The sequence below is a fragment of the Chenopodium album genome, chromosome 4, assembly GCF_948465745.1.
Source record: "Chenopodium album chromosome 4, dcCheAlbu1.1, whole genome shotgun sequence".
NCBI classification, from domain to species: Eukaryota; Viridiplantae; Streptophyta; class Magnoliopsida; order Caryophyllales; family Amaranthaceae; genus Chenopodium; species Chenopodium album.
In genome coordinates this window covers 77,629,711-77,772,360 of record NC_137837.1, presented here as the reverse complement: position 1 = coordinate 77,772,360, position 142,650 = coordinate 77,629,711, and the positions used below count along the sequence as shown (strand labels likewise).

General features: G+C 33.9%; 15 protein-coding genes, 2 long non-coding RNA genes and 1 pseudogene across 20 annotated transcripts; 8 read left to right on the top strand and 10 right to left on the bottom strand.

Annotated features, from left to right (window-relative positions):
* Positions 1-11,642: 11,642 nt before the first annotated feature.
* LOC145628261 (glucan endo-1,3-beta-D-glucosidase-like) lies at positions 11,643-13,978 on the bottom strand. Its single transcript, XM_081680559.1, has 4 exons — positions 12,932-13,978; positions 11,952-12,855; positions 11,803-11,899; positions 11,643-11,700 (listed from the first exon to the last, which is right to left on the bottom strand). The coding sequence occupies exons 1-4, from the start codon at positions 13,976-13,978 to the stop codon at positions 11,643-11,645; spliced, it is 2,106 nt and encodes a 701-aa protein (XP_081536685.1).
* Positions 13,979-35,611: 21,633 nt separating this feature from the next.
* LOC145628259 (uncharacterized) lies at positions 35,612-37,988 on the top strand. The gene is made up of 3 exons (XM_081680557.1): positions 35,612-36,596; positions 37,353-37,517; positions 37,746-37,988. Exons 1-3 carry the CDS (start codon positions 36,390-36,392, stop codon positions 37,986-37,988), a joined length of 615 nt encoding a protein of 204 aa, XP_081536683.1. The 5' UTR covers positions 35,612-36,389.
* Positions 35,630-36,365, top strand: LOC145628260 (F-box/FBD/LRR-repeat protein At2g04230-like). The gene is made up of 2 exons (XM_081680558.1): positions 35,630-36,247; positions 36,345-36,365. Exons 1-2 carry the CDS (start codon positions 35,630-35,632, stop codon positions 36,363-36,365), a joined length of 639 nt encoding a protein of 212 aa, XP_081536684.1.
* Positions 37,989-41,573: 3,585 nt separating the features above from the next.
* LOC145628258 (F-box/FBD/LRR-repeat protein At2g26030-like) lies at positions 41,574-43,883 on the top strand. Its single transcript, XM_081680556.1, has 6 exons — positions 41,574-42,334; positions 42,740-42,855; positions 42,935-42,945; positions 43,089-43,277; positions 43,338-43,559; positions 43,749-43,883. Exons 1-6 carry the CDS (start codon positions 41,574-41,576, stop codon positions 43,881-43,883), a joined length of 1,434 nt encoding a protein of 477 aa, XP_081536682.1.
* A 774-nt stretch (positions 43,884-44,657) lies between these two features.
* Positions 44,658-49,402, bottom strand: LOC145629414 (uncharacterized). Of its 2 annotated transcripts, none has more exons than XR_014111671.1 (5): positions 49,215-49,402; positions 48,661-48,775; positions 47,682-47,754; positions 47,402-47,440; positions 44,658-45,012 (listed from the first exon to the last, which is right to left on the bottom strand). It is a non-coding gene; the product is annotated as an uncharacterized LOC145629414 (long non-coding RNA). The 2 variants fall into 2 exon arrangements; XR_014111670.1 differs by having other exon boundaries at positions 48,661-48,765; positions 49,215-49,398.
* Positions 49,403-50,497: 1,095 nt separating this feature from the next.
* On the bottom strand, positions 50,498-53,611 carry LOC145629413 (glucan endo-1,3-beta-glucosidase 14-like). Its single transcript, XM_081682011.1, has 4 exons — positions 53,010-53,611; positions 52,055-52,783; positions 50,909-51,589; positions 50,498-50,784 (listed from the first exon to the last, which is right to left on the bottom strand). Exons 1-4 carry the CDS (start codon positions 53,077-53,079, stop codon positions 50,750-50,752), a joined length of 1,515 nt encoding a protein of 504 aa, XP_081538137.1. The 5' UTR covers positions 53,080-53,611; the 3' UTR covers positions 50,498-50,749.
* Positions 53,612-57,151: 3,540 nt separating this feature from the next.
* LOC145629412 (peptidyl-prolyl cis-trans isomerase PASTICCINO1-like) lies at positions 57,152-68,428 on the bottom strand. Of its 2 annotated transcripts, none has more exons than XM_081682009.1 (20): positions 68,099-68,428; positions 67,925-68,012; positions 67,730-67,799; positions 66,396-66,496; positions 65,642-65,764; positions 65,312-65,344; positions 64,320-64,378; positions 63,564-63,648; positions 63,284-63,442; positions 62,443-62,500; positions 61,521-61,669; positions 60,579-60,676; positions 60,401-60,470; positions 59,626-59,685; positions 58,937-58,993; positions 58,458-58,526; positions 58,237-58,314; positions 58,033-58,134; positions 57,862-57,933; positions 57,152-57,781 (listed from the first exon to the last, which is right to left on the bottom strand). In XM_081682009.1, exons 1-20 carry the CDS (start codon positions 68,173-68,175, stop codon positions 57,458-57,460), a joined length of 1,932 nt encoding a protein of 643 aa, XP_081538135.1. In that variant the 5' UTR covers positions 68,176-68,428; the 3' UTR covers positions 57,152-57,457. The 2 variants fall into 2 exon arrangements, with proteins under 2 accessions (XP_081538135.1, XP_081538136.1); XM_081682010.1 differs by having other exon boundaries at positions 66,396-66,493; positions 68,099-68,427.
* A 1,486-nt stretch (positions 68,429-69,914) lies between these two features.
* Positions 69,915-75,199, bottom strand: LOC145629411 (APO protein 4, mitochondrial-like). 2 transcript variants are annotated; one of them, XM_081682007.1, is made up of 4 exons: positions 75,079-75,199; positions 73,358-73,770; positions 71,883-72,746; positions 69,915-70,184 (listed from the first exon to the last, which is right to left on the bottom strand). In XM_081682007.1, exons 2-3 carry the CDS (start codon positions 73,633-73,635, stop codon positions 72,002-72,004), a joined length of 1,023 nt encoding a protein of 340 aa, XP_081538133.1. In that variant the 5' UTR covers positions 73,636-73,770; positions 75,079-75,199; the 3' UTR covers positions 69,915-70,184; positions 71,883-72,001. The 2 variants fall into 2 exon arrangements, with proteins under 2 accessions (XP_081538133.1, XP_081538134.1); XM_081682008.1 differs by having other exon boundaries at positions 73,358-75,156.
* A 1,793-nt stretch (positions 75,200-76,992) lies between these two features.
* LOC145627396 (mitogen-activated protein kinase kinase 3-like) lies at positions 76,993-82,400 on the top strand. The gene is made up of 10 exons (XM_081679788.1): positions 76,993-77,127; positions 77,993-78,194; positions 78,312-78,566; positions 79,044-79,262; positions 79,378-79,515; positions 79,599-79,766; positions 79,956-80,069; positions 80,867-80,974; positions 81,531-81,625; positions 81,743-82,400. Exons 2-10 carry the CDS (start codon positions 78,093-78,095, stop codon positions 82,110-82,112), a joined length of 1,569 nt encoding a protein of 522 aa, XP_081535914.1. The 5' UTR covers positions 76,993-77,127; positions 77,993-78,092; the 3' UTR covers positions 82,113-82,400.
* A 182-nt stretch (positions 82,401-82,582) lies between these two features.
* LOC145627395 (uncharacterized) lies at positions 82,583-86,408 on the bottom strand. Its single transcript, XM_081679787.1, has 16 exons — positions 86,314-86,408; positions 86,094-86,224; positions 85,599-85,707; positions 85,413-85,477; positions 85,238-85,276; positions 84,739-84,835; positions 84,549-84,633; positions 84,401-84,464; positions 84,222-84,298; positions 84,049-84,130; positions 83,825-83,904; positions 83,660-83,744; positions 83,496-83,564; positions 83,341-83,408; positions 83,203-83,251; positions 82,583-83,119 (listed from the first exon to the last, which is right to left on the bottom strand). Exons 1-16 carry the CDS (start codon positions 86,378-86,380, stop codon positions 82,769-82,771), a joined length of 1,518 nt encoding a protein of 505 aa, XP_081535913.1. The 5' UTR covers positions 86,381-86,408; the 3' UTR covers positions 82,583-82,768.
* Positions 86,409-87,951: 1,543 nt separating this feature from the next.
* LOC145629410 (small ubiquitin-related modifier 1-like) lies at positions 87,952-90,813 on the top strand. The gene is made up of 3 exons (XM_081682006.1): positions 87,952-88,149; positions 90,225-90,374; positions 90,487-90,813. Exons 1-3 carry the CDS (start codon positions 88,063-88,065, stop codon positions 90,553-90,555), a joined length of 306 nt encoding a protein of 101 aa, XP_081538132.1. The 5' UTR covers positions 87,952-88,062; the 3' UTR covers positions 90,556-90,813.
* Positions 90,814-92,483: 1,670 nt separating this feature from the next.
* Positions 92,484-96,204, top strand: LOC145629409 (small ubiquitin-related modifier 1). Its single transcript, XM_081682005.1, has 3 exons — positions 92,484-92,659; positions 95,549-95,698; positions 95,891-96,204. Exons 1-3 carry the CDS (start codon positions 92,585-92,587, stop codon positions 95,954-95,956), a joined length of 291 nt encoding a protein of 96 aa, XP_081538131.1. The 5' UTR covers positions 92,484-92,584; the 3' UTR covers positions 95,957-96,204.
* Positions 96,205-96,960: 756 nt separating this feature from the next.
* LOC145629408 (putative pterin-4-alpha-carbinolamine dehydratase, chloroplastic pseudogene) lies at positions 96,961-97,922 on the top strand (annotated as a pseudogene).
* Positions 97,923-100,962: 3,040 nt separating this feature from the next.
* On the top strand, positions 100,963-104,796 carry LOC145627394 (endoglucanase 11-like). Its single transcript, XM_081679786.1, has 5 exons — positions 100,963-101,431; positions 102,394-102,606; positions 102,775-102,975; positions 103,343-103,597; positions 104,066-104,796. Exons 1-5 carry the CDS (start codon positions 101,216-101,218, stop codon positions 104,705-104,707), a joined length of 1,527 nt encoding a protein of 508 aa, XP_081535912.1. The 5' UTR covers positions 100,963-101,215; the 3' UTR covers positions 104,708-104,796.
* A 271-nt stretch (positions 104,797-105,067) lies between these two features.
* Positions 105,068-106,292, bottom strand: LOC145627392 (uncharacterized). Its single transcript, XM_081679785.1, has 2 exons — positions 106,083-106,292; positions 105,068-105,412 (listed from the first exon to the last, which is right to left on the bottom strand). The coding sequence occupies exons 1-2, from the start codon at positions 106,170-106,172 to the stop codon at positions 105,170-105,172; spliced, it is 333 nt and encodes a 110-aa protein (XP_081535911.1). The 5' UTR covers positions 106,173-106,292; the 3' UTR covers positions 105,068-105,169.
* A 1,219-nt stretch (positions 106,293-107,511) lies between these two features.
* Positions 107,512-108,830, bottom strand: LOC145627391 (uncharacterized). The gene is made up of 2 exons (XR_014111386.1): positions 108,232-108,830; positions 107,512-107,963 (listed from the first exon to the last, which is right to left on the bottom strand). It is a non-coding gene; the product is annotated as an uncharacterized LOC145627391 (long non-coding RNA).
* A 7,474-nt stretch (positions 108,831-116,304) lies between these two features.
* On the bottom strand, positions 116,305-117,253 carry LOC145627390 (uncharacterized). The gene is made up of 2 exons (XM_081679784.1): positions 117,166-117,253; positions 116,305-116,661 (listed from the first exon to the last, which is right to left on the bottom strand). The coding sequence occupies exons 1-2, from the start codon at positions 117,218-117,220 to the stop codon at positions 116,333-116,335; spliced, it is 384 nt and encodes a 127-aa protein (XP_081535910.1). The 5' UTR covers positions 117,221-117,253; the 3' UTR covers positions 116,305-116,332.
* Positions 117,254-131,283: 14,030 nt separating this feature from the next.
* Positions 131,284-132,579, bottom strand: LOC145627389 (uncharacterized). Its single transcript, XM_081679783.1, has 2 exons — positions 132,502-132,579; positions 131,284-132,077 (listed from the first exon to the last, which is right to left on the bottom strand). Exons 1-2 carry the CDS (start codon positions 132,554-132,556, stop codon positions 131,749-131,751), a joined length of 384 nt encoding a protein of 127 aa, XP_081535909.1. The 5' UTR covers positions 132,557-132,579; the 3' UTR covers positions 131,284-131,748.
* Between the last annotated feature and the right edge of the window lie 10,071 nt (positions 132,580-142,650).

Genomic DNA, 142,650 nt, shown 5'->3' with positions numbered 1-142,650 from the left:
TCCCTTAAATATGTACATTAATGTGGACATCAAAGTATAGTTTACTAATTAATTTGAATCATCATACTTTTTAACTAATGGGAGTGACCAATTGGAAGAAAGTGGAGTTGGTTTAGGTACTGGATATTCGTATTAATCTTCTAAAGCTGTATGTATCCACATTCCACTCTCATATTAATCCACAAATTTTGACTCAAATCTTATTGCTAAATGTAACTTTCATTTGTGGCTTACGAAATCTCTTGAACTTATTCTGCATACTAAGTCACCGCAAAATATAATGCAAACTAAGCTTATGACCAAACATCTACAGTATTATACACGTTGTGTGTCAATGTGTATGGAAGATGATGTTTGATAACTCTATGGGGTCGAGCACAAGCCCTTGCCACATTGGAGGAGAAATTGACCACACCTAATTAAGCTTAGCTGGTAAGAAAAAATTAAATCCAGTGGCAAAATTTCATGATCTTTTAGCCAAAATTACTAGTTCTGTTTGGGGAGAAATTGACCATATCTAAGCTTAGTTTGGTAAGAAAAAATTAAACCCACTAGCAGAATTTCACGATCTTTTAGCCAAAATTACTAGTTCTGTTTGGAGCAAGCTAGCTGCGCTAAGTAGAGGACATTTGACCTCATCATGTTGGATTACTAGTTCTGTTTGGGGAGAATTGACCGTATCTAAGCTTAGCTTAGTAAGAAAAAATTAAACTCACTGGCAGAATTTCACGATCTTTTAGCCAAAATTACTAGTTCTGTTTGGAGCAAGCTAGTTGCGCTAAGTAGAGGACATTTGACCTCATCATGTTGGGAGTCTGTAGAGGATCAATTGGGGATGGAAATGTGTATCCTATCCAAATTGCAAGATTAAAAGGCATCGCACATTAGGGGAGGAGAGTTGAAAATTTAAATAACATACATGTGAGCTAAGTTATCCCACATTAGAGAAATATTCCGCATAATAATAGAGATAAAATAGGTAACATATATGATCTCTACATCAGAGGTAGCATTCAGGTGGGTGTCAAATTGAGTCAATTTTGTTTGGTTCATATTCAAGTTGCTCGAATATATGGATTTTGGTTCGAGTCAGGTCGGATCGAGCCATTTTCATTTTTATAGTCAATATTGTATTATTAACATAATCGATCACTATTATATATTAGAAACAATGATTATATATAGGGTTGGATAACTTGGATTAGATCGAACCAGTTATGAGTCAAGAATAAATTAGTGATTTCTAGTAAGAGCCGGGCCTCAATTTAGCTATTTCGAGTACGTAAGAGAATCGAACATAGGTTGGTTTTGCCAAATCTTGTCTAGCTCCCGCCTCCGCCTATTACCACTAATTTTTAGGATGGAACCCTAATTATCTTAGACAACCCAATGGAGCTTGTGACATTTCTCGATCATTTCTTAACCTTATACGAAAGTATTTAATATATAAACAATTGGATATTTCATAACCTACCTAAGACATTCAAAATACTAAGGAACAACTTTGAGAATCATGCATCCACTTAGGTGTGATTTCTTGTTAAATTTAATTATTAAAGGCCCTGTTAGCATTAACAATGGTCCTCGGTGATCAGTATCACCCATTGTATTTGTTAACTATTCTTTCAAAATGGTTGGTAGGTTTGGTCAATTGTATTTGTCGGGCTTGTGCCCAAAATCCAATAAATTGAGAACTTAATTTGTTAGAAAGTATTGACTCTAGTTAGTAAAATGACAAATAGCTATAATATCAAATTATGTTTTTTAAAAAATGAAATAAAAAATAAAATTTGACAAGTCATTGGTTAAAGTTTTAGACGTGTCACATTATAGAGATTGTAAAATTTGTTAACAAAAATTAGGATTAGGACTTTGATGATCCAAATTTAATTAATATACATGTATGTATTGTTAACCATGGGATGGAATATTAATTAGTAAACCTCATCCACCAATCATTTGTAATGGACACTTAACACAATTGGCTATCAATCCATATCATATAACCATCCGGAGTTTTAGTGATAGAAGATAAAGATATCATACCATACATTGATCTTAAGTTCGTTCTTAACCGGGCTTTGACTTACTAAGGTTATTATTCCGAATAGTGTGACGATAATGATTTACAAAAATATAGCTTTTAAGAAACTTGTTTACGAGGTTTTGCATTAGAATGAAACTTATTTACGAAAATATAGTCCACGTAGGCTTGGGGATACATTTGGGGGTAATTTTTTTTGTCTAAAACCGCTACTTGAGGTAGCGTAGCGGTTTGTCATTAGTACTCTAAGTAAAGATACATTTAATCAATTTATGAAGGGTAAAACCGCTACCTCAAGTAGCAGTTATAGTACATAAACCGCTACTTGAGGTAGCGATTTTACTTTAAAAAATAAAAAAAATAAAATAAAAACTTATCCGAGCCTATGTGGACAGTAATTTCGTAATTAAGTTTCATTCCGACGCAAAAGAGTAAATAAGTTTTAAAATAACCATACTTTTGTAAATCATCCTTAAATTACCATAATATATGATGATTCGAGTTGTAATGAAGCAAACAAAAGAACTTTGACGATGTGTATATTCAATTCACAACCGACATATTATCAGTAATACAATATTATTAATCAAAGATGTACAATAAGGAAAAGTTAGTAAGTTTTAGGTTTTCTCTTTTCATTGGGTATTCAATAAACAAAAGATGTTTAGGGTAAAAACATCTCTTTCACGTGAACCAAAAAGAAAAGGTAGCAAGTTTTATGAAATGCTAACACGTGGCAGCTAGGTGCCAACTCAACTTAAGTGGTCAATTAGAGTTTGACATAGTGAAATTTGACACTTAAAAGGTGTATCAATGATTAAAAAAATTCGATACAAAAGAGTTGTTCAAGTTATTCAATATTCAATTTAAATGGTTAAAGTGTTGAACCCTAAATTACATTTTCGTTGTGAATTCAAACACATATCTACTCGCACTATGAGTACATTAAAGGTTTATCGGTTCTCTCAAACCAGACTAGTTAGAATTAAAAAAAAAAAAAAAAAAAAAGGAATCCAAAACCAAAGGTAGGCACGAGTATGTCATGCTCAAGCAAGCCGACACACGAGTCTACCTATTGTACTCGGCAACTCGCGTCAAACTTGTGCTAAATTTAAAAAATTATTATAATACAACTGTACAATTTTCATGATCAACTACAATGCCTCTTATCTTGTGTTGAACTTGTGATGGGCTCGTGCTAGGTTAACCACGCCGAAGCTCTACTTAAAACACAATAAACAGCCCAAGCTCTATTCAAAACACTTTAAATAAGGTTGAGGAGAGTGTAACCCCTCCCAAAAAAAAAAAAAAAAAAAAAAGAAAGGTGAGGAGAGTGCAAACTTGGTTTGGATGGAGGGTATAATTGTACTGGTATGAGTTATTGGTTCTGTCAACGTAAGAGAAAGTCAGCTTGTGGTATGGGGCCGGGTGGTTCGAAACACAGATTTACAGAATTTAAAAAAAGAAAGAACCCAACAAAGAAAATGGGCCCCATAAAGTGTGTACTCAACTCGTAATACGCGCCAACATATCACGCTTAGCCTGCCCATAATCTTCCACGAGCTCTAATAAGCCAACCATAGCCTGACACGTTTTTGGAAGACTTTATTTAATTTTTTTTAAATGAAAGTTTGTAAGTGATGAATTAATTATTGATGCGAGCAAATTACGAGGAGATTGCATGTAAGATACGGAGTGTAAATACAATGAGTATTTGAATTTAGAAAATACAAATTACTCGTAAAAAAAACCTATGAAGTATTGACTCATCTGGTAAGACTCTTATCTCAAATCCTAAAAGTTTAGGTTTGAATTCTACTCGTATCAACTAAGGTATTTATGGACAGGGATTTCCTTACCTTCCCTTCTACTTGTTTTGGACAAAGGGTTTGTCTGGACTCTTGACGAATGAGATGTTATTGTAAACATTATGAGTTTTTTTTTTTTTTTTTTTGGCACGAGGGGCAAGCCCGACAAAAGAGAACAAGCTAAAGCAAACTACAAAGAAAAAAGATGCAACAGAAAAAAAAAAAAAAAAAAAAAACCAACTAAGGCCCTGTTTGATCCACCTTAATTTTGCTGAACTGGACTTTTTTTTACTGAACTGAACTTAATTTTACTGAACTGAAATTATTTTTACTGATTTTCTATTATAATTCTTCTTTAAGAAAACTGAATTTTACTGAACTGAACTTATTTTTACCGAACTGAAATTATTTTTACTGAAATGAAATTAATTTTACTGAACTAAACTTATTTTTATTGAACTGAAATTATTTTTACTTAATATTATTTTTTTAAGGTGAAGAGAACAAGGCCTAACAAAAAACCTAAAACAAAACCATGGCCAAAAAACAAGCTAAGTACCCATCTAAGGTACCATCCTAAACCTCCTTACCCCTTCTAAATCCTCCAATAAAACGGCACAAACATTAGGAATGGCAACGGATCGGATTTGGGTCGGATGTGGCTAAATCCGAATCCGATCCGTTTAATAACGGACCCTGGACTCAGATCAGAATCTGAGTCCGAATTCGATCCGTCTTGTAATTTTCCGATCCGAATCCGGTCCGTTTATACGGACCTCCGAAATGATTCGAATATTTTTTTTAATTTTTATTTTTTGTAATGTCATATACCAATAATTGCTTGTATTGTCATACCGATTAAAGTATAAACATAACATATTTAAATTATAAACTAAGTTACATAACAAAATTTTGCTACAAAACAAGCAAATAATTGTCCAAAGTTATAGAGCATATGCTTATACCCTCGGATTCGGACTCGGATCGTACTCCGTCGGACTTTGCGTAGGGTCCAATTCCGATCCACCTCCTATTCGAATTCAGATCTATTTTATCGGATTCGGATTTGGACTAATTTTAAATGGATTCGAATCAGATTTTTTTTCCTTCAGATCGGATCGGATCGGATTCGAATTAAACTCGGATTAAATTGTCATCCCTAACGAACATCCTCCGGGGTCGCATGATAGAGAATTATTTTTTGGTTGGACGTTACACCAATGTTAGCTAATATATCTTCCACTTAATTAGCCTCTCTATAGCAATGTCCAACAGTAACCACCCAATCACGTCTAGTGATAAGAGATTTGCACTTTCGAATCAAATGAATAAAGGGAGAGTTGGCCGGTATAAGATCCACCAACATTCGGGTATAGTCTCTGAATCATCATAGTATATATTTTGAAATGATTTGGTTTGAAAGCTTTTGGTTTAGTCTAATTTTAATTTTACTTTGAATTTACTAGTACTTGTATTATTGAAAGAAAAATCATTATTAAATATAATTTTGTTAAACTTATCTTATGAATATTGAGCACAAACTAAAAAATAATTGTAAAACATTTTTTTTTTATTGTTTTCTTTTTAATGTGTGATATGGATTGTTTTGTTAGTGTCAAATAAAAATAATACACTTGGATCTGTTCTCATACGTTGAAATTCAGTTCAGCTCAGCTCCTAATTTCCTTCTCTTATAAAATATTCATTTCATTTCATTTCAGTTAAGTTCAGCTGAGTTCAGTCAATAAAAATAGACCCTTTTAGCCTCGTCAACTCATCTTGATCATAATTTGGTATTGATCATTGCTTTATAAAATTATAACTAATATGATTGACGTTTACCGCCATACATAATTTCATTCCCGATTTTAAACCCAAGAATAAAACTCTACACGCCAAACACCTCCGTATACTAATATGGCATGTATACGGTATATTAGTCTGTGCCGCGGCCCGCGGTCCGCGGTATACTGATGGTCGGTCAGAGTAGTCGAATTTCATTGTAGAAAAGAAAGCTCCTCTTTGGTGTTGGACCCACCTCTTCCTTTTCTTTAACAAGCTGACTAGAGCTGCCACTACAAGAAAAATCACTTTTCGTAGCGATTATTTCGTAGCGATTGTTCATTCGCTACAATATGCAAGTATGTTTGTGAAATAATTAAGGATGTTGTATCATTTTTACAATCGCCATGGTTTTCCCATATAAAATCGATACGGAAAGCATAATAATACATATACACACTATTTTTACACATTTATAAAATTTTGAGAAATCGTATCATTTACAATCGCCACTAAATCCTAAAAATCGATACGAAAAGCCTTTTCAACACTAGATATATAAATATTGTTTGACAAAGAATACATAAAATATGTCATAACTTATTGGTGAAACATTTAATATAAGAGTTTGAGGTTGCATGTTCGAATCTTGTAAAGATCATACGCATGTTTTTTTTTTTTTTTTTTTGAAGAAAATGAGTTGAACATTTATAGCGATTGTAATCGCTACAATAATCACCACGATTGGATGTAGTTTTTCGTATCGATTGTTGAGGCCAACCCCAATGATATTGAAAACCACTACTAAAGGCTAAGGCAACGGGGGATATTGTATCGAATGACCATTCGTTGGGAAAGCTTTTTGTTGCAATTACAATCGATACTAAAGGTTAAAATAATCGCTACGAAAAGGTTATTTTCTTGTAGCTTAGTGTGCATACCGCTTGAAACTTTTGCAAGGTTTAGGTTTATTAAGGTGATTTAAAGGCAGCTACACGACAACACTAACGTTTAGTGTGGATCAAAGTTTAGTTTTTGGTTTAATTTGCCTCCTACTCAAATCTGATCAGAAAACAAAAATATAATAATGTTTTGGTTTTGTTTTTTTTTTTTTTTTTTTTTTTTTTTTTTTTTTTTTTGGCATATCAATCAATAAATATATACTAAAAGACACACCGGTAATGATACGTGTCACCTTGTCTTGTGTCATTAAAAAAACAAATACTGTATTTTACACAGGGGCGAAGCCAGGATTTCCAAGTCCTGGGGGCCGGACTTATTAAACAACAGATTGATGGAAAAAAAATTAAAATGTACTATTATTTTATTGTTACAAACAAAAATTAGTTGAATCGTACTCTATGATTTTTCATAGTAGCAAAATCATCACTCAAATTAATTTCGGGATTAAAATTAGCCTTTGAAGTGGAACTCTTCTGGTTGATTATTAAATTTTTTTTAAAAAAAAATCTAGTGTTTTTTATTTCATGATTTAACCTATATCAATACAAAACAACAATTATCAAATTAAATAGCATATATATAACCCTAAAATTTGATCTAATGGTCCATTCAATAAATTAAAAATTAGTTAAAATTATAAAATAAATAAACATATTAACTAAGTAAACAACTAATCACAATCATGTAAATAACAATAAGAAATTTATTAATTAAATGAAATTACATAATTTAAAATAATAAGAAGAATTTTTAAAAAATACATGTCAGGCTTATTGGGAAAAAAAGTCATTATCTAACCAATATGACAAGCTTCATTTGTTGTATTAATTGTGTATTCATTACTATAAATAATATATTACAGGGGGGCCAAGAATTAAAATCAAGGGCCACAAATTTGGGCCGGGGAGGCCGGGCCTCCACCAGCCCCCCTTCCCTTCGCCCTTGATTTTACATATTACATATTTAAGGTAATAATTACGTAAAAAGTATAATAGAAGATTTAATGTATCTTTCCATAAAACAACAATAGTACTCCGTAGTATTTTTTTAGGAAACACATTTTATGTACTACATACATTAATCACAACAAGATTTATTCTTAATTATGTAATAGAATCTACAAACATAAACAATGAAATACAAATATCAAATCAACAAATTACATGATGCTTTTGTTATTTCATCAAGTAATACTCTATGGATACTTCAATAATACTTGTCAAGAACGACACATGTTGATCATTCTTAATGTTATTCTTTGCAATAATTTTTGTTGTTGTTCTTTAGCAAATTAGCATTCAATTGATAAAAATATAACACACGAAAGTCATAAAATTTGACATAGTGTTAATTTGAAAGTAGTTATTTTAAATTACCGTGCATAACACAAGCCCTAATCTAGTTAAATTTATTAAACTTGTCTCACCCAATACTTTGTGTGTATTATTTGTAAAAAATAAAATATTTTTTGTTGAAAATAATAAGTAAATGAGGCAGTAATAGAGTTGTAGGTTATATTATGAATGTGTGTTAATTTTTGTTGGCCTCAATTCATTTTAATTAATTTTTTTGTTTTTCCCCCCTTAAAAAAGCATTGCACATTTACAACAAAAAACCCTCAAAACAATGAAATTTCGAAATGAAAAATTTTGTAATATAAGATCAACTTTGAACATCATAAACCATCCTAATTTGCGATCTTGGCAATTGGTTATCACTACAAAAGTAGTTACCATGATTAATTGATAATTGATGAGTAGGATGTATATTTGTATATGTAGTTGTGAGTAGTTGAATTGTCTAGTTGGGGAGATTAGAGAGACAATTCTTAGGGTGGAGTTGCAATCACGCTAAGCGAAGTGCTTTCCACTTACTTCTACGGACTTAAAGACGAGAAGATTGAAGGGAGAAAATGATTACTCCAATTTACTCGTATCGAAAAAAAAAAATGACAATATCAATTAGTTTCGAACAAAATGGTTTAGCTATGCTTGTTACCATATGCTCAAAGTGTCATAATAATTAAAACTATCAAAGGTATTCAACCAATGTCATCTATTACGTATAAGATAGCTACTTTAATTAAGAATACGAGTTTTTTTTTTTTTTTTTTAAAGAAGATTATGAGTACTTATGAAGGATAACTGGATAAGTGTAACTACATTTAATAAACAACATTATTCCTGTTTTAAAATTTTATGTTCTCGGTTAAAAATTTCCAAATTTTATGATAAGGATTTAGGAGTATAAAATTCTAGTCCTAAGACTCCAGCATTAACAATTGATTTTCTAATATCAATACTCTTTTTTTTAGAGGGAATTCTAATATCAATACTTAACAAATACTATATTGCATGGTGTTTACAAAAATAATTGCCTAGGCGTCCACCAGTCATCTTACTACAAATTCCTTAACCACCTAAGAACTTTCTTAATGATTTGTGAACACAAAAGCAAGATGCAAAACCAGGGAGGCAGGAAATAAAAGAAATCAAAATTTTCTGAACTAATGTTCTCTTAGTTTATTGGGCCATCTTTATGAATAAGTGACTATGATTAAACTCCAAAAAGGAAATTATGTACCAAGGCCCATTATTCCATTAATCCACCTTTTGACTTTTGAATGCATATTAAATTTGTATCCATCATAGAATTTATGTACTCTTACGGGGCATTTGCCAATAGGGATATGGATGATGAGGATAAGAAGGTAAGATAAGGATAGGAAATTATTAGGTGAGATAAAGATAAAAATTATGATATACATTGTTTGAAATGAGTTGGGAATTAAATTGGAATAAGTAGCAAATTTATTTCAAATTTACTTAACTATCCTTACTAATTTTTCTCCTCTTTCCTCTTCCTTCCCTTCCATTAAGGGCAAATTTGTCTTTCACCTTTTAATTTTTATCCCAAAACCTTATACTTGCCCCCTATTATAGACATAGAGCCCCAATTTAGTCCCCATCCCTTTTATATGGGATAACTTGTATCCCTTCAAACAAACAAGGGATAATGGGATATGAGGGATCCTTACCCCACCAATAATCCCCGCAAACAAACATCTGGTGGCTTGGTGGCAACTTAGAAGAACTTTGTTCTCCTAAAGTTTCAGCCTACGGATTCGAATTGTAGGGGGTTTTCACGGGTTGGGCCTGTTCTCATTGACTGAAGTCAGCTGAACTGAACTGAATTGAGCTGAACTGAACTGAACTGAGTTGAACTGAACTGAAATGAATATTTTATAAGAGAAGGAAATTAGGAGCTGAACTGAACTGAGCTGAGCTGAACTGAATTAAATTTCAACGTAAGAGAATAGACCCTAAGTCTACTAACAAGATTTAAGCACATAAGCAAAAGAATAAAACTGAGGTATTAAAAAAAATTATACTCATCTTCTTTCCCATTTTGTGTACCATATGACCGAAATGGGCCATGGCTAAAGATAACAAACTTTACCGGTGTAGTGGTTAAAGCTTGTGTTCCATGACATTAAGGTTATGGGATCAACCTCGTTAAAAAGAGCATTTTGGAATAGTTTCTTTTACTCTTTCCTCGCTTTCAAGAGCCTGAGTGGACTAGGAGCACCTTTGCAGCCCAACCCAACCAAAAAAAAGGTTGATGACTTCAAGTGCTATAGCCTAGCAATAATTGCAATTCTGATGAACAGAAGAATTAAGATGATAATAATAATGATCATAGTATCAATTTAGGGGATTTTGTTACCCTTTGTAACGGTATTTGTTACTTGTACCTCATACCAAACTAATAGAAATGGAAACACTTATTTGTTTACGTTTGCTACATTATAAATTTTCATACCAAACACCCCTAAGATCTACCTTTCCAGCAAATCGAAAGTTATGCCCGACATCAACTTTGGCATCACTTCATCTTCCCATTTGAGGTATCTAGATTTTTTATGCACCTCCCCATATCTATAGAAAATGGTGAACAAAAATTAACACGAACCCTTCAAGTATTAGCGCAAATGCCAGTCTGACAATCAAAGCATTCTAACACAAGAAGATTATCATTGAACTAAAAGCCAGAACAACATAAAATAATCAAATGAATGGATAGGAATGTTGATAGCAAGCCTCAGTGCAAATGAGAAGTTTACTATTGCCACTAAAATTTAAGAACTTCAGATAGATTATGGTCCATCCTACACAAGATTCAAACATAACTACTACTAACACAATATAATGCTAGAGACATGATTTATTAACACAAGATAGCAAAAACGTCACAGCCTTGGTTGTGTTAACTTCGGCTAAAAATGCTACTACATACACAATAAAAGACTTACAAGTCTACAATGTAGGCCCCGTTTGGTTTAATGTAAAACATTTTCAATGGAAAATTAGTTTTCATGGAAAACATATTTTCAAGGAAAAACACAATTGCAAATTAGTTTTCCTTTGTTTGGTTGCATACAAGAAAAGTCCAAGAAAATAAAAAATAAGAGTGGAAATGTAAGGATGAGTGAGAGGGAAGTAAAAAAAGAGGTAAGGAGGAGAGAGGAAAATGTGACTTCCCTTGTTTTTGGAAGGAAAATGTTTTCCATCATTAAGGATGGAATTTTCCACCCTTGAAAAATTGTTTTCCACTCCTTAACAAACCAAACAAAGGAAAATGGAAAAAAAATGGAAAATTCATTTTCCATGAAAACCTTTTACATCAAACCAAACAGGGCCGTAGTGTGGGCATTTGCTCGAATATCCAAAATTTGCCATTCTAACACCTCACATTTTTCATCAGATAACCAAGATATCACATTGAAAACATATCCTATTATCGAAATTTCATAGAGTTTGCCTAAACACTTGACTACAAGAGCTCAAACAACTTGAATATGGAGTATTCCATTCACAACAAGCAAATTTATATTTTATAAAGCTAATTAAAAACAGAGAACTACACTAACCAAGAAATTCTTTACTAGAAGAGATTTGATTTACCACAAACTAGGGAGCACAAACATAACATAGTGTTCATTATTAGCCAAAGCCAAAAATAGAGCTCCAGATACCCTATGATAACTAATTTTCAAGAGGTAGCAAAACCTGCAAGAGCTCGATTGACTTACAGTCTGAAAAACTACACAAATAACCATATAGACTCAAAACTCAAAAGGGTGACCATGGTAGCAATAACTACAGTCTACAAGTGCTCTAATAAACTGATTAAACTCGAACATACTGCAAGATTAACAAGGTCAATTTAGCAGCAATAGCAACAATAGGAGCAATCTTTAAACTCTTTTCTACACCAAGAACAATAATCCTGCTTCCCAATTCTGTTATGACACCACCAGAGCATGTTTGACAAAGAGTTCATTTCATCGAAACTTTTCAGATTTCGGACCTTGTTCAATGCATTTTTTGAGTCAATTATAGCTTCCAATGCGTAAGCATAGCTCTTCCAATCATCACTAACATCCGTTCTTGCCAAAGACGGTGCCACCCAATCGATGACCTCTCTAATGTATCCAAGATCAGCAAACAGCATCTCAGTTAATGCAGGCATCAGTGGCTTAACTTGTAATCGTACCCTACATTCCCGGTTCCCAGCTGCAGTGCCCCACAGCTTATCTTCTCTCGTGTACTCCCAAACTATACCAACCATTTTATTCTTCTTAACAAATCCGCCCTCATACACCTCTCCACCTTCCTTGACATGCCACCAAGTCTTAGCTGCTTCGATCTCAAACGAAGCAAGTGTCGAGCCAATAGCCACAAGATGATCATCACCAAACACCCTACCCAACAGTGCAGCTGAGTAGTAAGCATTGATAGAAGCACTTGGATTTTCGGAATTCCGTTCATAATCATCATTCAAATTCCTAGTCCATGAGTGCAATTTATACACATCAAATGACCTAAGCTTAGTATACTTAGATTTCTCCCCTTTTCCCAAGCTCATATAAGAGGCTACCAATGCATACACTTCCCTCTTAAATTTCATCCCCCACTGAACATCAATTTTTGCAAGAACAGCAATTGAAAACACAAAATAACCCAATGCAAAAACATGATTATTGTAAAATCCAAACCCATAATCTGCCTTCGGATCAACAGAACCATGTTTTGATACAACTCCACCCCATTTCTCATCATATAAAAACCCATTTTTTTCAAATGAACCCACTAACCAAGGTTCAATTGAATCCCTCAAAAACTTCCTAATTGCTGGAATCACTTCCAAACAATTCACTTCTTCAGCAATCAAAGCCAATCTAGCAGCCCTAGAAACCTGCATTGAATAGCGATAAACATTTGTAGCGATAAACATTTGTTGTCGAAATCGGGTTCGAATCTAAAGCCCCAACATCTTTCCATAATGCAGTAACAATTTCTGGGTAACTTTCTTCAGGAATTCCTCTAATTGAATGCCAAGAAATTGGAATATTATCAACCCTCAAATTCCACCGATTACCAACAATTCCAACTAAATCACCATCTATGCTTTTATACCTAAAATCATCAAGAACTTTAACTCCAGAATTATAAACTGACAGAAGCTTAACATGCAATGGATTTGCTAACATCAACAATTCACCCCACCCCTTTTTCTCCCATTTGTAATCCAAACTAAATGGGGTTGAAAAGACTGCTTCCCCATTTGTTGGATAACAAGTGTTGTGAAAATCAAGAATTTCCTCAAATTTGTTTGATTTTTCTTGAGGAATAATTGCAATTCTAACTACCCCAGAAAATGATTTTGAACTTTTGATATGGGTATTATCTTGTTTTTCCAGATTTAACTCAGAAGATGAGTAAACAACCCAAGTTTGATTGTTTTGAAGTTCGATTCTGTGTTTCGTTTGAGAAGAAGAAGAGGAGATAGTTTGAATTGCAGAATTCGTCGCAAATAAGAGGGGCAAAGGTCTAGAAACTTCTAGAGTGACATAAGGGCTTCCTCTTGCAAGCAAAAACCTAAAATCAGAACCCAAGAAATCAACAGTAACAGTCAAGTCACTGAACGATGAGACCAAATGAGGAGACGATTGTGAAGTGGAGACGGTGAAATCAGGGGTGAAATTCTGGGAAATAGAAGAAGACGACGAGGTGAGAGATGGGTAGGAGAGAGAAAGTGAGGAGAGAGAAAGTTTGACGAGATAAGGGTGGACGAAGATGGGTCGATCGCCATTTTTGAGGGTGAAATTGGTGAAGAAGGAAGTGGTGGGAAGAGCAGAGGAGAGGAGTTTTGGGGAGAAGAATTTAGATGGGTTAGGGGTAATGTTGGAATTAGCATGAGGGAAGACGAAATGAGAGGTTGAAGAAGATGATGGGGTTTCGAGTTTTGGTGGCATTGTTGTTAATGGAGGGAAGCAGAATTGAAAGGTTGAAGATGAAGGGGTTTCAATTGGTGGCATTGCTGTGAATTTGTTATGCAGTGTAAAATGAGAGGGTTTTAAGAATTACGGTGATGATGGTGTTTTGAATAGAATTTTGAAATTTTAAAAGCTGAAAATTTGGGGGAAAAAGCCGAGTGAGGCCCCGTTTATCTCAACTACCTTTTTTATATGTGGAAGGCTAAACGTCGCCCTCGAATATCTAACTAACGCCCGCAAAATAAATTAAAATTACATTCTTACCCTTTTTATAAAAAAAAAAATAACCCTCAAACAAAATTACCTCCCTCCCCCAACAAAACCCTCATTCCTTACTCACTCTCATTCTCTCTCTAAACAAACCACCACCACCACATCCACCTCCACCACCACAACATCCACCGCCGCCACCACTATCACCGCAGATAAAAGCGCCGGAGCAGTGGTTGAGCGCCGATCTACACCGTGATAATGCCGTGGAAGGACAAAGGCAAGTCAATCGCCGGCGGAGAAGAGGTTTGTGTTTTTTTATTTTTTTTTTATTTTCTGAAATCCAGGCAAACGCCTGATTTTTTCGCACAACCATGGCTGAAACGCCTAGTTCGTGCGTACAGCCGTGTGGTTGTACGAAAAATCTGGGCGGTTGAGGTAAAACGCCCAGTTTTTTTGTACAACCACACGGTTGTACGCACGAACCAGGCGTTTCAGCCATGGTTGTTCGAAAAAACTGGGCGTTTGCCTGGGTTTTTTTTTTTTTTTAAATTCGTTTTTTTTTTTTTTTTTTTGGTATTGGGTTTTAATTGCTTGGCTTTCAATTTGTAAATTCGTTGTTGTTATTATTATTAAGAACTGTTTGGAAATTGGAAATTAAATAATCAACTAAAGTTCAAGATTTTTGGGTTTTAATCAACTAAAGTGAAGGACTTCAATTGCTTGGTTTTTAGTTGTTGATTTTGGGATTTGTTAGTGTAGATTTAATTTTTGTAATGCTTTAATTTTAATTCAATCATAAATGGTTTTAGCATCTTGTGTAACAAAGTAGTGAGATATCTATGCTTTGTGCTCATATATTCACACCCTATACATTTTAATATGACTTTACAATCGGATTATAAATATGTAGTAGTTAGTTGTATTGTGTTTGAGAAATGACGTTGTTGGCAATATTTGTACTCTGTATATAATGGATTTTCTTTAAGTGATGTTGGATTGATTAAGAGTTATTATTGTTTTAGATATTAGCCTCGTAGATGTTCCAACCATTACTATCTATCTCGATGCCCGTATAGAATTTCTTGGAAGTTTTTTTGAGAATTTTCGTGATGTTTAGTTTGAAGTTTTGTTGATATTTTGGGTGGTTTGTGTTGATATATAGTTGATGAGGATTAAATATGATTTCGAATTCATCTATATGAAAATACTTGTTGAGCATTCTTGATTCTTTTTCATTTTTCAGATTTTCATACTATAAGCAATGGTTATTGGCTGATTTTTATATTCCTATACTTGTTGATCCTTTTTTTTATCTACTATAAAGATGTGAGTAGGAAAATGGGTTTTGATTAGATTTTAAATGTTGCTTGCTCCGTTACTTCAAGATTGTCTTGACTTTACCCTACTCCAAAATTGACTAGAAAGATAGCTTTTTTTTACCGATAGAAATTTTAAAATCGGCAATTTGATTAGTCTATGTGCAAGTTCCTTAGATTTCTCGAATTAACGTGAATGTGTAATGATAGTTTGGTTTCGGTCATTATTTCTTATTTCTTATAGTTGATGGTGATACTAGTATTATATCATTACTTTATGTCGGCTAATGCAAGATTAACTAAGGAATAATGTAGAAATATTGTTTGTTGGATTTTGTTATAAATAATTGGATGATATGTGTACTAGTTTATTATTTGGTTAAAAATTTGAATATTTAGTTGTTAATTATTAGAAATTTGTTGGATTTTGCTATATATAATTGGATGATATGTGTACTAGTTTATTATTTGGTTAAAATTTTGAATATTTAGCTGTTAATTATTAGAAATTTGTTGGATTTTGTTATAATTAATTGGATGATATGTGTACTAGTTTATTATTTGGTTAAAAGTTTGAATATTTAGTTGTTAATTATTAGAAATTTGTTGGATTTTGTTATATATAATTGGATGATATGTGCACTAGTTTATTATTTGGTTAAAAATTTGAATATTTAGTTGTTAATTATTAGAAATTTGTTGGATTTTGTTATAATTAATTGGATGATATGTGTACTAGTTTATTATTTGGTTGAAAGTTTGAATATTTAGTTGTTAATTATTAAAAATATTAGTTGGTTGATTTTGTTAGTATTAATGCCATTTTATTCTAAATTTAGAATGTAGTCGAGGGTTCTGGTCCACGGCATGCTAGATCACGCGGCATTAACGCGTCGGTTAGGAGAGATAGGGGGCCGGGGATTAGTATACGGGAAGGTAGTTCTTTACCGGAGCGCGACAGAGAAGTGGGTAGTTCTGGGACTTATTTGGATGAGCGGGAGGGAGCCGGTCCTAATCCTTTGTTGAGGACTACTAGCTCGGTTTCGGGTTCAGGTTCGAGATACGATGATGATGGACCTGAGGACGATGATGTTGATGTTGATGCTGATGCTGAGGAGCAGCCGACTGTCGTGACGAGAGGTCCTGATGGGAGATTTACAAGTTCACGACCACCTCGATCTGTAGCGCCTTGGCTTGTTCAGGGGCCGATGGACAGTGGACCCGATGTTGGGACCGTTATTCCTAGTTTTGGGGCCCATGTTGCTCAATATATTTGGGACGGGCATGATCGACGGTTTTTGCGGTGTCATACTAGAGCTAGTGTGTGTAGATTGTTGAGTGAATGGATGGAGGGATTTACGGCAGACACTGCTACGCGGATACGACAGACTGGGTTGTCGCACCTGCCAAGCATTATGCACGACCACCTTGATTTTCCGCTGATTTCTGCTTTTGTGGAGAGATGGCAGCCAGATACAAACACCTTCCACCTACCTTTTGGTGAGATGACCATCATGTTGCACGACGTTTACCACATACTTGGTATTCGGGTTGAAGGTGATATGGTTGCCGAGGATCTATCTAGTGACCGGTATAGGACATTTGCAGCTGAGTTGTTACAGTTGACTACAGAGGAGCTACAGGTCAAGACTCAGACTGCCATATATAGGAATGGTGGCGTCCATACTGACCAGATTTTTGATAGGTGTCGTACTGTAGAGACTACAGAGGAGGTTCAGGTCATTGGTTACATGTGGGTCCTTTTGGGTAACATGCTCTTTACTGACAAGAGCGGTTGTCGTACCCACCCTTCTTTTCTCACTGAGTTGTTTGTGGAGCATAACCTGGAGAGGTTGACGAGATACTCCTGGGGTTCAGCCACACTAGCGTACTTGTATCGTCAGCTCGGGCATGCCACCCGAAATGGATGTGATTCTATCGCGGGTTGTCTAACTCTTCTCCAGTCTTGGATATATGAGTACTTTCCATGTTTTCGGCCTCACCAGGGTGTGTTGACGCGAGACGTTCCATATGCACGTGCAGGGTTATGGGATGTTGGTATGGCGCGGAAGCATCAACAGCGTCTCGTGTCCTTTCGTACTCGACTTGACCAGCTGGGTGACCATGAGGTATAAATAGATACGTAATACTATTTGTTTTACATTGCTTTAATTTACAGTTGATTTACTCTTGTATTAATTTGTAGGTATGCTGGTTGCCGTACGGAGCTTTTCCTGCATTACAGGTGCCTAGGACTGCGTTTACTAGATGTATTCGATATCGAGGCATCATAGAGCCATATATGCCCGGTCGAGTTGTTCGACAGTTGGGGTTTATACAGGAGGTTCCCGGTGACATGATTAGGCCTGATGATGCTCATAGACCAGTTAGTGTTAAGTCTTATAGGGTCAGTTTTTCAGCTCAGATGACTACTCGCATGTGGAATGGTTTTGTTCCCGGTTTTGCGTTCAGTCTTCTGCTTGGTGGATATACTAGAGTTCCGCCTGGACATACTTGTGCACCTGACTACCTATCATGGTTTAGGAGAGTTAGTCATCCTATCGTCACTCCTAATGTTGAGGATGATCACGGTCTTCCTGAGAGGACCAACGTTGATTACGTAAGTTTTTTATTACTTGTTTTTTTTTATTTAATTTATTTTTCCTATTATTATTAATATAATTATAATTGTTTATGCAGTGGGTAGGACGATTCATGGTTACAGCACAGCGATCACTTAGTGAGTACCCTACACTATCGAGAGACACCAGAGCAATGTTGGAGCAAGTGATTTCTGATTGGAATGCAATAAATGGACTTGCTGATTAGTTGTAATATTTATTTGTAGCTTGGACTTTATTTTTTTTATTAGACTATGTTTTGGATGTTGACTATGTTTTGGATGTTGTTAGTGGCCATTTAAGTTTTACACATTTGTTGGAAATAATCAAGTTGACATTTATGTTTGAGTTTTTTTTTATTTTTTTATTTTTTTTATTTTTTTTTTATTTTCTAATAGACTGTGTACTTGCTTCACAAAAGAAATGCTTAAAATAAATTAAAAAAATAACCATGTTTATTAATAAAGTTAAAATAAAGTTGAATCAAAATCCACAACAATACTCAACGGTACTCAAGAGTTGATTAATGTCTGCCACAATTGAAGCCTTCTATCGTACCTTCTCTCCCACCCGTTTACACTTGCCTGTCGAGCGTTAAACCACATTGGTGAAATTGGAGGTAGTGGGTGGTCATGTTCCATATGCAACCGAATGAAATGCGATCCACCAACAGTTCCAATCACAAACTCCCCAGAAGGCCTATCTAAAGGTCCACGATTGTTCAACGGAAAAACAGTAGTAGATGGATAGTAGCTCGACGGTCTATTTCCTACTCCATAACAAATCACCACCACATTCCATAATGTGGCAATAGCAAAAAAATCCTGTTGTGCTACCATCCAGTGCTCCTCTCCACACGCATCACCATCCCATCTAATCCGGTCTATCTCCCTTTGCAGTCCTGAACCAACCCCTTGGCCCCATATGTCGTAGTAAATCATGCTGTACAGCCAAGGGTGAGAACCAACCTCATTTGCCATTTGATGCCGAACCAATCACCACTCCTCCTGAGTTCCGTACAATAAATCTGCTACGCAACGAAATCCGCAGTTCCCATCACCAATTACATCCTTAACACCTACGACGTAAGGCCAAATGATGTTGGGAATAGCGTAGCTGTATCTGCATTGGCGCATGTCGAACCCAGTACCTACAAAATTAAAAACATAATATGACATATAGTTAAATTAAAATTTAGGATGAATAAACATATTATTTAAATCGATGATCACCTGTATTAGATGGGGGCGGTCTACTTCTAGATCGATTCTCTCGCCCACTACGTTCAACATGCTAAAAAAATGAAGGATCCCGCCTATTACGATTCTCGGGTGGTCGTCCCCTTACACGGGGGTTGACTCTAGGCTCCTGAAGGTCATCGTAGTTAGGATCCATCTCACCCTCAATAACTCGTGACACGTGCCTAAGCATCACAGGATCACTGGCAATAACCTGATCAACAAGGGTGCGGAAATGAGCTCGATCCTCATCATTTTCATCAACTATATTAGGAATGTCGACACCATCTCCAATGACAAGGGTCCTCCAAAATGGATGAATATTCTTAGAATACAACCCCTTCCCTGCAGCAATCGAGTTATATATTTGGCACGCACAAGGTAAGCCGTGGGTAGTACGTAGAGCACACCCACAACGTCGATGAATATCCGTACTCAACCCTCGCATTCTGTTTGTCTCACCGAGAAGAATAGACAGACAATAGTGGGATACCTTTCCGTTCAGCTGATGTAAAGGCTTATGCTTGTACTTCTGACCATGACTTGTTCTACATGCCTGATGTTAGGATGGTCTCTGGGAAACTTTTCTACAAGAGTTCTCATGATATGTCGAGGTGGCACCTGTGCCTGAGTTGTAACACCCCAATAATTCTCCCTTTTTCAAACCACTTACTTTAAATAAAATAGTGGAGAACCATTGACATGTTACCGCCACGTGTTAAAACGTTAAGGCTTTATCAAAGTATCGCAGCGGAAAAATCAAACTTAAGTATTTAAAATAACACAATTTAGAAAACGAATAAGTCAAAGCTTACAAATTGGAACCATATAAGGCCCTTATTTAAAACCAAACCAATATTAAAAATCCAAAACATAAATGAAATTGCAAAGCATAAATAATTTCAAAGAACGAATACACTCAATCACACCATCCCTTGACAATGCGATTGTCAAATCCCGAACTGCACATCATCAAGCTAACCTGTGCAATACTGCTCCCCAATAATACAAGTGTAATAATTGGATCATCACAGGGTCATTGAAAGGCGAAGGCCATGACCAAAAGAAAACACACACAAAAGCACGCAATCAGCAAAGCTGAGTACATACAAGCTACAACATACCAAACCTAGCATGCTCAATTAATTAAAGTAAATAAACATACAACACGAATTCATTAATCAAGACTCCACACTTAGACAATTTAATTGACTCAACATACTTACTAAATTCCAAACACTTGACTCATCATATTCAATTTAATTAATTTAATTTAGTTTGGAGTAAGCAATAGACCAGGTTGTCCAATCCAGGTCTCAAATGACCATTTGAAATAAAAGTTTAGCGCGATGCAAGAATGGGCGCGACTCCATTCTCACAAAGTTAGTCTAGGATCCCATCTAACTTTCATTATAAAATAAAATGTAAATACCAAAAGAGAAGAGGACATGTTGATCAAACAAGCCTCGAAAAGCCACGGGCTACCACCGTGTACCCCAACCCATAATTGTCAATACTCTAGAAGTGCACGCTTTCCAGAGTTTTATTGCTCATCCATGTTTCACTTTACGTGATTACAATTTTAATTAATAGCCGACTCAATCAAGAAGACCATACATAACAATCATACATCAATTCGTTTTTAATCTTATTTAAGACAATGGTGATCACATCACAAATTAACCTTTAATTCCATTAAACTTCCAAATTATCCAAAATTGTTGAACATAGTCAACTCACCTAGCCATTTCGGCTTAATCCACCTTTACTCAACATACTAACAAGTTATGATTGAGTAATAAATAAATAATAATAACCTTGTGGAATAATTAATAAATTCATTCCACTTAAACCATTCAATTCCAATCCTTTAATAAACCAAATGTGGTTAACAAACCAATCCAATAAAATTATGCTTGTATCAACATTCCATACAAACATTTTATCCAATATAATTCAACATGTTTGCATCCATAATTCCATACAAACATAATCAATTCACCAAAACATGTTTCATAAACATAAGCACATGAATTAAATCAATGTGTAACCAAACAATTTCCATCCAAGTGTTCCCTAATCATGAAACTAAGTTCTTTCCTTTTGGTACCTAAACATGATACTACTTATAACGAAGTAGACATGTACGTACCTCATACAAACAATCCTTTTGAGCCACTTTTAATCACTTAAAATTCTCCTAGGGAATAATCACTTCCTAGAAAACAACCAACAATTAATATTACTATCCCAAGTAATTTCCAACAATATAATATGATGAAAAACTTATTAAAATAAATAAAACATATATTTATATTCTTAATTAACTTTAAAAATAATTAATTTTATTAATCAAACTCAAGGATAAAATTTTAAAAATAAAAAACTTCGTTAAAAATGAAAAACTGCCCGAAAATCATATTTAGAGGCAGAATTTGGCCACGAGAGGGTGGTGCTCACTACCAAAGGTAGTGAGTCTTTCTTAAAACATCGTTTCCACATGGAAAACACTACTTTTTTGTCAAAATCGGATGAGTTCAGAACCTGATCGGGATTAAAACGGGATTAATATTAACGAACCGAAATCTAAACATTAAAATACGAATTTACGTGTTCAAAATAATCTGGAAACTAATTAGTAATATAATCACCAAAATTTCAAAACATCATTACTATAAAAGCCCTAAATCAATTGTTCATAAAAACCCTAAAATCATGATTTTCAATAAATTGAAACCCTAGGTTTATAATTCATAAAATATGAAATTTATAACATAAATATAATCTGAAATTTATAATCTTTATACCATTAAAATATAATTTAATACTAAAAATATAATCTTTATACTAAAATCAAAACCCAAAACAATTAAAATAACATTAAGCAAAATAATGAAACAAAGGAGGATGAAAATAAGACTAACCTTTTTGTGTGGGAAATTTTGGGGATGTATGGGGTATTTATAGGAGAGAGAGTGGTGTAGGGTTAGTTTTAAGATTGGGCCTCATAAAATTAATGGGCCAATTAAGAAAAGAAAGTGGGTTTGGTTTGTTTGCTGGATATAAATTAGTGAAGAAAGGTTCATAAAAAGTTCTTTGTAATAAAATCGTTCATCAAACCCAAAAATAATTTGAAACTTTTGAAATTAAATCCGAAAAAAATACAAATAAATATTATGAATAAAATATAATTTCATTACTAATATATTTAAAAATACGGGGGATTACATGAGTCATGTCACGCACTACCTGCTTAGCAGCAATACTAAGACCACTAATTTGTCGATGTCCCTCGGGATAAACAACCAAAGAATGATTGTGAGTTCTGTTCAAGCAACTAAGCTTCCAACCATTTACTACTCTGACATACTCAACCTTGAGTTTGAAGGGACAATTGTTTGCCTTGCTTTTGGTGTCTTTGCGTATCGCGTTCATCATGTCTCTTATCATGCCCTTTTTTCCACGATCACAACTCACATATCGATACGGTCGACCACTCCGATTGGTCTTGTAAGAAGCCTTCACTAACATAAATCCGAGCGGTCGACAAACATTTTGTGCCCATAGAACAGCATCCTCAAAACTCGGAAACACTTCGTTTGTCAAAAAATGTCCACTATAGTCCACACCGTCACCATCCTCGGACTCAGAATCCTATATAAATATTAATAAAAGTTAGAACCAAAGAAGACGACTAATAGTAATAACAACAATAACAATACAACTAATTATAAAAAAAACTTTCAACCATAATAATGACAATAACAATAATAATAACAATAACAATAATAATAATAATAATAATAACTAATTTTAATAACAATAATAATTTCAAAAGTATAAAATCCAATGACAATCAACCAATACGTGAAATAAAAAATTAAAAAAAAAAAGAAAAATCGAAACCCAAGAAACGCCTAGGATTTTCGAATGACCTAGGCTAAAACGCCTAGTTTTTTCGAAACATCCTAGGATATTCGAAAAAACTAGGCGTTTCAGCCTAGGTCATTCGAAAATCCTAGGCGTTTTCTGGGTTTCGATTTTTTAAAAAAAATTAACGCAACGTACCGATTCTGATCGGTTCGACGAGCCTTCGGCAAGCGTCAAAGGTTGTGTTTCTGGTATTTCGTTGTTGTCCATAAGATCTAACAAAATTGATTTTGCAAAATTTATAAAATTTGTTTGATTTCACGGTGGTTGGGGTGGTTGTCCGATGAAGGTCGGTGGCCGTTCACCACTAGAGAGAGCGGTAAAAAATTTTGTGTCCAGTAAAAGTATGAAATTAAGGTAAAATTAATTATTTTTATAATCGTTATAATAAGGTTAAATACGTAATTTAATTTCATTTTGCGGGCGTTAGTTAGAAAATCGAGGGCGATATTTAAAAACCCCCTTTTTTATTAATCTTGAAAATAAAATAGTATTTTCTCGGGGAAAAAAAAAAGTCTTGGGTTGAGCAACGACTATACAAGTTAAAAAAAACGAAAAATTTAAAAAAATTATCTCACTTTTTGTCGGTTCGCTTAAAATAATCCCAACGTGAAATTATTTTTAAATAATCCGAACTTTGGGATTTTTTGCTCAAAATGATTCTGTTTTTCGCTCAACCGGCTTGGGTCGGTCCGGACCCGGTCTGTTTTCCGGTCCAAGTCCATTTCTGCACACCCTTAATGACAACCCCACCTCCACCCATGTCTGGCGTGGTGGCGTCTCTCCACCCACTGGCCGCCCAGATCCCCTCCCCCACCGGCCCAGATTTGACCCATTCCCCTACCGCCGGCACCACCCTTTCCCGGCTTCTTTTCCCCCAAAACCCCACTGTGAAACCTCACAAGTCTAAAACCGAAACCCTTACAAAAAACCCAGCCCACTACACATACCACCCAAATCGGCGTTCTCCCACCTTCGGAGCCCTAGCGCTAGGGTTCCGAGGGTGGGGGAGCACCTATTTGGGTGGTTTATGCGGTGGGCTGTGTTTTTTTTTAATTGCGGTGGAGGTTATGTGATTTTGGGGGAAGAAGGAGGGAAACGTCGGCGCCGGCGTAAGAGAGGGATGGTTTGGGAGCCAGCACCGGCGTGAGGGAGGTTCGACGGCAGTGGTAAGGAGTTCGGCAGCAACCGGTGGGGGTGGTAGGGAGGTTATCGTTGTGTTTTTTTTTTTTTAATTTAGAATTTTCAACCAATCTTGTAGTGCCAGGTGTTTAGGGTAATTTTACCCTGCCACGTGGCCCAATCAGAGGGTGACACTTGTCAGCCTCAGATTGGTCCAGAGCGGACCAACCCCTGCTTGACACGTGTTACTCCAGAAATAAAGGGAAAAGGCGGCCTTCAGGCCCAAATCCCGAGAACGCCGCAAAACGGCGCAGCCCACCAATGATTAGGGTTCAGTGACCTAATCAGGGGCACAATTCCCAAAGACCCTATAAATAGGGAGATGTCCCTCATTTTGAGGGCACGTTTTACCATTTATTACACTTGCACTCTCTTACATCAGAGAAACACCTGAGCTTGGAATCCGAGCAGATACCCGCCTTAATTTCCGTTCTCTTTATTCCGTTTCAAGTTACTAACTTGACCGTCGGAGGCGGATCTCCAACCACCCGGAGTCTCCGTTATTTTGCAGGTACAGATCGGCCGGATCAGACTTCGTGACGTAACCCTCCCGAGGGACAAAAACACCCAAAACACCAGGTGTCCCCATGACCTAATATAATAGGTTAGGTGACCGGTTAGGACTGTTTAAAGCGAATAACCCTAAAATTATGATAATTTAAAAATAATTCAAAATTGAGATTATTTTGAGCGAACCGGTGAAAGTTGAGATTATTTTTATCAATTTCCCCCCCCCCAAAAAAATGATGTCATTGTTATCAACTTAGATGGGTTAGGGGGTAATGTCGGAATTTTCATGAGGGAATTGAGAGGTTGAAGAAGATGAAGGGGTTTCGAGTTTTGGTGCCATTGTTGTTAATGGAGGTTTTGTAATTTTTTTAATTGTGTCAGAAAGTTTAGCAGATCAATGGTGTAAATTGAGAGGGTTTTTAAAAATTATGGTGATGATGGTGTTTTGAATAGAAAGTTGAACTTAAAAAAATATGAAAATTTAGGGGGAAAACCTTTTTTTTTTTTTTTTTTTTTTTTTTGTCTGGCATATAGGAATGGCAATGGGTCCAAGACGGTAAGACCCGATTAGACCTGACCCATATTTTAGGGTTTGGGATAGACTGAATGGTCGGGTCTGGGTTAATTTTGACCTAGACATGACTCAGGTCCGACGCACAGACTTAAAGATATTTTTTTTAAAAAAATAAAAAATTAAATAAGTCGTATATAATCTAGTTCCGAGAGTGAGGGATAACTCAAGTGGTTAGATCTTCCCTCCCGATTCAAGAAGATCATGTGATCGATTCTCACCCCTGCCCTCGTGGCTCTTTAAACACACACACACACACACACACACACACACACACACACACACACACACACACACACACACACACACACACACCCTCCATACATCTTCATGTATAGTTTTCAGTTTTCAAGACATGTCTTAAACCGTCTATATACTTATTTTGTACCCGTAAAAATTATAAAATTTGGGAAAAATGGAATCTAAAAATCCAACCTTTGGCCGGTCTGACAATAAAAATCAAACCTTCCATTAATCTCACAAAAATCCAACCTTTGCCCCCCTTCTTTGACAGATCCATTACCTGTTGATGACCGATTTTTGTAAGTTACGTGCCACGTGTCAGCTATTAATTGGTCAATTATTTTTTTAATCATTTAAAAAAAATTAAAAGAAAAAAAAAAAACAGAAAAGCCCCCATCCCCACCGTACCTAACCACCCAATTCCTCTGCCACCACTACCACCTTAGGGAGGTGGTAGGATTTTGAAGGGGAGGGGGTTAGGGTGGTCGGATTTTGAAGGGGAGGGGGTTAGGGTAGTCGGTTTTTGAAGGGGAGGGGGTTAGGGTAGTCGGATTTTGAAGGGGAGGGGGTTAGGGTGGTCAGTTTTCATGGGAGAGGGGCTTGGGGTGGTCGGTTTTCATGGGGGAGGGTTAGGGTGGCTCGAATTTTTTTTGGGGGGGGGGGAGGGGTTAGGGTGTGGGTTCTGGGTGGTCGCGGTTAGGTGGTTTTGGGTCGATGAACGGAAAATATGGAGGGGAAGGAAAGAGAAAGGAAGGAGGAAGGAGGAAGGAGAAAGAAAAAAAAAGGAAAAAAAATAAATTTAACCTGTTTAACAGGTTCAAGGTCAAATTGTAACACCCCCAAATCTCCCTCTACGTAAATACTATATTTATACGTATAGAAATACCGTAGAGATAGACTTGGGCGTATTACTGCCACGTGAAAACGTAAGGTTTAATTAATTACTCAAATTGCAGCGGAAAAATAACTAACTTTTATTAATAATATGAATAACCATAATAACTGTTTCAAAATAAACCAATAAAAAACTTGTCCATACATAAATAAAATTAATTCCTAACTATGTGATCCCAATCCCGACTCTAGTATGCGCACGAACAACTTCACACCTGAAATCAAGACTGCTTACCAAAATGGTAAACAGGGCGAACCAAAACAAAAAGGAAAACAGATTAGCAAAAACGCTAAGTACGTATAAGTGCAAGGCATGTAAATACTTTTATTAGGCAAACATGCTTTCGAAATAACCATTTAAATTTAAACCTGTCACGAGTCATTTTCCAAAATTAAACTTTCCAAAAATAATTAAACCTTCCAAGGGTAGTTATATCCATCAATAAAAGCTTTCCAAACCAATAGATTTCCAATTTATAAACTTCTCAGTTTTTGATATATTTCTAAACCAATTTTCCTCACCTAAGTGTGCACACCCCCCAAGCAAGTTATACTATACTCGAGGAAAGACCAGATCATATAAAGTTCATGGTCTTACTTAATCAGTCCCGGGTAGAGGGACAACTAAAATATCAAATACTCAGGCTCATAGTGAGTTGCAAACCAAGTGATTTATAAATCAAACAACTTTTATTAAATCGATCAACACTTTTAGAGATCAAACCTTCAAATCATAAAATTATATACTTTAACTTGTCATGAAAATTGTTAACTTAAGCATTTGTTCAACCAATCGTTAAAACAAACATTATTCAAAACACGCATTCAAAAATTGTATCAAGGACCTAGCCACATATACGTACCTTGATCACGAGAACAAAAAGGTACGACTACTAAACTTGACCACGATCGAGAGACTCCTCCTACACAAATAAAATAACCTTAATTAATATAAGGTTAACAAAATAACACAAAACCAAAAACACCATTCTATTGTGCATGAACTACCTAAATATTAACCTTTATCAAAATAGTGTTATTAGTATAGTTGGGTGGTCGTTGGTGGCGGAAGAGGTAGTTGTTCGGTGGCAACAACTTGGTTATGGGTTGCAGAGTTTATTTAAGCTAGATAGAGTAAGAAGAAGGGGTGATGAGATAGAGAGTAGAGAAGAGAATTTCTGATTTGGTGTAAATAAGTGGGAAGAATTAGGGGTCTATTTATAGTGTTTAAGGGGTAGTAAGATAGAGTTAAAGGAGGATTGAGATTAACATGGGAACATGATAAATGTAAGTTTGTTAAATGAATATGAGTGAAATTTAGTCTAGGTTAATTTATGTGGAAAAGAAACTAATGAAAGATATTAGAGAAAAAGTAAGATAGGTATTAATTGGTTAGGGAGATAAGATAGGAAGTAATATAGATTAAGATACTTAACAAAGGTTGTTGGAGATAAAGAATCACTCCAATTCTCACGGCCAACTTCTTCCATTTTTTTTAATAAAAAAAACTGAAAATCATAAATTATAAATATAATAATTGAATTTGATGATTAAATCAAGTTATTATATAAAATATAGATAATATCAAAACTAAGATTAGTTATAATTCATGAGATAATAATTAAGATAAGGTTGTTAAGTATTGTTAAGGTAAAATCCGGAAAAATAAATAGCGTACAACGTTAACTAACAAATTATGGACCGACCAAGATCATAATTTATTTAATTATTCCAAATAATTAGAGAAATTACTAAAATAATTAAGAAAATCTTTCAAAAAATTAGGGGTACTACACAAATGGACCTGTCAAAGAAGGTGGGGGGCAAATGTTGGATTTTTGTGAGATTAATGGAAGGTTGGATTTTTATTGTCAGACCGGCCAATGGTTGGATTTTTAGATTCCATTTTTCCTAAAATTTGATATTAATAAAATATACAATGTAACGAATCCGATGTATTTAGGGATAAAGGTGAAATAGGTGAAAGAAAGTTTTGATAAAAAAAACACACACTTGGCAAAACTCAATAATATGAGCTAGCTAGGTTCTCTAGCTGTAAACCCATCCACAATATAAAAAAGATGTTGAGTTAGGGCGACCTGTTCTTTACAGGTATAGTTTATAATTTCCTTTTCTCAAAAAATATTCATTTTAGATATATTCAGTTCAGTTCAGTAAATCAAAACATGCCTTTAGTACAACTCTTAGACAGAAATTAACTCAACTTTGCTCCTATCCGCAGCATCAACTTCAGCTCCCATGAATCATCCTCTGTAATGTATGGTTCACTCTAGCTAACACAAGGAATTTGAATGGTGTAAAGAACCTAATTGTGAAGCTTTCAAATGAAGGATTAATACGTATACGCACTTTTCGGTCAATTTTGGTAGAAGATATTTGAACATCACAATTCAGATGAAATGAAATTGATTTAGATTTATTAATAAAAACAATAGAATAAATATTTTAAATACTAGTTATCGTGATATTTAAAAAGAGTTTTGGACAGCCATGAGGTCCATGAGAGTATCTTGATAATTATCTCTATAGGAAAATAACAATATATCTCCCCCTTTCATCGTTATCTATCACAATTGCGGTCTTCACGATTCAAAAAATAAAAATAAAAAATTGTGGTTTTTGGATCCCTCACAAATTTATCGTTACTTTTATTCATCTATCATCAAAGACAATTTATATATGAATTTTACGATTTATGTTCAGCTAGCATTAGGAAACCTAACTCCTTTTGCAATCCTGATGAGTTATGACAACTTATTAGTTTAACTTTTAAAATCTATCTTTACTAAATAATACCTTTATTATCCCTTTAGTTTATGTAATCTTTATTATACAATTCTTGTCCTCGCAAAGTCGCAATACGTTCACCGTATCATCAAATAAGTAAATTAACAAAAACTTGTTCTTATATTTTTTTATAAATAAGTAAATTTTTTTTATAAATTAGTTAAAACTATTAAAGCCGAATAGTGAAAGTAAAGAAAGTTAAGAATACATAAGACTGAAAATAAAGAAACAACAATCCACGGATTTGTCTTGTTGGGAACTTTGCAACTGAGAGTTGTCTTGTAAATCACATAAATAATGTGCATGCTAATTATTTGCGTAAATCTATTCCAAATTGCAAATTCCTGCGTGATTTACTCAGCAAATGATATACTCAACAAATACCTGCATGAATCAAATGATATTCTCCTAACCATCCTAAGACTTGTTATGTTATTATTACTATTTTGATATTCTTCTAACTATGCTAAGAAAAACTTGTTATGTTAAGAGTTGGTAATAGACTTCCGACTCTTTGCAAGACATTCGAGACTCTTAACAAGAATATAAAAGATATAGTCGATGAAGCGATAAACTCTAATAGGGATGGAAGCTGTCTTCTCCGGCTACTGAAAATAGCCGAAGGAATTGATGAGAAAAATCTGAACTCACTCAATGGTGTAATTCAAGTGGCGTTGGACCACTTTGAAATAATAGATGGTAGAATTGATGCATATGGGTTCGTTTTTGGAAACGACATCGTAATGAACCCTACATTAGAGGACGTCTTATTCTTGACTGGTTTGCCTATCTCTGGTGAGGCACTGATCCCCAAGTATAGCCGAGACCCTGATGCTTTTCGTCGTGTTTTTGGGGATGAGGTCGTCAACAACCTCGGACTAACCGGTACAACTTGTCCTCTAAGCAAATTAGACTTGATTGCAAATGATGGCACCTTGGATAGAGAAAGAAGGTTGATTGCGGTCTTATTGAAGATCATCCACTGTGTCATCATCCCTTCGCATGACGGTCACTCATGCAAGTGCACATATGTTCAATTCGTAGAAGATCTGACGAAGGTGAACAACTATGCATGGGGAGCCGCACTTCTAGCCTTCCTCGTGTACGCGATGAAGAAAAAGAAGAAAAAGGAAAGTTTGAATAACATCAAGGGATTTACTCCCATTCTTGTTGTAATTTCCTCTTGAATTATTTTATATATATATATATAATGACTTGTTATGTCAAAAAAAAAAAAAAAAAAAAATTAGAAGACATGTAGTTGAAACTCTAATATACGCTTGTGTAACCTATCGATATTGTTGTAAAAATAAAATTAGTTATTAAGATATGAAAAATTAATTAAAGTAAATAATATTAATTTTTTTTGTGTGTATTTACAAATTACGTGAGATTATTTTTAAAATAACAAATTAGATGTAATTATGTAAATATTACAAAGGCCGTATTGTTTTAGATATTTAGAAGGTCATTTTATTTTTGAAAATCCGTTCAAAGGTTATATCATTCTCAACAGATTTTCCTAAAACATATTTAGAAATGGAAAATTTTTAAGAGAAATACGATTAGTTCATACATTTGATTCTTGACTTTTGTATTGCACTATTCTATCAATTTATTGTGATTGTATACGAGTTAATTCGGGTAACATTGTAACAAACTTGTTTAGATGTTTGACATAAGATTTTTAGTGTGGTTGATGGAATTAGAACACATTTAACAAGACAAAAAAAAAACAATAGAATAATGTATTAGCAATTTGTACCTGCCATTTGCATCAAGTATTGGTTGTTCAATAATGGGTAGACATTTTTTTATCTTTATATTTTTTAATTCAGATTAATGCTCATAATACAATGTCCGATAATATAAGTTTGGTTCCACGTGTAGTTGATAAAAGTATTCATCGTGACACTCTAGGATATTTAGATTATCAAATTAAGACGATTGCCTGATTTGATCAATCTCCACAGTGAGTATATGTCATCGATGAATGCATTGTTGCAGTTGCTTTTTAATGGTTGGGATGAAAATCTGGACGAAATGAATTATGATGAAACTTCGTGTTTGGGTCAGTATCTCACAAGGGGAGCTCCGGTCAATATTGCACTCTAATTAGAACCTGATATTCAGATATTAATTTAATTGAGCAGAAAAATTGTGATTGTAGTCTAATTACATTTGCATTATATTTAATTAATTGTTCAATGCAGAGGTTTGAGGCCATTCTGAAGCCTAGGATAAATTATACCGCATGTCTAGTTATGACCTTATTAAAGCTCAAAATGATGTGCAACATTCATGAAAGAGACGCTATATTTGGTATCCAAACGGTGATGATTTCTCTCTATATATTACTATTAAGTAAATTGTTAATTTTGTTCATTAGTGATTTATATTAATAGGGGTGGTGCAATAAAAAAGTAGGTACTTAAGGTGGTTTAATAAAAAAAAAATAATAAAATAAACATAAAAGGTGGTTTTTCAAAAAAGTTGGACAAAAAAGTGGTTTATACCAATTTTACCTATATATTATGCAAAAATTGCCCGAAATAATCCCACATTTGGGCTGTACGCTAAAAATAATCCCACCTTTGAATTATTTTATAATAATCCGACCTTTATTGCCAATATTCTTTAAATGGTCCCAGGTGACTTGTATTTGGTTGAATAGGTTTTTTTGGTTATTTAAAAAAAAAAAAATTTACACTTGTTGCCTCTTGATTGGTAAAAAAAAAAAGAAAAATTAATGAAAAAAAAAAAACAACAAGCACCACCACTTCAGCCACACCACCACCCCCACCACCACCACCACCACCAACCAAACCCAAATCCAAAACCTGGAACCACCATCCAACCACCATCTCACCCAAACCCGAAACAACTTCCAATCTGCCACCTGACCACGCCTACCGACATCCTACGCCAGCCAACCTAACCTCGATCAAAACCCCCTTTGAAAATACCCCACTAACCCAAGACTGATCGAAAACCACCAAACCAAATCTCAAGAAACAATTGGGCAACTTGATGCAGACGGAATCGGGGGCAAAGGATGTCAGCGCAGCCGGATTTGGAGGACGGAAGATATCGACGCAGCTAGAATCGGGGACTGAGGATGGGGGAGGTCAGCGTGTCTGAAATCGAGGGCAGGGGTGGTTAGTGAGGCCGACATCGGGAGATGGGGGAGGTTAGCGTGTCCGATTTGAGGTAATACAGAGGTCGGCATAGCCGACTATGGTGGCTGGGGTGGTCGACGGGGTGGAATCGGGGAACGGCGAGTTCGGTGGCTCGCTTGGTTTTTCGCGGGGGAAGGAGTGAGGGAGAAGGTTGGGGTGGTTCCGGGGAAGGGGTAAGTCGCGCGCCGGAGCTAGGTTTTCGTGGATGGCTGGAGCCGCGTGGTTGGCCGGAGCCGCGTGAATGGTGTTGGGGTTGGCTTGGATGGTTGATGGTTTTTAAATATTAATTTTTTATTTTATTTTTTTTAAAAAAAGATTTTTTTTTTGACCAATTACAAGTTGTCACGTGTATGGTAACTTGTTATAACAAGTTAAATGATCGGTTGGGACCATTTATAGCGGGGTGGGTATAAAGGTGGGATTATTTAAAAATAATCCAAAGGTGGGATTATTTTTAGCGGACGGCCTAAAGGTGGGATTATTCTGGGCAATTTTTCCATATATTATTATATATAAGTATAGTTGTTGGTGAAAAGACATCATGCAAAAAACTAGTTTTATAGTGTATACCTAAGGGATATGCTTAGTTTAATTTAGTGTAACTACCCACTTAAAAATAAATTCCACATTAGATGATGAATGTATAAACTACATTTATGAGTCAATTCTTTAATTTGATATTATAGTAGTAATATATATTGAATGTAATGAATAGATTTTGATCGACAAGTAATTAAAGATTAACTACAAAGCCTTAGGGCCTGTTCTCATACGTTGAAATTCAGTTCAGTTCAGTTCAGTTCAGCTCCTAATTTCCTTCTCTTATAAAATATTCAGTTCAGTTCAGTTCAGTTCAGTTAAGCTCAGTTCAGTTCAGTTCAGTTCAGCTGAGTTCAGTCAATGAGAACAGGCCCTTAGTTCGAAAATGATTTGGTCTATGGTGTCATGAAAAAAAGTGTGTGAAGTGTGAAACAAAAAAGACTTTAGTTTTTAGTATGACATTTTTACCACTACATTCCTAAAAACTCCTACCTTTAACTTTAGCCCCCTACACCCATATAAAAATCCTTTTTGATCTCCGATTGTGCTACTAGTCCCTTAATGGTGGAAGGTTAGATTTTGTGCTAGTGAGGCATGAGCTAAAATGGTTGAGGCATGAGCTAAAAATCTAAAATGGGGTAGATTTAAACTTTGGGAAAGAAGTATCAATATTGATTGGTTAATGAAGGTGCTAAAATTCTAGTATGTAAGGGCCTGTTCTAATACGATTATTTTCAGTTCAGTTCAGCGCTAATAAGTTCATTTCAGTTTAGTTCAGTTCAGTTAAGGTCTAATAAGTTCAATTCAGTTCAGCTCTAATAAGTTCAGTTCAGTTTAATTCAGTCAATCAGAATAGGCCCTAAGATGATTCATTTTTGTTGGCTCTGACATCAAAATAATTTTTGAAAGAAAACTAACTTTAACTTCAAGGTACAATTTATTTTGTTAATGCGTTTGAAATTTTGATTGAATATACATTTTAATTTTGATCAAAGGTGACCAATAGCAAAGTGTGGGGGAATTTGATAATTGGATATTTGTCCATATTTTTATTCTCTAAATTTATTATCATAGTCGTCTTTTATTCATTATATTCAGGGGCAGACCATAAGAGAGAATAAACGGGCCTTGGCCTGATAACTTTGCGATAAAAAAAATTACTTAGTATATAAAAACCCAATAAAAAGAATACTTATTGCTTTTTTTTTACCTAGCAGCCTAGACCCTAATAAAGCTGAATATAGAGTGGAGTACTAATATATTATAAGGTGTACTAAATAACTACCCAATTCCAAAAAAAAAAAGTAGCCATTAAATTACAACTTTATGCAATTTTAGTTGATTTTTTTTTTGCCTGGTCCGAAATTGGCCTGAAAAGCCCCGTGGCCCGCCTAATTTGGACGGTTTGGGCACACATTTTCCGGTCCGATCTGATAATTGTGCAATTTTTTTTACCTTGGCCCGGCCCTAACCCGGCCCGACATGCCCATTGATCACCTCTAAAATATTATGAAACGGAGGTGATATACTAATATTTTACTCTCCCTCCGTCCCCTTTTTTACATTCTTGTTTGTAAAATTGCGTGAGAATTAAGTAACTAAGAATAAAACAAAACACAATGGGAAGTATTATACAAAACATTAAATGATGTTAAAACAAAGATAGATTAATATTTAATAATGTCATGTCATCAATCTTTTGTAAAAAAAAGGACCAATCATATTTATCTAAATTTAGGAGTGAGAATAGAAAAGTAAGAGTGAAAAAAATAAAAGTGAGAAAATAAGAGTGAGCATTAATTACATAACAGAAAAAGAAGGATAATTTGTGATATTTAGAAATACTCCGTACTTACTAATAAATTTGAAATACCAAAAAAAAAAGGGTATTTTTATACGTAAAAAAAAAGGAACCTCTGTCTGAGTTAAACAATACTCCCTCCGTTTCATAATGTTAGTCCCATATGAAATCAATCACATAAAATAAGAAAAGAAATATATTTGAAATCTAACATTAAAGTACAACATAATTCATGATTAGTTTACCTTATTTAACTTTTTTGATTTTTTATTAGGAAAACACAAGTTATAATTGCATAATTTAAGGTAAAGATTTTCTTACTTAGAGTTATGTCATCAATCCACAACCAATCAATTTATACAAAATTAAAGTTATAAATGAAATATATTCAGTATGGGTAAATCTTTTTGAAACGCCCAAAATAGTATATGAGACTAACATTATGAAACGGAGGGAGTAGTACTTATCTAGAAACTTTTAATTTGCTTCTTCCCTTCAACTTCTTTAGCAGCAATTCTCTCTGCATTTTATGAGGTAAGTTTTCAATTAAATCAGAAAATCCACTTACCCTTGTTTTAATTATTCATGTTATTGCTACTCATAACTCTTTTTGATCATTGTATTTGTAACAGATTTCAACTTGAAAAATGATGAATTATTCCATCTCAATGAAGAAGCAAAAGGAGTGTGATGATTCTGATGAAGAAGGGAATTGCAAAAAAGATAAGTTAAGTGAATTACCAGATGAATTAATTATCCAAATTCTTAGTTTTTTGCCAATTAGAGATGCTGTTAAATCTGTCTTACTTCGTCGATTCGGAAACTTATGGACATTAATTCCTACCCTTAGGTTTGATAAGAGCAATAACGAAATATTTGTGTTCAATGTTTTGAAATTTCACAAAAACCCTATCCTTGATAAGTTTGAGTTGTTTTGTTTTGGTGCAAATTTTTGTGAGTTGTTAAACTTGTACAAGTATAAACTTTCCAAGCAAAATTTGATCAACTTGACAAAAATTGCCTTAAAAAAAAACCCAAAAGTTGTAAGTGTTAAAAATGATGATTTCCGGACTGGTCCTTATTATCTTCCATCTGATGCCTTCAGAAATCGATATATCGTTTCGCTTTATCTTCATAACATTGAGATTAAATTCCCAGGTGAAGTTGATATGAGTTCATTAAGGAAATTGGAACTTGTTCAAGTGATTATGTATGATGATACATTCAGAGTTTTAACAAGTGGGTGTCCTAGATTACAAGAATTGGTGATAAAGTATTCTCACAAATTGACTAAGTTGCACTTTACTGCTCCTAACATTGAAAAATTGGAGCTTTATTTTGATCATAGTGTAACATTAATAGAGGACCAATCTTACTCATTGAATTGCCCCAATCTCAAGATCTTGCATGTTAAAAGGAATATGTTTGGGATGTCTACAAGTGATTAATGTTTCATCTGTTCAAGAAGCCAAAATCAATCGATGTACTGAGTGGCCTGGGTGTGAACCGTGTGATGAAACGAATGATATGGCTCAGGGCGAATTTGACAATTTACTCAACAAGCTTCAACATGTTGAGTTTTTAGAATTGGATGATGGAAAGGGAGCTTACATTGTGAGTTTTTGCTTCTTTATTCTAGCTTTTATTGAAAAAAGATGCACCCTTCTCTTGTTTTGGTTTATCTTTGATTACCATTATTACTCCATAGTATGAATTACTCCCTCTTCTTTTATACTATTCACTTGCACCATTTTGACTGATATTCGTGCTTCATAAGAGTTAACATAGTCATGTTGCTACATATACATAATCTGCTTGTACTATGATGATACCTATGATGTAATTATTCGGTCTCTTGTGTAGCTAAACTGTTTGTCATTTTTGCAATTTATGCACATTGCACATAGCTTAGTAAGAAGTTGGATAAATTTAATTGGATTTATATTTGGTATTGTAATGTGACATCTTCATATGGTAGATAGTATGGTACTGATGCATTTATGTTAGGAAGTTTCATTTAATATCACATTGGCTGAATTGCTTTGTATCAAAAGAAATTTGCTTTAAAATGTATTTTAGATTAGAGATAGTACCGAATTGAAATCCTCTCGTATATATTCGTGTATGAATTACAATCATTATGCTTTGTTGTGGGATACAAATTGCTACTTGACCCTAAATGTTAGGGCCGGGCAGGATTATCGTTGTTTCTATATGTTAGCTTAGGACAGGAGTATGAAACATAATGCTCATTTCCTTGCAAGGTGTTTTTATTTATGGGTGATCATTGCTTCGTAAAGCACACACTATAACTACTTGTATAAGACAATTATTGGGATAAAACTAATGTTGTGTTTCACTCTGTATCAGCAATTAAAACCCTGTGGAGAATATGGAAATGAGAAACTGATTTTTCGAGCACCTGAAATTTATTTACTTCTCAAGCCAGGAATCTATGGAAGCTGTCTGGTAGACATTATCAGGTTACTAAAAAGCTCATCGATCTTGATGTTAGTTACATTATATGCTGATGTGGTAGGTCGTCTATCTGCTTATGGATTTATCTAGCTAGCCAATACGAAGTATTTTAGAAGTATACTTCCTTCACTTTTAGTTGCAACAGTTTGACTAAAACTGTGAGAGCTTTTTGTTCAAATAGTTCCACTAAAAGTTAAGGGGAGGAAGTATATAATACTAGTACGTATTTAATTTTGCTTACCTATATCATATAAAATTGAGATTTTTCATGTACTAAAATTTCAGGATTTGTTCTGTGATTGCAATATGCTCATGCATGAGCTATCTTCTCCTTGTGTGCTGGGAAACCTTAGATCTTTTATCATCCGTGAATACAAGAAGCCATGTGAAGCCCTCGGTCAGCGAGAGCTGATACACATACAATCATTGTATGTTGTCCCTACATACAACACCACTAGAAATTTGACACATCATCTAAAATCAATCAATCAATCAATCAATCAATCAATCAATCAATCAAAGCCTTAATCCCAAAAGTGGGGTCGGCTAACATGAACCAAATTTGATTATTCCGTGTAGTCATCAACATAAATCTTTCTCCTCCATCCCTTACGATCCAAAACTTCATCCTCACGTAAATCCATGCACTTCATATCCTTCCTCACTCCTTCCAACCAAGTCATCTTTGGTCTCCCTCTTCCTCGTTTAATCCCTCCATGGTCCCACTCTTCCACTCTTCGCACCGGTGCACCCTCGGGTCTCCGTCTTACATGTCCAAACCAACGCAGACGATTTTCCCTTAATTTATCTACAATGCCCGCCACACCTACTTTCTTGCGAATAACCTCATTTCTGATTCTATCTCTTAAAGTGTTTCCACACATCCACCTTAACATGCGCATTTCCGTAACCTCCATCTTTTTAATATGCTCTTTCTTAGAAGCCCAACATTCTGTACCATAGAGCAACACTGGTCTTATGGCAGTCCTGTAGAATTTTCCCTTCAACTTTAAGGGAATGCTGCGGTCGCATAGCACTCCCGTGGCCGCTCTCCATTTAAGCCACCCTGACTTAATCCTGTGGGTCACGTCTTGATCAATGTCACCATTCTTCTGGATGATCGACCCTAGGTACTTAAAACATTCACTCATGGTCAAATCCTTTCCATCCAAACTCACCACTTCATTGCTTGTCCCCCTCTGAGTGCCAAAACGACATACCAAATATTCAGTCTTACTCCGACTTAGCTTAAACCCTCTAGATTCCAACCTTTGCCTCCATTGCTCCAACTTGACATTAACCCCATCCTTAGTCTCATCCACCAAAACGATATCATCTGCGAACAGCATACACCATGGAACCTCATCTTGAATTGGTCTAGTTAATTCGTCTAGAACCGTTGCAAAAAGAAAAGGGCTTAATGCAGACCCTTGATGCAATCCGATTGTAATAGGGAAATCTTTTGTCAACCCTCCGCATGTCCTCACATTTGTTGACACATCCCGATACATATCCTTAACTAGGTCTACATACCTTCGTGGGATACCTTTCTTCAACATTGCCCACCAAAGTATCTCTCTTGGCACCTTGTCATATGCCTTCTCTAAATCAATAAAGACCATATGAAGATCTTTCTTCTTTACCCTATAAAACTCCATCATTTGTCTTATCAAATGGATTGCCTCCATAGTAGATCTCCCAGGCATAAAACCAAATTGGTTATCTGAAATGCTTGTGCATGCCCTCAACCTTTGTTCAATCACCCTTTCCCACAACTTCATAGTATGGCTCATAAGCTTAATTCCTCGATAGTTAGAACAATCTTGAGCGTCTCCTTTACATCCCCTAAGACCTCTTTGGCCACTCTTAGGAAACAGTTCTTCATTCGTAACCAGGTCATGTCCGGATCTACCTCTCCATCCCAATCCGCTTCTTCAATTACCTTTTCTGTAAAAACCTTAGCTTTTGCATCCCTTAGGGTCCACCATCTTATCCTTGGTTCTTCTTGTCTAACTTTTTTCTTCGCCTTCTCTTTCAGACGAATAGTCATTACCAATAGCCGGTGTTGGGTGACCACACTCTCCCCTGGGATAACCTTACAGTTTATGCAACTTTGTCTATCTATGCTCCTTGTGAGCAGGAAGTCTATTTGAGTTGCATTTGCTCCATTCCGAAAAGTTATCAAGTGTGAATCCCTCTTCTTAAACCAAGTATTAGCCAAAATTAAATCATATGATTGGGCAAAATCCATAATAGCTTCACCACCGGCGTCCCTCTGCCCATACCCAAAGCCTCCATGGACACTCTCATAGCCATCTCGGCTCGCCCCAACGTGCCCATTTAGATCCCCTCCGACACATCATCTAAAAAGGGGAGAAAATTAGGAGTAAAATATAAATTGAATTCTAATGGAACATGAGCCCATTATTGTAGCCAATAAAAACATGACAAAGTAAGGTTGTATGTAGGGACCACATACAACAATTGTATGTGTAGCCTTTACCCTCGGTCAGCTGATAGCATTTGTGCTTAAAAATGCAGTCATATTGGAAGAAGTGTCTATTGAAATTAATGGAAAGGATGAGCTGTTTTCAGCAGAGAGCCAAGAATTCATTCTGCAGCTGTTAAGCTTCCCAAGGGCATCACCGAAAGCCAAAGTTGAAATTCAAGTTAAGTAATTATGACTTCAGCATTGGTAATTCGCCTCTGCCACTGTTAATCTGAAGTTAATTGCAATTGAAACGGTTCAATATTAGTGCTATAACTAATCTAGCTATTAGCCTAGAATGCTTTTGTTATGTACAAGTGTATAAATATGAAACTAATGAAGAGTTTGTGCCAGACTGAGAGAAGGATGTTCCATCTCTTCCCGCCTGATGAACTGTTTGATGCTTACAGTCTGGAAATTCCGAGCAACAACACGGGTTAGCCTCTCTCCTCTGCTTCAGGTTACCTAAGAATACTACTTGAACCTTTTGCCTTCAAGCTTCGCCGCCCACAACGGATATGCTTGTGCTATTACTCTGACTGCTAGCTGTTCTTATTTTTCATTCCTGTTGTTTTTACTTGTTTTGTACTATGGCAAATTGGCAAGTTTGGTGTATTTTGCTAAGACCCTTTATTATCCAAAGATTTTTTCTCCTTGATGATAAATACTATTTCCTTTCTGTGTAAATAATAAAGAGTTTGTGTCATAATATTAAGTACCACTATTTTGTTCATATCACTTTTGAGCTAGATAATCATTATGCAGTTTGGATTGATCGTTTTACTATGTTGTTGTGATCTAGAGTTGGATACGAGCGTTCGTAGACTCGTAGTTGAGTCATCCTTACAGCCTGCCTTTCTTTTCTTTCCTTTGACACCCTTAGCTACTTAAGACCCCAAATAACCAATTAATTGTCCTATAATTTTGAAGAACTTCAAAGTACATCCATGTTTTTTGCATATGCATCTTACAATACATGTTAAGCATATTATATTTCAAAATTTCTGAAACTGTCATGAAGACTTGACCAATTTATGAAGGTTTGCTGGTGATAGTTCTAATTTAGTGTAGTTTGTATAGAAAAGATTTTGATACACGTACAATAGGGACACGAGAAATTGTATACTGCTGAATTCATTATAACTTATTAACTATTTCAATAATTCACATTTGTTGCATCACTAAAACGTGGTTTGTCAAACTGTCAAAGTAACAAAAACAGAACAGTTACATTCTTACATAAGTCTTAATTATTGATTTGTTATACAAGGTATTGTCCAATGAGTTACCTTATTAAATTACTTTTCTTAAAGTTTGACAGTGCTGAAATGTATATTAATATAATATTATAGTCCGTATTTTCTCTATACAAAAAAAACAAAAAAAAAAAAACATACTCCGTATTTTCCATGCTTTTTACACGAATGAGACTGAAAAATTCGAACATGTGACCTATCATACACATATCTTCAATATAGATGCAAATAATATAGATTTCGCGTGTTTAATATATATCTTAACAACAAACCACACTAGAATATTTTCAAAAAAAAAAAAATCTTCTAATCCTAACCCTAGCCCTATTGCTCCCCTCTTCATCCATTGTTGTTTTTTTAACAAAAACCATGAAAACTACAAAATTACAAGGCAACAAAAGAGATCGCTTAAGTGAATTACCAGATGAATTACTTGTACATATTCTCTCTTTTCTCCCTACTACAGACGCAGTTCGAACAGTCTTACTTCATCGATTCGGAAACTTATGGACTTTGATTCCTACCCTTACATTCGAAGATCCCGATGACGATGAATTTGTATGCAATGTCCTAAAACATCACAAAAGCCCCGTCATTCACAGGTTGAAATTGTGCGATGTCGTTGGACTTTCACAAACAACTCTAACAAAATGTGCAAATCTCGCTTCAACAAAAAAAACCGAACAACTTTTACTTTTTATGGAGTATGGAGATTTATGTGTTGTGCCTCGTCATGTGTTTCGAAGTCAACACATTGTTACGCTCGTTCTCGATGGTTTAAAACTCGCACTCAAACGACCGGTTTTCGTGGGATCATTGATGCGATTGGAACTCGTCAATGTGAGATTTTGTAAAGGCGCGCTTGAAAGAGTGATAGACGGATGCCCTTGTTTGAAAGACTTGCTTATAGTGAACCCTATTGGTATACAAGGTGTACAATTTACGGCTCCAAATATCGAAATGTTGATGCTTCAATTTGATGAAAGAGATGTGATGGGTTTTACAATTGATTGCCCTAACCTTAGCATCTTGCATGTTGAAAAAACATATATGGATCAACTACAATTCATCAATGTTTCATCTGTTTATTATGCTTTCGATCAACATCCCTTGCGGCATTTCTCGTCGCGGTTTTGGTCAATTAGTTGATAAGTTCCCAAACATTGAGCTTCTTATTGTGGGTTATGAAGCTAATGCGGTGAGTTTATTTTTTGTTTTCAATCATATAAAGGATCTGTTTGACATCGTTGTAGTTTTCTTTTTTTTCAAAATCATATGAATTATGTCCTAGAATGAATCAAAAATTAGGTAAACTTATTTGTACGCGATTCCTATCATCATATTTGCCCATGCTCTTGCTGTGCTTTTGACATGAATGTGAGTTAATGCCTAATCATTTTAGCTAGCAACTTGTGCTTGTTGCGATAAAAGGTATGGATAAAAATAACTTATGATGCATTAACAATGTTAACAAATGTCATTTGTTGATTAATTTAGCATTTTGTATCATTGCAAACCAAATCTTTTACTGTTAGAAATCAGTATACTGAATCGAAATCCTGTCATCATACAGTCATGTACAATGTTTGCTCTGTTAGGGGTTACAAATTCTTATTTGTTCCTGAATTGAAAGCTTCTAATCATGCACAAGGTGATTAAACAGACTTAATTTTCTCTCAAAATCTCGGTGTTTATTGACTATTACATGTTTGTGGTACCATCTTAATTAGGATACTACTCTGTATTCATGCATCAATCATGTAGTCCAACAGATTGAATGTTCATGATAGATTGCTTGCCAAGTATGATTATCAAAATCAAGTTTTAGTGTTATGAGTTCGGATATTAAATTGCTAATTATGTTGTTCCACTCTTCATCACCAGCAATTAAGACACTGTGGAAATTCGAAACTGGATTTGGAAGATAATAACAAATGGGTTCGTTTATCTCTGAGACCAAGAGTCCATGGAAGCTGCTTACGAAACATTATTTGTAAGCTGCTAAAGGCGTCGCAATGCTTGCAGACACTTATTATCTATGCCAATGGGGGTAGGTTTTTCAAGCTATTGTACGTATGCATATACATTGTTATATACTTTGATATAACTTGCTTTGTTTAATTTGTTCATCAGGATTATTTCTGTGACTGCAACATGCTTCAGCGCGAGCTTTCTTCTCCTTGTGTGCTGAAGAAGCTTGAAACTATCACCATACATGAATGCGAGAAGCCATATAAAGGCCTACTTCAGCTGATAGAATTTGTGCTTAAAAGTGCCGTAGTCTTGGAAAAACTGGTTATTCGCTGCAGTAAGGATAAATTGTTTTCAACAGAGGGGCTCGAATTCATTAACCAGGTATCAAGCTTCCCAATGGCATCGCGGAAGAAAGTGGAAATTAATATTATGTTGAGTACTTAGAAACACCCCCTATTGTGATTTTAGCAGCTCGATGCATGTTATAAGGTGACACTATTAATCTGAGTTGGTGAGTTTGCAATGTAAATGGTTCTATATTAGTGCTAAACTGCTAATATACTCTATTAGCTAGCCTTGAATGTTTTGGATTTCTGCCATAATTTGAAGTTCTCTGTAACTCTATTCGGTCATATATCTTCAATTCAGCTAGAAAATGATACTGCAATCGGAAAAATAGTCTCACTGAAGAAACATTTAGCATAACAGTTACACAAATTGTAACCTGTCTTATAACAATTACTCGAAAAAATCTGTAGAGATTGGAAGGTGTGCTCAGGTATGCAAGTGAACGATCTTGGCAGTCACCGTTACAGCTTAGATTGACTTGCATAGTTGCATATGTAACACTGCATAGTAACGGATGTGCACAAAGATAATTATGGGGAAAATACAGAGCTTTGCTAAAGTCCATTGACAACATAGCCTGTGTTCAAGCTTTGCAGAAGAGAGAAGTCCTTAGAGCCTTAGAGGTGAAAATATCCATGACATAATTTACTGCCAAGTGCCAACAGTTGCTAAATGATGCAAGATGGAAAGTCAAGGTAGCTCATGTGTACCGTGAAAGCAATCGAGCGGCGGATTGGTTGGCCAACCGCGGAGTTGTTCAAGACTCTCAATTAAAATTCATTAATAATGTGCCGGTAGAACTTAGTCGTATTTTAGAGGTGGATAATAGGGGTGTGGCATTACCACGCTTTGTAGTGTTCTTTGTTTTCTTTGCTTTTTATTTTCTGCCCTTTATTTCTTCTTGGATTGTAATCCTCTTTTGAAAAAAAAAAAAAAAAAAAAACTACAGTGATGTTAGCAAATGACGATCATGAAGTTGATGACTACTACAGATATTGCAAATTCTGATAATCATGAGAAAAAAGATAATACTAATTGTAGCAACTCAATGGTGAACTATTACAATGGTGAACAATCAAATGAAAAGAATGAGTGGGAAGTTATAACCAGAAAAATTCAAAAGCCAAAATGTATAAATGAAAATATAATTCTGTAATTTCAAAAGAATTGAAATTGAAATGTTGTTCATAGTAATTGTTCAATGATGACCCTCTTTCAAAAATTTCATTCTTAAAATACAATATTAACATGGAACTAACACAAGGGTCAATATATGATGAGGAACAAAAATCAAAATCAACGATCCTCTGTTGAATACAGAGTAAAAGAACAAAAAGACAATCCCAAAAGCCATATTCAATAGGATCTACCAGTAATTTCCAGCAGATTCGAAGTTATGTCCAACATCAACTTTGGCATTACTTCTTACATCTTCCCATTGTAAGTTGAGGTATCTAAAATCTTCTACGCACCTCCCCAAATATGCCTGTAGAAAATGATGAGCAAAAGCATATCAATACGACCCTTCAAGTATTAGCAAATGCAAGGCAGACGATTAAATTATGTTAACACAGAAAGATACACTATCATTAAACTAAACTAAAAAACGGACACATAGATTAATCAAATGAATGCATTAGAAAGGTTGAGAGCAGCCTCAGTGCAAATAAAGAGGTTGCAGCAATCACTAAGTTTTAAGCAAACATTACCCCTCCATATGAAAACAGGAAGTAGGAACTAAAGCAACACCCCTTGCACTACAGGCTGAGACTTGAAAGATACTTCAGATAAATTAAGGTTCATCCTACATAAGATTCAAACATAAATGCGGTTGTCACTTTTTAGCATATAAGATAAGATGTTACAGCATATACTAGATGTTTTTGAGTTTTACTCGATGAAAAAGTGGCCAGTCACTGAAATTATGAAGATAGCCTGTAAAACTTTTTACTGTGAGTGAATAATGTCATACAGAATGATACTCTGGGACTCAATAAAAGGGATTAAAAATTATATTGAAGCACAGTTTTCATTTCCCTATTCATAGGCCAAATAAAATCTCTGAACATGCCTCTTCTCTCTGTCCCACCCACGGCCACCAGTCAGAAAATGAGAAACTTTTGCCGTTGGGCACTAATACACTAACCAAATATACTATAAACGAAAAACAGCTCCTCTTCGGGTAGTCTGGCAATGGACAAAGGGTTGGTTTTAACAAAGATGACAAACACATTGCTGAAGGACGCCATATAGAGTCACAAACATCACCCTGGAGTCTATGTCAAAGGTAATTAAGATAAACAACAACAAACAATTCAATCCTAAGAATATAAACAAAGATCTGCAGACTAAAGCAACAGGACAATCTGGAAGGATATATTAAGAAAGGCCAACACAGAATTTGATGGGCAGGCTCAGAAAGTGATCAGGAGAAGTAAAAACTTCGTACATGATATTAGCATATTACAAAGGAAAACAGTTTGCAATGTAAGAGTTAAGACAGTTCCAAAGCAATCAGCCCCAGAATCTGAACTCGTTAAGAGGATATCAGAAGTCAGAGGGAAAATATGAGAATCTAGTCCATCCATGTTCTTGATTTTGGTTGGGCTATAAGCCTATAATAAATCCTATCAGAGGATTTAGAAATATCTTATGGTCTGTTTGGATACAACCATTTCATTTGAAATTCTGTATTTAACTCAATTCACTTGTTTGGATATTTACATTATCTGGAATTGTATTTAAATGAATTCCACACACATTTAAATGTAACTTATATTTTGGAATTTCAAATTTAACTTTAAAACATGTCATTTCAAATTCAATTCAGCAATTGTGTCGTGATATTTTGGGGCTTGCGACTTCACTCTCAAAAGATGCTCTTATCTTCAACCTTTGTCCTGCAATTATCTCCTCCATTTTTGTCTTCCTCATCTTCTCTCTCCTCAAAACTCCATTGTTGATGCCATTAGAATTCAAATAATAAAGCTTATTGTGCCTCTTCATCCCTCTAATCTGCTATATGAAAAACTATGCATCATACGACAATTTGGAATTATAAGATCTTCTCTTATTGTTTGAAGACTTAAATTTTGTCTTTTTGAGATTGCTGCCTTCAATTGCATGTCGGTTTATAAGCTTCAATTGCAACAACTTGTTTGGTTATTTTTAATTTTTTTTATCATTATAAATTGTAGTCTATATTATATTGTAATGTTATTTTTGGGTTTTAATTCCCCTTTTGAGATTCATAATCTTTATAGGTAGTTGACCAAATTGATACTTCGTATAATTTACTTCGATATACTTGTAATTGCAATGACTCATCATATCAACTTCTTATACAGCTTATGTATTCTTGAATTGAAATTCTACAAATTCCCAAACAAATGATTTGGAATTGAATTGCAAAATTTCAAATTCTTGATTTCAATTCCATAATTTGAAATGAAATACAAGTTTCCAAACACAACCTTAGATAATTTTTTGGACCCTTATGCAGCAATACCCTTCCATAATAAGTCAAAATGTCAAATGGTAAAAGGAACAAGTAATAAATTATATGAGAGGATTAAAGTTCCTCATAAAGCACGACTTATAGGCTATAATCATCTAGTTGATGTCAGATATCCAGTGATGCGCAGGTGCAATAAGGTAGGCAATAAATATGTTTACGAGTTTGACAGGATCCTTGCCGGAAAAGAAGGCCAAATTCAATTTTAACAGTACAGGTACAATAGCATACAATTCAGAATATTCAAGGATTTGATCCTTTCAAGGTGAATTGGGATAACAAAAATCATGTATGAGAACAAACACACCAAGTCCATTTACACAATGAAAAAAAAAAAGAAGAAGAAGAAGAAAGTGCATACCCTTTCAACGTTGATTGAGAATGAGCATAGTCAAGGGAACTGCAAAGAGATACAAAAGGCAAACCTGTTAAGCAATATTTTTCCCCTAAAAATTCTATCTTTAACAAAATTCAACAATACTATACATGCCTTTCTCTGATTTAGTCAATATTGATAAATGAGACAATTTCTAACTCACATTTACTTTTAGTAAAAACGATGTCATAAAAATATACCAAAGCACTTCATCACCAAACCAAAAACGCACTCACTAAATCAAGCATGTGGTAAGTTACATTACCTGTTCCATATTTCAGATACTTGCCGTGATCCGTTGTACAAAATAAACCACATCAAAATAACGATTAGTGTATCTGCCCAAGTTAAGGAGCTCAATATTAAGATAAAAAGAAATTCCTGTAAACAGACTAACTTTGGATAGCAAAAATCACTTTATCAAAATCCAATACAAGGCATTTATATACTTTGATAAATAGGCTTACTATCACATGCAACAGAAAAGGCCATAAATAACCCAGCAAAACGAATAGAACTATCCTATTTCCCTATGTGGTCAGACTTTCTTCTTCAATCTCATTAAAGGAAACAAATTACATTAGGACAATAGTTATTCACTCCTCCGTTCTCACTTCTTGAATATGAAGTACTCTGTATATTTCAAGCTAGCGGTATTTGACCCAATCACATAGCTTCAGAGGTTCTGAAGAGTTAAATTGATTTAACAATGTAAAGCAAGTATCCATCCTCAAGAGTTAAATTGATATAACAATGTAAAGCAAGTATCCATCCTGAAATAAAGGTATAAGTAATCGTAGCTGTTTGCAAATAATGACACCGAGACTAGATTGAAATCACAACAAGGCACCAGTGGTCATTGACAGGAAAGCTACTTCAGAACATGTATAGGAAACAGACACGGCAAAGGCCTTATTAGAGTTCACGATTCTAAGCATAAGTAATCGTAGCTGTTTGCAAATAATGACACCGAGACTAGATTGAAATCACATCAAGGCACCAGCAGTCATTGACTGGAAAGCTACTTCAGAACATGTATACAAAACAGACACAGCAAATGCCTTATTAGAGTTCACAATTCTAAGCATCACATAGAAGTCACAAATAATACTATAACTCCACAAACAACTAATACCATCGTTTTACACACATAGATTTAAAAAACTCCATGATTTAGAACATAGAAAGCACATGTTAGAGATTTTTAGAAACTCGAACACAATCAAATGAAGCATCAAGGATACTGAAAAGGTAACGCTCCCACCAATCTAACATATAGAGTCCAAAAGTGACATTGTAAAGGTAGATCTTGCGTTGCAACCAATTCATGATTGCTCGACGAACACGACCTGCAAAATCCTAGATCAATGTCATAACTCAAATACATATATTTTCCTGAATTTGACTTGAAACCTATGAAAATTATCATCATAAACAATCTACATCTAATCACAATGATTTGCTTCATCACTAATACAAACATAAACTAATATTGAGTAAACAAGTAATATCATATAAGTATGAATTTCTAACAATTCTTCATCATAATACTACTCATAAATACTGCAATTAATACCACATAACAAATCTAAATGCAGAATTCAATAATTTATCAAAAAAAAAAAAATCTTGCAACATTTTGTTTGCCAAATTTAAAATTTCCAGAACATAAACATCAATAATACGGAGTATCAATCAAATTGAAACTTTTATCTCTTATTATCTCTTGATTGATATAAGTTAACCTAAAAATTTCCAATTTTTGATATGAAAACATCCTAAAACAAATATAAATTACCCAGAGTACAAACCGTTGCCCTAATTCGAATTAGGTTTCTCCAATTCAGCTGATCTCGAGCAAAAACACAATCAAATTTGCTAATCTTGAGCTAAAACTTGCGAATTCGACAACAAAATCTCAGAAATTCATCCAATTCAGCATGCTAAATATAACGGTTGAAGAGAGAAAAAAAGAATAGTTGAATTTGAAGTAAAGCGTAATTGGGTCTGCCAAATTTGACCCGATTTGTGTTTTTATTCAGTTACCGTATCCTAACTTCCTTGAACTTACCAAATAATCTAAGGAATAGTCAAAAACATAAAACCCTTTTTTCCAATGGGCCTATAATTATAATCACTTTTTTTTTTTTTTTTTTTTTTTTTTTTTTTTTTTTTTTTTTTTTTCTCTTTTTGGGAAGGAATAAGGATTGATCAGAATATCAGAATGAATGAATGATCACATTCCAAGTAATTTACGAAGTCCTTTTTTCCTTCTGTTTTAGGTACACCGTAAGTCGCGACATAGCACGTCATGTGTTTTATTAAATGACTATTTCAAAATAATAGGACACTTCTATGAGCATAGATCGGATATCTACTATTGTCGAAACAATGAGATACCTTTGAGTTTTTAGGTAAGTTGACTTCCCATTGCATAATCAAATTTGGTAAATGTGTTAGTAGTTGTGAATTTAGCTAAACAAAGAAGATGATGAACCTACAACAATAAACCTACTTGCAATCTTTAGTAAGTAATTGCATATTTCCCCTTCTTTCTTTTTTAAATTGGGCAATATAATGATAAATATTGGATTGTTGTTTGTTTAAATAGAATAGATTTCATCTCAATTCTGTTTTTGAAATAGCCAAAAATGATACAAATGGAAAAATTCATCTTATCCATCCACTATCCTATGTGTTTGAATTTGTACCTAACCAAAATTTGTAAGATATAATACAATTTTGATTGTCTAGGTGACAACACACTTGTTTAAATAGTTGGATTTTTGAAAATTGAAGTAAGACAACAACTTTGCACGTATTTGTACATATTAAAGACAAAACCTCACATTACATAATCTCACATTCTCACTATAATTAGAAGTGCATAGTAAATTGTTTAGATATATGTAACTTTCATTAATCTCATAATTGTAAACTAATAATGTTGATAAAAAGATGATATCTTCCAAGAGCAAAAGCTTTCTCCATTTCAATTACATAAAGTTTCAAACCAATAATGATGATCCAACACTTTTGCAAATTAGAAGGGAAATTAAATTATATATATATATATATATATATATATATATACCAAGAAATCCGTAACCATGATCTCCATCTTGAATACTAGTACTAGTAGGAAAGAATTAGGTACATATAAAATACGTAGTAGTAAAAGAATACTATAAAATCTATATAATCTAAAAAAATTTACTAACAAGTGAATAAATCACTCATTTATAACAATAGTACTATACTAATGTGCATAAAACACTAATTCTATTTCAATATCAATAAACTTTAAAACCCCATCTTTGTCCTTCATTCTCATCAATAGCCAGTAGGAAACTCACAACTTCCAAATTCTGCAAAAAAAAAAAAAAAAATAAAAAAATAAAAAAATAAAAAATTCATTAGTCATTTTTAAAAAATATTGCTTAATTATGTTAACTTATGTAATTAATGAGCATAATAACAATTTAGACTTACTAGGAGGTTGGGTTACAACATGAGCAGCACCACCAAAATCACACGTACCAGCCGCACGTGTCTTCATTTGATAGTAACTATTAAAAGCATACGAAGCATGTGCATTAAGGTTACCCGGATTGTAACACGTGGCACCAGGCTGAATCGGACGGCAGTCCGCTTTCCCCTGACCACAGGCCCAATCAAGCCCAGCTTGCAACTTCTTCGCCTCAACAGCCTCATTAGCCACACACCAACTCTGGCCCTCTTTAGGGACTACCGTCTTTCCGGCATTATTCGCAGCAGCCGGCGCCACCGCACCACCCACCGGAGCCACCGCATTTGTCACCGGATCCACGGCACCAGCGTCCGGAGCCACTGCACTTGTCGCCGGGGCCACCGCACCAGCCGCCGGAGCCACCGCACCGACTGCCGGAGCCGCCGCAGCAGCTTTCGACGCGGTAAGAGGGACATCATAAACTTTTTGCTCAGTTGGGTAAAAAAGCCCATAGTTTCTCTCGCTTGTTGGGCCGGGCTTTTGGTTTTCGTTGAACAAAGCGAATAAGTAAACGTCCAATGGAATTTTTGGCCTTAAAGGGGTCCCACCACCTGTTAAGACTCTTTTGATCAAGTTTCCGTTGTATGCTGCAGCATTTTGGCTGCTTGCTCCTATTTCGTTTTCATCTCCTTTTGATGGCCAACCTGTGGAAAAAAAAAATAATAATTTAATTAATTTCCATACAAATAATTATTGTATTGTTTAATGAATTATTTATTAATAAATATTCATCTATAGAGTTTAGCACTAAAGACAAAAAACAAATAGCAATAAAGTTACGCGCAACGGTCTTATATACGGAGTACATAAAAAGAACAAACTTATTTTATCGTAAATAAAACCTACGTCTTATGACTAATCATTTTCTTATTATACGTAACAAGTACAAACATACTTTATCGTAATTAGAAGCTTAGAGCCTCACGCTATGTAGATCATTTTTCTTAAATAAATAATTATTGTATCGATTTCTATGATTAGCAAGGATACGTTAAAGTTTCCTTTTTTCGTGGTGTTGTTGACGTTGTTGAAAGCGAATTTTTTAGTCGGAACGTGAATAATAAAGAAGCGGAGGGAGTAATACATAATGAAATAAAGATATACAGTACCTGTTTCAGTGACGACAATTTTGAGGTCGTTGAATTTAAGGGCATCCATAGCAGCATAAACAGCATCCAATTGGGCCTCAAAAAGGTTATTATACTTAAGCCCATTACCCGAATCCACATTACCAGAATTGGGCCTAAACAAGGCATAATCCAACGAAATATCACCCGAATTAGCCGAATAAGCAAAAAACGGGTAAGCATTAACCATCATATAAGACTTAGTTTTCTTCAAAAACTCAAGCATAGGTTTAACAAACGGGTCCAAAAGTTCCTGTTTAAACGACCCGGATGAAGGCGGGTACGAGCTTTGGAGGACGGAATAAGAAATAGGAGAAGATATCTTTATGTCATTTGCTAGAGAATTCTTTTGTAAAGTGGCATAGACATTGTTCATGGCGGGAACGACGTAGGATGTCACTTTCGAGTCGGCATTCGCTTCGTTCCCGACCGCGATGGCAATAATGTTTGAGCTCGGGTGGTACGGTAGGATGTTGGTTTGCACCCATGAGTCCGTGAATGACTGACTACCGGCTGCTTCGGCTAGCTTTTCGTTCGGGAGGGCGACTGTGACGGCTATTTTTGAACCGGAGAAGGCTTTTAGGACGCTTGCATCGGTGTCGTAGAGCTTCACACGTGTTATTCCTTGTTGTTTAAGGAGTTGTACTACCTTGTCTGGGGTTGGAAGGTTGTTCGCTATTCTCCCGTAGTTGATCCCAATTTGTCCGGTCTCTAAAAAAAAAACAAAACAAAATAATAATAGTATAAGAATCATATCTTTACATAAAAAAAAAATAATATTATTACGATAAAATGTAATAAAAGTATGCAGTATGATCCGATACACTTCATAAAAAAAAATGTGTATCGGACCATACTAAATCCCTCCCGATACTGTAATTTAAGTATCGGGAGAGGATTGATTACAATAGTAGTAATAGAGAATTAAGTTACATACCGGCAGCAAGGGCGGAGGCGGAGAGGAGGAGGAAGGAGAAGAGGAAGGAAGGGATAAATGAGGGAGCCATTGTTGAGAGGAGAAGTGAGAGAGGTTAGGAAAAAGAGAGAGGGAGGTTTATAGTTTATATAAGGAGGAAAAATGGGGGGTTAGGAAAGAAAGTGGGGGTTTAGAGTTGACAGAGTGGAAGGAAAGAAAAGAGGAGTAAAAACGTGATAATGGCCAAATTGGGGGGACGTTATTTCAGAAAATGCCGTGGTCTTTGGTGTTGTGGGTTGTTATTTTTTTTTTCTTATTTTTAATTAATTGTTGTTATTTGTATTTAGTCAATGTAAATATTTATTAATCCTTTTACTTCTTGTTGTAACTTAGTTTTACAAACAACTACTTTCACCTGTTTTTGTGAACATGATTAATAGGTTTCCATCAAAAAAAAAAAAAAGTTTAGTTTTCAAAGTAAATAAAAATGGTCAGCTTATTTATAATACGTTATTAACAAATATAGTTTACGGCATATCCTTGTATCTATTTATTGACTTATCTTATCTAAATTTATTGAAATTTTAATAGATGCATCTATCGAGTTTGACAGGCTAAAAATTTCTACGTAAAAAACTAATAACTAATTATGTCGGACATTTTTATATTTTGTAATCATGTATAAACAAGTTGTATTCAAAATTTTTTTTTTTTAAAAAAGGCACCTTGATTATTTTTTTATTTTTATTTTATTTATTTATTTTTAACATGACATAGAAACATATGATATACAAAGCTTGCATAGCCTATGTGCCGACTTGCTTTCATGAAGTATTAAACTACAATAATTTTGATAGTATTTAAAGTCCATACCTATGCAATTTGATCATCTTGCTAATGAAAACTATCTACGTAATTACGTATGATAATTATAAAATATAGTGAGATACCCGAAAAAACATTAGAAGACAAAATTGAATACACATATTCTCCACTAGACGATTTTTTTTTAATTAATTGCCATTTCTTTAATTAGTTTCACACTAATTAGATTAATTTTTAATTTGGACCAACGTCATTTTCCATACATATACCAAAGTTTCTAAGTGTTCATATGTTGTTTTTAACATGACCCATGGCCCACATATTGAATTTAGAACAAATATAAGGTGACAAATAATTAATGTAGGGACCTAAAAAATTATTTTCAACAGATTAAAATTTAATAAACGTTAGAAATAGTTGTACGTTATGAAGTTAATGCATGGGCTATGAGTGTTTTTTTAAATGGAAAAAATATAAGTCCAACAAGTACTTGATAAATAGACAGGTAGAATCAATTTGCTGAATGCTGACAATTTGTCATCTAATTGCAACGGTCGACTTAAAATTGTAATCATATTGATGTGATTATATGAACATAATTAATCTATGTTTTTAGATGTTGCTTAACAGTTAATGTTTTGATGTTTGAATGATAGTTGTCCTTGCTAAGCTAATTATATCAATTGTCAACGATATTATTAGGGTAGCTATTGGATGGATGAGTTACAAGCTCTTTCAAATTATCTTAAGATTACGACACATAAGCTAACAAAAATAAATAAATAAAAGGTGTATTTATTTGGCTTGAATAATAGTCAAACTCTCTATTTTTACCCTTTGTCACCATACCTCAACCGTCATCCAATTTGGCAAAACAACTAGAAAAATGTATCATTATATTATACAAAGTTTGATCATACATTTCACATTCGTGTGTTATTCTTTTGAATTTATAACTCAGATTATCCAACCTATATGTATTGATTTTTTGAATTGAAACTCGTTGATTAATTAAATGTTGATATCGATTGTAAATTTCTAATTATTAAAATATATAGCATGATCACAAGTGGCTTGTGCGTGGAAAATCGAAAGCATAATTGCTTTGAAGAATCTCCAACTAGTCAATTTTTTTTTTTTTGTCTCCAAGTTGAGTAACAATATGATGATGAATTTAAACCTTACAAGAAAAGAACAGTTTATAGTTTAAACATTTAATATTTTCTTGTTCATCTTACTTGATAATTATTCCTTGAAGCTTGCCTAACATACACGAAGACTGTCTTAGGTGTAATAAAATCCTTAAAGTTAACTAGAAAAATTTAATGAAATCACATTTTTATAAGTTTTTGTCATACTAAAACAATGTAAAATATTGGTAGTACAGTTGAGAAAAATAATGGAAAAGTGTATAGACTTTTTCATCGAGGAATACTTTGTCCAACTGCATATTGACTCATGGTGTTGCGAAAAAGTAGCCAACCTTTTGTTGGTTAATAACCCACTACCTTGACCCCTGGTTATGCCTATGTCACTAATGTAATTTTTTAGGTATGGAAAACCCAGATTAAATTTCAATCTTTACGGTTTTTTAGTCCTTTTAACCTCGAGTGTCAAACCTTCACTATTAGTCATAATGTAGTGCAAGTAGATTAATACTATGTATTAGTGGACCAACTCTACCAAAAGATTAAGCTGATGGTTGAAACTCATAATCAATTTATATACTCTATCACGCTCCCTCACATGATTGATTTATATAATCATCATTACATAAGTCCATATTTGTATCATTTTACGTAGTTCTACTCAAACTTTTTGCTATAATTCTAATGTTTTGATCTAGTCAAAATATAACTAATTCACATATAAGCGTTACGTAAATCAGTGATGAACATTAGACAGTAAACTACTAAAAGAAGGTTTTGACATGTATAAATGTATAAACATATACTTGGTAGTACTAGAAATTTAAAAGCCTTTGGGATTGGTATTATTTTAATTGAACTAATTCAACTACTACTAATGCTGAACACCTACGTTAAATCTTAAACATCCACACATCATATCGATACTCTATATTTTGTTAGATTCAATTTAAAAGGATAGTTATATACTTGGTATACTATTGTCTATTAGCTAACAACTGCATAGTAAAATAAAACCAAGCTATTCACCTAACATGCATGAAGTACAACAACAAAATGGCATCAACAATAATTATTACAACCGGTTACATCTTACACGTAATTTCTACCATATGATCTTCAATATTCAATGGGAAATAAGTCAAAATATAGTTTGTCTGTATTTATGACAGTTATGTGTTATTTTGGTTGACCTATAAAATACTTGATATAAAAGAAAATTGTAGTTGGGGCAATTCTCATTTGTGGCAAGATGATATCGTGTTTCAATGGGAACTTGGAGAGTTGGAAATACACACATTACGCGGAAAAAAAGGTAGGAGTAACATCACTTTCATTTGTGTTCATCTTTATTTTGATTTATTATAAGTAGTTTGGGTAACCAAGTGAAATGTGAATGGTGAAGGCGTGAAGCCGAAATTTTTAGTTGGACTCCCTATCGATAATAAATTAAAAAAGAATGAGTTAACCTTTTATGCATGATAATCTAGGGTGATTGATAAGAATAAAGAACTAAAAAGGAGAAATAGGATAAGATAAAGGGTAAATGCAGAAAATACGTAATACGTAATACGTAGTATATAAATTTATTATTTCCTTGAACTACTATATTATGTACGGAACATCCACTTTATTATTTGTCATATTTAGAAGCGATAATAATTTTATGTTTGTGTATAGATTAACCATTTCCCCGAATCATGAGAATAGGCGTATAAAGGATGCTTGCATAGCATAGAATCATTTGGTTATTCACTATTACGGCAGCACACCCTCTCTTGAACAAATGTCTATTTCACTAGTATACATACATATTATTCTCTTAACAACAAAGAAAAATAGTACAATACCAATATTACGGCAGACACCCTCCCTTGAACAAATGTCTATTTCACTGGCATACATACACATTATTCTTAACAACAAAGAAAAAATCGTACAATAAGTCAATAACAATAACTATCTTGCCAAAGATACTTGTCCGCGAATTTAAATGATAGGGCACCATATAACTGTTAAGATTTCTCAATCAATAAGAAGTTAGATACACGATGCACAAGATCACTCTTACAGTCTTGAGTTGAAGCGTCCGAGCACTCCGAGCTTCAATGTTATAAGGATCCCAGCTCTACCAAGCTCTTTTAGTATTTCAGTTTCAAGGGTGGTAGTCGTGAAGTTCAGACAACATGATCCACTTTCAAGGGTATATTGGTATTATCAATAGTTAATAACTGATACAAAATGTCTGTGAATGGATCATTTTTCCACTCCAAATCTCCAATAGAAATTTCTAACTTTTGGCTAACAATATGCCAGTGCTTGATCCTAACTATATGTAATAACAACAAAACATACAATACGTGAGAGTGCCCTCAGAAATTTTCTCTTCTAGCTCCAGTGTCTAATTTTCACATTGACAATGATAAGTTTACTTCGAATGGGTCCCTATACGCCAGAACAAATCTATCTAAGCTCAACCTGAAGTCCTGAAGTCATCTACAGTTCATCAATATCATGCAGTGGCATGGCATCTGGCAGAGAAGAAATTCCTAGCAGCTCTCCACCGTATAAGAGGAACAATACGAAAAAAACTAGAAGCATCATAAAGCTTAAACCGATGATTAACCCAAGGCGCCTTTTAGGTGCTACTACGTGTTTTTCGTCTGATTTTGCTTCACTTGTATCTTCATTATCATTATTGTTCTCACTAGAGTTTCTGTCTGTTACTTGCTCTGCTCTTTCAGTGCTGACCTCTGCAATCTCACCAGGTCTTTTATCAAATAATCCTTTAAATTGCTGCTTAGCTTTTCTTGCAGTTTCCTGATCAATGGTGAAAAATAGCAGTAAGAATTTGGTACAAACTGTATGGCCAAAATTCATGAACTTAGTGACAAAAATACCTGTTCCCTTTGCTTCAATTTTTGTAAGGCTGCTTTAGCATCAGATTCAGATGATTTGTCAAATTTCATCATCTGCAATCATTGGAAAGACACGGTTACATAGCCATAATAGTTCATGAACAGAATACCTTGGCAACCTTGCTATTATGCCATCATTGGCGAGTAAATTACCTTATCGAAATTATTTTTTGCCTCCTCAAATTCTCCAAGTTCCATATAGGCCATTCCACGGCGATACAAAGCTTTGACATGGACAGGGTTGGCATCTAATACCTACCACAATAAAACAAAATCCACAATAGGAAGAAAGATAAGCAGATGACAAACAACTCTTCCATTTTTCATGAATAAAAGGAGTTTTACACCCTAACGTACCTTGTCACATGTTTCAATGGACTTTCTGCACTCCCCCATTTTCAGATAGCAGGCAGCAACATTTAAATGTAACATGTTCTTCGCGTCAAATCAAATAAGTTAGTAATATAATGAGTGAATATTACAGAAAATGTAAACGAAAAAAAAAAAAAAAAAAAAAAAAAGAAAAAAAGAAGAAGAAGAAGAAATACAAACAATAATAAACCAATATTAGGACCTACTCTTGCATTCAGAAACTCTTTCCCTTCTTCATCATCCTGGGGATTAACATGATTAAAGTCCCGAAGCACCTGTAAGGATAATGATCTGGTATATTAGTAACAAAATTGCGGTGGCTTAGTCCTATTATTGTAAAAATCACACAAATTTAAACAAATATAGAAAAGCCAAGTAGGCATTTAACAGTGTTAAAAAAAAGGCATTTAACAATGATACTGAAAGATCTAAATTCTGACAAAAATGTAAGCAATGCTTTTTTTTTTTTTTTTTTGAAAGCAAATTACTAAGCAATGCCTTTTCCCTCACTTTTTTTAATGCTTATATAAAGAGTGATCAATATACATAATTAAGATTTGGATCCTCTGTTTCTCAAAAAAAAAAAAAAGGATTTGGATCCTCTACTTAATTATACTACATGATTTTTTCACAAGTTTAGAATCATGCAAGTAAAGGCGACCATGTTAAAGAAGGAAACACGTACCTTCTCATATTTAGCTTTTGCCAATCCATACTTTCCTTCCTTAAAAAGCCTGTTACCCTAACAATGGTCAATCAGAGAAAGTTTCAGTTTCCACATCTTTGAAGCAGAATTAACCAACCAAGAACTACAAAAGCTGCACAAAAAAATTCTACTGTACTTAACAGTAAAAGCATTAAATTCCAAGGTCATTGATGTCATGTACCGACATGGCTAGGTATTAAACAGTAACTAATGGCAGAAAATTGCAGATTAAAGAAGGAATAATAAAAGCTAAATGTGAAATATTATAATTGATGAGATGAAATGACACACACTAACACACTAAACAAACTATTCGTAAGATAGATTATCAAGCTTTCGAGAGGCTTGATTCTCTCCCAATCGGTAACTTTAGGTTACCACTCTCCAAGTGACTTGAGGTCACAACTCTCAACAAGTTTCATCCAATTTTTTGCCTACCCATTTCATTTCCTTCCCTCTCTATTTATACTAAGGACTATTAACCTAGTGAGCTAATATTAGTAGAATACATATACTACCCTTCCTTAGGTTGATCTATTACAATTGAAGAGTACAATAATAGAATTAAAATTTCTGAATAGAAAATAACAGAACATGCATGATATCACAAACAATCAGTAACTGAGGCAAAGCAACACTGATCCTGTAGATAAATGATAGTGCAATACCGTGGATCTAATATTCTCTGCCTCGGCCATTATACTTTTGAAATCCAAACCAGTCCAGTCCTGTCAAGAAAGACCGGTCAAATGTTAATCAGAAAGCAAAAAATCTCTCAGTACATGCACAAAAAAAAAAAAAAAATAAATAAATAAAATAAAAAAACCTTGCTAATCCTTCAAAACACAAAAACCTTGATGTTAATGCTTATGCATCTAACAGTTAAACCAAGAATCTATTACCCTTTGAGGATGAGAGAGTATTGTGTCAAGATGACATGCAATATACATGAAAGGGTGACCTCTTATACAAGCTTTCCTAAGCTAAACTTCATACTACCCCGTTCCCTTGAAATCGTACACTGTAAGAGCAACTCCAATGGTTGGGAAAATGGACTAGCTTGGCAAATATTAAAAATCTTAAGCTAGTAGTTACACCATTGTTGCACATCTTGTTGATTAGCTTTGGCAAGCAAATTAGCTTTGTAGAGCTAATTAGCTTGAAAAATATTTATTAGATAAAAAAATATTATTAATTTAAAAATAAATTAATTTACAACTAGCTTAACCATTGGAGCAACAAATAGCTTGAATTGTTATAGCTTAAGAAGATGATGTGGCATGCCAAGCTATTAAATAAATTAGCCAACCATTGTAGTTGCTCTAATAATCAACAATAAATGGTCCAGTTCTCAACTCAGAATTCATTTGGTGCTTAGTAAATACTACCCATCTACTCCAATTAAATTTCAAGTTAATTAAAAGAAAGTGGAAACTAGTATACCTTTGGCATCTCGAAATTAAGAAGTTCAATTTCCCATTCCACATATGCCCCTTCTGGAACATTAGCTGGCCTAGTAACCAAAAGCATAATGAGAGATGTAAATCAGCACTTTCAAACAAGAAGAATCATTGCAAGAGAATTTTTTTGGAGATTGAGAGAAACAAGATGAGAAAGTAACCTTGGAAACTTGTCATATGCATAATCAGGTGGACAAGTAATAAGAGCTAGTTCCCCAGGTAACATTAATCGTACAGACATTTCAAAGCCTTCTGGTACCTACAAAGGCAAAGAACATGAGTCATTCACAATGTCACATTATGTGTATGTATGCAAGTCTGCAGCTCCGTCCTAGTGAAAGTAGGCAAAGATGATGATTGATCACTTTAAAGAGTCAAACCAATTGACTAACTGATGAGCAATATGCATGCAAGAAATTGGTTATTCCAGACCTAATTGGAAGATGATAGGCCCACAAGGAAACAATGACAAGCAAGTGCGCAATGACAACCAAATGTGCACGATATACAGATTCTATTATTAAGAGCCAAAACAAAGCCAATTGTATTCCCACCATATGATTTCAGCTACACAGCACTCTGCTGCCAAGGCTTCTATGACACATTATTCAATTGACAAGGAAAGATCTTGTCATTTCTCCAACACTTTAAAGGTAATAAAACAGAATTAACTCCTTCCATCCACATTCAGGTGTAGTTTAGATTTATAGGCAGAAATCAAGGAGGGTTAACAAAGAGATAAAATTATTCGTATTACAGTATTATTTTAATGACGAAGTGACTTTCTAATATAAAAGTTGAAGGCAGATTAGAATAAATACATCGATATTAGTAAGATGCAGATTAAAAAAAAATATATTCTCGAGTTGATAAGAATTGCTTTGTGCTTATTTTGAACAAAAAAAGGCATCTGCATATACACTCTTCTAGCATAATACTAACAAATAGGCCAATTCATATTAATGCAAAGGGCAGGATAGTCTTTCTCTTCTTGATAACAGCAACTATATCGAACAGCAAAAAAAAATTAATGCATTTCGTTTTATCCTCTTTATTTATACAATCTACAGTACATAATGTGCACGATAAAGATAACAACTCACCAGGCCTTCTCCAGAACAGAACTCTAGTGGCTGACCATCATTATCAATTCTTGTATCATAGAAGACTGTCTTCTTGTCATCCAGAAGCATGCCCTTGTAATGGACACATAGTTGACTGTCCTGAAGTGGGCAGTCCATGGGAAATTCCCCTAGTAATCACAAAGAATGAGAAAATCTTAAACACACACCAAATGAAATATTGCAAGGCCTGATCAAAAATAGGATCAAATAAACCATCACAGATTAAAACTCATACCCCTCTCTTTTCAGTATGTAATATCATTAAACCAGACCAGATATCTTTTGGAGGAAAATTTCAGTGTCATAGCTCGAATAATATAACTATTGAATGCAATATCAATCAGCAACATAATTATAAAAGCAGCGAAAAATAATAATTTTGAATAATGCAACACATTGGAGTTACTGGAGTACAAAATTACAGTACAACTAGTCATTCAAAACCCACCTAAGAAAAGAAAGAAAAATAACTGTAAACAGAATCGAGAATTGAGTTTGATAAAGAATTCAGAGAAGCCAAAGCCACCACAAGTACATACTGGCCACAGCACACTACAATATGGAATCTGAGGAATGCAAAGCTTGGCAGATCTGTAAATTCCATTAAAAGAGGAGGTATATACAAACTGAATAGAGAGTACAATTTGCAAGCCACAACAGCCTGCTAGAATGCATGCATAGAATAATCATAATATGTACACAATGTGACTACAGCTTTTCACCTCCACTATTAACATCCAGAAGCTAGTGAAAGATGTGGACTGATGAAAAAAAAAAAAAACCAAACAAACACAGACATACACAAGATATCATCTGGTATTATCTAATCAACGTATAATATCAGAATCCAAACCACAGACATACACACTAACAAAAACAAACAAACAAAAAAGACTTGAACCTTCTCCATCACGGATCCGTCTCTTAATGAGTCGCCCATCTCCAAGCACATCGCGGACCTGACATTATAGAAAACCCATTATCATGACCTCCTAATCTAATCATAAAAGAATTCAGTTGATCACTCAAATTGAACAATAAGTATTTCTCAATCCTCAGAAAACATGGTATATGTCACTGATATATAACCAGCTCATGTTGAAGTATCGAGAATTCAACATTGACACCTGAGGTTTGGCCTAGAGTACGGATGACATAGCTCACAGCTACATCATAATATATAAATAAATGGGGCATTTATAATCATCTAACTAAACAGTTAAGCAGAGATAGAATAGAAGAATGTGATCATGATGTCAAAATGATACAGAGTAATATTTTAAATATTAACATTCATAAGCCTCACGTATGAATTTCATGTTATCCTATGTTACTCGGACTCGGGTACCCATGTCCGACACGGGTATGTGTCCAAGTGTCCGACTCGGCTATTTTGTGAAAAAATTCTATGATTTTGAACTAAAATGAAGTGTCCGAGTGTCGAGGGTCCGACACGGGTACTTGAGGTAAAACAAAGAGTCCGAGTAACATAGATGTTATCTGCTACCAGATTGTTGCAGTGGCCACGTAACTCACTAAGATGATGACTGACTAAGGCAATTTGGTGACGAGAAACTACTCAACACTTAAAGAGCATACTTTATCTTACTGAAAACTCATCAATGGAAAAAGTTAGTTACACAATTTTCAGCAAAAAGACAATTTTATCAATCAAAAATAAAATAAATTGATACACACAAGAAAGCAAGAATGCATGATTATTTTAGAAAGATGAAACAAACCTGGACAAAGTGAACTAGTTCCACTTCAAAATGAACTTCTTCCAGACCTTTTATTTGAGGAAGGACTGAACATTCAGTCAAGTATTGATTGGTTACATAGATCATGGCCTTCTCCCTCCTTGTCATAATTCCGATTCCCATCTCAAGACCTTTAGGCAACTGTCAACACATAGATTTAAAGTGTTTAGGCATCATTTCCATGAAGAACAGGAAGATAGGTGATCCTCAAGATAACTTCAACCAATGGCATGCCAAGCCAATCCAAATGTAACAAACTAACCTCTGAGTTTCCAAATGTAAAGAAAAACGGTTCTCCCTCAACATGACTCCAAATCAACCTTCCATCTGCAGTTTTTGCAGATATCCTGAAATGAAGCATAATTTACATTAACAAATTACGGCCAATGTTCACAGTTCATTGTTCACAACAAGAATGCGAATATTTTGATTACAAGGTGATTTTTTTGGTTAAGTAAATTTAATCTTCAACAGAGGAAACAAAAGAACTTTTCTTTTAACATGTTCAGAAGGAGCCTTTTTTCACCAAAAAAAAAGGGGGGTTAGATTAATGCTTCACCAAATAGGCACAATCCCCAAATCCCAAATGTACGAAATTTTCATTTCTTTTAAAAAAAGAAACTTCCAGGTACAAGGCTCCTAAGCCAATAAGATAGTTTCCCTTACACCAAGTCAATCAAACACCATCCTAACTGCCATATCATATCCGCCATAGTCTAACCAGCACCTCGCAACCTCTAGAAACCATACTGGAATTCACCAATCAAGCAATGACAAGAGACAACCACTGCAAATTGTAGAGAAAACTAACTTAGCCAAGAATCATGCCCCAGCATTTTCTCTCTCTATCCTTTCCTTGCTCTTTCTAGTTGTGGATATAAAACCAACTGACCCGTTGTAGTGGATTGTAAGAGAAATTACTTATAAAACTTCAAATAAGCATCAAGTTAAGTTAGATCCAACCAAGAAACTAAAGGAAAACAGAGATATGGCAGTTGGAGCAGGAAGAATCATATACCAAGCTTTTACTTCATAAGGAGCCCTAGGCGACTCCCAACCTTGCCCGTCTTTTATGACCTACACATGTAAAGAAAGTATAAATGCACTGGAAAAAACGAGATATTATGCTAATACTACATGAACTTCATTTTGTGATATTACCCATCAATTATTTGGGGAAATGGGGGTAAAATGAGACATTGTCTTTAATCTTTTTACGTATGGGCCGAGTACAACACCTAATTACTAATGCTAGACAATGTATCATGCTAAAGAAGAGAAAATGATATGTGGCTCTGTCAACTGGTTTAACTTATAGACACTTATTATATCGAAGAGCATCACTCAATCACATATACCACAGGTTACCTGCCATGCCAGTATAACTTATACATATGTATACCAATCAAAACACTCAGACCAGACAAGGATCAGAGGAAACCAGAATCTGAACAAGTGTTCTATTGCAGACTGTATTAACAATCCAAAATCATGCGCCAAAATAAATAAGACAACCATTCAGCACTGTGAAACCTTCTCATGCTTTCTTTTTATCCTAGAACACGTCTCTAGAATATTGAATTTTGCAGTTTTACGACATGTTTGCTATGTGTAATGCATTGGGGATAGCCGGATAGGGGATGGACAAATTAGGAATTGCATTACAATTCAATTAAAAGTAGCTTTAGCAGCAAGAAGAGGAAGATCAGTTAATCAATAATCAGAGGAAATTAGGAAGACATAAATGATGAAGAATTTTATCAAGTTTCATTTTAGTTTCAATTTGTACCTGAGAGAGATACTCTCAAAAGCTAAATATCAATTATATCTTCTGTAATTCTCATATAATCAATCAAGTTCATCTCCCTCTAATTTTTGCCCAGAATTTCAGTTTATTACACTATAGAAGAGAACCTAAAAATCTTTGCCAAGACAAGAGTTTCAGTTCATTAAACTATGATAAGAAAAATGGAAATTATATGCCAAAAAAGATTGTGATCTTTTACATACCTTTTTCACAACTCCGAGATCTTCAGAAATAACCTGAAAATAAAACAAGTTTGATGCTTTAAAAATAACTGTGATTTTTATACAACAGAAGCTAAACTTCATGCCTAAATATTTTATAGGCACCCAAACAGCCCAAGGTACTTGAAATCAAAAAGGACAAAATATGACTTGTGATCTTCAATGTTACCTCACAAAATGTAAATAATCTCATTTTTGCCTTATTATAAATATTATTTGTCGGTAATTTCCTTTCCAAAAAATTTCACCACAAAGTAGACATTATAGTGTTATCATATCAACATACAACATTTAGTGAAAAATAAATCTTACCTTAGCTTTGCCAAAATCAATGAGTTCAATCTCAAAGTTGAGATCAACATCCTTTGGGAAGCCCTCTGAGACTGGAACTGGGCAATCAGGCTCACCATAATGCATCCCAGATTTCATCCTGAACTGCATACAAATGATAATAGCAGAATGATAAACCCAAAGCAGGAATTTCAGAACCTAAAAATCATCAAAATGCATGCACAATACAGAAGCAGAATCAGCAGGCCAGCATCTTCCTTAGATATAGAGTATTATCTTTCATTACTTTGTGATGCAAGCAGAGATCATCTACGAGTCAGCACTCAGCACCAATAAGCAATAACCAACTTTAAGGTGCGTCAAAAAAGGACCTATAACTTTGGATTTCCCATGTCTAACATATAAAAACAACTTTAGACATTAGCTTACTGTCAATATACAGCACCTATAAGTATCACGAGGAAAGTTCATATGATCAAATGATACACATCCACACAATTTTGGAAGATGCAAGAAGAAAACCTAAACCCTCAACACCTATAGCTAACACATCTCTTTGCAGCAGGCATATATGTCCTTACAATCTGAAACCACATCTGTCTTTGTTTTTCTGTTTTATTTCCCCAATACCCCCTCCCAAAGATGAGAAGATCCGGAAATTGGAATTTCCTTTTTGCTGTTGATATTGTCTTCAACACTATACATTTATATATTATGTTGATATTGTATAAACAGCTTACTAAACAATTTGTCTGTAGCACTAACAGAATATTACCATGCAAACTTCACCCTTCTGCATTGTAGGTATTCCTTCAAGCAATCCCAGTATCATCTTGCTTTTACCCAAAACTTGCCTTATAGGCGCTCCCGTACCTGCTAGAGCAGAGATATTAATAATATATATATGGCATCAAGGTGTAAATTTAACTTTCAAAAAGCATCAAATACAAAGCCACCAAAGACCATAGATGATAGCTAAAAAAAAAATTCTGCAAGCACTAAAGATGACTAATATCAGCACCGAATCAAAATCCATTGTAATTAGTTGAGATTTAGAAAATCACAACCAAAAGTTCAACACACAAAAATTATCAAGAACCAAATAGCCGTTTAGAAAGTATCACTAGAGAATAGAGACTCAGACAACAAATTCCTTACCTAAAGATGATGACAAAGAGGAAAATAATCTAAGAAAAGCATAAAAAGAGACCAATGGAAAGACAGAAATCTAGATAGCAACTTCTGGTTGCTGCACATGACAGGATACTAGCTAATATTTGTTGCATTTGGATGAACTAAGAATCTAGAATATTTTAGTATCTAGAAGCTCTTTCTAATTTGTGGGGGAGTAAGAGAGGATTCTTGGAGCCACTTTGGGCGAATGGACTTTGGATATAACGCTTTCCATTTTCCAAGGATACCCTTTTCCAATCCCTGTTTCACTTACAGGATGTCATATCTTTCTTGCACTTTCTTTTTTCTTACATCGTCAATATAGCATTTTTCAACCTCGTAGAGTCCAGGAGAGAAACACAGAGATGCAACAGAAAAGTGGCAGACACAGTAGCAGGCTAGCAGAAAGAAACTAAGAAACAGATCGTTGCTCTTTTATAATAAGATGCCTCACAACAATTTGACCAATGCTTTTACACTCTTACACGCACAAAATAAATAAAGTTTCACTAATCCATAACATTCCCATGATAAGTGGCGAGAAAGAGACTAATAAGATCATTAGATCACAACAAAGAATAAAAGTACAATGCTTTCGTTGTTAGCGCTTAGCAACTAATATAACCACATGGCTGATATTTACATGTTGGAAACGCTTAGCTGAATATACAATTTAAGGTGAAAGACAATTGTAATAACCAACAATGTAATAAGGAAGAACACTAACATCCAACATTAAAGCCATTATGGTTGATCGGTCCAAGAAAGAGTTCAGCAATTAATATAACAACATTAGTTTAAGTCTCGGGGGCAGTACTCAAGACTTCATATCGATTCCTATCCCGTCTACATCACTGCCCTTTGCGGCTTCTAATACATTCCGAAACAACATATATTAAGACAAGGAAAAAAAAAAGGTTATACCGAGTTACCGACCTCCAAAATCTTTTCTGGTAGAGTAAACACCAACTCCTTCCATTGTACGCACAGTGCAATGGTAGATTACCTAAATAATTAGGAAATACAAATTATTTCATCAAAATTAAGAAATACTTTACTATACAATAATCATGGCAAAATTAATCATCAAAATATGATATAATTATGAAAATTTAATCATCACAAACCTACCTGATCACCATCAGAAGGTGTAGATTCTCCTCCACCAGGTCTCAATTCAGCTTTCAACAACCCCCCTGGCACAAGATTCTTCTTCCTTCTGAAATTAGAAACAAAATTGATGAGAAATTCATCACAAAATGAAGCAATTAAATCTGAAAAATTGCCAAAAAAAAAGAATTGAACCTTTTATCATCTTCGGAAGGCTGCTTCTTCTTCGGCGGAGGCATGGTGTCCTGCTCCACAGATTCCAATACCGCCATTAGACTAAAATGATGAAGAAATTGCTCGTAATTTGGTAGAAATCTTCAATTTGAGTGAAATTGCCCCAAATTTTGCACGCAAATAGCTTAATTATGAGCAGAATTTGGTAGAATAGAGGAGATTAACGACAGAAAATAGGGATTTGAATGATTACTCTAAAAAAATTAGGGAGTGAATTGAAGTGGAGTGGTTAAGTTAATTTGATGGTTGAGGAGCTAAGTACGCCGTTACTAATAATATACGTACTTTGGCCATGTTCTTTTGAGATTTTGGGCGCATTAGATTTCAAGTGCGAGCAGTTTAAAAGAACATGGCCTTTGTAATTCAATTACATCTGTATTATTTTATTTTTTTACGGGGTAGTTTAAGTTATTTAAGCTACACAAATTCATAATTATATTGGAACTTTTATTAAATTATTATAAGACGGGATAAAGTTATCTTAAATTCTTAAGTAATTAAAGTTATCATTTTTTTTGAAAAGGTGTTTAGTTTAGTCGTTATATGTGCTAAATTTCTTAAAATAAGTTTAATCGTTATATGTACTAAATTTCCTAAAATAAATTTTACCCTTAAAAACATTATTTCGTATAATGTATTAGATAAATCATACAAGTATTAGTCTTTACAATATGTATGGATTAGAAATTAACATAAAAATTGCTAGTAAAGATCCTATTTTATTTATAAAAAATAAAAAAAAAATTCATAAAATGATCGGATCAAATTAAATTTTATTTTTCTACTTGTATTTAAGTTTATTTCGTGGTTTAAATAATACGGAGTAGTGAAAATTTTATATTTGAAAAGTGTATTTTAATATAAATCTAATAACATCTTATTTAACAATATTCTATCTTACAAATAATGTACAAATAAAATCAATGTTTAGGGCTTGTTCACTTCAGCTTAATTTCAGTTCAGTTCAGTTCCGCTCCTAATTTCCTTCACTCATAAAATATTCATTTCAACTCAATTCAGTTTAGTTCAATTCAACTCCAATCAGTTTAGTTCGATTCAGTTCAGCTCAATAAATGTGAACTGACCCTTAGTCAAATATGAAGATTAGATTATACGAGCTAACCATAGTCAAGATAATATTTAGAGGGAGTATTTACTATTTAGAAACGCGTTATGCCAAATTCATTACTCCTGATTTTTCAAATGTTACACTTATCTTAATTTGGATTTTTCAAGTGTTACTATTCTTTTTTTTCTTTTTTCTTTTTTTTTGACAACCTACTACTTTCACATTTTTTTACGAAGATTATCATCTGTTTACTCCGTATCTCTACACTCATTGTTCTTTAGAACATGGCAATTATGGAAATACGTGGGTAAGAAGATATGAATTGGTAGCTTGTACTCAATTTGGTTTGTATAAGATTGCCAAAATGCATAGTTTGATGGGTAAGTTCCCAATTGTTGAAGGAGAAATTATACTAGTATTTACAAATTAGGCTTTGGTGCGAAACACGGCCACATCATGCAAGTTTGGTCAGTTTCATAGGCTCCATACGGCACCAAACCTTTCACCACAAGTTTATATCCAAATGATAGCGAGACTGCGAGAGTAATCTGACACATTAGACATGGATGAATATCTGCTTGTAACAATATCAACAAAGTCTTGCACCCATATGGTAGATTGGTAGGTGGTATTGGTAAACCAAATTTGGCATAATGTTCCTGCTTGTAAAGAGGCGCCTCGCTGTTCCTTTTATTATGCTCATTATCATAAATAAATAAATAAAAAATCGCGGTCTTATTAAGATCATGATGAGATATTTCCAGCACCTTATTGTTTTAAAGGATAGTCAGCATAACTAAATACAATGCACAATGACAACTGACAAGTATCCAACTATCAACCCTTTGGAAGCTGCTTACTTAACAATTTCTTGAAGTAATCTCTTCACTTGACAATTTCTTGAGACTTGCACGAGCTTATAGTTGCGATGTATGAGCCGAGGAGTAATACACACTTGGCACCAGTGCACCACTGTACCTGAAACTCATCATCAGACAATGATAGATGCAAAGTCAGAGGGTAAACTATCAAAATTATCATCAAACCTGACACCCAATAATTCCTTTTATAGCAACATCCAAATTTACTGAATTTGACAAGGTGAGCTCATGCTCGCTGCATTTCACAAGGAAGAATTGGTGACATAACAGTTACTGCCACCAAATTCCAACTACCAAGTTTCGAAAGGATGAAATTTGGCCTAACAGGATCACTACTCAATTCAATTCTTTAATCTATAAAAAAAAAATCCCAGTCAAGGTCTGAAAACCATTATCCTTTGGAAGCCAAAGCAAGCCCTTAATTGATGAGGAAAAAGGTGAACAGAGAGGCCAAAAAATAATGTCAAACCAGGTGCATTTCAGGATTTTAGGGCACTAACCAACTGAATCATTGTAACATGCCTAAGAGAAGAAAATACTATTGACCAAATATCCTCTACAGGTCAAATTACATGTCCACAACATGCAGAGAGAGCAAGTAAATCAAAATCTCCAGTTACGTAGAGGGTAATGAATAGGAAAATCAGAAATTTTCTCCGAGTTACTTTAGCCCAGGTTCACAGGTTGGGGGTGTTATTTCTAAGACAATCAAAACTGTAAAAGCAAACAAAGTACACTAGTAGAGCAAGAAAATTACATAACGGGATTTCAAGATTTCATTTAAAAAAAAAAAAAAGTTGAATCACATCACTAGTCATCAATCTTGAACATGATTTTGGTGGACAATTGGACATGCATCAGTCCAAGATCAGAATACACTTTAGTTACAATCAAACGGGAAATTCTTTTGATAAGATTTCTGCACACCTTAAATTAATTTTTACACTATATATTAAAGAGGGAGAGTGCAGAAGTCAGCTCCGGAGTACAGAAATCCCTACTATTTAAATGTCTTGGTTTTTCCCCTAATTATATCATACTAGCACAATAATCTCTCGTTATTTATATTCCATTATACTTTTGTGTCACTGTGGTGAACTGATGACAGACTCGCACGGTATTATTTTTCTAGATACTAGCATTATCATGTAAAATTAATAATCTGACCTAAAAATTATAAATTTCAAAAACTATCACCAAAATCCTAGGATTTACCTTGGAGGTGGATCTTTTACATATTTCACATAATTTCTCCCCTCATATCAAGACAGAGATTAAGTGTTAAGAAAGCAAAGCTGAAGGAACAAGGAAGCTTGCTGATATTTATCTTTTGGGTGGAGCGACGAATAAGTAAATCTAACCTGCCACATATCAAGTGGTAAGAGATTTTTTATTTGACTTACCCGTCATAATTCATCTATCAGAAGACCAAATCGGCTATGGAAACAAAACCCAGGCGAATTTCAGCCTAAAAATCAAGAGGGGCCACATTTTTTGGACCAGAATAGACTAACTGGACTAGAAACTAACGCACATTAGTCCAATTCACAAGTCAAAATTGAAAATTTCAGCCAAAACCTGAACTATATCCTGGGCCAGAACTGATCAGCTCAAAAATTCAGCTAATCTGGATAAAAATAACAACACCCCCCCCCCCCCCCTTCTCTGCCACTTAAGATCCAAACTTTGGTGGGGTTTTCCAGTCCATTCATTTCAACAGGCGTACAAATGATAAAATCAAGTAAATATCTTAAACAAAATACTATTTACAATGAATTCGGTCACAAGGACATACCAGACTTTCAAAAGCTTCTTTGGGGATGTAAGATCGTGCTAAAACAGAATTTGATTGAGCTCAAAAACCATAGACAATGGCAAGTGAATGCAAAGCCAAGAGCAGTTAAAGATGTGCATTTAGCCAGAAGCCCTATGTGGAGGCGGCCCTTTTAAACCTTGAGCTTTCATCATACACAAATACTTGGGGGGTGGCACAGCACCAGCCTTCATGCAGAGATCTATTACAGCAGGTGCGTGTCCATAATAATTGCGGTCTTCATGCAAAAGTGCTGGAGGGTCTTGAGGCCGACGAAACCACACCATTTTAGGTGGTACCAAATCATCTACACCTGCCTTTTCCCAGAAATGATTACCTCGCCAATTCTGATACTTGAATACTCCACAAAGTCGGGCCTTATGGCCTGATGGTCCCACATGAACTTCTGAACAGTATTTGCAGACCTTAGCTGAATAGACTAACAAGAGCTTTTGCACACCATGTCTAAGAATTTCCCATGCGCTTAATGTTCGATTTCCTATGGCTTTCAGTTGATCTGCAGACAAGGAATTAGGTCCGCTCAAATCAAGATCTACATTAGGGTCAGACAAAGAGTTCAAAGATTGAATATCCAAATCATGAGGAATAGCTCCTGCCTGACAGCACAGTTCAACAACAGCAGGAACACGATCAAAATCAAATCTTTGCTGGTGCTTGATCACATCTTGGACCATGTTATCGAGATGGAATGTCTCCACGGGGACAAGTATATCATTTAAACTTGCCCTGATCCATTGATGAGCCTGATTCTTGTTCAATCGTCTGTGGCCATGGCACGAACGAATAAGGTGACCTGTCTCACCAACATATACTTCCGGACAGTACCTGAAAGAAGTTGCACCAATCAAAAGTAGAAAAGATAATGTAACTACAAAATCTGAAGTAGATAGTACCAAAAAAAAAAAGTATTTGAAAACAGCGTTCAAGAAAGAATATTTTACTTGAATCTCATAACTCATCATAAAGGACAGTGATATAAAAGTTGCAAGACTTCACAAATACACAACAAACAAATGAGAAATTTTCTGAACCACTTTTGGACAATGCTGGATGAATTATTGGCATCCCCTGTTATACACCCATATATTTATGTTCCTATATAATTATTTCAAGAAAGTAAGTTTGACTTGAGTCTCTTAACTCAACAGAAAGGGGTTGCCAAAGATACATAAGCATCAAGAATTTAAGAGTACACAACAAACAAATGAGAGAATCGTCGAATCACTAATCTGCCAATGATAATTAAACTAATGGGATCACTTTAAGTTTTAACAGGCTTAACACATATGAATAAATGTTGAAACAGAAACCCAACAAGTGTGATTCTTCAGCTTTCTGTTTTTAAATATCAACAAGGAATTAAATGCAACACAACTAAGGGCAAATGAATCACTATGTTAACAAATAATTAGTAAATAAATTAAAAAAAAACCTACTTGCAGGCTAGTACTGGCAACACCTTGAGGAGTGCAGAGACACCGCAGATGACGGCAGATCGAGCTTGAAGAACTTCTTCTGCAATAGGAATCATGGATCGGATTGGATATCCACTAGACCTGTTTTCTATCCTCTGCTTTATCATTGGCCTCAGCTTATTCCAGTCAATCTTTGTATTATTAGCATACCATCTTCTTCCCATCACATTAGTCTCTACATTAGCTATCAACATTCCACTCAAGATTTTACACCAATTCTTATGCTTAATTAATGCCATGTCTTGAAATGATTGCTCCAAGGAATTAATTTTTCCAGAGTAATAGCTGAAGAAAAGTTTGCACAGTCTGGCTAACGAGCCATATTGAGACTGCGAATTTAGGTCCACGAAACAGTCCAAACCTGGCCCAGACGTCTAATACAGTAATACATAAAAAAAATTGAGAGATATTCAAACTAGATGGAGACAGAGATCAGGTCAAATCTAAAAATCAGGCAAACAGATATCTATAAATTCGATCTAATGCAGTAACAATGTAAGATTTAGTGCCGAAAGAGATATATAGAGAAAAGAAATAGTGCAATTTAAATCAAAAGTAGGGAAACTACTTAAAATTTGGAATGAGGATGCAAATTCATGAATCATCCACAATACAATGTTCAGTTATGTAGTTCAATTGAAAAATTGAATTAAAACCAATTTCTTCATCTTCTACATACTAGCATTTCGCTATGAATAACTACTCTTATCTGATAATTATAAGTTCTAGTATGAAAGAAATCAAACTCATTACAATATGAAATCGAACCTCTACACACCCAACAAGGTAAAGCCCATTACACCTAAAAACACACCCATGAACTTGTGAAGATAAAAACACATATCACATCGAAACTCATTAGACATAAAACTACATACACCTTTTACATTAAATGTCTTAGGACGCATTGCAACTTGTATTTCACTCTAAAACTCATCACAACCCTTTTAAACAAAGACTAACACTTGATACACCATACAATTTGAGGATAAATTCATTACACTTTCTTCACAGGAAAATCGATACACTAAAACACCTCCCAACATGCAATTCCATTACAATTTTTTTACTTGATGTAAACACCCATATAAAAAAAGATACACCTTCAATGCCTCGCCTTTGCCAAACAACTCAACATCACAAAAAGAACATCCAATTCAGATATTCCCATCAACCGATATCAAATATCCACATCAACTGATATCAAATATCCACATCAACCCAGTCCCTGATCGAGGGCAAGAGGGGCAGATAAAAGCCCTTTTTTTTTTTTGAATGAATAGTTTGATTCTAACAATTAAAGGGTTACATAAACAAAAGTCAGCCAACAACACATTAGCAAAAAAACAACCAAAATTGTATCATTTATCTGAGTAGGCTCGAAAAATTACAGAATAGTATAGTATAACAACAGCAACAATCGAAAAAATAATACAAGATTTTATCTCATGTACTCATCAACCATGATCTTCTCTTTGAATTCCCTTTTATGTAATGTTTTCTTGCTTAAGTATAAGGATAGCAAAATTCTAGCAACAAAATTGCTCGTTATAATCTTTCATAACTTCAAAAACTATAACCAATAGTTCAATAATCCACCTTGGAAGAACCCTAAATTGACAATACTAACAATTAAATCAACGATTAACACTAGATTTTGAAATTGATATTCGATATTTTACCTCATAAGCAGCTTCAAGAGAAGAGAAACTGCGCTTCAATGGAGGAGTGAGAGGGGGGCGAAGTGCAGCGAATCAGCGCAGACGTTAACAGGACTATGGGAGGGCAAAGGGTAAACAATTAACTTGAAAAGCATTAGTTTGGTTTGGTTTATTGTTTCAAACTTACGATTTGATTTTTTTTTTTTTTTTTTTTTGGTTATACCGGTTTATCTTTTGGACTAGTCGGATTTAAGGCTCGGCTTTGAATGGTTAGGTTTCAATGTTTCATAACCTTCCCAATTGTTATCGTGGGGATTGAACACGTGGTTCTTCCTGCCAAGTACACCCCCTGTAACTATTACGCTAACAACCAATTGATATTTCCGATTTAGATTCAAATCAGCAATTTTAATATTCAATTTTGTTTCTTAAAAATTTAAAATCAAACTACAATAAAAAATGTGTTTTCGTTACTTTATTATATCTGGACTTTTAGAACTTATTAGACCAATCTAAGATCACCAGGGGCAGTCTATCTCATATTTTACTGTCATATTTTAGCATCTATAAGCAAAGGCAATATGTAATCTCATTTGTATTTTTGGCTGCTCTAACTTATCCTTGCTTCAAAATATGTACATTCACCGAATTGTCCAAACACATATGAAAATTTGTGATTAAACTAATAACTATTTTTAAAATTTAAAATAATATACTATATAGTATTGTAAAACTCCAAACCAAACCACGCCAAACTATTTTTGTTTAGCTCAGTTGGACATGAAATATGGTTTAACTAGTATAGTACCCGGTGCATTGCACGATGGTGATAAGTAATTTTTCCATATTTCTTTTATATATTTTGTTGTTGATATCATTTTAAAATAACTTGGCTTACTTTAAAAATAAAAAAATAATAAAAAAATTGGTATATAAATATTAAATAAAACATGTACATAGTCCTTTAAAAAAAAAATGTTTATTATTTATTATTGCATTATAATATTTACTACAATGTTATATAAAATTTTCTAAAATAATGGTCAGACAAAGTAGTAATGAGTATACAACAATATTGATGCCAAAATCAACTTCCATACTTTTAGTTTTAAACTTACCTAATTTTAAAATCTAGCAAGTAAAAGGAAAGGCCAAAAAAAATTAAAAGGAAATTTTAATGAGAGTTTGACACATAGGACACTTTAAGGATTAGATGACATCAGCACGTTTTGTTTTAGTAATAGTTAATACATAGATAAATTTGCTTATTTAAGTCTTTTACCGTCTTTTGTGATTTTTTTTTTTTTTTTTGTGTGTGTGTGTGTGTTCTACCTGGTCCACCCTTCGGGCTAATCCAAATTCGAGATCAGTTCTGAGTTGACACATTTTTTTTAAGTGTTTAACCGTTTCTTTGGTAAAATTGTGTAAAATAAAAAACTTTTGTATATACCCGATTTACAATAATCATAGTGTAAATCGAATCGTATAAGGGTAACTTTTAGCTAATTTTAGGGTAAATTTTTGCCCTTTTTGGGTACCTTTAAACATGATACAATTTTTATATTAATAGACAACAAAAAAAAGTTTTATAAAGGTAATTTAATTACGTACAATCACTAATAATAGATTTTTAGTCAATTAATAAAATGTGATTCTTTACTAATAAAGCGTACATAATTTTTATTTATATAATGGGATAACTTTTGTTCATTTTAAGGTAACTTTATAACGGATTTAGTACAATTTTTTATTGTACATCAATTTTTTTTATTTTTTTTTAAGTTTGTCGTGTAAAATTACTGTATTGTGGGCTTTGAGGAACTCAACTAGTCAACTATGTAAAGAAGACATTGTAGAGTTAAACTATAAATTGTCTAGTTTACCACATTACTGCCTTCACCAAATTAACTACTCCTTTTTTTCTTTAAAAAAAAATACTCCGTAAAAAATTAACTACTCCTCTTTTAATCTGATCTATTACTCCCCCTATCGCCACCGTCTCCACCCCGGAATCCGACACACACTACTTCCACTTTCCAAGTTTCCGAGATTCCACTCATCAATTAAAAGGTAAAACCTTTACCAATTTTTTCTAAAACCTAAAATTAATTCGCTATTCATCTTTTTTTATCTCTATTTAATATGTTTCATATTCTCTGTATCATAAAATCTGCTATTTCTTACTATCAATTTGATTTTACCCTAATTTTGACGCTAGTTAGTTGATGAATTGATGTATAAAATTGAGTAGTTTTGCTTATTTGTTTTTACTTGTGTATTAGATGTCTCGGGTTTGGACTAATTTAGTTGCAATGATTTAAAGTCTGGAGATTTGGAGTGATTTTTTTTGATTTTTTTCAAATGTGTTACCGATTACCACAGAAAATAAAAGAACACAAATAAACAAGAAAGTTATTTTATCTTCGTGTATTGTAGTTGTAGATAAGCAAGTTTTTTTTTTTTTTTGGAAAGTTTCTTTGGGATGCAATATATTGGATAAATCAAATGATATCTTGACTAATGTAGAGATAAGTTGATGAATTAAGAACATCTTATGCTAGTAATATGAAAGTGGAATGGAATAATTATAGGACCCGAGTTTTTCAGGCTCGGGTAGTTGGGTATACCCTCATCATTGGTGTTCCTCCACTCTTCGAGATGTTGCGTATAGCGGACTTATACCATTGGATTGAAATTTTTCTCACTTTGTCAGGCATCTTGTGCCTATGTGGCTCGCGAAAGAAGGGAAATTTTGTTGTGTATACTTAAGTTGGGTGTAGAGGGAAGGGATGAGTATACTTATTTGTCATTATGCATTGACCTATAATTCAATATTTGGTCAACTCGATCGAAGTTCTTATTCAATTCGGTGGATATGAAGTTTGTAACTGTACAGTTTATTGTCAATTTTCTTAATATAGTGGGTTGATTACAGGTGAGTGAGTAACACGGTAAGGGAGCACTTCGAAGTAGGATGCTTTGAGGAAGTCTTGATTATTCCCTTGCATCTAATATATCTGTGAAGCAATTCAGATATGGCTGCGCTTGAGGCCCTGAAAAAGAAGCTTACTCCATTATTTGATGCTGAGAAAGGTTTTTCGTCTGAAACCACCCTTGAATGTGGTGATTCCGACATGGTAAAACTTCCTATCCCTAAAGTTAATAATAAGGCGTTTTTCCCAAAAAAAAAAAAAAAAAAAAGGCAGTTATGTATAGAGTTTCATTATTTTGATATGCTATTGTGTTCTTTGCAGCTCTCAGATGGTGGAACCATTAACTTATTGAGCAGATCATATGGAGTTTACAACTTTAATGAGCTAGGATTACAAAAATGCTCTTCGTCTCCAGTAGATGAAAGCAGTCCTAGTGAAAAGACATATCGGATTGCATCCCGTGAGATGAGAGTTTTTGGAGCTATAGGCAGTGGTGCAAGTAGTATTGTTCAGAGAGCTATACACATTCCCACTCATAGAATCATTGCATTGAAGAAGATTAATATTTTTGAGAAGGTGAGTTTTCTTTCTTCTTATGGCTTATCATCATTACTTAATTTATCGGTTCATCACTAGATGATTAGTGACACTTTAAATTTTTACTTATATCTTTCTCTTTTGTTCTTTGTGTTATTTTAATGATCGTTTAGGCTATGTTTGGATAACAAAAAATGGAAGGAAAGGAAAGGAAGGGAAGGGAAAGGGAGGGAGATAAACGTCCTTGTTTGGATAATATGTTGGGGGAGGGAAGGGGAGGGGGAGGGAGAGATCCATTTTCCCTCCTCCTTTATAAAGACCATACCTTCAAAATTGGAGAGATTTGGAGGGAAAATGGAGCTCATCATTTCCTCCACTTTCCCTTCCTTCCCCTTCCTCCTATTTCCCTCCCTTCCATTTCTCTTCTAATTTGTTATCCAAACATAGCATTAAACTATATTTTATATGAATTTTTTTGATGTGATTTGTAAAATTAATACTTTATGTGTCACTCAGGAGAAACGACAACAGCTCCTTACCGAGATCAGGACGCTCTGTGAAGCACCTTGTTCTGAGGGACTAGTAGAATTCTATGGGGCATTTTATATTCCCGACTCTGGACAAATTAGTATTGCTTTGGAGTACATGAATGGTGGATCTCTTGCAGATATCATAAGGGTTCAGAAGTTTATACCAGAACCTCTTCTTTCATCTATTGTCCGAAAGCTTCTATTGGTAATTTGTTCTTTTTTTCTTCTTTCACTTAATTGTACCTAACTTGTTTATGGTGATGTGATGTGGTTTGTTCTATTTCGCTTAAGATTCCTATATTCTGTATTTTTCCTTAAAGGGACTAAGCTACTTGCACGGAGTTCGACATTTGGTGCATAGAGACATTAAGCCAGCCAATTTGCTTATCGACCTCAAGGGAGAGCCAAAGATAACAGATTTTGGGATAAGTGCTGGACTGGAGAATTCTATGGCAATGGTTAGTTCCTATTACTAGATAGGATGAATTTACTTAAGCTATTATCGCTTCACCTATTTGATTCATGAATATTTATGTTTCAGTGTGCCACCTTTATTGGAACTGTCACATATATGTCTCCAGAGAGAATTCGTAATGAGTCATATTCATATCCAGCTGATATTTGGAGCCTTGGTCTTGCACTTTTTGAGTGTGGTACAGGAGAGTTTCCTTACATAGCAAATGATGGACCCGTTAGTCTCATGCTACAGGTTATTTTTATTCTTCTTTATAATCTTATGTTTATTCTCCCTCTATTTTTTTTTATTATTATTATTATATGCTGTTCTCTTTTATAATTTAGGTTGTTTATAATTGCCTTAGCTTTGTCAACTCCATCCTTGTTATAGTGGAGGGGCTCCCTTGTTTTAAACAATATTAATTCACTTTCATTTGTACAGATCTTGGATGATCCTTCTCCCTCACCATCCAAGGAAAAATTCTCATCAGAATTTTGCTCATTTATTGATGCTTGTCTACAAAAGGATCCTGAGACACGGCCCACAGCAGAACAGGTGAGTTATATGTCACTTGTGTGATGCTTGCAATAGGATTAGGCCTTTATATCACATATTATGTGCTGATGTGCCAATTAAGCAAGGTTTTCCCTTTGTATGGACTTGCACACACTTATGCTTGTTGGTGACTTTTGGTTGGACTTGACTTGCCAGGACAATTATAATTGTTGGGACTTGGATAGTTTGCTAGTGGAGGAAACGAGTTTTTACTGTAATCTTTCATTGATGTGCATTTAATTTTTCATTACAAAATGAGCCCATAAGACACTAACTGTTATCTTGTTGACCATGCTTATATAAAGTGTTCAAGTGACAAAGCTCTCTATAAAGTCCATTCTAGAAAGGTGCCTACAATGCTTCATGGAATTTTCAGTCTGGATACTCTAGAAATGGCCTTTCTACTGCATGAGATGTGAATACGTGATTACATAGTATGAAGTATTATATTTTCCATACATAAATCGATAAATATCCTTTTATCGAATTTTGGTTGGATCATCTTATTGGTCCTTCTAATATGCCCAATTAGCGTTTTGCACTGTTGGTTCTCACTCCTAGCTGGCCTATAATTCTTAGTGAACCTTTTTATAAAAAGTTCTTGCAGGGACAAACATGTCTCTGTTGTGAGCCTTGGACTTGTGAACTAACCTTGGCCTTGGCTTGTCACTTGAATGTTGAGACTACAACCTGTGACTTATAGGCATCTGAGTTTATCAGTGTCATTTCTCTGGATGCCATTTCAGGATTGAGTAAAGAGATCTATGGTTTGAAATTTATATTTTGCTTTTGTGCAGCTTCTTTCACATCCATTTATTACAAAGTACACGGATTCTCAAGTTGACTTAGCAGCTTTTGTTCAAAGGGTTTTCGATCCTGTGCAGAAGTTGAAGGATTTGGCTGACGTAAGCTTCTTTTTCTTATGTACCTTTGTTTACCTTTTAAAGTAATAATTTTTTGGATGGTTTGAAATATGGTTTAAATACATGAAGAGTATGAACTTTTCTTTCGTACAATTTATATACTCTAGGAAGTGCTGCTGAATGGTCATTTTTGAAGTTATGATTAGTTTCTAGGGTTAGTGTTGTTTCTTTATAGTCCCAAGTCTTTTAACCAGTCTAGTTATGAGATTTTAGTTTTAAAACGTAAACTTCAATAAAGAATATTAAAATTCTGAATTGTTATCGTTTATCCACCTGTGGTGTTTGTATTAGAATTGTTATCGTTTATCCACCTGTGGTGTTTGTATTAGAATTGTTATCGTTTATCGTTTATCCCCCAAGACTTGAACAGTTTAACTAACCTAGCTAGTGGCATCCACTGTCTGCATTAGAATTTGGAAATGCATGAGTTGCTATTGAAGCTTAAGAACTGACAGCCTGATGCAACTTGAGCTGAGAACATATAGTTAACTTATAGCTCATGTATTTGTTCTCAATTTCTAAAATTTTGTTTATGCAGATGCTTAGTATCCACTATTACTTGCTCTTCGATGGACCTGATGATGAAGAGTGGCAACATGTGAAGTCGCTTTACAGTGAAGAATCTGTTTTCAGGTTTGTATGTTTCTTTCCTTTATTACTTATTACACAAAATAAAATAAACAATTTGAGAAGAAAGCTCTCTCATGTTCAAGTGCATTGTAGATATAACAGTTCTTTTCATTTTGCCAGTTTTTCTGGGGTGCAATATGTAGGATCAAATGATATCTTCACGAAATTGTCAGATGTACGGAGAACCCTAGCAGGCAAATGGCCTCCTGAGAAGCTCATCCACGTTGTAGAGAAACTGCAGTGTCGTGCTCATGGTAGAGGTGGAGTTGCAATTCGTGTATCTGGATCATTGATTGTTGGAAACCAGTTTATTATATGTGGTGACGGTATGCAAGTAGAGGGCTTGCCAAATTTTAGAGATCTCGACATTGATCTATCAAGCAAACAAATGGGAACATTTAAAGAGCAATTTATCATTGAAGCAGGAGACGCCATCGGATGTTACTATATTACTAGTCAAGAGCTTTACATCATGTCATCGAACAGCTAAGATTGCTACATGCCTTCTTTTAGTTGCGAGGCTAGTGTATACCACTAAGAGTTATAATTCTGTAAGTTGACAAGCACTCTTAAGTTAGAAGTGTGCAACTTGTAAATCCAATTTGTAAAGTGATACTAGCTAGCACTGCAGCCTAGCATCAATTATACTGTAATTGAAATTGTAAATATATTTAAGCTGATTTAATACAGAGAATAATGTATGTATAATTTTGCTTTGTAATTTTAACAAAAATCATCATTATTTAGTTCCAAATCAAAGTCAGTCCTATTATCTCAAGTATGTTTAGTTGTTTACTCTATTTACAACATTAATATTACACCTTAATTTGTAACCCAAAATTGTGAGGAATACTCTTTAATCAATAAGTAATACTTCGTAATAATCTTTTAGCTCTATAAATTTTATTAGAATAGTCTTCTTGTATATAACATGTGAAAGAAACAGCTACACGGCTACACTTGTATCATTTTTCCTTAAGAATGAAGATCATCCAAGTACAGTACCATCAAGCTTTCAAATACAAAAATTTTGAGAAAAAAGGTGGGGAAACAGCTAATGGTCTGTGGATGGTGTAAGAATCAGCAAGGAGTATATTAAACATATGAAGAAAGACCTGTACATTTCTACAAAGTACAAACAGTTGCTTAACACACGACAAAGTAATCTCGGATTGTTCTTTTTTTCAAGGAAGATGGAGGACTTAAAACAGAAGAAGGGCTCCTCGATGCAGATTCAGGAGTTTTATCAAAGGCTTCATTCAAGTTAACTCCTGGAAGTAATCTATCTCTATGGATCTTGTTGGGTATGGTTTCTGGAGTCTTCAACTCGACTATGCTTTGATCTTGTATTACTTCTTTATGACTTGTTCTACACGGGCTTTCCTTCTGCAGAGAAGCCTCATGGCAGTCAGTTTTAGATACTGCCATCACTCTCCTCCGAACAGCAGTTGTTCTTGGTGATAGATAATTTCTATTTTGTACATTCCAAAAGCGAACCTAGGAAGCAAGGAAATAATTAATATCATAAAGTGGAGGCAAAATACTGTAAACTGCTTTTAAACTGTAATGTTATAGCTTACTGTGAAGTCATCTGAAGCCGTGGCAATCTTCCCTGGTTCTTGTAGGCACCTGTGGCATACAATTGAATGCTTGGATGAGTTTCTATTTGTTGCTTGATATTATTGGCATTGACTAATACGTATATGTTAAAAACATACCAATCGACTGCAGTGACTTCTTTTTCATGGCTTGTCAATGAAATGGGATCTTGATGAGGATCATCTACCTGATTTCAACAAATTTTGAGTAAAGTACTTTACCAAAAAAGCTATATGAATCACTATTTTTGCTATATTGAAAAGTGAATACAAACCTGCCAAATGTAGGCATTTCCGTCTCCAGATCCACTCAGTATGTGAGATGCATCTGGACTGATGCTTGACTGCAACCACACAAAACCAGAACCAAATTAGAACAATCAAAGCATTTATACATACAGTTTCATGTATTTGAACATGCAAAGACCGGTTGTTTTACCTTTATAAAAAATGATCCTATTTGGCAGCCTGTGAAGGAGCTGATAGGACCTTTTTCTGGTTGGAGAACATTATACAAATATATTCTGAAAAAAGAGATACAAAAATCAAATTAAGGGAATATCAAAGGCATAATCAGACGTTATGCTTAATTGTCTTAAAGTACCTATTATCTGTACAAGATGCAGAAAGAAGCACTCCGTTAAGATCTTGGGATAGGCTGGTTATGCCATGTTGTCTCCCGTTCTGTAAAGATATCAAACGACTCATAGAATTGAGACTATGTACAAAGGACTGGATAAAGCAGGATAAGATAAATATAAAGTCTTGCTGATAAGAGTGATCACAATGTACTTGTGGGATTGGAAAAAGAACAATATTTATACTAACCGTGTTTGTCATGGACTCATGAAGTGGACTAGCTTGAGCAGCTGGAACTCGAAGATTTCTTGTGTCCCAGAACTTTACAACACTGAAATTGAATTATGACAATGTCAAACTAATACAGATCGAGATTTTAAGAGTATTGGCATAGGTCTGATTCGGAGTAATATCTGCAGTACCTGTCTACTGCCCCTGCTGTGGCAATTGAGACTCCATCTCTGAGATAAAGAACTGATGTTACAGTCATTGAAGCTGCCTGAAAGCATGAAATGTCAATTATACAGGAGAAAATGTCAATTATACTAATACAAAGGTAAGGAATTTTCTAATTATTATTTTTGCTAAATAGGTTACTTACCTTACTTTTTATGAATCGCTTACGTTTAGCAGAGGTATGAGCCCCAGTAACCTGTTCAGTTGACCTTTAACAAAGCAATTAGACCACTTATCAGATAAAAGCTTTTGACTTCAGATATTATGATTCAAAAGAACTGTCATTCACTTACATTATCCCGTCTCTCCCTTGGCAAGGGTTACACCTCAAGTCCCATAGCGCGAAGGATCCATCTCTTGATCCAGATACAACAAGATCTGTCAGGTTGTAAAGTAACCAACACAGAGATATTAAATATTGTACACCTCTGAAACACACACTAATAGTTGAGGCAGAAGGACCATATAAACCTATATTCTTACCAGAGTTTGTAGGATGGCAAGAGACAGATTTAACACTGCCTACATGGCCTCTTAACATTCCATGACATTTCTTTAGCTCCACATCCCATAACTTGATCTGGCAAGAAAAAGGATACACCCATAAACAAATTTTCAATCAGAACAGCCTACTCTTTCTAGGTTATGCGCAACAGTTCAATTGTACTTGCACTCATTTTCGTTAACTATGGGAATGGCTCAATCATTTGAACATTTTGTGCTAACAAGCCAAGAGTTTGGAACATTTAGGTTATATGTAATTATATACAGACAAGCCCCAATGGCTGATGTTTGACAACAATCAATGTATACAGCAAGCTAAAATTGTTGAAGAACCATGAATGCGCTAAGTAGGTTGTTATAAAGGACAGAAGAAAGACCGGTTTGACTTAAACGTTCCTTAAAACACCTAGTAGGCTAATTCCCTGCTCTACCACACCAAAATATTGCTAATAATGTGTTGAAAGTTTTAGTAGCTTACAGTATGATCAGCTGAAGCTGTCAGAACCCTAGTGTCATCCTGCAATGAACAATTGCATCACAATACAAAATCATTTAGTCTTCATAGCTTTTTGAACAAATAACATCACCAAAAACCAAAACACACTCTAGTACAAATGTGCCAAATAAAAGGTCAATTGAGAAAAGGGGGTCACCTTAGTCCAGCAGATATCATAAACAGAATTATCATGAGCAACCCAGCTCGAAAGAATCGCTTTCTCTGCATTGATCAAACGAAAGCACAACAATAAACCTCATTAGCTCATCAAACGGATTCATCATAAAAACCCCCAAATCAAAATTGATTGTGAAGCAGACAATAAATTATTTTTTTCAGAAACCTGCATTTTCTTGGTGGGTTGCTGAAGGTTTAAGCTTCAAACGAGTATTGATTAAGTTCACATAACCTTCTTCATCTGTAACACCCAGAATATGGGCATTCCTAATTGTCTGCATAGATAACAAATTTAAATATTCAGCAAAAAATAACACACACCCTTAATTAAATCAATAAAATGAGCTAATCCCAAATAAATATTTGTCAAAAATTGAATAAATTTCCAGAAAATGGGCATTTCTAATTGTCTGCAATATATCAATATGAACAATGAACAAATAGATTACACCCACTAATCCCACTATAGAAACAAACAAATCCCAATTAATAATTGACAAAAATCAAGCTTCATTTTCTGTCAAAATTTAACTAAATCTACAATATTTTATAAAATGAACAAATCAAGCTTACTCACTATAAAAATCAATAAACCCCAAATAAAAATTAGCAAAAAAAAAAAATCTGAAATTTAGACAAATAATAAGATATTAGAGGTAACCTTAGCAAATGAGACCGACATCGGCGGAGTAGGAACGCCATCATGTGAGCTCTCTACACCTCTGCTACAGCTGGGTTCATCGCTCTGATCATCTAAAGACGTATTATAAGCAAACAATGGTCGTTTTCTTCCTGAAAAAATTAGATCAAACATTTAAGATTTCAAAATAAACCCAGAAAAATTGAGAATTAATAAATGAAGAAGAGGGATTGTATCATACCTTTGAACCCATGAAGCTCTCTTGATTTAATATCATGGAGGATTGAGTAGGAATTATAGATCTCCATTGTTATTGAGGTTTAGAGAGGAGATAGATGAAGAAAGAGAGGAGAGAGAAAAGTTGGAGAATTGGGATTTTTGCAGTGTTTTAAGTGGTTTTGAGTAGGGTGGCGGGAGGAGAGAAGAGCGGGAATATTTTCGAAATTTGATGTTTTGGTGGTCTGACCGCCAATCTGTCCCTCTTTACTACTTTGACGTGTTAATTTTTGTTTTTCTTAATCTAAAAAAATGGTAAGAACAACCTTGAGGTTAGGGATGTCAAAAACACACCCGACTCGACCCGATCCGAAAATAATCCGATTTAGATTTGGACTCGCGTGAACATAACAATTTAGTATGACTTAACTTTAAAATTTGGCCCGACCTGACCATATCAAACTCGATCCGATCATCCGAATTGACACCCCAACTTGAGGTACTTGAGTACTTGACTAAATTTCAATCGTTCAAGCTACACGGTTTTAAAATCACTAGTATTTACGGATTAGACACTTTAAAATTTCAAGCATGGTTGAAGACTAATAGAATTCCTACCCCTATTGGCTATTCCATACCACTTCTATTTGGCAAGATTTGACCGTGTTAGTGATAGTAAAACTCAATAGTCACCACTCCTTCGATTTAAATTGTTTCATAGAACTTGAAAATTTTACATTTTTTTAAATTTTTTATTGTTGTCTGATCATATTTTGTTCGCTGAGTTCTCCTAATATGCGACATTTGCACGTGTTTTTCTCTTTATCTTTGTCCTTATTGCATTGGTTTTTTTTTTTTTAATCGTTATTCAATTATTCTCTGTCTCTCTCCTAAATTCCTAATCTTAAATTTCATGTCTTATCTTGTTTCTACAATATTAGAGGAACGGAGAAAGTTAAGGAAGGATTTAAAATGTTGCAATTATTTTCAAACAAGAGTTACTCATAGATTTCAATATTTTAAACAAGCCGATATTTTGAAAAATAAATCTATATAACGATTCATTTATCTTAGGATTGAAGTTGTATCGTAGTGGAAACCTAATAAAATTGGTCCAAACAAAATACGGATCAAAAACAAATGTTCTTGTATAAAATTGGTTTATATTCAATCTTAAGTTCGTCTTATTTCAACTTATGAAGTGTTAATACTATAAATTAAGACAAGTTCAAATAAATCATCCTACATAGTAATACGAGTATAGAATATCAATAGGCACAATAATACGAAGTACAATTATAAAAAAATTCGAATGAACTATACAAAGCCATACCAATTGCTAAATAATTTACCAACCAAGCAAAGCTTGATGGAGTTAGTGGGAGACTAACCTTGTGACTTCAAACTCACATATTCGAGCCCCACTAACTAGTAACTACATTATGACTATGAGTACTAGGATTCCCTTACATCCCTCCTCTACCCCCCAGCACTCTCAACTAGTTAACTCCCTAGCATTGACCTACAAAGCTGGACCGACTAAACGTGTAAACGTGTTCAATAGCCCAAGATACAATTAAAGGGTCCAATTAGTCCGATAATGGGCCTAAAAACTAAGTCGGTGAAATAGAGGTAGAAAATTATAATTTTTGAATAGGATTTGATTTAATTGGATCACTCAAAAGCAGCAGGTGAGAGGCGCTCCAGTTGCTTACTTTAATCAGCGTACCATTCAAGCTCTCGGTTATTCCTCTGTAATTTTCGAAGAACAAAAATGTCAACTCCTCCTAATCAAGCTCAGGAAGAAGATAAGAAGCCTGGCGATCAATCTGCTCATATCAACCTCAAAGTCAAAGGCCAGGTTTTCAATTTATTTTGGTTTTAATTGATTTGTTTTTTATAGGGTTCATAATTTATTTCAATTTTGGTTTTGTTGTCGTTTTAATTGTTTATTTTGATGTATTTTCTGTTATTTAGCTAGAATTATGTGTTTGAAAACTTAGTATGTTATTCTGCTATTTATATGTGTAGTTGTTTTGCTGTAATTTGTGAGAGTGTTAATTAGTGTGTGGAATTAAGAATGATTCGAATTATTGGAATATTAATATATTTGGAGAAAATTAGGTTATATGATTTGTAATTGGTAAATTATTTGAGTTTTAATGTGATATTTAGTTTGAATTTCAAGAACTATTGGTAATTTCCTGTTTAGTTTAATGCAGATTGACCACTAAATTGTGAATATTACAGATGTGGTGAATATTGATTTTGTTGAATAGGGATTAATTGGCAGCTTTCAAAATTTTGTGGTTTTGATTTGATGTATGAATTGCCTGGTTGTAAGACTAGTATTTTCTAACATCTTTTTTGGAGGAGTATGTTGTAACAAATATAAAGTATGCAATTGACTCCATTAACTCTCTTTAAAATTAAACTAAATAAATCTGCTTTGAAGTGGTGTCGATGTTGCGTGAAACATTTAGCATAGGAAGTAAAGAGTAAATCATATGCATGCTAAGAGAGTATAAGGAATGAGTGCATAAATGCTTTGCTACTTGGAGAATGTGGAATTGTAATTATTAGTTTATTACTATGTTTCGAGGAATCGTAGGGGAATTATCAATTTATTAGTGATTGTAATGAAAGTCTTTTGCCTATGAGTTGTGTTATTTGGTTCCAGGGGTAGGGTGTTTCCATTACTTTTGGCCGGAGGAATCTTAGGTAATAATGGTAATTAAAACGTCTAGTTGTACACACTAATTTTTACCCTTACGAAGAGTGGAGGAGTGGGATCGTGGAGGAATTAAACAAGGTAGAGGGAGACCGAAAATGACTTGGTTGGAAGTAGTTAGGAAGGATATGAAGTTTATGGATTTGCATGAGGAGGAGGCATTGGATCGTAAGGGATGGAGGAGGAGGATCTTTGTTGATGATTACATGGAATAATCAAATATGGTTCATGTATCCGACCCTACTTATGGAATTAAGGCTTTGGTTGATTGGGAAAGGGGGCTTGTGTATATTCATTAGTTTTATGTACGCATTGTATATGGTTAGACTTGATTCTTCCTTTAGATGGCTCTGCTCACGTTAATATGTCATCGGCTCAAATTTGGTCACGTCTAGATGTTTTTATTAGACTAAGAAAGTTTCAGACGTTAAGGCTAAGCTAAAATCTGTTTGTTTTATACACCTGTTTGAGATTCTTAGTTCAACATTGTAAAAGTAACACTTTTTAAGACCCGAGACTGAAGTGAGGAGTACGCGTAATACAAAGAAGATAAAGATGTATATTGCTCATGATAACACGCTTATCTCATTTAAGGGTTTAACTAAATACTGTTTTCTTCCAAATACTTCCAACACCTTGTCTATACTGTATCCTTAATATTCCTTATGCAAGCGACGTTTGACAGATTTTAAATTCTTGGTGCTATATGATTTGAGGAGCTAATGAATCTGATCCATAAGCTTTTGAGGCAGTTTATATCAGTCTTTGTCAAGAAAATATGTTAATGGGAACGGAAGTCCTGTCTCTTTCAGCTTTGTGGTGTGTAATATTAATGCCTGGCACTTGTGGCGGTGGTGGGGTTGTGAACCAGATGAAACTCATTAGTGCATATTATGTGCTGTAAGATATTTTATTTTTTTATGATTCTAAGAACGTAGTATGGGCAATTTTGAAGTATGTCATAGTTTGTACAGCCTTTCCTTTCCATATATGATTAGCCTCATGCTATTGTTGCGGATTATGATCTCATTTTGTTATGTTGAGTGAATCTCTTTTTGTTATAGTTAGATTTTTATATGTCCAGTCTAAAGCAGTCCTGTATGGACTAATCACTGAATCATGCAATAGTATTGCATCATGTTTTGTTTTAAAAGCTGCCTGATTCCACATATAATTCTGGCTTGAATTTTTGTTTTTTTTTCCAGGATGGCAATGAAGTTTTCTTCCGAATCAAGAGGTCCACCCAACTAAAGAAGCTTATGAATGCATATTGTGACCGGCAGTCAGTGGAGTTTGACTCTATTGCTTTCCTGTTTGATGGACGTCGACTACGTGCAGATCAGACTCCGGATGAGGTATGTTCCTTTATGCTGCTTTCCCTCTGCAGATTATCTTTTTGTTGCAATAGATCCTTTCATGTCTCTACTTGTCACTTTGTAACCTCATTTTTGCACATAACTTGCACAGTTGGAAATGGAAGATGGTGATGAGATAGATGCTATGCTTCATCAGACTGGAGGCACTCTTGTTTTCTAGAGGATCTACTAAGACACTTCGGTAGGATGAAGTAGGCTTCCGTGTATTGTTTTGTTTCATTGGATAGGCAATGGCATGGTATAGTAACTATATAGTCTAAAGTCTAAACCTATCGGCTATGTAACTTCAGTGAAATTATGTTCTTTACCATTAGCTTCTAGTACTAATCTGTGTGGATGGTTAACAAGATTGCAAGAAGACAGCTTGTAATTTGTAAGCATAGCAAGTTTGAGATTAATTTTGTGTCTGTACTCTATACATTGTTATCAATTGGTTGCAGGATAACCCCCTCCTCCTCCCCCCTTCTCTTTATTTCTGTAAACATAAATCTTTTGCTGTACTTTTCCAAAAAAAAAAAAATGTATGTGGACTGTCATAAAATAGGTAAATTTTGTAAAATTAAATGTTGAAGTATGAAATATCCAACATCTTAATCAAAGTAGGGTAAGTCAATCTTAAGATTGAAGGGTGTTCACAAATTGAACCTTGAACCAAATTATGTCATTGTGTTTTGTGTCTTCCCAAGTCGTCAATTTGATTAATCCTTTACACCGGCGACAACCACAACCAATTCTCTTCCCCCTACCTCACTAGTTCTTTTTCGGTTATTCCTTGAGGCTGTTGTAGGTCAGTAATGTTGCTGGGAGGGGCAACCATAAAGGGTAGGGTAAGAATAATAAGCACCAAGTTAACTATCTTGTAATCTTTTTATTTCAAGATCTCATCGCTAAGAGTCCATAATCTTCCAAAACCAATCGCAACATTATAAAAAAAACATTGATAAGTATATTAATCAACATAGGTTCTTAAAACCGATTATCAAATTTGCCTACATCATTAGATTCATCGCCTTTAAACGCGATAGTGAATCCAACCAAGATTTTTCATTCTATAATAGTAAATCCAAACCCTACAACATACATTAACTCAAGAAATTCCAATTGGTATAGTAATCAACTTAATATCGAGTATCAAATTTATATACATCATCGCCTCTAAACATGATAATATTGAACTCACGCAATAATTTTCATTTCTTAGGGCAAATCACAACTCTGTAACACATAATAACGAAGAAATCTCGATAAGTATAGCAATCAACACATGTACTTAAAATCGAGTATCAAATTTGTCTATATCATAACCTCTAAACACAATAACATTGAATCCAACCAAAAAATTTCATTATCTCAGCATAAATCAAAACTCTGCAACATATATTAACCAATAACCAAGAAATCCCGATAAGTATAATAATCAACGCAGGTGCTTAAAACCGGTTATCAAATTTGTCTACATCATCGCCTCTAAACACGATAACACCGAGTTCAACCAAGATTTTTCATTCTCTTAGTGTAAATCAAAACTCTGCTTCATACATTAAACAAGAATTCCCGATGAGTAATCAACACTAATTCTTAATACTGAGTATCAAATTTGTCTACACCATCGCCTCTAAAACACGATAACCCGGAATTCAACCAAGATCTTCCATTCTCTTAGTGTAAATCAAAATTCTGCAAATATAGTAACCAAGAACTCTCGGTAAGTACAATAATCAACACATATACTTTAAACCAAGTATCAAATTTGTCTGCATCATCGCCTCTATAGACAATAACACCGAGTTCAACCAAGATTTTTCATTGTCTCATCGTAAATCAAAACTCTGCAACAAACATTAACAAAAAGAACTCCCGATAAATACAATAATCAACAAAAGTTCTTAAAACCGAGTATCAAATTTGTCTACATCATCCCATTTAAAAAAAAAAAAATCCCAAAACCAAATTAATCATGATTGGGCTACGTTTGTATTGGGCTTCAAAACTTGCAGTCGCCGCTGACTCCATATTTAATTTATTTATAAATTTATAAATAAATAAAGTGGAGAAGACCAAAACTCCAATTATAAAAGAGAGACTCAAAATTGAAAAAAATAAAAAAGGGGGAGAAAAGTGGTGCATTCAAGGAGGGAGGGAGACTGTTAGCGTGATAACGAAGCGAAGCTCGAAGAAGAGAGAGAAAAATGTCTGGAACTCAGGAAGAAGACAAGAAGCCCGGTGACCAAGGTGCTCACATCAATCTCAAAGTCAAGGGTCAGGTAATTTTTTCAAGGATTTAGGGTTTATTTATTCTGATTTTTATGTTTAATTTTTAATTTTTGTGATTTTTATGCTTAATTTTTTTTATTTTTGTGGTTTGTGTAATTCTAGGGTTTATGCTGCTTTGTTTGGTTTGATTTTTGGTGGTAATTCACTCTATTGTTTCGTTCAATTTGATTTATTTGTGTTTTATATTAATTTTTGTTTTCGATTAATTGTTAGTGTTTCTGGATTGCTTGAATTTAAGTAATACGAGTAGATGATTTTAGTAGGCATTTGATTAAAGTGATCTGGTTATTTGATTTTGGGTTGATTCAATTGTTACAATTAAGTACAATAATTCATAAAATTTTATTTCATTTTAAAAATTTGATTAAATTATCGCTGATACCATGGGGTAGAATCATTGAATCAACTGTCAATTAAGCATTTGAATCAAATTATGTGTTGTTTTTAGAATTGCAAGATCTTGTCAGAGTGAATTACTGGTTTGAGTGTACAGTTTTCCTTAATTTGTTTTGAATTGTTGTGTGCTGAGTACAAAGGATGTCGCCGGTCCTTGGATTTAGATTTTTGTATTCAGGGGAGGAACAATCTGTTTACCAATACGCGTTAGAGGTGGTGACTTAGGGGGTTACAAGGTCACGAGGCATTCACGGTTTTATTTAAGACCATTTTAGTTTGGAAATAGTTATAATTGATGGATAGTTTGGAAATAAATATAATTGATGGATAGTTTGGAAATAAATATAATTGATGGATAGTTTGGAAATAATTATAATTGAGGGATAATTTGGAAATAATTATAATTGATGGATATGTTGGAAATAATTATAATTGATGGATAATTTGGAAATAATTATAATCGATAGATAGTTTGGAAATAAATACGAAGTATAATTGTTGGATAGTTTGGAAATAATTATAATTGGTGGATAGTTTGGAAATAATTATAATTGATGGATAAGTTGGAAATAATAATAATTGATGGATAAGTTGGAAATAATTATAATTGATGGATAATTTGGAAATAATTTTAATCGATGGATAGTTTGGAAATAATTATAATAGATGGATAGTTTGGAAATAATTATAATAGATGGATAGTTTGGAAATAGTTATAATTGATGGATAATTTGGAAATAATTATAATTGATGGATAGTTTGGAAATAATTATAATTGATGGATGGTTTGGAAATAATTATAATTGATGGATGGTTTGGAAATAGTAATAATTGATGGATAGCAAGGGGCGAGTGTGAAAGAGGAACAAAGATCGAGTAGGATGTACCTTTTATGAATTACAAGTTACTCCGATAAATTTGTTGCAGAAGCACCTTATCTGCGGTGCAATTTTAATTTAAATGTCAATGTTTGTTGCTCACTGCCAAGCTTTTGTGGTGTTCTATGATGTTGGAACATGTTTAGTGATAGGTTACTGAGTTTGCCGGATGAAATTGTAGTCGATATATCATACATGTGGGCTCTATCTGACTATCTGCGTATCTTTTTTGTCGGTGTTTGATGGTTAGTAGCTGTGTTAAAGCAACTTTCATGCACTAGACATTATGAATCGGTGATTTTAATTGATTGACAGCTGATTTAATTTGATTGACAGTCAATTATTAATCAAATTCCTTCACATCACCACTAGATGCAATACAATGAACTAAATCAAATTTATTCTCATAATCTGTATCTTATATAATTGCATCATATCTTTTTGATTTATATCCATTATTTTCTAATATCTTTCCTAATTGTAATTAATCATATATTTACCCTTATTAATACATTTTCATATTACATCATACATTTCTATAGTTTCTCATGTGTAATTATTATAATCTTGATAATGATGGATTGATGGGTACTGTGTAGTGTATAATACAAGTAGTCAAGTATTGATTCGTGATATCATATTTCAGTTATAGCTGAAAGCATACTCTCTCCGTCCTCTAGAAAATGCTTGGATAAAGAAGTAGGCTACTAGGTTCTATTGCCTTTATGGAAGAGGGGGATGATGAGTGAATAAAATATGCTTGATATATACTACTGTTGCAAAATTTTTGCAATGTTGTTATCCATCTGTTATCCATGAAACTAGACCATTGATCATTCTATTTTCCCAATTTACTTTAATCCTGTCCACTGCAGGATAAATTAAACGATCTTATATTTAAATTTTCTGTCGATGAAATTGGCGGAACATCTATTTCATTGTTCCACTTTACCCTCTAGCTTTGTAAAATACTAAAATCAGTTACAGAATATTTAAGTTTCAAATAAATTCTATGGTTTGAGTTCTAGATCATGAGGTGCCATTTTGTAACCTTAAGGACTGATACCTTCTCAGATTTAGTTAGTTACGAGTTATGACACAGGTTGCCCCCCCTGCCCCCATTAGAACAAGTGGATTATCCCTAATGATCTTTTCACATGAAAATCACTTACGGAGTATCTGAAATAATTTGATCTTTTTTGGGTCCTTGTACTGAACTTATTTTTAGCTCTGAAATGAGCCTTCAACTTTGTAGCCCTTATCTAAACTTGTTTGAACTTATCATAACCTCCTAAATTAATATGAGCAATTTTTTTTCTTCCCCAAAATCTTTATATTTTAAGTTGAGAAATTGAGAAGGCGGCCTTGAAGCTGGTATTAAAAAGCATTCCTTTTGCATGCATGCGTGTGTTTTTACCGTTCCCTTTTATCTCTACCACATGGCTCTGCTGATGTCAAGTTTAAATATCCTGGCCATGATTTCTGTTCCAGTGTCTGATATGATATTTACCTCTAACTGAGCTTATTACACTTTTTATCTATTTTGAGTAAATGCATCAGGACTGCTTCAGTTCTTAATGTGTTTCTGTTTGGGGCCTGTTTTAGGATGGGAATGAGGTCTTCTTTCGTATCAAGAGGTCTACACAGCTGAAGAAACTTATGAATGCTTACTGTGACCGACAATCAGTGGAATTGAACTCCATTGCTTTCTTGTTTGATGGGCGTCGACTTCGAGCCGAGCAGACTCCTGAAGAGGTGGCTCTCTTCTTCTCTTTCTTTTTTCTGTTTTACTCTGTACTTATGTATCCTGGTTTAGGGGGTCTATATCAGTTTTACTGTTCTTGTTGGTCTTGAGTCAGATTGTCAGAACAATGATGGGCTTAATGGGAATACTTACCTTTTTTGTTCCTATATATCTCTCTAACTAATTTATGTTATTTGCAACAGTTGGAAATGGAGGATGGTGATGAGATAGACGCTATGCTTCATCAGACTGGAGGTGCTATGATCTAGTTATTGCCGTACCTCAGGTTTACTAGGTTGAAAAAAAAGTTTAGGTTATTTCTGAGATTGGCTTTGTGAAAGACCATGTCTAAAACTTTATTGTAACTTGATGAGTCTATTTTGAACTTAATTGCTCTGTTTGATCTCTGTTTGTCGTCGTGAATTCTGGATGCTTGGTATGTCATTGCCTGTTAGGGCATCGCCCCAAAGCACATCTTATTATCTAAACTACATGGAAACTATTTTGTATATTCTCATTGTCTGTGGCTTTGGAACCAAATTCATTCTTTGTTGTCAAATGAAATATCTTAGGATGTTTATAAACGTGCTCAAAGTTTGAGTACGATTGTAATTAAGCTTGAGCTTCAGAGGAGTACTATTCTTGAAATTTGATTATCTAACCAATGGTTATTTGGTTTTGCGAGCTCAGTTTGAAGCTTGATTACTTTTAGGTTAGGAGTTTAGGACTAGTAGACTACTGTGCTGGAAATTGCTTTCATTGTTTCAATGCCTTTGACAATTTGACCTATGTATTTTTTTTTTTTTGAAAGTGTTTGACCTATGTATTTGATTTTCTTGTTTCAAGTGCTTGGAAATCATAGTTCTTGCTAATTTGTAATATTAGTAATGTGTCTGTATCTGATATTCTGATAGCTGAACTAATACTTGCATTGTATTTTTTTTTTTTTAATTTTTAGAAAACTGATTTTTTTCACCCCTGTTTTAATTATACTAAATATGTATTTTATTTATTAAAAAAAAAAAAAAACTTGTTTATCGGAAAAAGGTTATCATTATTTTATCAAAAAAAAAAAAAAAAAGCACCTGTGCCATTATATTTTAAACGGTATCAAAGTCGGTATCCAAACTACTTCTGTATCCAATCTCATGCAACCTGGATTAGTTCATGAAACCTTGACTCCAATCAAGGCCTCAAAATAATTGAAGCCTTTTTCCTATGTGGGCCTTATCCAATTACACAACCACCTTTTCTTAGCCACAAAATTCCCACATCATTCAACAAACACTAGCAATAGTAGTGACAAACTAATTTCTGATCTCTTACTCTATCCTTTCCCTAACGCCATTACTCTTAACACTCTCACCTTCTTCAATGGCTACCACATCCACCACCACCTCCCTCTTTTACTCCAAATCTCCCATCAAACCTTCTATTACTCCCTTAACTCCTACCGTCCTCCCTTTTCTAACCACCCGAACTCGTCGCCTTCGGCTCACTCCAATGATGGTCACAGGAACAGACTTCCTAGGCGATTTTGGAGCCAGGGACCCTTTCCCAGCTGAACTAGAGAGCAACTTCGGTGAAAAAGTCCTAGGAAACGTGAGCACAGAACATAAGATTCTCATCCCACAAACTAAAGCTCTCGCTCTTTCGGAACAGCCTTGTATTCCTATATCTCCTACTGATGCTCCAATGTCTATGGATGATGCTAAGCAGCTCCTCTTGAAGGTCGTCGGATGGCGATTACTCGAAGACGTAACCGAAGATGGTAAGGTTGTGTTGAAGTTGAAGTGTTTGTGGAAGTTGAAGGATGTTGAAGCAGGAGTTGAGTTGAAAGATAGGATTACTAAGGTTGTTGAAAGTGCTGGAACTGGAAATTTCCCTGTTTTTCATCAGGAGGATAATAATCAGATGACTGCTGTTTTGTGGACTGAGCAAATTGGTGGGTTGACTGTTAATGATTTTATTGTTGCTGCTAAAATTGATAAGGTTAAGATTTCTGATCTTCTTCCTAAGAAGAGATTTTGGGCTTAGTATTTTTTGTTCTTGAAAGATGTAATAGAAATTGGTTGAATTAATTCAATTGATTTCATTATCCCTGTTTTGCAACGATACATAGAGGGTTGATCTTCACTTTTTTTTCCCCAAAAAATCTTATCTCTATGGTAAGACGGAATTCTTTATTTTTGCATATTTCCTAATTATATTTCATTTGTCCGGAATTAGTAGTTACGTATTTGAAGTAAATTTCTTTGGTAATTATTCAAAATAATAGTTACATAAATGAAGTTATTTCGTTGATAATTATTTTGATCAAATTGGCATATTTAATGGCACCAATTTGGGTAGAATTTTCTTGCCTAAAATTGTGGTTTGGTCCCATACTCCCATTGCAATTTGTAGTTGATTTACTGTGGTATTTTTAAGGGCATGTTCTCTTACGTTGAAATTCAGTTTAGTTCAGCTCAGCTCAGCTCCTAATTTCCTTCTCTTATAAAATATTCATTTCAGTTCAATTCAATTCAGTTCAGTTCAGTTCAGGTCAGCTCAGCTCAGCTGAGTTCAGTCAATGAGAACAGACCCTAAGATGCAACCATACCGAGAAGTTGAGATTATTGAGAACTGAGTTGGAGGTTACTTCAACTTTAATCACTTAAAATTTTGTCATTGAAATAAGAATCACATGTCCATTATTACTGAATTAGTAAAGACCAATTTTAGGATCATATAATGAAAGAGGAAGTTCTTGCAACAGAAACCAATTTCCATATGTAACCATTGCATAATTGCTAGTTTGAGGCATAAATTGTGTTAGGGTTGCAAATTCGCTTTGATGGGAAAAATAATACTCCGTACTTGGTTGATTATATTATAGCTATCCAAATTTGTTTTATTTATTTATTTTTATTTTTACAATTTTACATTGAATCTATGAGAAATTCAAGCTCTCAAATAACACGGGTGTAAATATAATATCGTAAGATAGGCATAAAATCAATCAATTAACCTATACTAAAAGCGAACCTAAAGTGACACTTGTCACGATGCTGTAAAAAATTTTCCCACCTTTTTTTCTTTCCTTTTTTTTTTTTTGCCAAATTTTAATAACTTCCATTTTATAACCTACCATGATACTTATTTCCATTTTGACAACACATTTAATTCAATCATACTCAATTAATTTTTATTTTTTTATTTTTCAACATATATTTTATATACTATAAATATTTTAGTTACAAATATACTAACATATATAGTTTAAAATTAAGGTATTGACATATATCATCATCTAAGATTATCATAATAATATTATAATTTTTTTCCTCCGACTTCAAATTTATTTTAACTAAAATAGGAACAACAATTTTGGTAGGATAATTTGTATAAATCTTACAAATATACATAACGTTTATAAGAACAGCTTAACAAAATCATTTTATTATATTATACTCCATTTTTTTATAAGTTATGGTTGAATTTGCACATTTGTTGAGACACAACTTTGACCATCAACATCTTTAATTAGAGACTATTATTTTGTTACAAATTTTTTTTTTTGGATAAATTTGTTGAATTAACACCATTCTTTATAAATTTTGTTGTAAAGTTTAATTATGACCGTGCATGGCACGGGATTTAACCTAGTTATTCTATAAATGTTTAAAAATTGTTTTGAAATAAAAATAAAAATAAAAATAAAGGCCGCCTATGTGTTTTTATTACCAATAATGTTTTTGTCACAAAATAAATAATAAATTCCCAAGGAAAGAAAAAAAAAAGAAAAAACCATTAGTATTTGAAAAAATTAACCCTAATATATGACGTTGCAAAATAATACTCTCTTCGTTTAATACTTGCCCCATTTCTTCATGCGCGGAGTTTTAGTAGAAATTGGAGAAAATAATAATACTGTATATGGAGTTGGGTAGGTGGAAGAAAAAAAAAATTGTAAAAAACAAAAGTAATTGAGAGGATTGGAGGAGAGTGAATATGAAATTAATAAAATATGATCATGGTGAGTCTACTAGGTGAGTGAAATTAGTTAAATACTCCCTTCGTTTTTTTTTTAAATGCATTACTTTGATTTTTGCACCATCCACATACCATGGTTGACTTAGGGCCTGTTCTCTTCAGCTTAATTTCAGTTCAGTTCAGCTCCAATCAGTTCAATTCAGTTCTAATCAGTTCAGTAAATGTGAACATGACCTTATTTTTTTCACCTCTATAAAATAATTAAATGTTATTATATAATACTACGTATATCATTAGATTTGTCATAATGTCTAGTTTCATAATATGATTTTGCTGTAATTTTACTAATTAACAATTACATATATTAAAGGTCAAAGTTGCGTCTCGGCAAATGTGCCGGTCAAATTGATGCAAATAATAATAAAAAAAAAAACAGAGGGAGTATTGTAAAAATTTTCCAAATAAGGAAATGGAGCAAGTATTTAAAAACGGCCGAAAAAGAAAAAGTGGAACAAGTATTTAAAAACGGAGGGAGTTTTTATTGTACACTTATAACCGGTTATTATGTAACGAACAAAATATTTGTACCCTATAAGAGTGAACCATAAAATGTCTTATAAGCAAACAAAATTTTTAATCATTGATGTACTTGAAATTTGAAATTTACACACATTTCATGTTTGGGAAACTATTCTCTAATTTTCTTCAAAAAAAAAAAAAAAAAAAAAAAAAAAAAAATCTCTAATAATGCTTCAATATTTGGAATTATCTGGCTGAAATGGTAACAAATCCAACTAAATCAAATTTTATTTAATTTTTTAAATAACTCATCAATGTTTATTCGTATCATATTATAAACATCTCAAATATACGAAATACAAAACAATACTTATATAGTTTCATTTTGAATTGAAATTTAATGTTCACGTAAAATAACTAAAAAAAGCTTTATTATAAATAAATTAAATAAGGCAAAAGCTGATGAATGCTTCATGACATTAGAAATATTGAATTAAAATAAAAATTAATTACCTCGATTAACGCATAACTTTAAAATGCAAACTAAATAATGCTCGTACTAGTTTAGAAAATATTTTAAATATTTATCTAATATTCAAAGATGTCGTTGGCAAGAGCCTAAATATAAGAAAGTGTATTTTTAAAATTTTGAAATACCCATCAACACATACATTCACATTAGTGGTATGTTGAGAGTGAGAGTTAGCTCTAGTGATTCTGAAATCGATTCTCATCACTCTCCTTTTTAAACACCTAAAAAAATATTAGTGGTATTGGGTTGAAAAAACACAAGACTTCAGATTTGTAATTGGCCCAAATTGTTGACATTCAAAAAATAAAAGCCCAAAAGTTGAAATTTAAAAATTCCAAAAATAAAAACTTTAAACATAACTCCCGTAATTTTCTCACAATCTCACCGACATTCCCTCTTTCTCTCTCCTCTTTCCCTTCTTTCCTTCCTTCCTAGTTCCTACAACCACTACTTACTACACTACTACCAGTCATTCCAACTCAAACTAACAATACCAAAAATCATGAAAACAGTTTCAAAAAATTATAATTTAGTTCTCATTTTATTTATATTTGCAATTATACCCTTTACTTTCTCTGAATTTACCTCTAAACATTATGTTGATGCTCTTTCTAAGAGTCTTTTGTATTTTGAAGCGCAACGTTCAGGGCATTTGCCTTATAATCAAAGGGTTGTTTGGAGACATCATTCTGCCCTTCTTGATGGGCTTGAACAAGAGGTACGTCGTATTTTTATTATCTCAATTCGACGGCAATTTCTATTATACACTCTGGTGTACACTGTATGAAGCGAACAAAAATTGGTTTTTCGTATATTGTTGTGATGATAGAATATACATTGGGGTTATAATGATTTATTTTGATGTATAATCAATTTATAAATCTATAATGCTCTGTTTTATAATTAGGAAAGTGAAATTTTTGAAAAATGTTATTTTATTATTATGCTGTTCATTCTGTTTCAATTTATTTGCTTGATCTGCAAATGTAACCATAAATGAAAAAAAAAAAAGGAGAAAAAGTGAAAGTGAAAAAAAATGAACAAGTTAGTGTGGGGCCCAAGCTATGTAGAAATAGTAGTACGAGTACTTTCTTTTGATTACAGGTTAAATGCAACAATATGATTTTTGCAATTATTTACCCATGTTTTTAACTTGTTCATTAGTTAACTACTTCGTACTATATAATTTGAGGTTTTAATATGAATTGTGCATTGGCAATTGTGTTCGTCACTGTTGTACTTTTATATAACTTGAAAATGATTAAGAGAGTACTCGTAAAAGTTTACCATAAAAGGAATGAAGCTAGTAATGGGAGACGATTAGAAAAGGGAATGATATAATTATTTTGAGATCGATAGAGTATATGTTAAAAAAATTAAGTATGATACTACCTCCGTTACAGGTTATATGCAACGATTGGACTTTTTCATTAGCTTTATGTCAAATCGTTGCACATAACCTGTAACGGAGGTATATATTGATGACCGAGATGCACTATTGACCAATTTACTCATCATAAATAATTGGTACTCCGTAAATTATAATAAACGGCATTACTAAGGTAGATTTAAGTGAAAATGTGAAATTCCCCTCAAAAAAAAAAAAAAAAGTGAAAATGTGAAATTTATTTTGTGTTCATATTGCCTAATTTCATTAAAAAAATAAATGTACATGTATAGATTGATTTGGTGGGAGGGTACTATGATGCCGGCGACAATGTCAAATTCGGGTTTCCGATGGCGTTTACGGTGACAATGTTGTCATGGGGAGTTCTTGAGTATGGAAAAGAGATGATGGAGGCCGGAGAATATGATCATGCACTTGAAGCAATTAAATGGGGCACTGATTACTTCATCAAAACTCATCCTCATCCAACTGTATTATGGGCTCAGGTTTAATTTGTGCCCTTGTAACGCTTTCTTTTATATTGTTTGTTACACCAATTGTTGTTAAATGTTAATATATTAATATAAGACGTGATGCATTCATGCGTCATTTTAATTTAATCAAGGTTGTTACATCTTACATGATAAAACAAATACGAAGTATTAATTGTTCAGGTAGGTGATGGCAACTCCGATCACTATTGCTGGCAACGCCCGGAAGACATGACAACCTCACGGCACGCTTATAAGGTCGACGAAAACAATCCGGGATCAGATGTTGCTGGTGAGACGGCCGCAGCAATGGCAGCTGCATCCTTGGTGTTTAGGACAACTGACCCACATTACGCTAATATGCTCTTGGACCATGCTCAACAAGTAAGCATTTAATAACTTTGTAATCTATGTTACTTAAGCTCTTATTTTTAGCTTACATACTTTTGTTAACTTTTTGACTGGATATGAGTATGACCCTTTTACAATTTTATTTTGGACTAAAATGGTCCAAAATTTTCATTTGGTCTCAATTATTGGTCACAATTGTCACATATTTAGTCCAAACACTTTTATTCGAGTCCAAATACATAGTTCATACAAAATAATAATTAACACGAGTTTGTTACAAATATATATATATATATATATATATATATATATATATATATATATATATATATATTTTTGGGTGTTATATCAGGGCAATATACTTATTTATTTATTTATTATTTTTTTTTTTTTTTTGAAGTTGTTTGAGTTTGGTGACAAATATAGAGGAAAATATGATGATAGCTTAAAAGAAGCAAAGGGTTATTACCCTTCATGGAGTGGGTACAAAGATGAGTTATTATGGGCAGCTTTGTGGCTATACAAAGCCAGTAAAAAGGCAAATTATTTGGACTATGCAATCAACAATGCCGTCTCTTTTGGTGGAGTCACTTGGGCCATCAATGAATTTAGTTGGGATCTCAAGTATGCTGGCCTTCAAATTATTGCTTCCATGGTAATCATACATTTTACTATGTTTATTACTTGCTCTTTCCCAAATTATTGCAACATATTCAAAATTTTCCACATTTCTAAATAAATGCATTGTTCCCTCTTCAATTCATCATGTTTACTTGTGTCCACATATTTATGCTCCCACTACTATACACATTTCCATTCAAATAATGTAGACTTTATAGAGTATGTTTTCTATAACCCGATTAGACGTCAAACTGTACCTAAAACTAAATAACTCAATACGATCCAAGTTGGAAGAATATTGATATGACTGTAGTTTTGTACATGCACGACGGTGCTTAAATTGAACTAAATCTGATCTAAATGACTCATCACCTTAGTAAGACTCGAACTGAGCCTATCCTGAATAACCCATTTGTCACATGTAGAGCTTAGTGATTTGCAATGTTGTATTTTCTTGTGATAAATTTACTAGCTCTAAATTTCATATGATTCTTTGTGGCAGCTATTAAGAGAAGAGAAGAATGATAAAAACAGGAAAATACTAGAACAATACAAATCAAAAGCAGAACACTACATTTGTGGTTGCCTCAACAAAAACAAAGCCAACAATGTGAAACGCACCCCAGGGGGCTTACTGTACACCCGCAGATGGAACAACTTACAGTACGTATCAAACGCTGCGTTTTTACTTACAGTCTACTCTGATTACCTTCAAACGACGAGTCAGACACTAAACTGTTCTTTAGGAGAAGTAAGCCCAAAAGAAATCATGGGCCAAGCCAAATCACAGGTGGACTACATATTGGGCTCAAACCCAATGGGCCTAAGCTATTTGGTTGGGTTTGGGCCCAAATACCCATTAAGGGTCCATCATAGGGGTGCATCAATCCCATCATATAAAAAATGGAGAGATTTTATTGGGTGTACTGAGGGATACAATAAGTGGTATGGACACCCAAATCCAAACCCAAATCTTTTGGTTGGGGCCGTTGTTGGTGGGCCCAATGATAAAGATGAGTTTACTGATAAGAGGAGTAATTATATTCAGATTGAAGCTTGTACATACAATACTGCCCCATTAGTTGGAGTTTTTGCTAGGTTGCATAGTATTAAGAATAATACCATATATTGTTCTTCTATTTAGAGTTCCTCATTTTTAAGGAACTTGTAACTCATATATATATATATATAAATTGCAATTTTGAAGCGTGACTAAGGTTAAGTCCGCTCTCTAATTTCTTACTCTAAGTTTTGTGTTTAGACGTATTAAATTGTCAGAAACTAATCTGTACCCAACCTGTAAAATTGCCCAAAATCGAGGAACTCTGGGATAAAATCTAGCTAATACAGACAAATATGAGTGCTTTATCTATGTAATTGCACAAGATGATAAGCATTGGTGTATATGCAAAAGAGGTGCCACAATAAATTGATATATATCTAAAAACTTGTACTTATAAGTCCCTAATTAATTATTACAACAAAATTTCCAAATAAATGACATAAGCAACTAGAACAACTAAATTGGCCCAATCCAAAAAGTAAACACATGTATACAACATCAAACAATGCAAAATATTTAGTAGTCGGTCCAAATTAAAGATTATTACTGTGAGGCATTGCACTTCTCGTTGACATCATCAGGATTATCATTACCATCATCAATATCATTGATCACCTTATCAGCATAGTTGTGACTTACAACACCTTGACCGGAATTTTCATCCAAGCTTCTTTCCTTCTCATCAGTTAGTTGTTGCAACACCTCTGCCGTTGACGGCGCCCTCTCTCCTCTTTCCGATGATGACACCGTTTCTTCCTTTCCTACTCCTTTGTGTTGGCTGTATTTCTAATTGTCACACATTCACAATACATACATAATAATGTTAAAATTTTATACATCATATATTCGTTTACGTATGTGTAAACGTATACTTTGTCGTCCCACATTGAAAGAGTAAAGACAATGTAATAAAAATCATATTCATATTGTTAGCTTATAAGTTATGTACTGGCAACATTCCGTATTTCCTTGGCGAAAATTGATTTAATATAATTCTGTTAACGTATAAAAAAAAGTTATGTATCACCCCTATTACTAGCTACTCATAGTACCTTAATTAGATTTAACATGAAAATTAGCTACAAACAATATTTTCTTACGAGTTAGACGTAGCCCAAAATTGATTCGATTAATCTACAATTGTAAAGATGGACTAAAATATCTAAATGAAGTAAAAAAAAAATGTACCATGTTTAGGTTAATCAGCTAGAAAATCATCGTATGGTCACTTTAGTGTTAATAAAGAGTCATAAAAAGCGAGGTAAATGAAATTCCTAAACTAATGCCAAGGATATCATGTGACCTAAAACTTTAACCAATTAATTTGACTAATCTTTAGATTCCAAAGATCATTATAAACTACGAGAACACGATATAACAACGAAAGATCCTACTTGTATTGCTTAAAGCAATTGAAATTGATAACAAAAAGGAATTATAGCTCAAAAATTAGTACCTTGATAGATTTAGAAGCAGCATGTGGAGTTGCAAGAAGTGGATTAAGTTGAGGAGATTTGCTAGAAACGAGGTGAACAAGCCGACTCATATTGAAGATCTATTTTGTTGTTAAGTTTATCGAGTTTCTAAGAATAGTAACATACATACATACATATTAATTGATTTGTTGCCCTCAAAACAAGATCAGAAGATCGAAGTAAATTCGTATTTCGTATTATTATATTATGTATGCATGTCGTGGCGTATAAATGGAAATTTTGTAACACGTGGTGGAATAGGAGACGGCCATGTACTAATTGTTCTCTTTTCTATTTATTTTATTCTTTGTTTTGAATATAGAAGCATCATTCACAATTACAACTCAGTCATTTTATAAGTTGTTAGAGGTTCCACCTCACCGGCTTTGATAACATGATAAATGGGTCAGGGCCACACCGCCTTATAAAGTGGATAGGCATTCTTTGTTTTGATAACATGATAAATGGGTCAGGACCACACCGCCTTATAAAGTGGATAGGCATTCTTTGTTTTGATAACATGATAAACGGGTCAAGGCCACACCCGTCATAATTGTCTACTTTACACGACCAAGGAGGTTTCACCTCAAAATTATATGACAATGAGGGAAGTAGCCACTTAGCCTTATAAAGTGGACACAACTTTTCTTATTTCTTCAATTTGAGATACACATCCCAATACAAACTCTTACTTATAAACTCAACCAATGTGGAACAACACACCACTCACATGTAGGTTTTCTCGTAGGCTCAACATATACATATAGCATCCCAAACAAAATTCAAGTTATATAATTAACACAATGTGTTTACTTATGTCATTATTTTTTTCTCCCTATTGTTTCACCTCCAATTAAAGTAGATAGACCTTTTTTTTTTTTTTTTTTTTTTTTTTGATAAAAAAGAAAATAGACTCTTTATAAGTGAGAAATTAGCTATATCATATGTATAGAAATCGGAAATTTATTTTTAATCCATGTTTCAACTTTTTACTCAATTCATTGTCCCTTAATAAAATACAGAGTATTTGACGCAGTCGGAAAGGTTGCAAGAAAAGCAAGCGCTAATTCTTCGCGAAACAAACAGATTTACAAGCGATAAATCTGTTAAAAGACTCCGAAATCCACCAGAAAAGAGTATAACTCTTGAGATTATTATAAAATGTCAAAAACTCAATATTAAAGACGGCTAAAACGTTTAAGTAGTCTAAACAAAACCCTAATGCGAAAATAAAATAAAAATAAAATCCGGAAAATGTTTGAACTCATTGGCCCGTTTCCATTTCCGAAAACGTATTTTATTAAGCAATCTGACTCCGGGAGCCCGACTCATTGGCCCGTTTCCATTTCCGAAAACGTATTTTATTAAGCAATCTGACTCCGGGAGCCCGACTAGTAGAAATCATTACCCTTAAAAACTGAAAATCAAGCCTTATGACGTTGTACTTTTTCGTCGAACCGTCAGTATTCATATGTATGATATGATATACAATTAGCTAATTAAATTTTCTAATAGAATCAATTAGTTGAACCAGCTAATATATATCATACATACATATATACTCTATAAGTGTATAACCAGCTAGGCCAACAAAATCATTCTATTAACAATTAACATCGTCATAACATTGGTACATGTACACTGTACACACAAGAGTCTTGCGCCTCGTTACGTTGCAGCTTCCCCTTGAGTGTTTGCTCCTCCACTGCCTACTAGTGCCGCCACTTCATCTCTTTCAACCGCCGCCTCCTGCAAAACACGACGATTCAATCCCTCAGTCATCATCGCCACCATCATTAGTTCCTCTAGCATTTCCATCTTGTTGGTCTCGGTATATACCATCATCCTTCCCCATGTTGGCACTATATACATTTTTACAATAATAACACATGCAATAATACAAATTAATCAAACAATAGTATCAATACAATATTCTACGTTAGTGAAAAATATAGTCTTACCTCTGATTTTTTTTAGTTGCAACTTTAGGGTATTATTTGAGAGAGATAAAATATTTCAAAGTTGCAAATAAAAAAAATCGAAAGTAGTATTAATTTATGCATGATAGTGATGATACTGTATATAATTGACTGAAATTTAATAATACAAAATTTCAATACATGAACGTACCTGCCAACGTAGTCATGAGCAAGAAGATGGTAAGAATAGCAAATCCCTTCATTATTTAATATTTTTGTGCGTAAGCCTAACAATCTTTGCCCTATTTATTATGATAATGCACAAAATTATTATGCCATATAATAATTTATATCTCCGAGAAATTACAAAAATAAAATCTCACAAATGGGTGGAGTGAGGCCGATCCATTGGCATTATCTTTTTGATTTCATATGGACAACATTTTTTACATGTTTATTTTTTTATGGCTAACATTTTTTTGATAGGATTATATGGACAAAACTTAGATAAAATCTTAATCCACAAGAGGGTGGTGGCCAAAAAAAAAAAAAAAAAACCTTTCTCCCTCTCTATAACCATCATAATCTTCGATACACAACCGGTTGTAACTGTTGGATTAATGGCTTTACAAGGTCTAAATTATATACCTCTTTATCATGGTTTTCTAATGGTTTTTTTTTTTTTTTTTTTTTTTTTTTTTTCCCTAGGATTCTATGAGTTACATTTTAAATTTTTAATACATGCATGTTAGAAGCTATAACCTTTTAATTTTGTGATGATCTGAGCTTCTTAATGTTTCATTAAGCTCATTTATATGGTGTTTATGGAGGGGAATATCCACATTAACATCTTATTCAATTACTATTGTAGTATATATGTAAAATCAATTACTTCATCCGTTTCTTTTTAATTGACACGTTTCTGAGGTCACGTTTGCCAATGCACATATTCAATCGTTAATATCTTTAATTACCGGCAAGCAAAAATTATAAAAAGTTGATATTTTGAAAATATACATTGTGACAAATCTAATAATATCCCACTTCACTATATTTTTCTTCACATATAAATCACAAAACATGATCAATGGGAGGTGTGTAAATAGTGTTAAAGTCAAAACGTGTCAATTAATAAAAAACCGGATGTAGTATACAATATCAGAGCAAGGCCGCTCTACCTACATTGTGCATTCAATTGGGTTAGGCCACATTTCAGACCAAAAACAGGGCGCTAATACTTGGGCCTAATTTTTTTACAAATTCTTGGGCCTCCGTTGGATTGTGCTAGACACAATCAATTTTTCATGTTGGCGCAGTCCGGCATAAGCCATAAGAGCAAAGGTGTGAACTAACAAGGAGCAAATACAAGTTTGTTTTCTTATAGACAAAATACAGATTATGTAGTAAATGACAAAAATGTAAATAACAACTTGTTAAACATGGTCTTATGTTTTTTTTTGAAGAAAAATATGGGCTCATAATTATTGATTTAGTTACAAAAATATCATGCTGATTGGACAAAAAGTGAAATTATTTGTGTATTAAGATTTAAGATGATAATAAATTGGAACTTTCTCATTAACATGTGAGTATGTTAGATATGGGTCTGGGCCGCACTTTTCACGGGAGAGTGCAAGTCCACCACTTTACAAGACCAAAGAGGTTCCACCTCAAAACTATATGGCAATGAGGGGAGTAGCCCCTTAGCCTATATTGTGGTGGTAAACTGGTAACTCTTAAATTCTTTCAATGTGGGATTCCATTACCGCTACACTCCACCTTTTTAATGTTTTAGTGTGGGACAAGAGAATGCTCACGTGTGGGTTGTTTTTGGGTTGAAGAGAGCAAAAGAAAGTCAAACGAGTAGAGGTTTTATAGTATACCCTCCAGTTTCTAAATAATTGACACATATGATATTTTTCATTATTAATAAACTATTTATTATTATAAGGGTTTTTCTACATTATAAACTTCTAACTTTCTATTTTCTACGATGTGCTCCCCTTTTTGAAAAATCTACACTTTAACCCCAAAATACAATTAATTTTTATACAGTAACCTTGTCGTTATCTCGCCACTAACTAATTCTGTTAGTAGGGCCCAATCTCCACCTAATAATGTTTTTTTTATTTATTTTTTATTTATTTTTTTTATTTTTAATTTTATCAATTTGCATGTTGGAAATTATTCCGTTAAAGGTTTTGGGGGCTATTTTGGCCTCGAAGGATCCAAATTGAGCTCAAATTTTAGAAAAAGCACACAGACACCTCTTTTTGCGTATTATGAAATGTGTCGATTGCGTGTTTATGTATTTAATACCCCAAAACTAGGCAATCACGTTATTTTTTATTTGTCAAATCTGAGTCAGTTTGCACCCTTAAGGACGAAAATAGCCCTCAAAACCTTTAATGAAACAATTTTCAACATGCAAATTGATAAAAATATTATTAAGTGGAGATTGGGTCCCACTAACGGAATTTTTTCACGGCGGGATAACGACAAGGTTACTATTATAGTGTGGATTTCTTAAAAAGAGATGACACATCATAGATAGATTACGGAAAGTTAGAACGTTACTATGTAGAAAAACCCATATTTTAATTAAGGTTGGATAGTTGTGGACTTGTGGGGCCGGATATCTGTATTGTAGTCTATGGATTTGCCTCATCATGGATAACTGTGTGTGGGCGTACGTGTGTTCTAACAAAGGTAAATTAAAGTTATTGAATTAAAAAAATTAAACGATGATGCAAGAAAGTATACAATTATGTTTAAATTAACATCAAAGATTTCTCTAACAACATAAAACTTATACATGATCCTTTTTTATTCATGATCCACAAAGATGATAAAGAGTAGGTATACATTATATTGTAGGTTGCATATACATGTATATAACAACCATGCATAAAAGATTACAAACATACATACGAAACATCACATAAATTAAGACAACTCTCTTGCAGTTTTGCTTCCAATTGCCAAGTAAAAGCTAATTTAAAATTATGAAAATTCTACTATGATCCACTTTATCTGGACCATCACTATACTGAATTATCATTGGTCAATTTATTTATTTATTTTACCTTGGTCAAACCTTATTTTTAGTTATTTCCTTTTTTAATTATTTTTTTATTTTCCAAAATTTAATTACTGTATTTCCAAAAATCATTTCATAATTTTTGAAAATAATTTATTAAAATCAGTATTTAATTAAATAAAAAAAAGATTAAATTAAAAAAAAAATCACATTTAACATGTAACGCTATTTTGACAAATATGAAAAATAATATTTTCGATTCTCATTAATATAACTAGAATACGTATATATACAAAACAGAAGCATGATATGTCCTAATTATAAGGAATAAAACTAGCAATGGTAGCATGCATTTAGCCTAAATATAAGGGGTTGAGTATTGACTTTTCTAATTTATAAATACAAAAAATATATTTACTATATTTAACAATTTATCATTGTATTATTCTTTCCAAAAATATATATATATATAAAAGTTTGTCATGTAATTGCTCACCTCCACGTTTTTTTTTTCATTTGGTTATTGTATGCAATTCGTCCAATATTAGGATAAGACATTACTTATATATTTAGAATTGGTCTCAATCTTCTTGATTATTGTAAAATTATAATAATAACCAAAGACGGTTCATTATTTTAATTAATAACAAGCTAGTATCCAAGTAATCCAACCATTGGGTCACACGATAGATAAGAAGATAATCATCTAATTTGACAATTAGGTTGCCATTAGAATAGCTCTAAAGGTGGTTTGATTGAGAGCTAATTTAATTTTGAAGAATATGCATACAGAAATCAAACCACAATAGCTGATATAGAAGTGATCATTGATATCAAACTTGGTATATGTACATAGTGACTTGGCTAGCTAGTGAATGAGGATTGAGGACCATGCCTATTTGATATCAATTAAGAAAAATATTAGGATATTAATGCATGCACAGTATGAACTAATAATTAGCAATGTCCAAAATAACATATGGTCGTAGACCAAATAAACAATAATATTGTGTTTTGTAGGTAATGTCCTATTAGCATTTGGGTTAATGCCTTATACAAACAGAATTGAAAACTATATCTTTTTTTTTTCGGATCAAACAAGTATTCCAAAACAAAAATCGTTGTCTTCTCCAATTTGCTCACAAACCCAGATTTCGAAAAATTGTTATTTTTTTTTAAATTTCCGCATACATATAATGACCGATTTCACATCCCTTGTTTGCGATTATCCAATTAACATATATTGTTGTAGGATTAAAAACAATTCCAGATTCACACATGAATCCAAATTTCGAATGAACTCTTCACATATAATATGTAAATCGATGCATATTTTCAATTTTCATTGATGTGCGAGTGTATTGACGGGACAAATATTACCATAACGGTGGTTAATCTCATCCATGGATGAACAAACTTGAAGAACAATGATGAATAATGAAGAACAATTTTTTTTATTTTGATTTTTTAAATTTAATGTTATTTTTTTATTTTATTAAAAACTGATTTTAATAAATAAATAAATTTCGAAAATTATAAAATAATTTTGGAAATTCAATAATTATATTTTGGAAAATAAAAATTGAATTAAAAAAGGAAAATAATAAAAATATTGTTTGACCATGGTTAAAAAAAAAATTAAAAATTCGACTAATGATAATTCAGTATAGTGACAGTAGAAACATCCTTAAAATTAGCTTTCACTCTTTTTTTTTTTGAATCACAAACTGCAAGAAGCATATTTATTTTATTTGAAACAAACCACATTAATTAATTATATTCTTAGAAATTTTCTGAGCATCTGAGGCCAATAAGGAGGAGGAAAGAGTTCAACACAAACTGAATTGTATGGACCTTCAGAACACATGATAGGATTTCTAGCATTGCTAGTCGGACAGCATGAGACAAATACACAATTTTCACCCACTCCGGCACAACCACCCAACCTCGCCGTCTTTGGTGGCTCTTCCACTATTTCCACCACTTCTTCTTTTACAACCACCGGTATAACCTTAAAATTTTGTCCCATTTCCATTTTCTTCACCTCAGCTAGTATTTCTTGTTTCTCGTTTTTGGTGTTTTCCATCCTTCCCCATGTTGGCACTACATGTAAATCCATATAATACAAATTAGTTACATTTATACATGTTATTGTAACTATGTAAATACTTATGTTCTTTCCACTTTTCATATTTGTTACGGAGTAATTTCTATAATTTTTTTTACATATGCTGTATATATTTTCATTCTTTTTCATGCAAACACGTTTATTATCCAGTACAATTTCACGTTCATTATCCACTAGTACAATTTAGGTTATTTTCATTCTTTATCCAATAGTTTAGGATTCATTAATGTGGTTATGTTTTTCTTGTTAAGACCTTTATAAGCCGATTTATTATCCATGTGGTAAATAAGTCAATTGTTGTTGTTGTTGTTGTTAGTGTTTTATTTATTTTATATAGAGGTGATAAAGTTAAGTCAACCATGGTATGTGAATTTTGCAAAAATCAAAGTGTTGCAATTAAAAAAAAAACAGAGAGAGTACAAAATTCATTTATTATTACTTAAACAATAATTTAAACTAAATTAAAAAAAAAAAAAAAAAGACTGATGTTAAATAGTGTTAATTTTGTTACCTTATCAAATGAGACAAGGAAAATACGAGAAAAAGAGAATTAAGACCATATAATGCAGGATAAAATTCATTTTGTATAAAATTCAAACTTATATATAAAAGATTAAATATCCATTTTTGACCATACGCTACCCAAAATTTAACCATACATTATAGATTACTATTTTTTAAAATAATAAATACATTATTAGAGGTTTTCAGTGTAGCAGGTCACATGATGCGGCAGGGGTTATTTGTAGGATGTTACTGATTTTGTCAAAGGTTACTTGTATTTTGGGGTTACTTGTATGGGTTACTCGTAAGTGTTACTTGTATTATGAGTAATCCCTACAAGTAACCCCATACCAAACCCACATACCAAATCAGTAACACCTGACCAAAAGCAGTAAGATCATACAAGTAACTCCAGAGTGGCAGAATACAAATAACATCTACAAGTAACACCCTAACCAAAACCAGTAATACCCTATAGGTAACCCCTGCCACATACAAAAATTTGTAATAATTTATAGTATCTCCTAGAAATTATATAAATAAAAATCTCACACGCAAGCAAAATGGGTAGATGTCAAAATGCAAAGGGACTAAGATGAGGCCTATCCATTGACATGCATTATCTTTTTGATTTCATGTGGACAACATATTAAACACATGCATATATATTTTTTATGGCCAACATCTTTTTGATAGGACAAAACTTAGATAAGATCTTAATTAACAAGAGGGTGATGGGCATGGTGGCCAAAAGATGAAATAAAAAAACAATAAGTGTTGTGTAAGGTGAGTGTACGTTAATTTTATTGTAAGACGATCAGTTTGAGAGCAAGTTTAACTATTTTTATGGTAACAACCCCTTAAAGAATATAACAACCTTTAATTTGTCGTTAATTTGAATTTTATTTTAATGTATACTTTCTTATAGATTCATGATTATTACATACTAAAGGCTAATAAGATTATTCTAATAAATTATAAGTTTTTTGTAAAATAATATTTATTATTAGAAAAATAATAACTTTTGTAGTATAATTAAAGGGTAACTTTAAATACTTTTAGGAAAATTTGCCAATTGGAGCCATTTAAAGTTTGCACTTTGTAAATTGCAATTATTTAAAAACAATAAATTGCAAACTGCACTCCAAAAGTTTTATAAATTGTAAATTGCAACTCAATTCAATTTTTTCATCAGTTTGCGCGTCGAAAAATATTCGGTTAAGATTTAGGGGCCATTTTAGTCTTTAAGTGTTCGAATTGATCTCGGAATTAACAAAAAAATAACGTTAGTGCCTTGTTTTGCGTAACAAAATGTATCGATTTGTGGGAAAATATTTGTTGCTGTAAAAATGAGGCATTTACGTTAACTATTTAAAGACTAAAATGATTGCTAAAACCTTAACCGAACATTTTTTCGACACGCAACGATGAAAAATTGAATTAGGTTGCAATTTACAATTTATAAGAACTCTTGGGCTGCAATTAACAATTTTTTTACAATGGCTGCAATTTGCAAAATTCTTACTTGAAATGGCTACAATTTGCAATTTTTTTTTCATACTTTTAAGATAACTGTAACCCTTTTTACAATAAATTAACGTACACCAACCTTTTTGGAAAATTTGTGAAATAAAAACTCAATCTCTCTCACTTCCTCTCCAGCCAATTCCCGGCCAGCTCCCTCTCCCTATCTATAATTGTAGAACCATCAAAATCTTTGTTGCTTAGAATATAATCGGTTGTACCTATTGGATTAATGGTTTTAAAAGGTCTTAATTAATTATCTACCTCTTTAAATATTATTCTAGAATAAACCCAATGCACAATAACTTATTGTGCACCCAATCATTTATATATTATTAGAAATTAAATGTGATTATATCATACGGTGATTGAAACATTCTAAAGCAAATTTGGTTCGCTTTTGACCCAACATATATGTTTTAGAGTCCTATTGAGGTTGATCATCTATCATATATGTAATGGAAAAATTAACATAGATAATCCAAACTATATTAGCCCCCTTCTCATTTTAATCTAAACTAATGTCTATATCAGAATAATCCCAACTATAAGGTCCCTTCTCAAATTAGTCCCTTTACCTGCAACCTGTTATACCGAATTTTTTAAAAAAAAAATATTTTATAAGAGAATAATTAACTTTTTATAAGTCTCTTTCAGACAATTTTCCATTATTATTATAAGCCAACTGTATAGCAAATGTTGGTACACCTGAATTTTTTTTTTTTAATTATTTTATTTTATTTTTGTGTCAAACACAAATTAAAGTTATTGCAATTTAAAAAATGAGGATGATCGGAAATATACAATATAATTTACATCCAAAGGTTTCACCAACAACATAAAACTCATACATGGTACACTTTTATTCATGATCAACAAAGATAAAGAGTAGGTATACATTATTGAATTGAAGGTTGCATATACATGAAATGTATATAACAACCATGCATAACAAACTTACAAACATATGAAACATCACACAAATTTTGATAGCTCTCTTGCAGTTTTAATTTGCTTCATTTTGCTTAGTAAAAGCTAATTTAAAATTAGCTTTCACTTTTTTTTTTCAATCACAAACTGCAAGCATATTTATTTCATTTTAAAAAACCACATTAATTATATATTGAGAAATTTTCTGAGCATCTCAGGCCAATCAGGAGGAGGATAGAGTTCTACACAAACTGCATTGTATAGACCTCTAGAACAAATGACGGGATTTCCATTATCGCTAGTCGGACAGCATGAGACATGTACACAATTTTCACGCACTCGGGCGCAACCGCGCAACCTCGCCGTCTTTGGTGGCTCTTCCACTATTTCCACCACTTCTTCTTTTACAACCACCGGTATAACCTTAAAATTTTGTCCCATTTCCATCTTCTTCACCTCAGCTAGTATTTCTTGTTTCTCATTTTTGGTGTTTTCCATCCCTCCCCATGTTGGCACTACATGTAAATCCATATAATACAAATTAGTTACATTAATACATGTTATTGTAAATATGTAAATGTAAGTAGATAATATAGTTATGTTCTTAATGCTTTTCGATCAAATTTGTTTATTTCTATAATATATTACTAAATTCATTTATTATTACTTAAACAATAATTAAAAAAAAAGGACTAATGTGAAATAGTGATAGGGCATGTTCTGATTGACTGAACTGAACATTTTATGAGAGAAAGAAATTAAGAACTGAATTGAAAATATGTTGAGGAGAACAAACCCTTAATTTAGTTTGGCAGTTCGATTCCTAGTTTAGTTGGTTAACAAATTTAACTAAGAATCGAACTGCCAAAGTATAATAACTTAGAAAATATACATTAATGCAATGAACCTCAAAAAAAATTTAAATTGTATGATATAACTGATGATAAAATACCATACTGCAAACAATATTGTATGAAAAATTAAATAATGAGTTTTAGGCATTAATTAATGAATTGAACCTGCCAAAGTAGTAGTCACGAGCAAAAAGATGGCAAGAATATTCAATCTCTCCATTGTTTAGTGTTTTTATTTGTAAATATAACCTTGAGAGTTGTATTATATGGCAAACAAATTGGCCATATTTATAATGCAAAAAATTACCCTCTCCGTTTAAAATTAATTGACATTTTAACCTTTTTCACGTACTACTTATACATATTAACTTTGACTACACTTTCCGATCCCCCACCTAAAAATGTACAGTAGTAAAAACAATCTTTCTCAAAAAATATGTAATAACCCGTACAAAACTAATAAAGTAACCTCTATAACATAGACGAAGTAACTCCATAATGAATGTTCACACCCAGCCACATATAAGAATTTGTCAACATTTTATTGTGGCTTACAGATCTGGGATTTCAGCAAGAAAGGAGGTTGACATAGGGTTGTCTAGAGGGAATGACGAGCCCTTAGACCTGCCGATGTGTTACTTTATTCATGGAATAGTGGTCGCGATGTATGTGTCGACTTCATAGGATCTTCTCCTTTGACACAAACAGGGCTATCTAACTTTAATTTGTTCCTGGACGGGTTGTGGCTGATGCGGCTCATCGGAAGCGGATTAAGTATGAAGCTCGTTGTCGGGTGATTGGATATGGTTTCATTCCTTTCTCCTTTTCTTCACTTGGGGAATTAAAGAAGGAGGCTGTTGCGATGCTGAAGCAGATTCAGAGGTTCTCGACGAGCAAGACATTGGGGCTCGTGCTGCAGCTCATATCTTCACTAGGGTAGGCTTTTCTATAGCTAGAGGAGTGGAGCCCAAATTATATCTCGGTTTCCCACTAATTTACTGTAGGTTGTATGACTTTTAATTTGTTTTTGAGATATATAATAATAATAATAATAATAATAATAATAATAATAATAATAATAATAATAATAATAATAATAATAATAATAATAATAATATGTTTTCCTTTTTTTTTTGTTTTAAATGAGTTAATTGGTTAGTCTTCTAACAAACTCCTACTTCCTATGTTTTTTATTTTTTTTTTTTTAAATTTTTAGTTGCAGCACTTCTCTTTTTAACGTTTGGCGATGCATGTTTTGAATCGTTAATATCTTTGATTACCAATATGTAAAAATTATAAATTTTAGATATTAAAATTATACAAATTGAGACGAATTTAACAAGATCCAACATGACTATATTTTTTTTTATGTATAAATCAAAGCTAGTCAAAGTGAAACACATGAATAGTGTAAAAGTCAAACTGCTGTAACTATAAAAAAAACGGAGGAAGTATGACTTTCATGTATTGTGGATAGTCATATTGTCATTGTGAAATATCATATTTTATATAGAGTTGGGCATAGAATCTGCCGTTACAACTTACAAATTAAACACAAGCCAAGAAAAAGTTGTGACTTGCTAGGCTCATGCTAATCTTCCATAAACTTATTGTATACATAGCCTGGCCTAGGTAGCCGGCATGTTGTGTTAGCAAAAGGCAAACCTTTGATATATACACTTTGCATTACACAAGATAATAATTTTGAGGATTTTTTGTCAGAAATTACCTAATAAAATCTAAATTTTGTGAGAAACCACCAAGTAAAAACTGTTGTAAGAAACTATCTAATAAAAGGTAAAATGTTGTAAGAAACTATCTACTGATAAAAATAAAAAAAACAAAAGAAGTATATATATTGTCGTTTATTAGGTTTTGTTTTGATAATACTCTGTATAAAATAAATACATGACATGAAATCCCTTTTTATTGGCGAGTCTATTTTACAATGATTGTGTCTGATAGGCTGTCTTATCCTTACCTACCAAATAAAATGTAACGATGAATGTAGGCTGTATCTTGTATTATACGTGTGCCTTGGGTCTAAGCTAGGCTCACTGATTGAGCTCACTAAAAACATGCAAATGACCAAGCCCACTAGCCAATTTGCCAAAAATCAACTTGTACACCTCAATTTTCACCGGTTTGGTGCAATGGAAAATTCGGAAGTGGTCCTATGTAGTGGTGTACCGGTGTGTATGGATGTAGAGGCAGGGAATATATTATGAATAGAGGTAAAACCATAAAAGGGGCAATAGTGTAATTTCAAGTGGCAGTAGATATTAATTTTGGATGGATGGCAACTAGAGGTGGTTATTGGACAGGGTAGCCCAATGATAATAGGGTCAGGGCCAAGCTTATAGGGCTTTTAATAGACAGGGCTATTAATGGACAGGGCCCTTATTGGGTAGGGTCAATATAGAGCCAACATGTTTTTCCAATTTAGTTGATAAAGAAAATACATAATGTAAAAATAATTATATAGATTAATTTGTATTCATATGTATTTAATAATGGATTTGTCCAATATTTATTTTAATTGATATTTTGTAGGCCCGCCCATTATCGACCCGCGACCCGCTCTGGCCCGACCCTATATTGACCCTGGCCCGCAACCGACCCTGACCCGACCCGCCCAATAATCAGGTCTAATGGCAACTAACTAATATTTGTGGCAATCAAGGACGGATCTAGAAAATAAATATAGACCAGGCAAAATCTTTAAAGTATATTCATATGTCAATCTAGCTTTAGATTTCTACCACAAAGAATAATAAATAAAGAATAGGAAAAATTGATTCTAATAATCCCACCTTTGGTCGGTTCGCTGTTAATAATCCCACCTTTATAGGGGATCTTCTTTTTGTTGGTCCCTAACCTGTTGATAACCGGTTTTTACAGGTTAATATGCCATGTGTCGTGTTCAAATTGGCTGAAAAATAAAACCTAAAAAAAACTGAAAAAATAAAAAACAAAACAGAAAAAATAAAAAACAAAACTGAAAAAAAAAGAAAAAAAAAACCCATCAGCCACCTCCTCGGCTCCACCCACCAGCCACCTAACCTTACCTCAGCCCCACAAAAACCGGCCAGCCGCCACCCATACCCTTGAAAATGGCCGGCCGGTGATAAGGAATGACATCTTCAAAGTCAACACTTCCAACATTAGCTTACGTGATTGTAGGAATTACAATCAATCTTATAGCTGTAATTATGTAGTGCTTAATTGTAGGGATTTTATCTCCCTTAGTTCTAGCTTACTGAAATTATAGCTCTCTTGTATCACTATATATTGAGTTGTAAATATACAACAAAATACAACTTCTTTCCAACTCTTCTATATGGTATCAGATACCTTGATCCTTTCTATAAACTTTATTCATGGATGACAACCCAAACTCGTCCCATTCAAAACCACAAACCAATACCGCTATCCTCGCTTCACCTTCACCTTCTTCCTCTTGGATTCTTGACAGTGGTGCATCTCACCATGTCACTGCTGATTTGGAAAATCTCTCTCTCCATACACCATATGATGGCATGGAAGAACTTCTTGTAGGTGATGGTACGGGCCTCAAAATCACTCACTTTGGTTCTGTAAAATTTTCTTCATCATTAATCTTGCAAAACGTTTTAGTAGTTCCTGCAATTTCGAAAAATATCATCTCTATCTCTAAATTATGTCAAGATAACAATGTCTCTATTCTATTTTCATCCACTTCTTTTCTTGTTACGGATTTAAAAACTGGGGCATCCCTATTCCAGGGGCACACTAAAAATGGTATCTATGAAATCCAAACACAATCTCCTAGAGTTTATGCAAGCATCAAAACAAACTCCCTTGACTGGCATCACCGTCTAGGGCATCCATCCAAAAATGTTTTTAGAAGACTTATCTCTAAGAATAATTTAAATATCCCTAGTATCTCTACTATTGATTGTAACTCATGTGCTTGCAATAAAAGTCATCGTCTTCCTTTTGCAACATCATCAATTACATCAACTTCTCCACTTGAGTATGTTTATACGGATGTTTGGTCTTCTCCTATTCACTCTCATGATGGCTTTAAATACTATATTATATTTGTTGATCATTTTACCAAGTATATATGGCTTTACAATCTCAAGCAAAAATCTGACGCTAAAAACGTCTTCATTCGTTACAAAGCGTTAGTGGAAAAATATTTCCAACTTCCTCTCAAAACTCTATACTCTGATAATGGTGGGGAATATGAATCCTTAAGCAATTATCTCTCAATTGACGGCATTTCTCACTTAACAACTCCACCTCACACTCCTCAATTAAATGGATACTCAGAACGTCGCCATCGACATATTGTTGAAACCTTCCTTTCTCTTCTCTCTCATGCATCCATGCCTCTAGAATATTGGTCAAATGCTTGTGCTACTGCAGTTTATCTCATAAATAGACTGCCCACCTCCACTCTAAACAATGAATCTCCATACTCAAAATTATTTGGTGTCCAACCCAATTACACAAAACTTCGGAGTTTCGGTTGTCTTTGCTACCCATGGCTTAAACCGTATACCTCAAACAAACTAGAGCTAAAGTCACAACCATGTATATTTATGGGATACGCACCAACTCAAAATGCCTATTATTGCATGGATTTAGATACTAAGCGCATCTATGTCTCACGCCATGTTAAATTTCTTGAACATGTATTCCCTTTTTCAAATAAAAATGACTCATTCCCCATTTTGCAAACTATTGACCATTGGGCCCCTCTTTACTTACCCGTACTTATCCCACCAAATTCAATACCTAGTACTCCACAAATTTCCGCTGCACCATCTCCTTCAAGCCCCAATCAAAGCCCACCATATCACCTCCTTACTAGCCCATCAGTTTCATCCTTCTCCCCCACCTCTCAAACTACAACCCCATCTCCTACAAACAGTCATCACACGTCTCCTACGTCCCCATCTACTTCCCCCCCACCATCACCACCTCAATCTCATATTGACCACCCACCACCCATTCCTACTCACTCTATGTCTACTCGCCTTCAGCACGGCATTAGAAAACCCATTGACAAACTCAATCTCAATGCCGAATTAGTTCCTATTGACATTCCCAAAAATATCACACAAGCCTTAAAGAGCCCTGTTTGGAGAAAAGCCATGGATGACGAGATGAATGCACTCATCAAAAATCATACTTGGACACTTGTTCCTCCTGAAATGTCTCAAAATGTTGTTGGTTGCAAGTGGATATTTCGCATAAAGAAAGATAAAGATGGGAATGTTATTCAATACAAAGCTCGGTATGTTGCTCGAGGTTTTAATCAAAGGCATGGCATAGATTATGGGGAAACATTCAGCCCTGTAGTCAAACCTGCCACAGTTAGGCTCGTTCTCTCTCTCGCGGTTAGCCAAGGGTGGCAACTACGTCAACTCGACATCAATAATGCTTTCCTTCAAGGCACACTTACTGATGATGTATACACTATCCAACCTCCTGGATACATAGACCCTCAACATCCTACTCATGTGTGCAAGCTAAATAAGGCCCTCTATGGTTTGAAACAAGCTCCAAGAGCTTGGTATAAAGAGCTTCGCCACCACTTACTTGGGTTAGGCTTCAAGAATACAATTTCTGACTCCTCATTGTTCACCTTGCATAATCATGGCTCCACAATCTATCTCCTTGTTTATGTTGATGATATTATTATCACAAGCAATGATAATAATGCCCTGGAGTCAGTCATCACCAATCTTGCAGCACGCTTCTCTCTAAAAGATTTGGGAACATTATCCTATTTCTTGGGAGTGGAAGTTATGCCTCATCCCAAGGGAATTTTCTTGAGCCAGAAAAAGTATATAAATGACATCTTATGCAAGGCTAATATGGAGAATGCTAAACCAGTTGCTACACCACTCGCAACTCATCCCCCCTTGACCATTCAAGGAAAACTCCTTGATGATCCTACTGAATATCGTACTTTGGTGGGTAGCTTGCAATACCTAAGCCTCACTAGACCTGATGTTGCTTTCTCAGTGAACAAGTTAGCTCAATACATGCAACGACCAACGGAGGAACACATGCAATCTCTCCATCGCCTACTTCGATACCTTATTGGTACATCAACCATGGGATTAATCATCCACAAAGATTCTCCTCTCACTCTTCATGCTTATTCTGATGCGGATTGGGCACGTGACAAAGATGACTATATCTCAACCACAGCGTATATCGTTTATCTTGGCAAGAACCCAATATCGTGGACATCAAGGAAACAGAAAACAAGGGCGCGATCTTCTACAGAGGCTGAATACAGAGCAGTGGCCAATGCTACTGCTGAAATTCTTTGGGTAGGAAACTTATTTAAGGAGCTACATCACAACCTTACACTTGCCCCAGTCATATACTGTGACAATGTTGGAGCAACATACATAAGTGCTAATCCAGTCTTCCACTCAAGAATGAAACATCTAGCCTTGGATTATCACTTTGTTAGGGAGAATGTTCAATGTGGTAAGTTGCGTGTCTCTTACATCTCCACTAACGATCAGCTAGCTGACGCCTTAACCAAACCGTTGCCGCGAGCCACTTTCACAAATTTGGTCAACAAAATCGGGCTTTCATCTTGGCCGCCCGTTTTGAGGGGGCGTGATAAGGAATGACATCTTCAAAGTCAACACTTCCAACATTAGCTTACGTGATTGTAGGAATTACAATCAATCTTATAGCTGTAATTATGTAGTGCTTAATTGTAGGGATTTTATCTCCCTTAGTTCTAGCTTACTGAAATTATAGCTCTCTTGTATCACTATATATTGAGTTGTAAATATACAACAAAATACAACTTCTTTCCAACTCTTCTATAGCCGGAACCCCCCATTATCGAAAACCACCCCACCGAAACCACCACAGCCACCACCGACCAAAATCAACCCCCAAAATCATCCCCTAACCCGAATCCCATCCCCTGAAACCACCACCCTAAAATCCCACCCAACTGCCGAAACCCCCTCTACTTGCCGACAATGCCCTAAACTGCCGAAAACCACCGGAAATCCCTGAAACTCTTACCCAAATTCAACCTCAAGTCATCTCTTGAAATAAATTCATTGTTTTTTTTTTTTAAATTCCTTGAAATTAAGGGCTTCGATGGTTTTCATGGGTGAGGGTTGGAATCGGGCCAGTTTTTGTCGGGGAAAGGTGGGAACGGGGTTCAGGTGGTGGGGATGGGGGTTCGGCAGTGGAGGAGGGGTTGCCGGAGGTCAGGGTTAGGGACCTTAGGGTGTTCGTTGGGGTTGGCTTGGTTTTTTTTAAAAAAAATTAGGTTTTTTTTTACCATTTTTTACCAATAATTTAGTGACATGTGTCACTCAATTTTTTTTTTATAAAAGTTTACAAGTTGTTCAGGTTACCGGTCATGAGGGACCAATAGAAGAAGATCCTCTATAAAGGTGGGATTATTAACAGCGAACCGGCTAAAGGTGAGATTATTAACAACGAACCGGCTTAAGGTGGGATTATTAGAATCAATTTTTCCTAAAGAATATTTTAAGTACATATTTATATTTTCTTAAGCCAAAAAAAAAAAAATTAAATGAAAAAAAGAAAGAAAAATAAAAAGGCTGAGCATTTAGCAATAAATGTAATAAATAGCGTAGACCAAATTAAATGTTGGGGAAAAAAATCTGGTAATTGTGGGCATTAGGTTTCGAACTCTAGACACAAGGGTTTCATGGTTAGTGATCCATCCAACTCAACCTAGTTATTTCTGAGATGTACTAATACAACGTAGATTAATTATACTGATTTTGGATCATGGGCCGGGGCGGGCCATAGCCTGGGCTGGGCACCCCCTGGATCCGTCATTGGTGGCAATAGTGTAATTTCAAGTGGCAGTAGATATTAATTCAAGTGGCAATAGAGGTAAAACCGTAAAAGGGGCAATAGTGTAATTTCATCTGTCCTTAGAGTTCGAGCACGTGTACTAAAACTAAGCTTTGAATGAATGACAACTAACAACTAACTAATCCACTAAGCTTTGAATGAATGACAACAAACTAATCCTAGGCTATTAATAGTACTATACTAAGGTGGTTTTAAGGTTGTTGAAACCACTTATTACAATTAATTAATGAAATAAATGCTGACGGTAAAAATACCTAACAAACTAAGAATCAGTATAACTACTTTTGGTGAGCTGGAGTTTTTGCTAACTGGGCCAAGCTCAGTGCTTCTTGAAGTTTCTACTCAATACATTGTCAACTTAAAGGTGGGGAATAGTTTAATTGGTTATTGATTTTCTCTCGATTTCAGGAAATCTTCTTATAGAATATCCCTAGAAAAAAAATTAGATGAAATTTTGGAGGAGATTAAAACTCAAAAAACGAGCAGTGGTAAGAATGCCATTTTTTAGATTTATTAGACTTATAGAAGCAAAGATAGAGAAGTCGAAGATAATTAAAGCTTGCTAAGTTTGTTTAATTTGTTGAATTCTTATTCTTACCAATCTGACCTAGTGACCCTTGTATATCAACTAAGGAAAGACATGAGAAATTATTTCATATTAAATGTGAGATTTTGTGGCCTCGTTTATTAATCAAGATTTCGTAAGGCTATGTTGTACATTGCCTCGATGTTTCGATCCAACAATTCCAATATCATTGAACTAAAATCATGTACTTAGCTAGTACAATATATAATACTAATTCGACGATTTAATTAGCAAACTATTCTAATTATCTATAATATAGACGAGTGACATTGACATTTCTAGAAATTAATGTAATAAATATAGCAAAATCAAGTTTAAACTTCATTTCAAGGAATCTCAGTGAACTTAAGGTATCTTTACAGGCTAACATTATTTATGCCACTCAACAAACAAGTCAATGCATATTTTGACCATCTTATCCGATCATGATAAATTGCACTTACTGTTGTTTTCAACTTCTACCGGTTGGAAAAACCAAACAACCTAAGGAGGAGGAGAGTTCGATCCACAAACAAGGCCAATGGAGGTTACAATGTGGCAAACAAAGTGAAATCATCTATCCTCTTTCTCCAATATGAGACACTTACAAGTGGGCTATAATGAGTTTCAAGAAACTTTTATCATAATTTTGAGTATCATTATCTTTAATTATACATGATTAAAAATTGTAAATTTTAATACTTAATTTCAATTATACGGAGTATATAAGATAAACACAACACCTAACTTGTTTATAGTTTATTCATATCGCAACAAAAAAAAAAAAAAAAAAAAAAGTCAAAGTTATGTTAAAAGTCAAAGTAGACTTGTAGTTAACACATTCATCATTTCATTCATAAATCTAGTAGATTTCTAAGAGAAAATGATATACTTTTATTAGTTGTACATTGTGTTGGAAGATCTTAAGTGAAATACAAAGAAAGGTGAGAGGAAATAAAAGAGAAAGTCCCACTTTGATAATTTACCAAAACTTTATGTTGTTTATTCTTTGGAGTAGTTTTATACTACTTGTTTGAGAAGCGGTAAGTGGGTTATGGACATCTTATCTTTTGGTACCCGTTATTCTTTAACGGTTTATTGTTATTGGAATATTGTATCTATTACAATATTCATTCATGATCTATTCGTTTAAATTAAGTTGTTGAGGATGCCATTGATAATTCGGGGTTACGCTCATTCATAGTCGATTATTAATGCCTAACAGTTGCCTCCTTGATTACCTATTTTATTAGTTGGCCAATGGCACATGATACTCCTCTTTTTAAGGTTGGCAGTTTCCCGGCCCTTTGAAAAATATGTTGGCCGTTGCCCTCTTCTTTACACATATATTTAAGCTTCCTTGGCTTCCACAAGATACACACAAAATCAAAACATTCTCTTATTCTTTTTAAAAATACTCCTTTGATTTTGGGCAAGTATTCCGAGTTCCAGTCTGGTTTGGGAGTGCACATATATTCCGTCGTCGTGCTTATCCTAGAGGGCGACCACTTAGTGTCTATTGCACCGGGGTAGCGCAGAATCATTTTTTTAGGTTAGTGGTTCACCAGAATCACCACGACGCGGCAATTGTCAATTTGGTCTACACAACATTGAGATAAGTATTTTCCGTTTAATTGATTATTTACTTACACATTGTACATATACTCTGAAGGACAAAAAGTTGGAGATAAAATTGGTTTCATACTTTATGATTCTGTTAAACTACTAGTTCAGAGCCAAGCAATAATGTCAGCTAGTAATTTTTTCTTCTGATTTTCAAATGTAGAGGTAAGTAGGCGATTGTTGATCCAAACATAAATCAAGAAAACTCGAATGCAATCGAACACAAAAAAAATTGAGAGATAATGTACTCTGTATATATTGTATAATCTGTACAAGAACTTCCATACATTTTGCATGTATTATGTACACAAAATATGTATTCTGTCCTAGTTACTGAGGATATTGAGAAAAGTTGATCTAGTCTTAACTAGATGCCTAAACCAGGATTCTAAGGCTTCGCCTAGAATTAGAAATTCGGAGTCCAATTTAGTATTCTTTAGGCTTATAATTGACTCGAGAGTAGCATCGACAACGTCGAATTCACTGTTTGTTGTCGATGCTTTCTTGGCACCACCCTTGTGCATCAACTTGGATACAATAGACCATTTACTCTTTGGCGACTCCACTTTTGTACCACCGATGTAGGACAATATCGTCTTAAGAATATCGACGGTGATTGCCTCTACATCTTTGAACATGCTTCCGATGGCATCGACATCGACATAAGTTTGCTCGACTTCAATATTTTTCAAGCACTTTTTGATCAATATATATCTTGGCAGTCTTTCGAGTTTCAAGTACTGAATAACTTCGTTACTAATGTTAATTTCACCGTTGCACCTTCTCCTTAACACCGATTGTATGTCATGGAGGCGTTCCCTCAATTGTACCAATACATCCCTCGATGTTCCACAAATGTCGAGAAGCCTTATCGAACCATCCAAGACTTCCTCGGTCCACTTTGATCGTTGTGACACGGCTTGTTGATTAAATGGAAGTTGAAGCAACTCATCAACACTTTCGTACAAATCTTTAAGGCTTGTTTAGCGAGTGTTTGGTTTAGCGACGATTATGAAGAAGCAGCTTGAGGCCTAGAGGATACCTCAATCGACACAATTTTTCATCAAAATTGTTCAACAACTGGTTGGGAAGACCTCAATCGACATAAAAATTTGTGATAATGCATAGATAACGAACTTTTATTTAAATTGGGGAAGTTTTTATTTAGTTCGGAGATAACTTTGGTTATTATAGGTCAACTTTGTAATGGAAGTACATTATTTATTGTATAGTTGATGTGTGTGTGTGTTTTAACAAAGGTAAAATTAAAGTTAATTTAAAACACAAATTCTTATGCGTATCTAGCCATATGATGTTGATAAACAAATTGCACATCCCGTGAAATAAACATTTGTTTTGTCTCCAAATCATACACTCTCCATCCTTTCTTTCCAAAGGGATAGCCTAAGAAGACACATTTCCTACTCCGACTAGCAAACTTGTCACCCTTACTCTTTTGATTGTGGGCATAACACAAACAACCAAAAACGCGAATGCACTCATACGAGGGTAGTTTATGAAATAAAACTTCGAATGGGGTTTTATAGTCAAGCAATCTCGAGGGTGTTCTATTAATTAAATGACAAGCCCCTTGAACACACTCCCCCCAAAATTTCAAAGGTAAATTTGCTTGGAACCGTAATGCCCTAGCCACATTCAAAATATGTTGATGTTTTCTCTCAACCCGACCGTTTTGTTGAGGTGTCCCAACACATGATGACTCAAAAATAATCCCATTAGCAATAAAATAATTTTTCAAGGAATTGAACTCTGTGCCGTTATCACTTCGAACTATTTTGATGACTTGATTAAACTGTCGTTTGACCATTGCAACAAAACTAAGAAACATAAACTCAACTTCAGTTTTATTACTCATCAAATAGGTCCACACACTACGAGAAAAATCATCTATAATAGTCAAAAAATAGTGAGCACCACAAGACGAAGGTGTCTTGTAGGGCCCCCACAAATCCAAATGAACTAGCTCAAAACTACGACTAGCTTTATTATTGCTAATTGGGAAACTACTCCTATGTTGTTTTGCCCGGGGGCATACATCACAAGGTTTATTTTTAATACTTCTACTAGAACTACTCACAACGGGAAGAGAACGTAGTACTTTTTCTGAAGGATGCCCCAATCGTTGATGCCATAACTCCAAGGAATCACCACCATTATTCACAGTCAATGCCTTCACCTCTGGAACACCACGAAAATAGTAAAGTCCATCCACGCGTTCACCCGCTCCAATCACCTTCCTCGTCATGAGGTCCTGTATAACACAAAGATTGTTAGTGAATTGTAATGAACAATTCGATTCATCACTTAATTGCATTACCGAAATTAAGTTACAATTTAATTTCGGCACAAAAAGAACATTTTTAATCATCAAACCCCCTTTTAAGGTTACTGTGCCAATTTGGGAGGCATTGGCATATTTTCCGTCTGGTAAACCAACTGGGCAATTGGTCACATTCGTCACATTGGTCAAAAGAGATAAATCACAGGTTACATGATTGGATGCTCCTGTGTCAATTATCCATGCCGAACTATCCTTACCATGTAGCTTGGATTTCACAGAATTCAGATAATCCAATAGCTGCTGAACCTGCTCCGAAGACACCCCCGCAAGAGCAGTAGCATCAGCAGAGTTCGCTGAGCCTTGCGTGGGCTGATTAGTGGACTGGGTAGTGGTCTTATTCGCACGGACTGAATTGGAGCCACCCCTGCCACGACCAGGTCTGCCGCCTCTTGCTGCCACAGAGCCGCCGCGTCCTACACCTCTGCCACCTCTCCCACGGTCTCCCCACCACTCGGGATAACCGATAATCTGGAAGCAATCACTCTCCTCGTGGCCTTCCCTGTTGCAATGAGCACACACCTTGGTGTCACGACTTCGTTGCTTCGACGCACCATCATATTGCAGCTTGAAAGCCACCGCATTGTCACGAGAAATAGAAGGATCAGGGCCACGCAACCTCTCAGCTTGGATTATTTGTTGATAAGCACGATCAACTCCTGGCAGAGGTTCTTGGGCTAGAAGCTGCCCTCTAATGGAGGCATAAGCATCGTCTAGGCCGATTAAAAAATGATGAACGTAATCATCTTCACGGATCTTCTCCACTTGAGCAACAATGTTGCATTTGCATGCCCCACACGAACACATAGGAACCGTAGCATACGCAAGCAACTCATCCCAAACTTTGGACAAACGACCAAAGTAAACTGCCACTGATTCACTCGTGCCCTGCTTGCAATCTCCCAAAGCTTTCTTCAATTGACATACACGAGTACCACTAACAACGCAGAACCTATTCTTGAGGTTATTCCATAATAACTGAGCATCATCGTACTCACCAATGGTAGCCCTCACCGATTGATCCAAGGTATTTGTAATCCAAGCAACCAACATGGCATGAACGGCTTCCCAATCTCCCAATAAATCAGCATCAGTCGGCTTCTTGACAGACCCAGCAATGAAACCATACTTACGCTTAGCCTTCAACGAGGTTCGAACAGCCCTCGCCCATTCGTCATAATTATCACCCCGAAGCTGAATCGGAGTAATAATGCTTCCTGGAGCATCGCTGGATCCGAGGTGGTAGGACATATCAACCTTGGGTTTTCCCCCATCTCCCCCTGAACCTGAGCCTGAGCCGCCAGTCATCTATCAAGGGAATTTTTTTTAGATTGAAATTCACAGACGAACGTAAATTATGAAAATTATACGAACGAAAAAAAAAATCGGATCTTAACTAAGCTCTTGATACCATGATAAGCAGAGTTTATCAAAATACTCTGTATATTTCTCATATCATATTTACGGCCACATTACATCAATATATACTTAGGAGGCATACCCTAATATTCTATATGATAAACTTCCTAAGATAACCTCAATATATCACAATAACAATATTCACATATTTAATATTATCCCAATAGATGTGAGCACTTCACATAATTATATATAAGACAAGTTAATTAGTAATAGGGTGTCACGATGATGAGAAAATGAGGCCAGGTTATTTTAACGTATGTGTTAATTAAACGAGACAAAGGGGTTACTTTTAAATAAGTGGAGTTATTTATTCATTTTTTAAAACAAAATAATAGGGGTTACTCGAATGAACAAATGAGGTTACTTATTTCTAAATTACTTTATTTTACTTGTATAATGGATTTGGGTTATTTTTATGGACAACATTGAGTTACTATTATGAAAAATGAGTTTAATCATACATATAAATGAAGATTACTCTTATAAACCAATGTGACCACGCTGTGTGGCTAGCCATATATAAGACTTATCCATTTTTAAAAACTAAATGACGTTGCAGATAAGAAGTATATACAATAACGTTTAATTAACATACAAATTAAAGACTTCTCTAACAACGTAAAACTCATACACGATCCACTTTTATTCATGATCCACAAAGATAATAAAGAGTAGGTATACATTTGTAGGTTGCATATACATGTATATAACAACCATGCATAACAAATTACCAACATATGAAACATCACACAAATTAAGACAACTCTCTTGCAGTTTTGCTTCCAATTGCTAAGTAAAAACTAATTTAGAATTAACTTTCACTTTTTTTTTTTTTTGATCACAAACTGCAAGCATATCTATTTAATTTGAAACAAACCACATTAATTAATTATATTCTTAGAAATTTTCTGAGCATCTGAGGCCAATAAGGAGGAGGAAAGAGTTCAACACAAACTGAATTGTATGGACCTTCAGAACACATGACAGGATTTCCAGCACCGCTAGTCGGACAGCATGAGACAAATACACAATTTTCACCCACTCCGGCGCAACCACGCAACCTCGCCGTCTTTGGTGGCTCTTCCACTATTTCCACCACTTCTTCTTTTACAACCACCGGTATAACCTTAAAATTTAGTCCCATTTCCATCTTCTTCATCTCAGCTAGTATTTCTTGTTTCTGGTTTTTGGTGTTTTCCATCCTTCCCCATGTTGGCACTACATGTAAATCCATATAATACAAATTAGTTACATCATACATGTAACATGTTATTGTTATTGTAAATAATAAATGTAAGTAGATAATATACTTCTGTTCTTAATGCTTTTCAAATTAAATTTGTTTATTTTTATAATTATATTACTAAATTCATTTATTATGACTTAAACGATAATTAAAATAAAAAAGACTAATGTGAAATATTGTTAATTTAGTTTGGCAGTTCGATTCCTAGGTAAGTTGGTAAACAAATATAACTAGGAATCGAACTGCCAAAGTATAATAACTTAGAAAATAATACATTAATACTATGAAACTCAAAAGAATTTAAAGTATATGATATAACTGATGATAAAATACCATTCTGCAAACAATATTGTATGAAAAAGTAAATAATAAGTTATAGACATAAATGAATTGAACCTGCCAAAGTAGTTGTCAAGAGCAAAAAGATGGCAAGGATATTCAATCTCTTCATTGTGATAGTGTTTTTATTTGTAAATATAATCTTGAGAGTTGTATTAATGGCAAACAATTTTTGCCATATTTATAATGCAAAAAATCACCCTCTTCATTTCAGAATAATTAACGTTTTACTTTTTATTTATTTATTTTTTTCTTTTTTATTTTTAATTTACGTATTATCTTTGACTACGAGTTTTTATCCCCTAGAAACGTAGTAAACTCATTATTTTGTTTAATATAGTACAAAGTAGGTATTATTGTATTAATATATACTTCCTCTGTTTTTTTAATATTGCACCACTTGACTTTTAGGAAAGTATCACAAATATTGCACCATTTTTAATTTAGGAAAAAGAAATACTTCTGTTCACACTACAAATACCAAATATACCCTTACTTTTCAACACTTATTATTATTATTATTTATTTATTTATTTTTAATGTATACCATCACATGGACAATCTTGTATTTTTACTTTTCTCTCTCATCCTTTTTTCCACTACCAAAAATCTTGTGCCAACATTCTATGGTGCAATAAAAAAAAAACGGAGGAGGTAGTTTTCTTAATATAAAAATATTTTATTGAAATTAAGGTCAAATTAGTATTGACATGTGTACTAAATTTGACTTTGTTAATTATTATGGAATGAAGGAATACTCTCGGTCTTCGTATCATAATGATCTTTCAATTTAGCCAAACTCTTATGATATTAAAAATAAGAGGAATATTCTAAGTTCATCTTGTATATAAGAGAAAACATTGTCATATCTCATATGAGATGTAGTTTGATTCGTCTCTGTGAATACATTATAGAGTATTCAATTTTTGTTGTTTTTACTACTGTAATATTAAAATATTTGTGATAAAAAATTTGCATTGTGCATTTGTGCCTTAATTATATGTGATCCCATTAGTTTTTTACTCCGTAAAAAGAGTTGGTTAGTCTTCTAACAAAATCCTATGACTTTCATGTATTGAGGACGTCATTGTGTGGCTAACAGGCCAAGAATGAAATGAGAGAAATTTACAAGGGTCAATTGTAGCTACTGGGGCATGTGGGATGTGCCGTTACGAGCTAAGTACTTATGTCATGCCAAAGTGTTTTGTGCTCAAGCAGCAGTGTGTGGGCAGGTGCCAAGAAAAAGTTAGTGACTTGCTAAGCTTCTGGTAATCTTCCATAAACTTGTTTGTTAGAGCATGTCCTGATTTACTAAATTGAGCTAAACTGAATTGAACTAATTATTTAAAGAGAGAAGGAAATTAAATTAGGAACTGAACTGAACTGAACTGATTGAAGCTGAACTGAAAATAAGCTGAAAAGAATAGACTCTTACAATTCAGGTGTTCGGATCAGGTTCAATGGGGTCGAATCGGATCTAATTTCAAACTTGAGCCATGCTAAATTATTGTGTCCATGCGAATCGAAAAATGAATCAAATATTTTTCAATTTGGTTTTGGATCAAGCTGGTTGGTCAGATTTTAACACCTCTTCTTGTGCATTGTGCCATGACAAAGTATCTTGTGCTCAAGCGGTAGTGTGTGTGTGGGTTAAGAAAAACTTATGACTAGCTAGGCTCTTGCTCATCTTACATAAACGTAGTGTATACAGTATACATAGTCTTGCTCATCGATTTTCCTTTTTCCCCTTATTTTTTTACACAAGATTATGATTTTGATTTTTTCCATTTATATTTTATCATACGATTAAAGCTTTTATAGTTTTGATGACTATGCCCTAATGTTTGTAGCTAATGTAGAAATCAATTCATCATTGATCGATAGTATTATTTTAGGGTGTGTTCTTTTCACCTTATAACAATTATGTATAAGTCTAATTAAGTCCGAACTAAATTTATTAGACAAAATAAGTTTTTATTTTCATGAAGTATTAACCTATTTTAATTTTTTGTTTGACGCGGGAAGTAAAGTGAAATGATTTTTATATATAATTTTTTAATAAATTAAATCACAAAATTAAAGTTTATGTACTACGTATGTAACACCTAATTTTTGTAAGTATTGTAACTTTATTGGTTGAGTATGTACCGTATAACTTTAAACCTCAAAACTTCACAAAAAACGTGTTTGCTTTTTCATTGGCCGCCAGTTACGTACGTCAATGATTGTGTTTTTTTTATTTCTTTATTTTCCAATAATGCATAATTTTTCCCCCTTTGACAAGGAGATGAAGTAGTGTTATTATACCCCTTCCCCTCGTGCACCTTTTTTTTAAATTTTTTTTAAATTTTTTAATTTTTAATTTTTAATTTTTTTTTTTTTTTTTTATGTGACTTGGGTTACTCGAGTTGTTCAGTTAGGAGTTATTTAAGGGGTTTAGGGCATGTTCGGAAAAATATAGCTGTGAAGGTAGCTGTAGAGATAGATGTTAGCTGTGAAAAAAGATAATTTAGGTATGAGTGTTCGGTAAAGTAGTGGATGACTAGCTGTTACATTTAAGAATCAATATTTTATTTTTAAAACTATACATTAAATTTTCAAAAGCTATTTCAAAAGCTACCTCTAATTTCAAAAGCTAATAAGCCTAGCTTTTAATAAAAGCTACCTCTACCACTAAAAGTTACTTGAACCATTACTTTGCCAAACACTCACATTTTTTGTTGAGTAGTGGTTTGCCCTAAAAGCTACTCAAAAGCTAGCGCCGAACACGCCCTTAGTTAGGGGTTATTTAAGGCGTTTGATCAGGGGTTACTTGAAGAGTTGTTCGGTTAGGGGTTACTTGAAGGTTTCGGCTTGGGATTTCTCGGTCAGGGGTAGGGGTGTAAATGAACCAAGCCGGTCAGGGGTTAACTTGAGGGGTTACTCGATTAGGAGATTGCTCGGTCAGGAGTAACTTGAGTTACCCTTAACTGAGTAAATCGAGTAACTTTGGCCACATGGTGTAGTCAGTCACAGAAAAGTTCCTCACCTCCCCCCCTCCCCCTAAAAAAAAAATACTCCATTTCTTTTTCCAAGGATCGTGTTAGAGGACCAACTCAACCAAAGGCTTAAGCTGATAGTTGAGACCCAAGAATATGTTTTATACCCTATCACTCCCCCTTCACATGAAAGGACCTCTTTTGGGTTTGAAATGTGGATGCAACACAGACCCATCCATACTTGGTGCGAATTAATTCCACTTTGAAGGAGGGGCGGATGAGATTCGAACCCGTGACCTTTGTATCACGCTGTCTCCGATACCATGTTAGAGGATCAACTCAACCAAAAGCTTAAGTTGGTGGTTGAGGCCCAGGAATATGTTTTATACTCTATCAGATCGATTATTTTTTAAAGTGTTACACTTCTTTTTGATAAAAAAAAACATCTAGTTATATATTTCCTTTTTATGGTCCTTATTCAAATTATTACTTTTTAAAATGACTATTCCTTTGTTGCAAGTAATTATATATATATATATCCACGCACGCCAACCGATATTAGAGGTGATTGGACTTATTGAACTGGATTAAAACTTATTTTATTGAAACTTATTAAGCCTAATAATTTGAACTTGTTTGGACTTGATTGAAACTTAAAGGAGCTTATTATTGGACCTGATTGAAATTTAGGTGAACTGATTTGACTCGAAACTTATTTTTAAAGGAGAAAAGAATATACCTTAGTATAATTCGGTCAAACAACTTAAAGTTTGACAATGAATTTTTAGCAAAATTGTAAATAAAAAAAAAGGGTTATATATGATTATAAAATCTTTCAATATGTAGTTTCTACAAAGTAAATGATAGTCATTTTTTTAAGTGCGACAAGTGATCGGCACATTTGCCAATTCATTATTTCAACCATTAATGTCTTTAATTTTGAAACTTTGATAATTGGAGAGATTTTATGTTATAATTACATACTAACTTTAGTTTTGAACTAAATGGATATGAAATTGTGTATTAAAGCGTTATTATTAGACAAATTATTAAAGCTTTCTTAGACCTGGAAAAAGATAAGAGGATGAGATGCTCTTCATGGCAAATGAGGCCTTGGGTGGTTACTTGGGGGTTTGAAAGATCAAAACTATCAAATTTCTCTCTTAATTTTTAATTTAGTTAAATAGGTGGATCTATGGACACACCTTTGATCATCATTGACTCAAGACCCTATCTCGAGCATTTATGTCTTATGCGATTGACTAGTGACAAGCTAAGTGAGATAATATTATTCCAAACAACGAACCTTTTATGATTTCAGGATGAACCCCTAGCTTCTCTATTTATATTTTTAACATTGCAGCTTTCAAAACTGGTCGGACTTGATGTATTCTTATTGCCTTCTATAGCGCCATTTTAGAGAATTTTACACTTTACATGATTAGTCATCGAATTGCGGGCTTCCCATGTTTAAGGGTCCTCATAGGCTTATTTGGTGTCCAGAACCATATACTACCACCGATTACTTTTTATATGCAACTATGGAATATTTTCTATCGCATAAAGGCTACACATACAATTGTTGTATGTGGTCCCTACATACAACCTTACTTTGTCATGTTTTTATTGGCTATTATAATGGGCCCATGTTCCATTATAATTCAATTTATATTTTACTTTTAATTTTCTATCCTTTTTGATGATGTGTCAAATTTCTAATGGTGTTGTATGTATGGAAAACATACAATAGTTGTATGTGCCAAATTGCATATAAAAGTAATCGGAGGTAGTATGTAATTCATGTATGCACGTCTTCCTAGGCTTATGATCATTTTAATCCACATACTATATTTTTGTCATAAGATCGAATCCACTTTTATTCATTAAAATTAAAACACTCCATACGTTGCATAATTAAAACACTCCATACGTTGCATATCTATAGCAACCAAATACAAGACATTAAACCTTAATCAATACAAACACAACTACACAAGTACACAACCACTTGTTCTAGCAGCATGGGAAAGGAGGACCCATATCAACACAAACTGCATTGTCGAGACCCACCGCACACACAACTGTACTTCCACTTTTTGCACAGCATGGTATGGACCCCCAACAACTTTCACCCACCCCTGCGCAGCCTAGTGGCCCGGCCTTTAGTGGCGGCTCCTCCACGACCGCCACCACTTCTCTAACAATCTCCGGCAAAGCATTGAAACCTTCTTTTTCCACCTTCACTACTTCTTCTAGTATTTCCATTTTGTTGGTCGTCGTAACTCCCTTCCTTGCCCTTGTTGGCACTACATATAACAAAAAAAAGCATATAATTACATTATATTATTGATCAAATAATGTGTCACCTATTATATACGTTTATGTAGGTTAGTAAGGAAATTATGCATGCATATATATATGATGTAACATGCCTATATATATGATGTAACACTTCGATAAATGAAAAAACATGAATATATTATTGAACATATTAATGAAGTTAAGCATTCTCAACTTTAATTTTGTTGGAAGAGATTAATAATAATACAAAAATTGCGCAAGTGGAGTTAGCAAGTGAGAAAATCAATAGTGAATTTGTTCTAGTGGTGTTGTATGAGAGGATGACTATAATAATAGTGGCTATTTACTAAAGCAAAAAGTGTTGTAATTAATACTTGCAAATATGAGATGAATTGAAAGTGTTATGCAATATGGATGAAGTATGAACCTGTCAAAGTTGCAAGCAATAAGATGATGGCAATCATGGTCAATTTCTCCATTGTTTGCGTGTAGATAGTATGCAGTATTTGATTGCAATAGATTGTGATTTAGTGTGTGATTAGCCGAATAATCTTTGTCGTATTTATAATGCACAAAATTGCTATGCTAATACTCTCTCTGTCCCTTATTTTTTGTGCTGCCCGTAGCTAATATTTAGGTCAAACTTTGAAAACTTTAATTATGAATTCTTGTGAATATAAGAAATTATACTACGTATATATAGTCATATGAGATTTTGTTGGATTCATTTTATTGTATACTTTATTGAAATCATTTTTTTTAATATATTTTTTTGTATGAATATGGAGATATATACTACATCCTTTAAATGTTATGTGCAACTTTGGGGTATTATATGTGAGATATAAAATATTCCAAAGTTGCACATAACATCTAACGGAGGTAGTATATATGTTTTAAAACTCGCAGTGATGACATAAACAATCAAATAGGGCAACATTATAGGGACAAATGGAGTACTATTAAAAAAAATATGGAGTATTTGTTATGGTTATCAATCAATATGCTAAAAAACAACTTTAATTGTCAGGTCTCACAAAAGCTTCTTTCATTTTGGCCATGTTTGGTAAATGACTTTTTGGTTAGTTTTTGGCTTTTGGCTAATTTTGTGGTCAAATAGCCAAAAAATGTGTTTGGTAATTGGCTTTTAAGTCGGCGAAAAAGCTGGCTTTTAAGCCAAAATGAAAAAGCTGCTTTGAGTAGCTTTTTTTGTTGTCTTTTGGCTTATTGGCCCACAAATTATCTAATGAACAACCAACAACTAACAATTAATTTACCAAATACTTTTATAAACAGCCAGCTTAAATAGCCAATTTCAAAAGCCATTATAAATAGCCAAACATTCCAGCTGGTCAAACAAGCCAAGCTAACCAAACAACAACCAACCGCCAACAACCATTTGCCAAACAAGGCCTTAATGTAACTGATATGTAGGACTCATTATCTTCAATTAAATTAAGATACTTATTTCGGATTTTTATTCGGATCAAAACTAATCATATCTTACCAGAAAAATATCGATCAAACCAATTCATATCAGATTGCTTGACTTATTAAATAATGACATGAAAAATCATTTAGACCAGATAAATTTAGATAGATTCAGATTATATTTGAAACATTTAGACTAGACTAGTCACCTTAAATGAAGAGCGTAGTTTTTTATTTTGATCAAGTTAGACTTCTTGTTTCATTGTTGGTAGTGTTAGGACTTAGGAGTGAAGTATTTTCTTACATAAACTGTAGTTAGTATTATTTTTGTAATATGTGATACCTCGGATTATTACTTTGACAATAATTAATGATGAAATTTTAATATTTTATTTGTGAAAAGTGAAATTCATGATTAGTTTATTTTTCTTGCAATAGTTTGATTCCTACACTATTTATATGCTTCACTTTAATCAGCTTGGATGATTTATAGCTAAGCATAAATAAAGTATATGTGATTAAATTAGATTCGTCTCAAATTATTTTAAGTACTAGATGTTTAAAATTAAATTTTTGCATATTGCTTAGATATTTATATGCTATTAAGGTTTTTTTTTTTTTTTTTTTTTTTTTTTTTTTTCAAGCAACACTTTATTTTTTTTACACTATTTATGTATTCTAGGTTGACTAGGTTTGATGATTAATTATGTACTAGCGTGTAGATATATAGTTAAGGAATAAGAATTGAGGTAAGAGTGTAAAAGAAACAATAGTGTAACCTTATTTTTTCTTTTTTTTTAAAAAAAAAAAAAAAAAAAAAAAAAACCATTTTTTAAAGGAACATGATCTATGTCAATCCTTATTCGAAATTAAGAAATTGAGACAATCCATTACAATCTTCAAGATGTGACATGCGAACAATAACAATATTTTTTTTTTGCTTCTAAAAGTTAATTTGCATGATTTTGGTGTTTTAAGTGGTGAGAATATGAGATCAGTAATTTTGGTTCCAAGTCAAATTTACCGACTTCGGGTCCCATCTAGTAATAATTAACTTATCGTTTCAACTAAAAGGAGCTACACCTTGTTAGGAAATAGTTTTTTTTTTTTTTTTTTTTTTTTTTTTTTTTTTTTTTTTTTTTTTTTTTCCCGGCTGGTCACACTGCGTGGCAGGGGTTACTCGAGTTGTTGGGGTTACTTAGTCTAGGGTTACTTGGTCAGGGGTTACTCGAATTGTCGAGATTACTCGAGTTATTTGGTCTGGGGTTACTTGGTCAGGGGTTACTCGAGTTACTTGGTCAAGGGTTACTGGAGTTACTCCTAACCGAGTAACCCCTGTCCGAGTAATACCTCAAGTAACCCCTGACCGAGTAACCCCTCAAGTAACCCATGTCCGAGTAATACCTCAAGTAACCCCTGACCAAGTTACCCATGACCATGTAACCCCTGACTGAACTCCTCAAATAACCCCTAATCTAATCGAGTAACTCTTGATCGAAACCATCAAGTAAACCCTTAATTGAGCAACTTGAGTAACTCCTGACCGAGTAGCCCTTAACCGAACCCCTCAAGTACCTGACCGAGTAACCCCTGACCGTACCCCTCAAATAACCCCTGATCGAGTAACTCAAGTAACCCCAGACCGAGCCCTAATTGAACCCTTCAAGTAACCCATGACCGAGTGACTCAAGTAACCCTTGACGACCGAGTAACCCCTGCTCGAATAATTTGGGTAAATCCTGCCACACGGTCTGGCCAGCTACATAAAAAATTGTCTAGGAAATATGAGGGTAACTGCGTTTGATTAATATAAAACAAATTAATAAATAATAAGAACGAGAAAAACAATAAAGAACATAAATAAAAAATATAAGTATTTACGTTACTTGGTTCGTTTAATTTAGACTTACATTTCCCGTCAAAAAAAAAATTTAGACTTACATTCGTTGAGCTTCTTCACTATAAAAGTGAAAGAATGAGAGAATAATACAAGCAATACTTAATATTAATGGCTTAAAAGTTATAATCTAAAAATGATCACTTAAAAATTCTTTTTATAACACAAGAAAAGCATGACAAAACCTATAATACTCCACAAATATGGCTATTATAATCATTATAGAAGAGATATAGCGGCTTTTAGAAACATTCCTTACAACATAGATGCTCAAACATGACTAAAACGCCCATCCTCGACCAAGCATGGACGTGGCAATGCCCCTTCCAATAGGCTGAGGCAGAAGCTCAAATTCTGAAATTTTTGACAATGCACGGACGTGGCAGATCGTCAGCAAATTTGATCCAGCTTTGTTTGTTGCTCTTTGTAAAAAGACTATAATTTTATCGTTTCTTATCGGAATTGGACATATGATTTATCGTTGGAAAGATATTGAAAAAAGATTTTTCACTTCAAGATTACTTATAGATTTAGAGATATTTGCATTTGGAGTCAGCCTCAGATTTCAAGTCCCAAAAAAACACATGTTTAATAGGTTAATTACAAGTTTACTAGCTAATTTGATAATCAAAATAAATTAGCTCAGCGAAACTGTCAGCAAATCATCAACTTGTATTTTGTAAATTACAGTCATTTAAAAAAACAAAATTTGCAAATTGCAGCCCAAAATTTGTTATTAATTGTAAATTGCTACCCAATTTAATTTTCTTCGTTGATTTGCGTGTTGAAAAATGTTCGGTTAAGATTTTAGCGGCCATTTTAACCCTTAAAGACTCAAATTGAGCTCGAAATTGGCAAAAATTAATGTAAGTGCCTATGTAACCCAAGTCAATAATTTTGGTTCCTAGTCAAAATTTACCGACTACAGGACCCATCTAGTAATAATTAACTTATCATTTCAACTAAAAGGAGCTACACCCTATTGTTAGGAAATATGAAGATAATTGCCTTTGATTAATATAGTCATATAGAACAAATCAATGAAAACTAATAATGAGAAAAATAATAAAAAAAAAAAAATGAATAAAAAACAAAAATATTTTCTTGATTAAGTTGATTTAGACTAATTGATGGCATATGATCTATTGTTGGAAAGATATTGAAACAAGCCGCAAATTAAGAGAGAGTCGGAGTCCACTTCACAAGTCCGAAAGAGTTTCCATTTCAAAATCACACGACAATAGGACTATAGGAGGTTTAACCTTTTAGCATTATAAAGTGTTTGACTATCTCAACTTTTACCAATGTTAGACTTATATTTATATGTATAAATATATATATATATATATATATATATATATATATATATATATATATATATATATATATATATATATATATATATATATATATATATATTATTTGATAGGATATATTTCAACAGCTCGTTTTACAATACGGAATACGTTCATCTTCTTGTATTAGTTTGACCCTCGTCACAAGTTTTCTTTAGTATATCCTACTTTGTTTCTAATTTCTAAAATAAATACATGAGAAATTTCATACATGTTAAACGTGAGGTACCGTGGCTTTGTTTAT

Bases quoted from the DNA above. Each gene is read 5' to 3' on its own strand.
- LOC145628261 (XM_081680559.1), bottom strand. From the start codon at position 13,978: ATGCCACCAATTGAAACCCCTTCATCTTCAACCTTTCAATTCTGCTTC. The intron at 11,900-11,951 runs GTTTCGATGAAA...GTGTCATAACAG, and splicing joins CAAGGTCCGAAATCTGAAAA to AATTGGGAAGCAGGATTATT. The intron at 11,701-11,802 runs GTATGTTCGAGT...TTATTTGTGTAG, and splicing joins TTGACCTTGTTAATCTTGCA to TTTTTCAGACTGTAAGTCAA.
- LOC145628260 (XM_081680558.1), top strand. From the start codon at position 35,630: ATGATGAATTATTCCATCTCAATGAAGAAGCAAAAGGAGTGTGATGAT. The intron at 36,248-36,344 runs GTGATAAAGTAT...TAACATTAATAG, and splicing joins GTCCTAGATTACAAGAATTG to AGGACCAATCTTACTCATTG.
- LOC145628259 (XM_081680557.1), top strand. From the start codon at position 36,390: ATGTTAAAAGGAATATGTTTGGGATGTCTACAAGTGATTAATGTTTCA. The intron at 36,597-37,352 runs GTGAGTTTTTGC...ACTCTGTATCAG, and splicing joins ATGGAAAGGGAGCTTACATT to CAATTAAAACCCTGTGGAGA. The intron at 37,518-37,745 runs GTAGGTCGTCTA...CTAAAATTTCAG, and splicing joins TTACATTATATGCTGATGTG to GATTTGTTCTGTGATTGCAA.
- LOC145628258 (XM_081680556.1), top strand. From the start codon at position 41,574: ATGAAAACTACAAAATTACAAGGCAACAAAAGAGATCGCTTAAGTGAA. The intron at 43,278-43,337 runs GTATGCATATAC...TTTGTTCATCAG, and splicing joins GGTTTTTCAAGCTATTGTAC to GATTATTTCTGTGACTGCAA. The intron at 43,560-43,748 runs GTATCAAGCTTC...ATACTCTATTAG, and splicing joins GGCTCGAATTCATTAACCAG to CTAGCCTTGAATGTTTTGGA.
- LOC145629413 (XM_081682011.1), bottom strand. From the start codon at position 53,079: ATGGCTCCCTCATTTATCCCTTCCTTCCTCTTCTCCTTCCTCCTCCTC. The intron at 52,784-53,009 runs GTATGTAACTTA...TTTTTTTTTTAG, and splicing joins CGCCTCCGCCCTTGCTGCCG to AGACCGGACAAATTGGGATC. The intron at 50,785-50,908 runs GTAAGTCTAAAT...TTTTTTTTGCAG, and splicing joins TGTTGTAACCCAACCTCCTA to AATTTGGAAGTTGTGAGTTT.
- LOC145629412 (XM_081682009.1), bottom strand. From the start codon at position 68,175: ATGGCGGTATTGGAATCTGTGGAGCAGGACACCATGCCTCCGCCGAAG. The intron at 58,527-58,936 runs GTACGTGTTTCC...TTATCCTTACAG, and splicing joins CAAAAGCTAAATATGAGAAG to GTGCTTCGGGACTTTAATCA. The intron at 57,934-58,032 runs GTAATTTACTCG...CAATGATTGCAG, and splicing joins CAAAAAATAATTTCGATAAG to ATGATGAAATTTGACAAATC.
- LOC145629411 (XM_081682007.1), bottom strand. From the start codon at position 73,635: ATGGCATTAATTAAGCATAAGAATTGGTGTAAAATCTTGAGTGGAATG. The intron at 72,747-73,357 runs GTAGGTTTTTTT...AACTTCTTTCAG, and splicing joins TTGCCAGTACTAGCCTGCAA to GTACTGTCCGGAAGTATATG.
- LOC145627396 (XM_081679788.1), top strand. From the start codon at position 78,093: ATGGCTGCGCTTGAGGCCCTGAAAAAGAAGCTTACTCCATTATTTGAT. The intron at 78,195-78,311 runs GTAAAACTTCCT...TGTTCTTTGCAG, and splicing joins AATGTGGTGATTCCGACATG to CTCTCAGATGGTGGAACCAT. The intron at 78,567-79,043 runs GTGAGTTTTCTT...TGTGTCACTCAG, and splicing joins AGATTAATATTTTTGAGAAG to GAGAAACGACAACAGCTCCT.
- LOC145627395 (XM_081679787.1), bottom strand. From the start codon at position 86,380: ATGGAGATCTATAATTCCTACTCAATCCTCCATGATATTAAATCAAGA. The intron at 85,478-85,598 runs GTTTCTGAAAAA...TGATCAATGCAG, and splicing joins AACCCACCAAGAAAATGCAG to AGAAAGCGATTCTTTCGAGC. The intron at 83,252-83,340 runs GTATGTTTTTAA...TGTATGCCACAG, and splicing joins GAAGTCACTGCAGTCGATTG to GTGCCTACAAGAACCAGGGA.
- LOC145629410 (XM_081682006.1), top strand. From the start codon at position 88,063: ATGTCAACTCCTCCTAATCAAGCTCAGGAAGAAGATAAGAAGCCTGGC. The intron at 88,150-90,224 runs GTTTTCAATTTA...TTTTTTTTCCAG, and splicing joins ACCTCAAAGTCAAAGGCCAG to GATGGCAATGAAGTTTTCTT. The intron at 90,375-90,486 runs GTATGTTCCTTT...TAACTTGCACAG, and splicing joins CAGATCAGACTCCGGATGAG to TTGGAAATGGAAGATGGTGA.
- LOC145629409 (XM_081682005.1), top strand. From the start codon at position 92,585: ATGTCTGGAACTCAGGAAGAAGACAAGAAGCCCGGTGACCAAGGTGCT. The intron at 92,660-95,548 runs GTAATTTTTTCA...GGCCTGTTTTAG, and splicing joins ATCTCAAAGTCAAGGGTCAG to GATGGGAATGAGGTCTTCTT. The intron at 95,699-95,890 runs GTGGCTCTCTTC...TATTTGCAACAG, and splicing joins CCGAGCAGACTCCTGAAGAG to TTGGAAATGGAGGATGGTGA.
- LOC145627394 (XM_081679786.1), top strand. From the start codon at position 101,216: ATGAAAACAGTTTCAAAAAATTATAATTTAGTTCTCATTTTATTTATA. The intron at 102,607-102,774 runs GTTTAATTTGTG...TTAATTGTTCAG, and splicing joins CAACTGTATTATGGGCTCAG to GTAGGTGATGGCAACTCCGA. The intron at 102,976-103,342 runs GTAAGCATTTAA...TTTTTTTTGAAG, and splicing joins TCTTGGACCATGCTCAACAA to TTGTTTGAGTTTGGTGACAA.
- LOC145627392 (XM_081679785.1), bottom strand. From the start codon at position 106,172: ATGAGTCGGCTTGTTCACCTCGTTTCTAGCAAATCTCCTCAACTTAAT. The intron at 105,413-106,082 runs GTACTAATTTTT...TGTGACAATTAG, and splicing joins CTGCTTCTAAATCTATCAAG to AAATACAGCCAACACAAAGG.
- LOC145627390 (XM_081679784.1), bottom strand. From the start codon at position 117,220: ATGGAGAGATTGAATATTCTTGCCATCTTTTTGCTCGTGACTACTACT. The intron at 116,662-117,165 runs GTTCAATTCATT...ATTTACATGTAG, and splicing joins CGTGACTACTACTTTGGCAG to TGCCAACATGGGGAGGGATG.
- LOC145627389 (XM_081679783.1), bottom strand. From the start codon at position 132,556: ATGAAGAGATTGAATATCCTTGCCATCTTTTTGCTCTTGACAACTACT. The intron at 132,078-132,501 runs GTTCAATTCATT...ATTTACATGTAG, and splicing joins CTTGACAACTACTTTGGCAG to TGCCAACATGGGGAAGGATG.